The sequence below is a fragment of the Triticum urartu genome, chromosome 3A (assembly GCF_056163025.1).
Source record: "Triticum urartu cultivar PI428250 chromosome 3A, HENAU_Tu73, whole genome shotgun sequence".
Classification (NCBI taxonomy): Eukaryota; Viridiplantae; Streptophyta; class Magnoliopsida; order Poales; family Poaceae; genus Triticum; species Triticum urartu.
In genome coordinates, this window is record NC_141875.1 from 206,669,339 (window position 1) to 206,813,517 (window position 144,179).

General features: G+C 45.3%; 1 protein-coding gene across 1 annotated transcript; it reads left to right on the plus strand.

The window, feature by feature from the left end:
- Positions 1-52,280: 52,280 nt before the first annotated feature.
- LOC125548276 (uncharacterized) lies at positions 52,281-53,522 on the plus strand. The gene is made up of 3 exons (XM_048711925.2): positions 52,281-52,666; positions 52,761-52,822; positions 52,963-53,522. Exons 1-3 carry the CDS (start codon positions 52,561-52,563, stop codon positions 53,113-53,115), a joined length of 321 nt encoding a protein of 106 aa, XP_048567882.1. The 5' UTR covers positions 52,281-52,560; the 3' UTR covers positions 53,116-53,522.
- The last annotated feature ends 90,657 nt before the right edge of the window (positions 53,523-144,179 follow it).

The following is a 144,179-nucleotide window of genomic DNA, read 5'->3' on the forward strand; positions in this document are numbered from 1 at the left end:
TAAAGGGATGGGATTGGAGTGTGCAAATGCAATGAAAACACGGAGATTTTGGTGTGGTTCCGATAGGTAGTGCTATCGTACATCCACGTTGATGGAGACTTCAACCCACAAAGGGTAATGGTTGCTCCACCCACAAAGGTTCCACGAAGAAGCAACCTTGTTTATCCCACCATGGCCATCGCCCACGAAGGACTTGCCTCACTCGGGTAGATCTTCACAAAGTAGGCGATCTCCTTGCCCTTACAAACTCCTTGGTTCAACTCCACAATCTTGTTGGAGGCTCCCAAGTGACACCTAACCAATCTAGGAGACACCACTCTCCAAAAGGTAACAGATGGTGTGTTGATGATGAACTCCTTGCTCTTGTGCTTCAAATGATAGTCTTCCCAACACTCAACTCTCTCTCATAGATTTGGCTATGGTGGAAAGATGATTTGAGTGGAAAGCAACTTGGGGAAGGCTAGAGATCAAGATTCTTATGGTTGGATTGGAATGTCTTGGTCTCAACACATGAGTAGGTGGTTCTCTCTCATAAAATGAGTAGTGGAAGTGTAGGCACATTCTGATGGCTCTCTCTCAAATGGAGAAGGGGGTGGAGGGGTATATATAGCCTCCACACAAAATCCAACCGTTACACACATTTGACCCAACTCGGTCAGACCGAATAGAAGAACTCGGTGAGACTGATTCAGTTCAAAATGTGAATGTTAGGAATCTCAGTGGGACCGACATGATCAACTCGATGGGACCGACGTGCTAGGGCTAGGGCAAAACCTCATCTCGGTGAGACCGATTGCATGAATTCGGTGAGACCGATTTCAGCAAAGATCAAACAGAGAGTTTGATGCGAAGCATCCCAAAGTCATCCCCATGGACCTACCTACATCACCCACGACACCACTTGGACCAATGACAAGACCACGAGCAAGGGCTATCGAAGATAAGGTGAACTCGCTCCTTTCCGAACTACCACTTTCTATGCATGAGACATGGCTGCTACCTCAAGCGGAAACACTATGTGTGATCAGGTACTTGGAGGAGAACCACTTCCCACCAAACACTATGTTGGATTGGAATGTCTTGGTCTCAACACATTTACAACCTCGCCACCGACTTGCGACTCTCCGAGCAACGTAAAAGAGATTATTTCGACAACAAGCTCGACGACCACAAGCAAGAGAATGATGCAAGAATGGACGAGATTCGTGCTTTGTTGCTCAACCGCTCTTCTTCCACTTCGTCCTCATCAAGACGGAGCCGCTCAAGTCGACACTCCGACTACACCATCTCCGACTCAAGTACACTGATATGGAATACTCTTTGACGTGCCGCGCGCCAAGATCGTTAAGCAAACCGCAGTCCGCTACATGAAAATAACTCTCAAGAACAACGACATTGTCAAAACCAAGCTACCTTTGCGCAAGCACGAGAACGGCAACGCCAACGCCAACACAAAGAGGAAGAGCAAGCGTGCCTACACCAATATGCACAAGATGCCGAAGCACAACGTCAAGAGCAACAATTGCGAGAAGCTCAAGCACTTGAGGCACAACAAGCCCTCCGAGATTCAAGTCGAGCCGTAGCCAACCGAGGCCGACAAGCTCGTGAGCATCAAGAAGCGCTCCATGATGAAGTTCAAGAACGGATTTACCAATCACGTGTGCATCATCAAGTTCCTGAATCTTGTCCACAACCTCGCCAAGAACCTCAAGTTCAACAAGAACATGGAGACAATGTAGATCCTCCAAGACAAGAGCAACACGAGTTTGACAATCCTTGTCAAGGACGTCATCATCCTCGACCCCAACACAATTAAGAGCAATGATACAACAAGCTCAAGTTCACCATGCCCAAGTTCAACAAAAGCAATGATCCCGAAGAGTACCTATCATGGGCATTGAAGCTTGAAAAAATCTCCCACTTGCAGAACTATGAGGAAGAGAAGAAGATCGCGATGGCATCCCTTGAGTTCCAAGACTACATCCTCATTTGGTGGGAACAAGTCATTGAGCATCGAGAGGCAAGAGGTGAACCACCCATCACTACTTGGGCACAAATGAAGGATGTCATGAGAGCATGCTTCGTGCCTACCTACTACAACCGCGACCTCTTCAAGAAACTCCAACTCTTCAAGCAAGGAACCAAGAGCGTTGAAGACTACTACAAGGAAATGGAGATTGCCATGATACGAGCTAATGTCACGGAAGATGGTGAGCAAACTATGGCACATTTATTGAATGGACTCAATCATCCTATCAAGAAGATCGCCGACTTCCAACCATACTCAAACCTCATTGAGCTAGTGCATCAAGCTACCAAGGCAAAACGCCAAGTGCAAGATGACTTCAAATACGCCAAGTTCTCATCCAAGTCCTATGGCTTCTCCAACAACCAAGCTTCAATGACTCCAACAACTTCTACCTCAACCAAGCATCTACAAGCAACAACGACAAGTCGAGTTACAAGAAAACTTCGACAACCTCAAGTCATCCTCCTTCTACAAGCAACTTCAAGCCAAGATCTTCATCATCATCTACCCCAACATAGACAAAACAAAGTGTCCCTAGTATGCCTCTACTAGACTAGCTCGTTAACCAAAGATGGTTAAGTTTCCTGACCATAGATATATGTTGTCATTTGATGAACGGGGTCACATCATTAGGAGAATGATGTGATGGATAAGACCCATCTGTTAGCTTAGCATAATGATCGTTAAGTTTTATTGCTATTGTTTTCTTCATGACTTATACATATTCCTCTGACTATGAGATTATGCAACTCTTGAATACCGGAGGAACACCTTGTGTGCTATCAAACGTCACAATGTAACTGGGTGATCATAAAGATGCTCTACAGGTGTCTCCGAAGGTGTTTATTGGGTTGGCATAGATCAAGATTAGGATTTGTCACTCCGAGTATCGGAGATTTATCTGGGCCCTCTCGGTAATGCACATCACTATAAGCCTTGCAAGCAATATAACAAATGAGTTAGTTACAAGATGATGCATTACAAAACGAGTAAAGAGACTTGCCGGTAACGAGATTGAACTAGGTATGAGTATACCGATGATCGAATCTCGGGCAAGTAACATACCGATGACAAAGGGATTGACGTATGTTGTTTTTGCGGTTTCACCAATAAAGATGTTCGTAGAATATGTAGGAACCAATATGAGCATCCAGGTACCGTTGTTGGTTATTGATCGGAGATATGTCTTGGTCATGTCTACATAGTTCTCAAACCCGTAGGGTCCGCACGCTTAACGTTCGATGACGACTTGTACTATGAGTTATGTGTATTGGTGACCGAAGATTTTTCAGAGTCCTGGATGAGATCACAAACATGACGAGGAGTCTCGAAATAGCCGAGAGGTAAATATTGATATATTGGACGATAGTATTTGGACACCGGAATGGTTTCGGGACGTTTTGATATTTGTCGGAGTATCGAGGGGTTACCGGAACCCCCCGGGGAAAGTAATGGGCCTACATGGGCCATAGGGGAGAGGGGAGGCAGCCCACAAGGGGTGGCCGCGCCCCCTCCGATAGGGAGTCCGAATTGGACTAGGGGAGGGGGCGCGCCCCCCTTTCCTTCTCCTCTTCCATTACCCTTCCCTCTTTCCCCCTCCATGAGAAGGAAAAAAGGGGGGGCGAATCCTACTAGGACTGGAGTCCTAGTAGGACTCCCCTCTCCTTGGCGTGCCCCTGGTGACCGGCCTGCTGCTCTCCTCCTTTATCTACGGGGGCAGGGGTCACCCCAAAGCACAACAATTATTCTCTTAGCCGTGTGCAGTGCCCCCCTTAACAGTTTACTCCTCCGTTCATAGCGTTGTAGTGCTTAGGCGAAGCCCTGCGCGGATCACATCACCATCACCGTCACCACGCCGTCGTGCTGACGAAACTCTCCCTCGACCCTCTACTAGATCAAGAGTTCAAGGGATGTCATTGAGCTGAATGTGTGCTGAACTCGGAGGCGCCGTACATTCGGTACTTGATCGATTGGATCGGGAAGACGTTCGACTACATCAACCGCGTTAACCTAACGCTTCCGCTTTCAGTCTACGAGGGTACGTGGACACACTCTCCCCCTCTCATTGTTATCCATCTCCTAGATAGATCTTGCGTGATCGTAGGAAATTTTATGAAATTGCATGCTACTTTCCCCAACACCAAGGGCTAACGGCAACAGGGTTGGACCCTCCAGGGTGCTTTTCATGGCTAGGAGGGGCACAAGCTGCTGCATCTGGGGGCACCCAGCTCGTCACAGGTGCAGGTTGTTGTTGTCGGTCACCAAGGGTGTCCTACTGGCTAGGAGGGCCAGGGGATCCATCCGCTGGGTGTGGCCGGCCTTGCCCCTGCTACGACTGTTGCTACTTCACTCCAGAACCAGTTGATGTTCAAACCAGGAGTGCTGGAGGCTTTGTCGAGGACTGTTGCTGCTAGGCTGGCTGATAAGGCCATGGTAAATGACGCTTCAATGTTTATTTTTACTATTGACAAAAATACCATGCAAGGCCCGTCTAAGAGGAAGGAGAGGAAATGTAGAAAGAAGGGGGGAGTGAGAGATCAGAGAACGCACACAGTGAAATAATAGGTAAAAAGAGGGGAAATCGCTTTGGCGCTCCACCTACAGGTAGTGATTTACACTTCTCATTTGAGAGAGATGGATAGCTACGAACACACGTCGTATAGTGAGGTGAGTGTTTCCTCCAAGCGAATTTGTATGGATAGAGTACAATCTGTGAAGGATGTGGATGGGGTAATCACACATGTAGCGAAGGAAATAGAGGAGGAGGAGGCCTACATGCAACAGAGGAGGGATCAGTTGGTGATGATGGCGCATCGGTCGCCTCCGAGGAGGAGGTACGCCGGGTCTAATGAAGATCCTAGGCTAGAACTGACGTGGTATGCTCTCCCCCACGGTAGTTCGCGAGCTCTAGGAGCTCCAAGGGCCTATCAAGGCGGATTTGATTTTTATTTCAGAGTCACATTTGATGTAAAGCCGATGAGCTGTGTCATTTTTATATTTTGTTTGATGATTGTAGTAGAGAGTGATGGTCGGGCCGGTGGCCTAGTCTTATTTTATCATAAGATGAATAAAGTTGTTTCGAACTATGTGTCGCCTCATTTCATTGATATTCTTTTTATGAATGAAGATAATGTACAATGGCGGTTCACGGGGTTTTATGGTCATCCGGTGTGGAGTGAGTGTAACTTGTCTTGGGATAATATTCGAAACTTACATAATAAGGTTGATCACCCTTGGGTGGTTCTTGGAGAGTTTAATGAAATTTTGTTTTCGTCGGAAAAGGAAGGTGACAATGTGAGACCAAATGCAATGATAAGAGATTTTCGTAACTATTTAGGAGAGTGCGGCCTTGAGGACATGGGATGTATTGGCGAGCCTTTCACTTATGGGAGAGGCAAAACTAGGGAGAGACTCGACTGTGTGGTTTGCAATGTGGAATGGGCGAATATTTTTGCTCGGGTTGTGATCATAAACGAGGAACATGTTCACTCCAATCATCATACCCTCATCCTGGATACTAAATATTTTGATGGCAATATTTTTAATCGCCCAAGGGGACGAGTGAAACAATTTGAAGATCGATGACTCAAAGAAGAGTCAGTCATAGAAGTTGTACATACAACATGAGAAAAAGTAAAGATGTGGGGTATTGGGCCATCTCTCGCTGAGTGTACACGAGCGGTGCAGGCAGATTTGCATAGTTGGGACCACAATAGTCTAAAAGGACCAAAAAATAATTGGTAAGTTAAAGAAAGAATTGGTAAGTTAAAGAAAGAATTAGAAATGTTGCGAAGGGGACCTACGAATGCGGATTCCCTAGCACGACAAAAGGAGATTCTTGTCCTTATTGAAAATCTTTTGGAACAAGAGGAGATTTACTGGATTCAACTGGGTCGTGCAAATTGGCTATTGCATGGGAACCGTAACACCTTGATGATTTATATTTTTACACTCATTCACCTTTGTTTAAACCAAGATATTTTATTTAAAAAGAGATATTCGCTCCAATATTGCTAGTAATGACTAATGAATGCAAAGATTCCATAAATCATCTCTTTGATGTGTTTCCACAAGAAATTGGCTAAAAAGAGAAGAAATAATCAACAGGAAGCGTTTGCGCGCAGACAGAACAAAATACGACATTCCATATGGGCGCACACACCCGTATGAGCGCCTGTTTGGTGTGGATTTTGAGGCATGTTGTCCACCTATACAACTTTTATTAAAGGGACCCCATCAAAATGTCAACAAAACAACGAGCACGGGAGCCAAAACCTCTTCATCGTCATCTTCATCCACAAATCCTAGCCGTCGCCATTTCCATCTCCATAGCCATCACCGCCACCATAGTGCTCTCTCATCTAGTTCATACTTGTAATCGTGCATCGCACAAGGCATTCATTGTAAGACATATTTGCATTCAATCAATCTGAAGATGTGTTCTTCAATGTTTTGTTGTCGCGATCTGATCTTCATGTGTGAGTAGTTCGGTAAGGTCAGGGTTGAGGTATGAGCCTTGCAACCCTAGGTATTTGTTGAGGGTATCAATGGAAGGGCTTTGACATAATGTCCTGTATGTATGAAATAAAATTGTTCTGTGAAGATGTCTCTTGTCTTGTCCTCGATCTTCATCCCTACAGGTACCCAGGATCATGGAGGTCGAGCATCGGTGAGGCTAGGAGCAAGGAGACCATGAAGTGTTATACCGAACGCCGGTGACAGTAAGGTTTAGTATGGTAACATGGATCATATCCTTGGGGATAAATGAGGTTAGTCCACAAGTATCACTTTGTTTTCAATTAAGTTTTGTTGCAGCATCTTCTCAACTATCACATTATTTAGTTACCTTGGACAATTAAATATTTATTTTCTAAGGGCATGCTAAATGGTGTTTGTCAAATTTTCCCAAATTCCCCCTCATAGGTACTGTCTTAGGCATATCTATTGTAACGCCCCAAGACCGGAGCTTCAGATGCCTTCCAGGGTTTCCGGGTGTTCGTCGTGTGAGTTGTTGGTTTATTGCTTTCATCTTTGCATCATGTGCATTGCATCATGTCATAAATCTTTTGCATCTCAACTAAATAATTTGTGTGGATCTTCATCCATTTAAATCGAGGGAAGAGTGACTTATCTTTATAACATTACCCTCCTAATATTTAGGGAGCTATTATAAATATTTCATTAATTTGGAATCATCATAACACACGTGCAAAATAATTCCCATGTCTATTGCTCTTCGAGTTTGACCTTCAAACCTTGCCAATATCTCTCATCTCTTTTATCGAGGCTCCTCCTAAATTCTCAACATTTTTGACCACTCCTAAACCTGTCCTAGTTCAAACCTTTTGAATTAAATTCAAATGAATTTGAATTTAATCTTTCAAACTTGACCTTTTATTTTTTTCTCGGACCGTGCACATTTTCACGAGTTCGTGAAAATTATCCCCATGCCCAGAGTCCTTTCCAACCTTCTCTTTCTTTTATTTTTTTCTGTTTTGTTTTAAATGGAAAAAGATGGGAAAGAGAGAGAGAAAGCAGAGAGCCCAACTGGGCCTCCCTAGGCCAATTTCTGCGCCGGCCCACCTAGACCACCCGCACCCAGGCCGGCCTCCAAGGCCACGTCTCCTAACCCTAGGCCTGACCGAACCCTCGCTGTCTCCCTCACCTTCGCTCTCTCGCGCCGCCAGAGCCTCTGGCTCGATCCTCTCCTCCCTCTCCCTTCGTTCCCCTCTGACTCCTTCCTCCTCTGCCACGATCAAACCTCCCCCAGCACGCCCGCTCTTGATCCCCCTCCTCCCTCTTCGATCTCCCAGCACCGCCAATCCCTCTCATCTCCCTCGATCTGATCCACTCACCCCCTCCTAGCGCCGCCGGCAGGGCGCCGCGCCCGACCCTACGCCACCTCGTCACGCCGGCCAGCCATCGGAGTTGTTGACGTCTGCTCCGCCCCTGCTCCCGGTCATCCTCGCCGTAAGACTGCTCTGCCGCCCTGCGCGCGAGCCCCGTGCCTTGGTCTTCTTCCCCGCCTCCTTGCCATGGCCACGGGCACCTCAAGCCAGCAGGACGCCGCCTAGGGACACGCCCGTCCCCGAGCTTCGATCTGCCCCTCGACGAGCCTCCGTGCAGCAGCCACCTCCCTGGATGCGTCTCGTGTTTCTTCGTCCTCCAGCCGCGCCCGAGGGAGCTCCCCAAAGTCGGCGCCATGTTCCTCCAGCACCACCACCATGGCGCGTCTTGCTGCTTCCACAGCACCCAATCCTTCCCCTCTACTCCCTCAAGCATGGCCCTTCACGCGCCCCTGTGCTACAGCCGACGCCTCTGCTCGTCATGGCCGCCGGCCATGGAGGCCTCCGTGCTGGCCCTGGTGTGTTCTCGGAGCCACTGTACCATGGCCAAGTCCCGCGGCCGTCGCCCCTGCATCGCGCCAAGTCCCTGCGTCGTGCCCCTGTTGTTGTTGACGCCAAGTCCAACGGTCACCGAATAGGGAATATGCCGAGTACCAGGTCAACAAAATCGCCAAGTTCGTCTTTCGATGTCTTTGAAATCGCCAAGTTCCACGACGACCCAAGTACCGCGAGAATGTTTGTACCTCTAGCATAGTCATGGATCCGACAAGTACCCCTACAACTAGTGTACCTATACCGTCGTCTTCGGAATCGCTAAGAACGTCAAGCACCCCTTCGAGATGACGAGACCGACAAGTTCTAATGTCCCCAAGTACCTCTTTGAAAACGAGACATATACCGCTACCGTCGCAAGAATCGAGACCGACAAGTCTGAAGATGCAAGTACCACTCCGAACAATGTACGACGACTGAGGGAGTCCTAGATTAGGGGGTCTCCGGACAGCCAGATTATATTCTTTAGCCGGACTGTTGGACTATGAAGATACAAGATTGAAGACTTCGTCTCGTGTCCGGGTGGGACTCTACTTGGCGTGGAAGGCAAGCTAGGCAATATGGATATGCAATCTCCTCATTTGTAACTGACCTTGTGTAACCCTAGCCCCTTTCGGTGTCTATATAAACCGGAGGGTTTTAGTCCGTAGGACAACATACAATCATACCATAGGCTAGCTTCTATGGTTTAGCCTCTCTGATCTCGTGGTAGATCTACTCTTGTACTACCCATATCATCAATATTAATCAAGCAGGACATAGGGTTTTACCTCTATCAAGAGGGCCCGAACCTAGGTAAAACATTGTGTCCCCTGCCTCCTGTTACCATCCGGCCTAGATGCACAGTTCGGGACCCCCTACCCGAGATCCGTCGGTTTTGACACTGACATTGGTGCTTTCATTGAGAGTTCCGCTGTGCCGTCACCATCAGGAAGGATGCCTCATCCCGTCTTTAAAGACGGCACTATTGCTAAGGGAGCTTTGGCTGTCGGTCAAACTCCCTGGCTAGGTGGTTTTCTTATGACCGCCTGTTCGGCAGCTGCGCCGACGATGACTTCTTGGGTCATCGAAAGCAATCTTCATGTCAACTCGGAACTCGCCGAGCAGTTAGATCCAATGGAGCTCTCTTCCCTAAACGAGCTCTTGGATCGCATCGCCGCCCTGGGAGTCGCTACAGACTACGATCAGATTGGGCCTAAACCCGATCTGAGAGAGATCAACTCTCCCCAGGTCACCCATCACGTTGCAGTGGTGGAGGAACAATGCGGCAACCCTTCATCTATCTTAAGGACTAGCTATGTCTGGATTCCCGATCCCTCCAAGCCGGATACCCGCAGAGGGGAGGACGTCACTCAAGACCTGAACCTAGAGTCAGGCAGCGGGCTAGATTTATTAGAAAACATCCAAGAATCCAAACTTCCGAGTTCGGAAACTCCTTGGCCCCTGAGTCTCAGATTGGGTGAGGATTCGGATTCAATTCCTCCCACCCACCCAAACATAAGCGATCTATACCAAATTAGGCAAGAGCCCGAAGAAACAGTACACCATTACTGGGCCAGATTCCTTCTGGTCATGAACAGGATAAAGGACTGCCGCGAGGAAGACGCAATTTCATTCTTCTGCAATAATTTCATGGACAAGAGAATCCTCAACGCCATAAGTCACTGCAAAATTACACGCTTTGCCGACTTGGTGTCCATAGTACGAAAGTACTGTGCGATGGAAAATGCCTGGAAAACCGAAATAAAATTTTGGGATAATCCGGCCCTGAATACAAACCCAGTCCAAAATAAAAGGGTGCATTATCGCCAGACACCCGGGTTAAACACCAAAAAGCAAAAACCCTCTACAGGGCATGGAACTGTACTGGAGGGATGGCTCAATGGACCCTGTAAAATTCACAGTGCAGAGGGTGCCACACCAACTCATAGCCTTAGAGCATGTTGGATACTCCGGCAAGTGGCCAAAAGTGGCGAAGATCTTCTAACCCCAGAAGCCACAGAGCACCAGCCCAGGGATACCAGTACGGTATTAACAGTCTTCGAGACTTTCGCATCAAATAATATGCGAAAACGAACACTCCGCAGCCTTGTCGAGGTCTACCACATGGCAACAATAAACCCATGGAGTGACACGGCTATTAATTTTAACGCCAGTGACGAACCTAAATTCCGAACAGCCCGAGCACCAGCCGCATTGGTCCTCAGTCCAATAGTGGACGACTTTCGACTCACCAAGGTACTCATGGACGGTGGCAGCGGATTGAACCTCATTTATGAGGAAACCCTTCGAAAAATGGAAATAGACTGGAACCGCATCGAGCGAAGCAGCACAACCTTTAGAGGAATAATCCCCAGTCAGGAAGCACACTATACAGGAAAAATCACACTAGATGTGGTGTTCGGCACGCCGGATAATTACAGGTCCGAAGAGGTCACGTTCCAAGTGGCCCCGTTCAGTAGCGGATACCACGCTCTATTAGGGCGGGAGGCGTTTACAATCTTCCAAGCCATACCCCATTACGGGTACATGAAGCTCAAAATGCCCGGGCCCAACGGAATCATCACTCTTGCTAGTGATCCGGACATAGCACTCCGCGCCGAAAATAAGACAGCCGCACTGGCCCTCGAGGCACTATCCGAAGCCCTAGCGGCCGAGGAACTAACTGCGCTACGCTCCACGGTGAACAGGGATGACGTGATACTCGATAAAAGATCCAAGTCCACCTCCTTTAAACCGGCGGACGAAATAGTCAAATTCCAAGTCCATCCAACGGACCCTACAAAAACAGCTTCCATCGGGGCACATTTAAACCCTGATGTCGCCGCCGCTCTATGAGAGTTCCTACGCGAGAACTGGGACATTTTTGCCTGGCACCCTTCAGACATGCCAGGAATCCCACGCAGGCTGGCCAAGCACAGCCTAAATATCCTAAAAGGATTCAAGCCAGTCAAGCAGGCTCTTTGGCGTTTCTTCGAACCTAAGAGACAAGCCATGGGAGAGGAACTAGCCAAGCTATTGGAGGCCGGATTCATCAGAGACATAAAACATCTGGACTGGCTAGCAAACCTGGTGATGGTACCAAAGAAGGACAAATCCTGGCGCTTGTGTGTCGATTTTAAGGACCTTAACAAGGCCTGCCCAAAGGATCCCTTCCCCCTCCCCGCATCGATCAAATCATCGATGCTACTGCAGGACACGATTCATTGTGTTTCCTCGACGCATACTCCGGCTACCATCAAATTAAAATGGCAGAGCCAGACCAAGCTGCAACGGCATTCATCACACCGTACGACCCATTCTGCTTCAACACAATGCCCTTCGGGCTCAAAAACGTCGGCGCAACATATCAGCGCATGATTCAGACATGTCTGGCAAACCAGATCAGCAAAACAGTGGAGGCATACGTAGATGACGTGGTCATCAAAACCAAGCATGTCGAATCTCTAGTAGACGACTTGAGGCTCACATTCGATAACCTCCGAACATACGACATCAAGCTCAACCCGGAAAAATGCATTTTCGGCGTACCGGCCGGAAAGCTCTTGGGCTTCATTGTATCCGGTAGAGGAATTGAAGCAAATCCAGCCAAGATCTGAGCTCTGTCACAATTGGACATCCTAAAGGACCTCAAACAAATACAAAAATTGACCGGATGCGTGGCGGCTCTAAGCCGCTTTATCTCCCGCTTGGGAGAAAAGGCATTACCCCTTTATCGCCTCCTCCGGCGCACTGAACACTTCGAGTGGACGGACGCCGCCACGGCCGGACTCGACGAAATAAAAGCCATATTGGCAACAAACCCAGTCTTGGCCGCGCCAAACATTGGCGAACCAATGCTATTATACATTGCGACAACTCATCAAGTAGTAAGCGCAGTGCTTGTCATCGAACGAGAAATGGACGGACACAAATTCCCCCTTTAAAAGCCGGTTTACTATGTGTCCACTGTCCTTACTCCATGGAAGTCACGGTACCCGCATTATCAAAAGATAGCGTACGCGGTATTTATGGCATCCCGGAAGCTGCGACACTACTTTCAAGAGTGTTCGATAACGGTAGCCTCAGAAGTACCACTTAACGATATTATAAAAAACCGCGATGCGACGGGCCGGATTGCCAAATGGGCCATTGAGCTCCTCCCGTTCGACATAACTTACAAGCGACGGCGAGCTATTAAGTCGCAAGTTTTGGCCGACTTCGTCGCCGAGTGGACGGAAGCCGAACTCCCTAAAGAGTACGGCACATATTCAAACTGGATCATGCACTTCGACGGCTCCAAAATGTTGGCTGGTCTGGGGGCTGACGTCGTTTTGACGTCCCCAACAGGAGATACAGTTCAATACGTACTACAGATAATGTATACGGACTCCAACAACGCAGCCGAATATGAGGCCCTTCTACATGGTCTCCGTATGGCAGTATCCATGGGCATTCAATGCCTAGAGGTGCGTGGGGATTCGAACCTCGCGATATCCCAAATAAATGGAGACTTTGATGCCAAGGATCCGAAAATGGTAGCTTATCACAATGCCGTCCTAAAAATGTCAGCTCGGTTCGAGGGGCTCGAATTTCACCATATAGCCCGGGAAAACAATCAGGCAGCAGATGTCCTGGCACACATCGGTGCAAAACGTGATGCCGTCCCTCCCAACATCTTCTTGGAGAGGATGTTCAAGCCATCCGTAGTATGGGAAGGGGAACCCGGAAATAACAGCCCGGACCCAACCGTACGGCCCGACACCGAATATTCTGACATAATTGGAGGCTCTGCCAACGAAATAATATCTTCAGCCCACGTAATAATGGCAGTCATCGCCCCGTGGACAGAACCATTCCTAGCCTACCTAACTAAGCAGGAACTTCCCGCGGACCAAAACGAGGCACGCTGCATAGTGCGGCGATCTAAAGCCTATAAAGTGCATGAGGGAGAGCTTTATAAGAAAAGCACCACCGGAGTCCTTCAAAGGTGCATCTCCGAAGAGGAAGGGCGGAATCTTCTGGCTGAAATTCATGCCGGACTCGGCGGTCACCACGCGGCGGCCAGGGCCCTTGTAAGCAAGGCCTTCCGTACAGGCTTCTATTGGCCGACGGCCTGGGCAGACGCTCAGGACTTAGTCCAACGATGCGTTGGTCGCCAGCTTTTTGCTAACCAAAGCCATATGCCACCCACCACCCTCCAAACTATCCCCATCACATGGCCCTTCGCGGTCTGGGGGCTTGACATGGTTGGACCCCTTAAAGGAGGAACCCACAAGCAAAAATACTTACTGGTCATGGTGGATAAGTTCACCAAATGGATAGAAGCCAAGCCTGTTAAGACGGCCGAATCCAGACCGGTGATAGACTTCATATCCGGGGTCGTACACCGTTACAGCGTCCCCCACAGCATCATCACTGATAACGACACGAACTTTACAGCCGACGAGGTAAAACTCTGGTGCAAAAACATGGGCATCAAGCTTGATTATGCTTCAGTCTATCACCCACAAACTAACGGCCAGGTCGAGCGAGCAAATGGTCTTATCATGAGCGGCATCAAACCCAGATTAGTGCGGTCCCTCAAGGAATCTAACACGCATTGGGTAGAGGATCTCAACTCTGTACTCTGGGGGCTGCGGACCACGCTGAATCGCACTATCGGATACACACCATTCTTTATGGTATACAGTGCAGAGGCGGTTCTGCCCTGCGACATTATTCATGACTCACCTCGAGTGCGCATGTACGAAGAAAGAGAAGCCGAGCTCGATCGGCAGGACAGTTTGGACGCCTTGGAGGAGGATCTTGATGTGGCAAAAGCCCGTTCCGCATTCTATCAACAACAGGCTCGAAGATACCAAAGCAGAGAAGTACGAGCCAAAACTTACAATATTGGCGAGTTAGTTCTACGCCTGCCGGATAAGAAAAAGGACAAACTCAAGCCCAAATGGGAAGGTCCCTTCATCATTGACCAAGTCCTGACTGGTGGAGCGTACCGTCTACGGGATGCATCGGATAATCGACTCAAGCCGAACCCATGGAACGTAGTCCGACTTCGAAGATTCTACGCCTAACGCCGGACTCTGTGTTCGTCTCCTTCCTCTGTCCATTTTTTATACACTATCTGTCTTATATTTTTCTCCTTCTCCTTTTCTTTTCTCTCACAGCCTTTAGGGGCCCATTCGTGCCTTGTTTGCACGCAACTGACGTGCTATCCGCGCTCATTATACCTGGGGGCTTCTTTAACAGAAGCTTATTAATACGGGCTTTATGCCCAACACATGTGTTATCCTTCCGCATGTACCCTTTATTCACCATTATATGCATCGATATGACTTAAGTTTTGGCCAAGCTGGGTTGCCTGGCTCTTGTATTTATGCCCTACGTTCCCGTTAATTCGGCTAGGGCATACGGGGAGCACCTCTGCGATTGTTACCGCCGGGTCAGCCGGATGTGTACCTCAGACTGGGTGAAGCCGAAAGCTAGCGTTCTTAAGGGAATATTCGGTCGGTGAACTAAAGATGATTTTTCACTTATTTACTTATGCACCACCAGATGTTTTTTCTGCGTCTCTTCTCGCAGTCCGGACATGCACTTTAGGGCATGCCTCCCAGGGAAAGGAACCCCTAATGGAACTATTCTCCCTGGAAGATTTTTCTTACTAACCATGTAATATAACATAACTAGTTGGGAACTTGTCCGTTAAAGCACTAATGACCCCTACGCCTGGTCTCCATGCATGCCCCGGTTCTTACATAACCGAGAGGGTATTCAGATACACTCTGGACCGTCGGGTCCCGAGGTTGAAGCGAAAAGGTCCGCCATGACAAACGATCTACAATACGGCTAGAAGGCATTATACATGTCACTTTAAATTACATAGTCAATTTGACTGGTTGAATTCCTCTTCGATACCATCCAATAGGCTGTCTAGTCTACAGTACTGTTGGGAATACTTTGCGGCCAATTCTACTTGGCCGTACACTAAGCTCACAGGGATCTCCTTCCCATTGGGCCCCACAGGTCCGACCTCGGCCATGTGGTTCAGGTCAGCCTTCGTGTACCGCGTCTTCACCATTACCCAGGCTTCCCTGGTGCCCTGACGGCAGGCCGATATCTTCCATAATCGGAAGTGCCGCTGCGCTCCCTTCAGCTTCTCTGCAAGCTCTCCAAGGCCTTCGGGCATGGAGACAGATGGCCACAAGGCCTGGGCAACGCCTTGCATCACCTGCCGAACTCGTTCGTGCAGTTGTGAGAGCTCGGGAAGAAGGTCACCCGTAGAACCAGGCATTTCATCGGCAGGACGACCTGTTAGCATACCTACAGACATAACTCTGTTAGCCAACTTCCTCGCCGAACTCTTTTTCAAAGTTCGTTCAAGCACTTACTAAATATGCCGCGTCGAAGCCACCGATTCTCCTTAACAGAGTCCGATAGTTGGGCTCAAACATCTTTTAGTTCCACGCCCAGCTTGGTGTTGGCATCTAGGAGATCATTCTTCTCCTGCCTCACCCTCATAAGCACTCTCTCACCATCCTTCAGCTGGCGTAGGAGTTGTTGCTTATCCGGATTTACTCCAGCATCATCTGCAATTTTATTGTCAGATCTGCATATACGCCGCACTCTATATGATACCTATCATTCGAAGGATATATTACCAGAGGGGGTCTCTTTGGGCTCCCCTGCGGCGGCCAGTGCGGCCTGAAGTTGGGCTTTGCACTCTTCCAGCTCCTAGGACAGTTGGGTATTCTTTTCTGTAATAACCTGCATAACAAATGATCCTTAAATTAGTTATTCTAACTGTTTCAAGTCTCAGGGGCTACTGATATATATAACCACCAAATTTTCTCACCCGTATGTCTTTTACATACTGCTCCGTGGCTCTGGCTAGACCATTTTGAGCGGCACGGAGGTACGCATCTCCCGAGTTGAAGGCATCCAATGCCTCTTGGGAGAAACAAGCGTCACGAAGAACAGTCCGGCGATGCCTGTGGTTCATGGCACTTTCCACCTCGGAATTGGTGGTGGACAGTCTATCCGCATCCTCTGTCGGAGGAGCGCCCGTCGCACGCATCGTATTCGTTCCCGCCTTCGAATCCGGCCTTGGAGCCTGGCTGGTGGAGGTGCGATTAGTAGCCTCTCCGGGTATAGTCCGGCGAGCGTTCTTTTTCCTAAAAAGAAGGCATGGGCGTTAGTATGCCTCTGAGAATAATGTCTTGGAATAAAGACGGCACGCCGTACCGCTGCGCCGGTGTCTCAATCCGGACTGCGGGTCTTTTCAGCCTGCCTGGCCTCGCGGCCCCTTGTTGGCTAGTCGCCGCAGGCTCGGCCTTCCGCCTCGAGGACCTCCCCTGCAAAACACGGTTGTTATACGGTAATAAAAAACACGCAAGGGCGGATCCCTTTTCAAAGTACTGGGACTTCGGTCTCAGTTACCTGTGAGGCTGGAAGTAGCCCAGGGTAATCGGCCATAATGGCCACCAAGGCGTTGTCATTGCTCAATTGGTAAAATACCCCATCAATCAGCTCCATAGATATGTCCGGATCCTCCTGGGAGGCTGGGTCAAGGGACCGTTTCGGGTCCTCGGGTTGTGGAGGGGGGTTGTTTATCTCCCTTACAGCCTGGCACAGCTCCTGTGTTGAAATCGCTAGACTGAATACTTAACTATGGGAATATGAAACGGATGGGTGAGAAAAAGTCTCCGCTTACCCAGCTCGGAGGATTGTACATAGAAAATCCGCCCTGCGGGTTGATGCGGAGGAATTCCTCCTCTTCTCCCTTGTACAAAGCGGATAAGATCTTTATTAGATCACAACTGATCCCGGCCCTTTACGGCCGTAGCGGGTGGCGTCATCCTCCCCGTTGAAATCCCACATGGGGTGGCCTCTATACTGAAGCGGCTGCACCCCCCGCATAATACATGTGGGCATGACCTCAATCATGGTCAATCCGGATCGAGCTAACAAACTTATCCGGCTCATCAGGTAAAGAACGTCCCTGTCATCTTCCTCCAGGGAGCTCCATGGACGCCAGCTCCGGCGCTTCTTCAAAGGAGCATTGTCGAACTCAGGGAGGCCGATTCGAATAGGATCCGGGAGGGGGACGTCTTCTATATAAAACTATTCTGAAGGCCAGTCTTCGGACGTCTTCTTTGGGGTTCTGGACAGATATCCGGTCCCGGAATTACGCCACACTTCGGCTCCGCCCACTTGATATATTGAGCCCTTATGAGAACGGGGACAAGGCAGAACAACTTCTTCCACAGCACAAAATGAGCCTCGCAGCCCAAAAACAGCTCGCAAAGGGCTACGAATCCCGCGATATGCAATATGGAGGCAGGCGGAAGGTTGTGCAACTGGAGGCCGTAGAACTCCAAGAGCCCCCGGAGAAACGGATGAATTGGAAATCCGAGCCCTCTTACCAAATGAGGGACAAGGCATACCCGCTCTCCCTTGGAGGGATTGGAAAGGCTCTCCGCTTGCTCTCCACCATTATAGGTGGCGAGCCCGGCTCGAACCGGGACCATGTACGCTGGGGGAAGAAATCCCTTGGTCTGAAGCATCACTAATTTGCTGTGCGGGACGGAACATCTCTCCCAATATCCAGGCTTGGAGCTAGGGGAGCGAGAGGAGGAGTTGCATCGACTGGCAGTGATGGAATGGATCTCTGTCGGATGCGCTCCGATGAAGGCTCACCAAGGGAGGATGGTGTGATTTGGATCTGAATCCTCGTCTTTTTAATAGGAAGCTCATTCACACAGCTAGGGGGGTAAATGTAAAAACACCCTGGCTCTTCACATTCGCTCGACACGTGGAAAGTGGCCATTATTGGGCGTGGAAGCCAAGGAGCGCAACATTCACAAGAGGCCGGACACTATTTCAACACGTACACGGAATTTGGAGAGGAACCCGCCTTGCAATGCCGAAGACAATCTGCGCACCGGACTCATCGTCATTGAAGCCTGGTTCGGGGGCTACTGAGGGAGTCCTGGAATAGGGGGTCTCCGGACAGCCGGATTATATTCTTTGGCCGGACTGTTGGACTATGAAGATACAAGATTGAAGACTTCGTCTCGTGTCCGGGTGGGACTCTACTTGGCGTGGAAGGCAAACTAGGCAATACGGATATGCATATCTCCTCCTTTGTAACCGACCTTGTGTAACCCTAGCCCCTTCCGGTGTCTATATAAACCGGAGAGTTTTAGTCCGTAGGACAACATACAATCATACCATAGGCTAGCTTCTAGGGTTTAGCCTCTCTGATCTCGTGGTAGATCTACTCTTGTACTACCCATATCATCAATATTAATCAAGCAGGACGTACGGTTTTACCTCCATCAAGAGGGCCCGACCCTGGGTAAAACATTGTGTACCCTGCCTCCTGTTACCATCCGGCCTAGACGCACAGTTCGGGACCCCCTACCCGAGATCCGCCGGTTTTGACACCGACAACGACCGTCGCCGAAGACCCGTGTAACACAAACGTCAAGTTCAACTACCGTCGCGTGAACCGCTACTTCCCACGACGACCCCGTGAACAACTACTTCCCCTTCGATACGTGTACCCCTACCGCCGAACAAGAACCGTCCCCTTTGCACGCTCCGAAGGTATAACCCCGAGACGACGCCCGTGGACCGAATGCATGTGTTGTATGAGATGCATGGTTGGTTGTTGTATTCGCCCGTGAACCATAGTTGTTCCTCCTCATTTGCCATGCTGTCGACACGTGGGAACCCGGTAACCGAGAGCACCCCACCGTTCTTCGCATGACACGCTCCCGTCTCACTTGTTCTTTTCAATCGGCTTCTCAATCGAGTTTCCGGAACCGGAACGTTGCCGTGGCACCGTTTCAGTTATCGTCGCCATGGCACCCCTTTCTTTCCGCCACGGTGACAAATGCTTCATAATGCTCTTATCAATATTTTCATAAAACTTGCATAAAACTTGCACATGTCATTTGCATCATGATAATAACATTTAAATGTTTAAAATTGTTGTTGCACCAAATTTATAAATGCATATGGTGATTTATCGGATTCACTATTTATTATATCCGGCCCCATTTAAATTGTTTAGATGGCATAGTTTTGTTATGTTTCACCTCTTGACATGCTTAACAACATTTAATATTGTTGAGTACCTAAACGAGAGAGAACTAAATAAGTCATGTGATGTTTTCTTCAATATGCAACTCCGTGGCATATTGAGCTCCACTTAATTTGTAGGATTGCTTGTGCACTTTGCCATGTCATGCATATTTAAACCGGACATGCATCATAATTGGTTGTGCATCATGCCATGTTTATGTGGTGGTTGTTTACTTTGTTGTTTGCTTCTTTCCGGTGTTGCTTCTTCGGGTTAGTTCCGATAACGCCGATTTTGTGAGGATTCATTCGACTACGTCCGTTTGTCTTCTTCATGGACTCGTTCTTCTTCCTTGCGGGATTTTAGGCAAGATGACCATACCCTCGAAATCACTTCTATCTTTGCTTGCTAGTTGCTCGCTCTTTTGCTATGCCTATGCTGCGATACCTACCACTTGCTTATCATGCCTCCCATATTGCTAAGCCAAGCCTCTAACCCACCTTGTCCTAGCAAACCGTTGTTTGGCTATGTTACCGCTTTCTCAGCCCCTCTTATAGCGTTGTTAGTTGCAGGTGAAGATTGGAGTTTGTTCCATGTTGGAACATGGATATGTTGGGATATCACAATATCTCTTATTTAATTAATGCATCTATATACTTGGTAAAGGGTGGAAGGCTCGGCCTTATGCCTGGTGTTTTGTTCCACTCTTGCCGCCCTAGTTTCCGTCATACCGATGTTATGTTCCTTGATTTTGCGTTCCTTACACGGTTGGGTTATAATGGGAACCCCTTGACAGTTCGCCTTGAATAAAACTCCTCAAACAAGGCCCAACATTGGTTTTACCATTTGCCACCTAGCCTATTTTTCCCTTGGGTTCTGCAGACTCAAGGGTCATCTTTATTTAAACCCCCGGGCCAGTGCTCCTCTGAGTGTTGGTCCAACCTCTCAGCTGCCGGTGGCCACCAGGGGCAACTCTGGGCTGGCCTACCGGAACCTTGGATAATCTGGTGTGCCCTAAGAATGATATATGTGCATCTCCTATCGGGATTTGTCGGCACATTCGGGTGGCTTTGCTGGTCTTGTTTTACCATTGTCGAGATGTCTTGTAACCGGGATTCCGAGTCTGATCGGGTCTTCCTAGGAGAAGGAATATCCTTCGTTGACCGTGAGAGCTTGTGATGGGATAAGTTGGGACACCCCTGCAGAGTTTTGAACTTTCTAAAGCCGTGCCCGCGGTTATGGGCAGATGGGAATTTGTTAATGTCCGGTTGTAGAAAACTTGACACTTAACTTAATTAAAATGCATCAACCGCATGTGTAGCCGTGATGGTCTCTTTCCGGCGGTGTCTGGGAAGTGAACACGGTGTTGGAGTTATGCTTGAACGTAAGTAGCTTCAGGAACACTTCTTGATCACTTCTAGTTCACGACCATGCTTTGCCTTCTCTTCTCGCTCTCATTTGCGTAAGTTAGCCACCTTATATGCTAGTGCTTGCTGCAACTCCACCTCATACCTTTTACCTACCCATAAGCTTAAATAGTCTTGATCTCGCGGGTGTGAGATTGCTGAGTCCCCGTGACTCACAGATACTTCCAAAACCAGTTTGCAGGTGCTGATGAAACCGTGCAGGTGATGCTACCGAGCTCAAGGAGGAGCTCGATGAAGACCGTGTTCGTTATGTTGTTCCGTTTTTCAGTTGATCAGTAGTGGAGCCCAGTTGGGACGATCGGGGATCTGTGTAGCATTTGGGGTAGTCTTATTTTATTTTGGTTCCGTAGTCGGACCTTGATTGTATCTGGATGATGTAATGCTTTATTCATGTATTGTGTGAAGTGGCGATTGTAAGCCAACTATGTATCTCTTTCCCTTATGTATTACATGGGTTGTGTGAAGATTACCTCACTTGCGACATTTCTTACAATGCGGTTATGCCTCTAAGTCGTGCTTCGGCACGTGGGAGATATAGCCGCATCGTGGGCGTTACAAGTTGGTAATCAGAGCCATCCCCGACTTAGGAGCCCCCTGCTTGATCGAATCGCTGGCGTTGTTGAGTCTAGAAAAATGTTTTGAGTCTTTTAGGATTATATATATCGGAGAGTAGGATTCTTTTTACTCCTCAGTCCCTTCGTCGCTCTGGTGAGGCCTCCTGGCGTAGAGTTTTGACTCTTCTATTCTCAAATTTCACTAAAACTTTTTTAGGATCACGCGGGTATCTTGGAATCGTTCCGATGGTTTTGTGACGAGAACATTGTTCTTGGTGTCTCCTGACATTTAGGGGTTGTGGCAGTGTCCCGGGGAGTTGAGCTCCGAGGTGTTTTCGTCACAATTTTATCGTTGTAGTTCTGGAATACCTGAGTTTCGCCGACATCGAAAATCTCTTTTATGCAGTTGTTGGTGAGATAACCTCGACGCCACCCAGTACTGGGGCGGGAGTTCGGGAGTATTGCCATAACTCATATAACGGATGCTTTTCGAAGGTTGAGGTAAATGATTTCCGAAGGTTTCTTGGTTATGTGTTGAAGGATGGATACAACTGGATGTAGGATTTGTTAGTTTTGGGTGAGATATTATGCTTCCCCTGTATCCCCAACACCTGATTGCATAACCGGAAAGTTTCGGGTGTTTATAAGTGGGAATTCAAGTAGCTCTTAGGATATCTTTCCGTCAGATGTATGATATGAAATTGGGGTTCGACGTCTAGTGGTCCGCCTATCCACGGTTGGTTTTACAGTGGTCTCGTTGTGTCTTAAAGAGTCCTTGGCTATGCTGACTCAGGGACGCTTCGTATGTCATGTGCACTGCCTTGTACATGATGGTGCTGTACGATCGAGCCCGTGTGGGCCCCACCACGAAAACTTTGGACGAAATCTCTATCATATGTTTGTTCCGGCTTTTTCTGCAAGCCAATCCTTTGTTTTTGTTTTCAATTGTGGTATTCGAGTTGCTTCGAAGTCAAATGTTGATTCCATCCCTTGTCTAAGCGGTATTCTCATATTTCTATGTGAATGCTAATCCTTTTCGATCATCGAGATGGTCATGCCAATCCTTTTCAACAGGCGCGCTTCTCGTCAAGTGGATCCGATCATTTCAACATTTGCGAGATCCAATCTCAGTTTTCGTCAACGGTGTTTGTTTCATCCGTCTCCAAGTTGCCTTTGTTTTCCCGCCCTTCCACCCTTGTTTCTTCAAGGACTCAGATCTTATAATCAAGTATCATCTTATTGATGAGAAGTCTCTCCATTCTTTTCCGTTAATGTTCTTATTCGGTGATTCTCATGAAGATTCTAACGGAGCTTCAAGTTCATCATTCTTCATTATTTTTCTTCTCCGGTGGACTCAATTCAAGTTTTGGTGTTGACCATATTCCTTTCTTTGTTCCAAATGCTTTCCCACGCCGTTGAACCTCATAATCATTCACTTCTCGCTATTCATTTGTTCTGGAGTGCTGAAGATATCTCAGAAGGCTCGTCTTGTCATTCAAGATCCATTCAAGCTCTTCTCGAGGATGTTATCTCATTCAAGCCATTTAATTCAACCGGTGTAATCTCTCTTCAAGATCCTTCAATGGTGTATCTTTTGAGTGGGCCCTAACCCACAGGTCTTTTCCCAGGATCTTACCTGACTCTTCTATTTTCCATAGCTATCCTCAAATTCTTTCAAATTTGACATGAGAATGAGTTATCATCAGTCAAATGCCTTTCTCCAAAAATATTTCTAATTCTTTTCGTTGTTGGCCCAACCTTTCTATTCGTCATCCCGGAGTATCTCAACAATTCATGGTGGTGTTTCTCGTCGTCATTCTCAACATTTGAAGACCGAAGAAGAGTTTTCCTCAAAATCTTATCCATTCTCTCAGAGATGCGTAGTTCAAGCTTGATACCATCCTCTCATAATTGTTTTCGATTGTGAGAATTCTTTTCACCTATCCGGTGCAATTCAGAAGTCTTTTCAGTTTGATTCTCCGGATCCCATCATTTCAGAAGATTTATTCATTCTCAGCCTTCAGCTCTCATTATCTAAATCTTACCGGTGCATCGCTAAAGTATTCTCTTATCAGCTCATGATCTCTTCGTTCTCTTGTATCTAAATTCTCTCAAGCATCTTCATTCTTTTGATAATTCTACCCGGTGTTTCCTTATCTTTTCTTCAATCATTTTCAATTCTTATGGTGGTTTGCTCATGATTCTCTTCCATGGTTATCATATTTATTTACTCGTTCTTTAAAATCCTACCGGTGGTTCGTTGAAGACCTTCCCAACTTTGCGCTACATCTCTCTTAATCCTTTTAACGAAAATAAGTAGTATGCCAAATCCGTTGCTTGTCATCAATTTAAATTGGTGAAGGATAAGCATAATGTAATTCTTATTTTTGTTTCATTCAATTGATTTAATTTCTTCTTTCCGGAGTTGTTCATCATGTCACATTCTCGGTTCGAGATGCTTCGTCTTCTCTTTCCCGGAGTTCCAAGCTCTCATCATCGCGAAGCTCCATCTAAATCATCGCAAGGTTTCACCTCGTGTTTTCAACTTCTCTTTCCTTTCATTTGATCATTCTTTATTACCGGAGTTCTTCATGGAGGCTCTACATGATGGTTCATCAAGGATTTAATTCCTTCTCGAAGTGTTCATCAAGATTCTTTTCAAAGGAGCTCAAGCATTCTTCATCTTGCAATCCGGAGTGCAATTCTTTCTACCTTATCTTTTGAGATGGTGTTATGTCTTTCTTGACAATTTCCCTTCATGTTTCGTGAGTCAAAAGTTGTCAGGAATGAGATATTTAAACCCATCAATCCCTTGATTGGAGTTATCTTGTGTCATATTTCACCTAAAGCTTTCCCTAAGGATTGTTGCTAATTATGGTGCTTATAAATGACCCAAGTTCTTCATTCATCATCCCGGTGATATATATTTCTCGTCTTCTTGTTCATATCAATCCAATCTATTGCTTTTCGTTAGTGGCAGAATTTCACCTCATAGTTTTGAGATGTTTTCCATAAGCCCACTACAAACTTATTCGTTTCGTTTTTTTTTCAATAACTCCAAGCTCATTTGTGGCAGAAGTTGGCTTTTTCAACTCCATTCTTTTATTATAATGATATATCTTCTATTCTTCCTTCCGGAGGCATTGTGTTGTTACTCTCTTCGTCCCATCAACTCATTTTTTGCCAAGATCATATTCTTTTCTAGCTTATCCATTTAATCGGAGTGTTGTCGTAATTGATCTTGTTGTTCCTTGTACATTTCGTTTCTATCGGAATGCTTGCTTGTACTTCTTATCCATTGTAACCTTTTTCTTATGTCTTTCAACCTACAAGGTTCTCATAATGTTCCTTGTTCCTCTTTTCTACCGGTTTGTTTTCAACTTTGTTCATCTTCGTTGTATTCTTTCTTTCAATTTGTTCAACCTCACAAGGTTCTTTGGTTTCACTCATTTGTCAAAGAAGCAATTTGTTTTACCTCTTCTCTTCCTCTTCCTTTTCCCTCTGGTGCCATCCTGGATCTCGGGACGAGATCTTCTCATAGTGGTGGAGTGTTGTAACGCCCCAAGACCGGAGCTTCAGATGCCTTCCAGGGTTTCCGGGTGTTCGTCGTGTGAGTTGTTGGTTTATTGCTTTCATCTTTGCATCATGTGCATTGCATCATGTCATAAATCTTTTGCATCTCAACTAAATAATTTGTGTGGATCTTCGATCCATTTAAATCGAGGGAAGAGTGACTTCTCTTTATAATATTACCCTCCTAATATTTAGGGAGCTATTATAAATATTTCATTAATTTGGAATCATCATAACACACGTGCAAAATAATTCCCATGTCTATTCCTCTTCGAGTTTGACCTTCAAACCTTGCCAATAAATCTCATCTCTTTTATCGAGGCTCCTCCTAAATTCTCAACATTTTTGGCCACTCCTAAACCTGTGCTAGTTCAAACCTTTTGAATTAAATTCAAATGAATTTGAATTTAATCTTTCAAACTTGATCTTTTATTTTTTCTCGGACCGTGCACATTTTCACAAGTTCGTGAAAATTATCCCCATGCCCAGAGTCCTTCCCAACCTTCTCTTTCTTTTCTTTTTTTCTATTTTGTTTTAAATGGAAAAAGATGGGAAAGAGAGAGAGAAGGCAGAGAGCCCAACTGGGCCTCCCTAGGACAATTTCTGCATCGGCCCACCTGGACCACCCGCACCCAGGCCGGCCTCCAAGGCCACGTCTCCTAACCCTAGGCCTGACCGAACCCTCGCTCTCTCCCTCACCTTCGCTCTCTCGCGCCGCCAGAGCCTCTGGCTCGATCCTCTCCTCCCTCTCCCTTCGTTCCCCTCTGACTCCTTCCTCCTCTGCCACGACCAAACCTCCCCCCAGCGCGCCCGCTCTCGATCCCCCTCCTCCCTCTTCGATCTCCCAGCGTCGCCAACCCCTCTCATCTCCCTCGATCTTGTCCACTCACCCCCTCCTAGCGCCGCCGGCAGGGCACCACGCCCGACCCTACGCCACCTCGTCCCACCGGCCGGCCATCGGAGTTGTTGCCGTCTGCTCCGCCCCCTGCTCCCGGTCATCCTCGCCGCAAGACTGCTCCGCCGCCCTGCGCGCGAGCCCCATGCCCTGGTCTTCTTCCCCGCTTCCTTGCCATGGCCACGGGCACCTCAAGCCAGCAGGACGCCGCCTAGGGACGCGCCCGTCCCCGAGCTTCGATCTGCCCCTCGACGAGCCTCCGTGCAGCAGCCACCTCCCTGGATGCGCCTCGTGTTTCTTCGTCCTCCAGCCGCGCCCGAGGGAGCTCCCCAAAGCCGGCGCCGTGTTCCTCCAGCCCCACCACCATGGCGCGTCTTGCTGCTTCCCCAGCACCCATTCCTTCCCCTCTGCTCCCTCAAGCATGGCCCTTCACGCGCCCCTGTGCTAAAGCCGACGCCTCTGCTCGTCATGGCCGCCGGCCATGGAGGCCTCCGTGCTGGCCCTGGTGTGTTCTTGGAGCCACTGTACCATGGCCATGTCCCGCGGTCGTCGCCCCTGCATCACGCCAAGTCCCTGCGTCGTGCCCCTGTTGTTATTGACGCCAAGTCCAACGGTAACCGAACAGGGAATATGCCGAGTACCAGGTCAACAAAATTGCCAAGTTCCACGACGACCCAAGTACCACGAGAACGTTTGTACCTCTACCATCGTCGTGGATCCGACAAGTACCCCTACAACTAGTGTACCTCTACCATCATCTTCGGAATCGCTAAGAACGTCAAGCACCCCTTCGAGATGAAGAGACCGACAAGTTCAAATGTCCCCAAGTACCTCTTCGAAAACGAGACGTATACCGCTACCGTCGCAAGAATCGAGACCGACAAGTCCGAAGATGCAAGTACCACTCCGAACCATGTACGACGACCGTCGCCGAAGACCCATGTAACGCAAACGTCAAGTTCAACTACCGTCGCGTGAACCGCTACTTCCTATGACGACCCCGTGAACAACTACTTCCCCTTCGACATGTGTACCCCTATCGCCGAATGAGAACCGTCCCCTTTGCACGCTTCGAAGGTATAACCCCGAGACGACGCCCGTGGATGTATGACATGCATGGTTGGTTGTTGTATTCGCTCGTGAACCTTAGTTGTTCCTCCTCGTTTGCCATGCCGTCAACACGTGGGAACCCGGTAACCGGGAGCACGCCACCGTTCTTCGCATGGCATGCTCCCATCACACTTGTTCTTTTCCACCGGCTTCTCAATCGAGTTTCCGGAACCGGAACATTGTCGTGCCACCGTTTCCGTTATCGTCGTCGTGGCACCCCTTTCTTTCCGCCACGGTGACAAATTCTTCATAATGCTCTTATCAATATTTTCATAAAACTTGCATAAAACTTGCACATGTCATGGTCATCATGATAATAAGATTTAAATGTTTAAAATTGTTGTTGCATCAAATTGATAAATGCATATGGGGATTTACCAGATTCACTATTTGTTATACTCGGCCCCATTTAAATTGTTTAGATGGTATAGTTTTGTTATCTTTCACCTCTTGACATGCTTAACAACATTTAATATTGTTGAGTACCTAAACGAGGGAGAACTAAATAAGTCATGTGGTGTTTTCTTCAATATGCAACTCCGTGGCATATTGAGCTCCACTTAATTTGTAGGATTGCTTGTGCACTTTGCCATGTCATGCATATTTAAACCGGACATGCATCATACTTGGTTGTGCATCATGCCATGTTTATGTGGTGGTTGTTTACTTTGTTGTTTGCTTCTTTCCGATGTTGCTTCTTCGGGTTAGTTCCGATAATGCCGCGTTTGTGAGGATTCGTTCGACTACGTTCGTTTGTCTTCTTCATGGAATCGTTCTTCTTCCTTACGGGATTTCAGGCAAGATGACCATACCCTCGAAATCACTTCTATCTTTGCTTGCTAGTTGCTCGCTCTTTTGCTATGCCTATGCTGCAATACCTACCACTTGCTTATCATGCCTCCCATATTGCTAAGCCAAGCCTCTAACCCACCTTGTCCTAGCAAGCTATTGTTTGGCTATGTTACCGCTTTGCTCAACCCCTCTTATTGCGTTGTTAGTTGCAGGTGAAGATTGGAGTTTGTTCCATGTTGGAACATGGATATGTTGGGATATCACAATATCTCTTATTTAATTAATGCATCTATATACTTGGTAAAGGGTGGAAGGCTCGGCCTTATGCCTGGTGTTTTCTTCCACTCTTGCCGCCCTAGTTTCTGTCATACCGGTGTTATGTTCCTTGATTTTGCATTCCTTACACGGTTGGGTTATAATGGGAACCCCTTGACAGTTTGCCTTGAATAAAACTCCTCCAGCAAGGCCCGACATTGGTTTTACCATTTGCCACCTAGCCTCTTTTTCCCTTGGGTTCTGCAGACTCAAGGGTCATCTTTATTTAAACCCCCGGGCCAGTGCTCCTCTGAGTGTTGGTCCAACCTCTCAGCTGCCGGTGGCCACCAGGGGCAACTCTGGGCTGGCCTACCGGAACCTTGGACAATCCGGTGTGCCCTGAGAACGAGATATGTGCAGCTCCTATCGGGATTTGTCGGCACATTCGGGTGGCTTTGCTGGTCTTGTTTTACCATTGTCGAGATGTCTTGTAACCGGGATTCCAAGTCTGACCGGGTCTTCCTGGGAGAAGGAATATCCTTCGTTGACCGTGAGAGCTTGTGATGGGCTAAGTTGGGACACCCCTGCAGGGTTTTGAACTTTCGAAAGCCGTGCCCGCGGTTATGGGCAGATGGGAATTTGTTAATGTCCGGTTGTAGAAAACTTGACACTTAACTTAATTAAAATGCATCAACCGCGTGTGTAGCCGTGATGGTCTCTTTCCGGCGGTGTCTGGGAAGTGAACACGGTGTTGGAGTTATGCTTGAACGTAAGTAGCTTCAGGATTACTTCTTGATCACTTCTAGTTCACGACCGTGCTTTGCCTTCTCTTCTCGCGCTCATTTGCGTAAGTTATCCACCATATATGCTAGTGCTTGCTGCAGCTCCACCTCATACCTTTTACCTACCCATAAGCTTAAATAGTCTTGATCTCGCGGGTGTGAGATTGCTGAGTCCCCGTGACTCACAGATACTTCCAAAACCAGTTTGCAGGTGCCGATGAAACCGTGCAGGTGATGCTACCGAGCTCAAGGAGGAGCTCGATGAAGACCGTGTTTGTTATGTTGTTCCGTTTTTCAGTTGATCAGTAGTGGAGCCCAGTTGGGACGATCGGGGATCTGTGTAGCATTTGGGGTAGTCTTCTTTTATTTTGGTTCCGTAGTCGGACCTTGATTGTATGTGGATGATGTAATGCTTTATTCATGTATTGTGTGAAGTGGCGATTGTAAGCCAACTATGTATCTCTTTCCCTTATGTATTACATGGGTTGTGTGAAGATTACCTCACTTGCGACATTGCTTACAATGCGGTTATGCCTCTAAGTCGTGCTTCGACATGTGGGAGATATAGCCGCATCATGGGCGTTACATCTATGCAAACTTTTAATCTACTAGTTTTAGGGCTGAGGAGCTTAAGTAGTATATGCAACAGGAAAGTTATTCCTACACTTAGCATGGATTTGATGTTGCAATGGCCAAACTAAAAGATAAATGTGAAGATTCATGAATATTTTTAGCTAGAATCCCAAAAGAAACTTAGGCTTGGCATGTAATGGACTTTAATTGCAAGACTGGTTTAGTTGGTAACAACATTAGTGAAGTCCTCAATAGATGCATACTAGAGTGTAGATCAAAGCCATTTAAAACCATGACTGATGGAATAAGATCAAAGTTGACGGTGAAATCTAAAGATACAAGGAACAAGATAGAGGAGGCTATGTGGAAGATTACCTCTACCTCTGCAAAGAGACTAGAGGAGTCCAAAGTATGTCAGATTTTGCAAAGTAGCACAATCAAGGCCAATTTTGTGGAAAGTGAGTAGTGGGGAAAATATATATGCAATAAACCTTGAATCATGTACTTGTGGCTGCCGGTGGTGGGATATGAATGGTGTACCTTGCACCCACGTTGTGGCAGCCATCAATAAATCTAAGATGTACCCCGAGGATTTTGTCATGGACTATTTCAAAAACCTCTGTATAGAGAAGCCTATAAGCACATCATCTGTCATGTCCCTGGTCCTGACCTATGGCCCAAAACTGCCACACAATACATTGATCCACCTCTTTTCAAAGACAAGAAAGGACTCCAACAAATTGTCATGAGGAAAGGCAAGAATGAGGTTGTAGTACCCGGGGTTAACTCAAGGATGGCAACCATTACATGTACTAATTGCAAAGAGAAAGGCCATAAATACTCAAATGTGGTGTGCCTCTTAAACCATCTCTCAGAGGAGTAAAAACAAACACAAGGTACTTTAAATTTTAATTTATTGTTCCAATGCAGTTATCATGTTCATTTTATTGCTTACCAACATCACCGAAGTGGGCCTCGAGCATGCCCTTCCTGTCAGGGAAGACGTGGGCCTTCTCCTTCGGTGTGAACACCTTCAAGAGATCCCTGGCATGGTTGACCGGCATGGGACGCTCATGAACCTTATGCTGGTCTCGTGGGAGATAGCGAGCTTCGCTATATCGGCGTGCCACAGTCGAAGACGAGCCTCTCCCATCCGAGATTCTTCTTCTCCGTCGCTGATGAGCGGCATAATCAGGGGTTGTTGGTTTTTTTGTGCGACGTCAATGACAGCGAATGCAAGTGGACTATGTGATTGACAATATGCGGCGGGGTTCGATTTTATGAGTCATGGGAATTTGAAAAGTCGACATCGCTATGAGGCGAATGGTCGTCGCCGGCGCTAGAAGGAACGACCCCTTCGCTAACAAGTGAACACACCAGTGCGGCTGGGTTCGTCTGATCGAGCCGGTCCTGATCGGCCATCAACGGCCATGCACTCTGTCAGCACACGAGGGATTTGCCATGTCAAATTGTTTTCAAATATTTTTCCAGTGTTTTCTGCCACTGTAATTTTTTGACACGATGAAATTGCCATATTTTGTATAGTGATGGTATTTTGTTAATGACGCCGCTATTGTGGTGGTTCTCACAAGTGTCCTTCTTAGCTCGTGCTAAATCCAAAAAACTAATTAAAATAATAATAATAAATCTGAAATTTGCTGTTGCCAAAGTTGGCAAATGTTTTCAATGCTTGCAAAGTTTCACCCTGAAATGACACTCGTGAAGCCGTGGAAAAAAACGATGCTCCAAAATATTTATTTTTGGATCGTTGATTTTTTTTGCCACGACTTCCACAAATGTCATTTTGTGATGAAATTTTGCAATCATTTGAAACATTTGTCGAATTTTGCTAAAATAGTCAGAATTTTTTGATATATTTTCACAATATTTTCAATTTTTACTGTTCACTCGCTCGAGCTCAGGTAATCCGCATCGGGAGCGTTTGGTTGCCTTGAGTGAATAGTGTCTACATTTTAGCCACATATCAACCCAGCCTAGTTTAGCAAAAATAGGCTACTTCAGGGCCGGCATCAATGGCCAGTTTAGGGAAGGTTGTTTAATTGTCTGCATTTGTGCTTAAGGGTGAGCAGATACAAACCACAACCGTTTGGCTGTATGCATGTTTGTGTATCGCTCATCCCATTTAAATGTGGTGGCCTTACCACCACATTAGGCATAACAGCAGGCAGAGCACTAACAACACATAAACTAGCAGCTAAACAAGCTAACAACAGATAAACAAGCAACTAAACAACAGATAAACAGTAGATAAACGACAGATAACAGCAAATAAACAGCACTAAACTAGCACACGTTCAGCTCGGTGACGTCCCACGAACTCTAGATCCAGCTGAGGTCGAGGGAGAGTTTCGTCAGCACGACGGCGTGATGACGGTGATGATGAAGTTACCGACGCAGGGCTTCGCCTAAGCACTACAACTATATGACCGAGGTGGAAATCTGTGGAGGGGGGCACCGCACATGGCTAAACAATCAACTTGTGTGTCTATGGGGTGCCCCCCTCCCCTGTATATAAAGGAGGGGAGGAGGGGGCCGGCCGGCCCTTCATGGTGCGCCCCAAAGGGGGATACCTACTCCTACTAGGAGTAGGTTTTCCCCCTTTCCTAGTCCTAATAGGAGGGGAGGAAGGGGAAGAGCAGAGGAAGGAAAGGGGGGCCGGCCCACTTCCCAATTCGAATTGGGATTGGGCGGGCGCACCCCCACCTCTTGGCCGCCTCCTCTCTCTCTCCCACTAAAGCCCATGTAGGCCCATATAGCCCCCGGGGGATTCCGGTAACCCCCCGGTACTCCGGTATATGCCCGAACTCATCCGAAACCTTTCCGGTGTCCAAACATAACCTTCCGATATAATAATCTTCATGCCTCGACCATTTCAAGACACCTCGTCTTGTCCGTGATCATATCCGGGACTCTGAACTACCTTCGGTTCATCAAAAACCATAAACTCATAATATCGATCGTCATCGAATGTTAAGCGTGCGGACCCTACGGGTTCGAGAACTATGTAGACATGACCGAGACTCACTTCCATTCAATAACCAATAGCGGAACCTGGATGCTCATATTGGTTCCTACATATTCTACGAAGATCTTTATCGTTCAAACCGCATAACAACATACGTTGTTCCTTTTGTCATCGGTATGTTACTTGCCCGAGATTCGATCGTCGGTATCTCAATACCTAGTTCAATCTCATTACCGGTAAGTCGCTTTACTCATTCCGTAATGCAACATCCTGCAAGTAACTCATTAGTCACATTGCCTGCAAGGCTTATAGTGATGTGTATTACCGAGAGGGCCCAGAGATACCTCTCCGATACATGGAGTGACAAATCCTAATCTCGATCTATGCCAACCCAACAAACACCATCAGAGCCACATGTAGAGCATCTTTATAGTCACCCAGTTACGTTGTGACATTTGATAGCACACTAAGTGTTCCTCCGGTGTTCGGGAGTTGCATAATCTCATAGTCATAGGAACATGTATAAGTTATGAACAAAGCAATAGCAACAAACTAAACGATCATCGTTCTAAGATAACAGATGGGTCAAGTCAATCACATCATTCTCTAATGATGTGATCCCGTTAATGAAATGACAGCTCATGTCTATGGCTTAGGAAACTTAACCATCTTTGATTAACGAGCTAGTCAAGTAGAGGCATACTAGTGACACTCAGTTTGTCTATGTATTCACACATGTACTAAGTTTCCGGTTAATATAATTCTAGCATGAATAATAAACATTTGTCATGATATAAGGAAATATAAATAACAACTTTATTATTACCTCTAGTGCATATTTTCTTCAGTCTCCCACTTGCACTAGAGTCAATAATCTAGATTACACAGTAATGATTCTAACACCCATGGAGTCTTGGTGCTGATCATGTTTTGCTTGTGAGAGCTTAGTCAACGGGTGTGTGATATGTCCATTTTGCATCATGCTTTTATATCGATATTTATCGCATTATGGACTGTTATTTCACTTTATGTCACAATACTTATGGCTATTCTCTCTTATTTTACAAGGTTTACATAAGGAGGGAGAATGCCGGCAGCTGGAATTCTGGTCTGGAAAAGGAGCAAATATTAGATACCTATTCTGCGCAACTCCAAAAGTCCTGAAACTCCATGGAACGTCTTAAAAGAAATAAAGAAAAATCCACGCCAAAGATGAAGGCCAGGGGGCCCACACCCTGCTCATGAGGGTGGGGGGCGCCCCCCCTAGGGCGCGCCCCCTACCTCATGGGCCCCCTGGTGGCTCTCCGACGCCCATCTTCTCCTATATGAGGTCTTTCGATGAGAAAAAAATAGAGAGGAACTTTTCGGGACGAGACTCCGCCGCCACGAGGCGGAACCTTGGCGGATCCAATCTAGAGCTCCCGCAGAGCTGTTCTGCCGGGGAAACTTCCCTCCGGGAGGGGGAAATCAGCACCATCGTCATCACCAACACTCCTCTCATCAGGAGAGGGCAATCTCCATCAACATCTTCACCAGCACCATCTCATCTCCAAACCCTAGTTCATCTCTTGTATCCAATTCTTGTCTCAAAGTCCGGGATTGGTGCTAGTAGGTTGCTAGTAGTGTTGATTACTCCTTGTAGTTGATGCTAGTTGGTTTAATTGGTGGAAGATCATATGTTCAGATCCTATATGCATATTATTACCCCTCTGATTATGAACATGAATATGCTTTGTGAGTAATTACGTTCGTTCCTGAGGACAAGGGAGAAGTCTTGCTATGAGTAGTCATGTGAAAATTTGGTATTCGTTTGATATTTTGATAAGATGTATGTTGTCTAGCCTCTAGTGGTGTTATGTGAACGTCGACTACATAAAACTTCACCATTATTTGGGCCTAGAGGAAGGCATTGGGAAGTAATAACTAGATGATGGGTTGCTAGAGTGACAGAAGCTTAAACCATAGTTTATGCGTTGTTTCGTAAGGGGCTGATTTGGATCCACATGTTTCATGCTATGGTTAGGTTTACCTTAATACTTTTGTTGTAGTTGCGGATGCTTGCAATAGATGTTAATCATAAGTGAGATGCTTGTTCAAGTAAGAACAACACCTAGGCACCGGTCCACCCATATATCAAATTATCAAAGTATCGAACGCGAATCATATGAACATGATGAAAACTAGCTTGATGATATTCCCATGTGTCCTCGGGAGCGCTTTTCCTATTACAAGAGTTTGTTCCGGCTTGTCCTTTGTTACAGAAGGATTGGGCCACCTTGCTGCACTTTATTTACTTTTGTTACTTGTTGCTCGTTACAACCTATCTCATCACAAAACTATCTGTTACCACTTATTTCAGTACTTGCAGAGAATACCTTGCTGAAAACCGCTTATCATTTCCTTCTGCTCCTCATTGGGTTCGACACTCTTACTTATCGAAAGGACTACGATAGATCCCCTATACTTGTGGGTCATCAAGACTCTTTTCTGGCGCCGTTGTCGGGGAGTGTAGCGCCTTTGGTAGGTGGAATTTGGTAAGGAAAAATTTATATAGTGTGCTGAAATTTACTGTCACTTGTTACTATGGAAAGTAATTCTCTGAGGGGCTTGTTCGGGGTATCTTCACCCCGTCCAGTAGAGTAAAGAGTTGCTCCTCAACCTACTGAACCTATTGAAAATGAAATTCCTTATGAGTATCCTTCGGGTATGATAGAAAAACTGCTAGCTAATCCTTTTACAGGAGATGGAACAAAGCATCCTGATGAACACTTAATATATGTGGATGAAGTTTGTGGATTATTTAAGCTTGCAGGTATACCCAATGATGTTGCTAAGAAGAAGGTCTTCCCTTTATCTTTGAAGGGAGACGCATTGATATGGTATAGGCTATGTGATGATATGAGATCATGGGACTATAAAAGATTGAAGCTAGAATTTCATCAAAAGTATTACCCTATGCATCTTGTTCATCGTGATCGCAATTATATATATAATTTTTGGCCTCGCAAAGGAGAAAGCATCGCTCAAGCTTGGGGGAGGCCTAAATCAATGTTATATTCATGCGCCAATCATGAGCCCTCAAGAGAAATAATTATGCAAAGTTTTTATGCTCGACTTTCTGAAAACAATCGCACCATGCTTGATACTTCTTGTGTTGGCTCTTTTATGATGAAGACTATTGAATTCAGATGGAATTTATTGGATAGAATTAAACGCAACTCTGAAGATTGGGACCTCGACGAAGGTAAGGAGTCAGGTATGACACCTAAGTTTGATTGTGTTAAATCTTTTATGGACACCTATATTTTCCGTAAGTTTAGCACTAAATATGGACTTGACTCTGAGATAGTAGCTTCTTTCTGTGAATCTTTTGCTACTTATGTTGATCTCCCTAAGGAGAAGTGGTTTAAATATCATCCTCCCATAGAAGTAAAAGTAGATGCATCTATTAAAGTTGAAGAAAAGACTATCACTTATAATGATCCTATTGTTCCTACTTCTTATATTGAGAAACCACCTTTCCCTGTTAGAATAAAGGATCATGCTAAAGCTTCAATTGTTGTTCGTAAAAGCAATATTAGAACTTATACACCTCCTGAGAAAGTTAAAGTAGAACCTAAAATTGCTATTGTTAAAGATCTCTTGTCTGATAATATTGATGGGCATGTTATTCAGTTCGAAGGTGAAACTGCTAGAATTGCTAAACCTTGTGATAAGGATAAACATAGACCTGTGGTAGGCGTGTCTGTTATTTCTGTTAAAATAGGAGATCATTGTTATCATGGCTTATGTGATATGGGTGCTAGTGCTAGTGTTATACCTCATGACTTATACAAAGAAATTAAGAATGAAATTGCACCTGTTGAGTTAGAAGATATTGAAGTTACTATTAAACTTGTTAATAGAGATACTATTGCACCAATTGGAATTGTTAGAGATGTTGAAGTCTTGTGTGGGAAAACTAAATATCCTGCTGATTTTCTTGTTCTTACTTATCCGCAAGCTAGCTTTTGTCCAATTATATTTGGTAGACCCTTCTTAAATACTGTTAATGCTACCATAGACTGCACTAAGAATATTGTTACTGTTGGCTTTGATGATATGGTTCATGAGTTTAATTTCTCTAAATTTAGTAAACAACATCGTGAGGAAGAATTACCTAGTAAGGATGAAATTATTGGTCTTGCTTCTATTGTTGTACCTCCTAGTGATCCTTTAGAACACTATTTGCTAGACCATGAAAATGATATGTTCATGAAAGAAAGAAGGGAAATAGATGAAGTATTCTTTAAACAGGAACCTATTCTACAACATAATTTGCCTGTTGAAATTTTAGGGGATCCTCCTCCACCCAAGGGTGATCCCGTGTTTGAACTGAAACCTTTGCCTGATAATATTAAATATGCTTATCTTGATGAAAAGAAGATATATCCTATTATTATTAGTGCTAACCTTTCAGAGCATGAAGAAGAAAGATTATTGAAAACTCTGAAGAAGCACCGTGCTGCTATTGGATATAGTCTTGATGATCTTAAGGGCATTAGTCCCACTCTATGTCAACATAAAATAAATTTGGAAGCAGATGCCAAACCAGTTTGTGATCCTCAACGACGTCTGAATCCTAAAATGAAAGAAGTGGTAAGAAAAGAAATATTAAAGCTTCTGGAGGCAGGTATAATCTATCCCGTTGCTGATAGTGAGTGGGTAAGTCATGTCCATTGTGTCCCTAAGAAGGGAGAGGTATTACTGTTGTTCCTAATGATAAAGATGAATTTATTCCACAAAGAATTATCATAGGTTATAGGATGGTAATTGATTTCCGCAAATTAAATAAAGCTACTAAGAAAGATCATTACCCCTTACCTTTTATTGATCAAATGCTAGAAAGATTATGCAAACATACATACTATTGCTTTCTAGATGGTTATTCTGGTTTCTCTCAAATACTTGTGTCGGCTAGAGATCAAAGACTACTTTTACATGCCCTTTTGGTACTTTTGCTTATAGACGTATGCCTTTTGGTTTATGTAATGCACCTGCTACCTTTCAAAGATGCATGATGGCTATATTCTCTGACTTTTGTGAAAAGATTTGTGAGGTTTTCATGGATGACATTTCCGTCTATGGTTCCTATTTTGATGATTGCTTGAGCAATCTTGATCGAGTTTTGCAGAGATGTGAAGAAACTAATCTTGTCTTGAATTGGGAAAGTGCCACTTTATGGTTAATGAAGGTATTGTCTTTGGGCACAAAGTTTCTGAAAGAGTTATTGAAGTTGATAAAGCCAAGGTTGATGCTATTGAAAAGATGCCATGTCCCAAGGACATCAAAGGTATAAGACGTTTCCTTGGTCACGCCGGATTTTACAGGAGGTTCATTAAGGACTTCTCAAAAATTTCTCGGCCTCTGAATAATTTATTGCAAAAAGATATACCATTTGCTTTGATGATGATTGTGTAGAAGCATTTGAAATACTTAAGAAAGCATTAGTCACTGCACCTGTTGTTCAGCCACCTGATTGGAATTTACCCTTTGAAATTATGTGTGATGCTAGTGATTATGCTGTAGGTGCTGTTCTAGGGCAAAGAGTTGATAAGAATTAAATGTTATTCATTATGCTAGTAAGAATCTAGACAATGCTCAAAGAAATTATGCTACTACTGAAAAAGAGCTCTTAGCAGTTATATTTGCTTGTGATAAGTTCAGATCTTATATTGTTGATTCTAAAGTAACTATTCAAACTAATCATGCTGCTATTAAATATCTGATGGAAAAGAAAGATGCTAAACCTAGACTTATTAGATGGGTTCTCTTGCTACAAGAATTTGATTTGCATATTGTTGATAGAAAGGGAGCCGAGAATCCCGTTGCTGACAACCTGTCCAGGTTAGAAAATATTCTTGATGACCCACTACCTATTAATGATAGCTTTCTTGATGAACAATTAAATGTTATAAGTACTTCTCGTAGTACTCCATGGTATGCTTATTATGCTAATTATATTGTTGCTAAATTTATACCACCTAGCTTCACATACCAACAAAAGAAAAAGTTCTTCTATGATTTGAGACATTACTTTGGGGATGACCCACATCTTTATAAAGAAGGAGTAGATGGTGTTATTAGACGTTGTGTACCTGAGCATGAACAGGAACAGATCCTACGCAAGTGTCATTCTGAGTCTTATGGAGGACACCACGCTGGAGATAGAACTGCACATAAGGTATTGCAATCTGGTTTTTATTGGCCTACTCTCTTCAAGGATGCCCGTAAGTTTGTCTTGTCTTGTGATGAATGTCAAAGAATTGGTAATATTAGTAGACATCAAGAAATGCCTATGAATTATTCTCTTGTTATTGAACCGTTTGATGTTTGGGGCTTTGATTATATGGGACTTTTTCCTGCCTCTAATGGATACACACATATTCTAGTTGCTGTTGATTACATTACTAAGTGGGTAGAAGCTATTCCAACTAGTAGTGCTGATCATAACACTTCTATTAAAATGCTTAAATAAGTTATTTTCTTGAGGTTTGGAGTCCCTAGATATTTAATGACTGATGGTGGTTCACACTTTATTCATGGTGCTTTCCGTAAAATGCTTGCTAAATATGATGTTAATCATAGAATTGCATCTCCTTATCACCCACAGTCTAGTGGTCAAGTAGAGTTGAGCAATAGAGAGCTCAAATTAATTTTGCAAAAGACTGTTAATAGGTCTAGAAAGAATTGGTCCAAGAAACTTGATGATGCATTATGGGCTTATAGAACTGCATATAAAAATTCTATGGGTATGTCTCCGTATAAAATGGTTTATGGAAAAGCATGCCACTTACCTCTCGAACTAGAACATAAGGCATATTGGGCTATTAAGGAGCTCAACTATGATTTTAAACTTTCCGGTGAGAAGAGGTTATTTGATATTAGCTCACTTGATGAATGGAGAACCCAAGCTTATGAAAATGCCAAGTTGTTTAAAGAAAAAGTTAAAAGATGGCATGACAAAAGGATACAAAAGCGTGAGTTTAATGTAGGTGATTATGTATTGCTATACAACTCTCGTTTAAGATTTTTTGCAAGGAAACTTCTCTCTAAATGGGAAGGCCCCTATGTTATCAAAGAGGTCTATCGTTCCGGTGCCATAAAGATCAACAACTTCGAGGGCACAAATCCGAAGGTGGTAAATGGTCAAAGAATCAAACATTATATCTCAGGTAATCCCATAAATGTTGAAACCAATATTATTGAAACTGTAACCCCGGAGGAATACATAAGAGACACTTTCCGGAACATTTCAGACTCCGAAAAGGAATAGGTATGTGGCACGGTAAGTAAAGTGACTCCAAAACAATTTTTAAGGCAACATTTCTCTGTTTTGGAATATTTAGAAAAATAGAAAAATTAGTAGCAGTCCGGGAAGGACACGAGGGCCCCACGAGGGTGGTGGGCGCGCCCCTACCTCGTGAGCACCTCGTGTGCTTTTCGGACTCCGTTTTCTTGCACGTTACGTATTTTGGTTGGTAAAAATTCATTATATATTCTCCCGAAGGTTTTGACTCCCGTATCACGCAAACCTCCTCTGTTCTTGTTTCGGGCTGTTTTTCTGTCAGGGTTTTCCAGGCTAGGCATCATGTCATCTCCCTCCTCCAACAATGGTGACAACGATGCTTGGCTAATGAAGATAGATCTGAAGAGGGAAGAACCCACAAGGGTCAACAAGGATGAAAGGATCAAGAAGGCCACGGAAGATCAAGCTCCAGCAGCAAAAGACATCCTTCAAATTGATCATAACCTTCTTACCCCAACTGAGATCGAAGCTTTCAAGATGATTGAGTTAGCTCGTATACAAAACAAGTATCTCACACAAGAAAATATTTTGTTGAAGGATCATATTGTCGCACTCAAGGGCATTATTCGCAAGCGGGAGGACCTCTTACGCTCGACGTGCGATTATCCGCCACCTCCACCTTCTTCACCGACAAAAGAGACATTATCACATGGGTATGGGCACTCCCCTTGGCAACTGCCAAGCTTGGGGGAGGTGCCCCCGTATCATATCACAATCACAACTCCTATCTTTATCGTTTTTCTTAGTTCAATCCTATTAGTAGTATCTTGATCTAGTAGAATAAAGTTTATGGCATGATCTAGTTTTGAGTTTTGCTTTATGATCTCTCTATGTAATCGAGTCCATGAGCTATATATAATAAAGATTAGTGTTGAGTCAAGGGCTTGATTATTTTGCCATGATCTTGGGTGAATAAAAGAAAGAGAAAAAAGAATAAAAAGAAACAAAAAGTTCATATTGATCTTATTGAGAGTAATGACTTCACATAGAAAGAGATGATGATTAAAAGTTGTTGGGAGTTGGCAGACATAGCTTTGGTCATTGTTGCAATTAATAGGAAGTAATAAGGAAAGAGAGGTTTTCACATATAGATATATTATCATTGACATCTTTTATGATTGGGAGCACTTATTAAAATATGACATGCTAAAGAGTTGATGTTGGACAAGGAAGACAACGTAATGAGTTATGTATTTCTTATATCTGAGATAAAGTATGTTGTCATGGATCCTCTAACTTGTTGAGCTTGCCTTTCCCCCTCATGCTAGCCAAATTCTCAGCACCAAGTAGAAATACTACTTGTGCTTCCAAATACCCTTAAACCAGTTTTGCCATGAGAGTCCACCATATCTACCTATAGATTGAGTAAGATCCTTCAAGTAAGTTGTCATCGGTGCAAAGCAATAAAACTTGCTCTAAATATGTATGATTGATTGGTGTGGGAGAAATAAGCTTTATACGATCTTGTGATGTGGAAGTAATAAAAGCGACGGACTGCATAATAAAGGTTCATATCACAAGGGGCGGTATAAAGTGACGTTCTTTCGCATTGAGATTTTATATATCCAACCCTAAAAGCGCATGGCAACCTCTGCTTCCCTCTGCGAAGGGCCTATCCTTTATTATTATCTTCTACCTTATGCAAAAGTCATGGTGATCTTCACCTTTTCTTTTTCATTTTATCCTTTGGCAAGCTCAGCATGTTGGAAAGAACATGATATATATATCTAATTGGATGTAGGGGAGCATGAACCATTATTGTTGACATTACCCTTGAGGTAAAAGGTTGTGGGGCAAAACTATAAGCCCCTATCTTTCTCTGTGTCCGATTAAAACTCCATAACCACAAGTATTGCGTGAGTGTTAGCAATTATGGAGGACTAAATGATAGTTGAGTATGTGGACTTGCTTTTTAGCTCTGACATAGACTCTTTCCAATGTTATGATAAATTGCAATTGCTTCAATGACTGAGGTTATAGTTTGTCGGAGCCCAATAAGGTTTATGATTTATACTTTTGCATTGTGAATAGATCATCACTTGAACATAAGTAATCATATGACAAAGTCTATATATGTTGCTGTTATGAGAATAATCATGATGCCTTCATGTCCGTATTTTATTTTTATCGACGCCTCTACCTCTAAACATGAGGACATATTTGTTGTTATCGGCTTTTCGCTTGAGGACAAGCGAGGTCTAAGCTTGGGGGAGTTGATACATCCATTTTGCATCATGCTTTTATATCGATATTTATCGCATTATGGATTGTTATTTCACTTTATGTCACAATACTTATGGATATTCTCTCTTATTTTACAAGGTTTACATAAGGAGGGAGAATGCCGGCAGCTGGAATTCTGGTCTGGAAAAGGAGCAAATATTAGAGATCTATTCTGCGCAACTCCAAAAGTCCTGAAACTCCACGGAACGTCTTAAAAGAAATAAAGAAAAACCCACGCCAAAGATGAAGGCCAGGGGGCCCACACCCTGCTCACGAGGGTGGGGGGCGCCCCCCCTAGGGCGCGCCCCCTACCTCGTGGGCCCCCTAGTGGCTCTCCGACGCCCATCTTCTCCTATATGAGGTCTTTCGATGAGAAAAAATAGAGAGTAACTTTTCGGGACGAGACTCCGCCGCCACGAGGCGGAACCTTGGCGGATCCAATCTAGAGCTCCGGTAGAGCTGTTCTGCCGGGGAAACTTCCCTCCAGGAGGGGGAAATCATCATCATCGTCATCACCAATGCTCCTCTCATCGGGAGAGGGCAATCTCCATCAACATCTTCACCAGCACCATCTCATCTCCAAACCCTAGTTCATCTCTTGTATCCAATTCTTGTCTCAAAGTCCGGGATTGGTGCTAGTAGGTTGCTAGTAGTGTTGATTACTCCTTGTAGTTGATGCTAGTTGGTTTATTGGTGGAAGATCATATGTTCAGATCCTATATGCATATTATTACCCCTCTTATTATGAACATGAATATGCTTTGTGAGTAATTACGTTCGTTCCTGAGGACAAGGGAGAAGTCTTGCTATGAGTAGTCATGTGAATTTGGTATTCGTTTGATATTTTGATAAGATGTATGTTGTCTAGCCTCTAGTGGTGTTATGTGAACGTCGACTACATAACACTTCACCATTATTTGGGCCTAGAGGAAGGCATTGGGAAGTAATAACTAGATGATGGGTTGCTAGAGTGACAGAAGCTTAAACCCTAGTTTATGCATTGCTCCGTAAGGGGTTGATTTGGATCTACATGTTTCATGCTATGGTTAGGTTTACCTTAATACTTTTGTTGTCGTTGGGGATGCTTGCAATAGAGGTTAATCATAAGTGGGATGCTTGTTCAAGTAAGAACAGCACCCAAGCACCGGTCCACCCACATATCAAATTATCAAAGTATCGAACGCGAATCATATGAACGTGATGAAAACTAGCTTGCCAATATTCCCATGTGTCCTCGGGAGCGCTTTTCCTATTATAATAGTTTGTTCCGGCTTGTCCTTTGCTACAGAAGGATTGGGCCACCTTGCTGCACTTTATTTACTTTTGTTACTTGTTGCTCGTTACAACCTATCTTATCACAAAACTATTTGTTACCACTTATTTCAGTACTTGCAGAGAATACCTTGCTGAAAACCGCTTATCATTTCCTTCTGCTCCTCGTTGGGTTCGACACTCTTACTTATCGGAAGGACTACAATAGATCCCCTATACTTGTGGGTCATCAGTCTGCAACATTCAGATTTGTATGTATCTTGCAAATCTCTGTCTCTCTCCTTGACTTGATCGCGGATGGAACTGAAGCGTCTCCTGATGTTCTTGGTTCTCTTGCGAAATCTGGATTCCTTTGCCAAGGCAATTGCACCAATATTGTCACAAAAGATTTTCATATGACCCGATGCACTAGGTATGACACCTAGATCGGATATGAACTCCTTCATCCAGACTCCTTAATTTGCTGCTTCCGAAGCAGCTATGTACTCCGCTTCACATGTAGATCCTGCCACGACGCTCTGCTTGGAACTGCACCAACTGACAGCTCCACCATTCAATAAAAATACGTATCTGGTTGGTGACTTAGAGTCATCCGGATCAGTGTCAAAGCTTGCATCGACGTAACCGTGTACGACGAGCTCTTTCTCACCTCCATAAACGAGAAACATATCCTTAGTCCTTTTCAGGTATTTCATGATATTCTTGACCGCTGTCCAGTGATCCACTCCTGGATTACTTTGGTACCTCCCTGCTAAACTAATAGCAAGGCACACATCAGGTCTGGTACATAGTATTGCATACATGATAGAACCTATGGCTGAAGCATAGGGAATGACTTTCATTTTCTCTCTATCTTCTGAAGTGGTCGGGCATTGAGTCTAACTCAACTTCACACCTTGTAACACAGGCAAGAACCCTTTCTTTGCTTGATCCATTTTAACTTCTTCAAAACTTTATCAAGTTATGTGCTTTGTGAAAGTCCAATTAAGCGTCTTGATCTATCTCTATAGATCTTGATGCCCAATATATAAGCAGCTTCACTAAGGTCCTTCATTGAAAAATTCTTATTCAAGTATCCTTTTATGCTATTCAGAAATTCAGTATCATTTCCGATCAACAATATGTCATCTACATGTAATATCAGAAATGCTACAGAGCTCTCGCTCACTTTCTTGTAAATACAGACTTCTCCAAAAGTCTGTATAAAACCATATGCTTTGATCACACTATCAAAGTGTATATTCCAACTCCGAGAGGCTTGCACCAGACCATAAATGGATCGCTGGAGCTTGCACACTTTGTTAGCACCTTTCGGATCGACAAAACCTTCTGGTTGCATCATATACAACTCTTCTTTAAGATATCCATTAAGGACTGCAGTTTTGACATCCATTTGCCAAATTTCGTAATCATAAAATGCGGCAATTGCTAACATGATTCGGATGGATTTAAGCATCGCTACGGGTGAGAAGGTCTCATCGTAGTCAACTCCTTGAACTTGTCGAAAACCTTTCGCAACAAGTCGAGCTTTGTAGACATTAACATTACCATCAGCGTCAGTCTTCTTCTTGAAGATCCATTTATTCTCTATGGCTTGCCAATCATCGGGTAAGTCAACCAAAGTCCACACTTTGTTCTCATACATGGATCCCATCTCAGATTTCATGGCCTCAAGCCATTTAGCGGAATCTGGGCTCATCATCGCTTCCTCATAGTCCGTAGGTTCGTCATGGTCAAGTAACATGACCTCTAGAACATGCTTACCATACTACTCTGGTGTGGATCTTACTCTAGTTGACCTATGAGGTTCGGTAGTAACTTGATCAGAAGTTTCATGATCATCATCATTAGCTTCCTCACTTACTGGTGTAGGAATCACTAGAACTGATTTCTGGGATGAACTACTTTCCAATAAGGGAGTAGGTACAATTGCCTCGTCAAGTTCTACTTTCCCCCTACTCACTTCTTTCGACAAAAACTCCTTCTCTAGAAAGGATCCATTCTTACCAACGAATATCTTGCCTTCGGATCTATGATAGAAGGTGTACCAAATAGACTCCTTTGGGTATCCTATGAAGACACATTTCTCTGATTTAGGTTTGAGCTTATCAGGTTGAAGCTTTTTCACATAAGCATCGCAGCCCCAAACTTTAAGAAACGACAACTTGGATTTCTTGCCAAACCACAGTTCATAAGGTGTCGTCTCAATGGATTTCGATGGTGCCCTATTTAACGTGAATGCAACTGTCTCTAAAGCATAACCCCAAAATGATAGCGGTAAATCAGTAAGAGACATCATAGATCGCACCATATCTAATAAAGTGTGGTTACGACGCTCGGACACACCATTACACTGTGGTGTTCTAGGTGGCGTGAGTTGCGAAACTATTTCGCATTGTTTCAAATAAAGACCAAACTCGTAACTCAAATATTCTCCGCCACGATCATATCATAGAAACTTAATTTTCTTATTACGATGGTTTTCCACTTCACTCTGAAATTCTTTGAACTTTTCAAATGTTTCAGACTTATGTTTCATCAAGTAGATATACCCATATCTGCTCAAATCATCTGTGAAGGTCAGAAAATAACGATACTCGCCACGAGCATCAACACTCATCGGACTGCATACATCAGTATGTATAATTTCCAATAAGTCTGTTGCTCATTCCATTGTTCCGGACAACGGAGTCTTAGTCATCTTGCCCATGAGGCATGGTTCGCAAGCATCAAGTGATTCATAATCAAGTGATTCCAAAAGTCCATTAGCATGGAGTTTCTTCATGCGCTTTACATCAATATGACCTAAACGGCAATGCCACAAATAAGTTGCACTATCATTATTAAACTTATGTCTTTTGGCTTCAATACTATGAATATGTGTATCACTACTATCGAGATTTAGTAAAAATAGACCACTCATCAAGGGTGCATGACCATAAAAGATATTACTCATATAAATAGAACAACCATTATTCTCTGATTTAAATGAATAACCGTCTCGCATCAAACATGATCTAGATATAATGTTCATGCTTAACGCTGGCACCAAATAACAATTATTCGCGTCTAATACTAGTCCCGAAGGTAGATGTAGAGGTAGCGTGCCGACGACGACCACATCGACTTTGGAACCATTTCCCATGCGCATCGTCACCTCGTCCTTAGCCAATCTTCGCTTAATCCGTAGCCCCTGTTCCGAGTTGCAAATATTAGCAACAGAACCAGTATCAAATACCCAGGCGCTACTGCGAGCATGAGTAAGGTACACATCAATAACATGTATATCAAATATACCTTTCACTTTGCCATCCTTCTTATCCGCCAAATACTTGGGGTAGTTCCGCTTCCAATGACCAGTCCCTTTGCAGTAGAAGCACTCAATCTCAGGCTTAGGTCCAGACTTGGGCTTCTTCACTTGAGCAGCAACTTGTTTGTTGTTCTTCTTGAAGTTCCCCTTCTTCCCTTTGCCCTTCTTCTTGAAACTAGTGGTCTTGTTGACCATCAACACTTGATGCTCCTTCTTGATTTCTACCTCCGCAGCATTTAGCATTGCGAAGAGCTCGGGAATTGTCTTATCCATCCCTTGCATATTATAGTTCATCACCAAGCTCTTGTAGCTTGGTGGCAGTGATTGAAGAACTCTGTCAATGACACTATCATCAGGAAGATTAACTCCCAGCTGAGTCAAGTGGTTGTGGTACCCAAACATTATGAGTATATGTTCACTGACAGAACTATTCTCCTCCATTTTGCAGTTGTAGAACTTATTGGAGACTTCATATCTCTCAATATGGGCATTTGCTTGAAATATTAACTTCAACTCCTGGAACATCTCATATGCTTCATGACGTTCAAAACGTTGTTGAAGTCCCGGTTCTAAGCCGTAAAGCATGGCACACTGAACTATCGAGTAGTCATCAGCTTTGCTCTGCCAGACGTTCTTAACGTTTTCTACAGCAGGCTTGTCACCCAGCGGTGCTTCCAGGACATAATTCTTCTGTGCAGCAATGAGGATAATCCTCAAGTTACGGACCCAGTCTGTGTAGTTGCTACCATCGTGTTTCAACTGAGCTTTCTCTAGGAACGCATTAAAATTCAATGGAACAACAACACGGACCATCTATCTACAACAACATAGACATGCAAAATACTATCAGGTACTAAGTTCATGATAAATTAAAGTTCAATTAATCATATTACTTAAGAACTCCCACTTAGATAGACATCCCTCTAATCATCTAAGTGATCACGTGATCCATATCAACTAAACCATGTCTGATCATCACGTGAGATGGAGTAGTTTTCAATGGTAAACATCACTATGTTGATCATATCTACTATATGATTCACGCTCAACCTTTCAGTCTCAGTGTTCCGAGGCCATATCTGCATATACTTGGCTCGTCAAGTTTAACCCGAGTATTCTGCGTGTGCAAAACTGGCTTGCACCCGTTGTATGTGGACGTAGAGCTTATTACACCCGATCATCACGTGGTGTCTCGGCATGATGAACTATAGCAATGGTGCATACTCAGGAAGAACACTTGTACCTTGAAATTTAGTGAGACATCATCTTATAATGCTACCGCCGAACTAAGCAAAATAAGATGCATAAAGGATAAACATCACATGCAATCAAATATAAGTGATATGATATGGCCATCATCATCTTGTGACTTTGATCTCCATCTCCAAAGCACCGTCATGGTCACCATCGTCACCGGCTTGACACCTTTATCTCCATTGAAGCATCGTTGTCGTCTTGCCAACTATTGCTTCTATGACTATCGCTACCGCTTAGTGATAAAGTAAAGCAATTACATGGCGATTGCATTTCATACAATAAAGCGACAACCATATTGGTCCTGCCAGTTGCCGATAACTGTGTTACAAAACATGATCATCTCATACAATAATTTATATAATCACGTCTTGACCATATCACATCACAACATGCCCTGCAAAAACAAGTTAGATGTCCTCTACTTTGTTGTTGCAAGTTTTACGTGGCTGCTACGGGCTTCTAGCAAGAACCGTTCTTACCTACGCATCAAAAAATACAATGTAGTATAGTGATTGCTTTTTGATCTTCAGAAAGAACCATGTTCATTGAAACCGATTCAACTAAAGTTGGAGAAACAGACACCCGCTAGCCACCTGTGTGCGAAGCACGTCGGTAGAACCAGTCTCGCGTAAACGTACGCGTAATGTCGGTCTGGGCCGCTTCATCCAACAATGCTGTTGAATCAAGAACCAACTAGTGACGACAAGCAATATCTATATACCCATGCCCACAACTCCTTTATGTTCTACTCGTGCATATAGCATATACGCATAGACCTGGCTCGGATGCCACTGTTGCGGAACGTAGTAATTTCAAAAATTGCCTACGCACACGCAAGATCCATATAGGTGATGCATAGCAACGAGAGGGGAGAGTGTTGTCTACGTACCGTTGTAGACCGAAAGCGGAAGCATTATGACAACGCGGTTGATGTAGTTGTACATCTTCACGATCCGACCGATCCTAGCACCGAAGGTACGGCACCTCCACGATCTGCACACGTTCAGCTCGGTGACGTCCCACGAACTCTAGATCAAGCTGAGGTCGAGGGAGAGTTTCATCAGCACGATGGCGTGATGATGCTGATGATGAAGTTACCGACACAGGGCTTCTCCTAAGCACTACAACGATATGATCGAGATGGAAATCTGTGGAGGGGGCACCGCACACGGCTAAACAATCAACTTGTGTGTCTATGGGGTGCCCTCCTCCGCCGTATATAAAGGAGGGGAGGAGGGCGCCGACCGGCCCTTCATGGTGCGCCCCAAAGGGGGATTCCTACTCCTACTAGGAGTAGGTTTCCCCCCTTTCCTAGTCCTAATAGGAGGGGGGAGGAAGGGGAAGAGGAGAGGAAGGAAAGGGGGGCCGGCCCCCTTTCCAATTCGGATTGGGCTTGGGGGCGCGCCCCCACCTCTTGGCCACCTCATCTCTCTCCCACTAAAGCCCATCTAGGCCCATATGGCCCCGGGGGGTTCCGGTAACCCCCCCGGTACTCTGGTATATGCCCGAACTCATCCAAAACCTTTCCGGTGTCCAAACATAACCTTCCAACATATCAATCTTCATGTCTCAACCATTTCGAGACTCCTTGTCATGTCCGTGATCATATCCGGGACTCCGAACTACCTTCGGTTCATCAAAAACCATAAACTCATAATACCGATCGTCATCGAACGTTAAGCGTGCGGACCCTACGGGTTCGAGAAATATGTAGACATGACCGAGACTCACTTCCAGTCAATAACCAATAGCGGAACCTGGATTCTCATATTGGTTCCTACATATTCTACGAAGATCTTTATCGGTCAAACCGCATAACAACATACGTTGTTCCTTTTGTCATCGGTATGTTACTTGCCCGAGATTCGATTGTCGGTATCTCAATAACTAGTTCAATCTCGTTACTGGCAAGTCTCTTTACTCGTTCTGTAATGCAACATCCCGCAACTAACTCATTAGTCACATTGCTTGCAAGGCTTATAGTGATGTGCATTACCGAGAGGGCCCAGAGATACCTCTCCGATACACGGAGTGACAAATCATAATCTCGATCTATGACAACCCAACAAACACCATCGGAGGCACCTGTAGAGCATCTTTATAGTCACCCAGTTACCTTGTGACATTTGATAGCACACTAAGTGTTCCTCCGGTATTCGGGAGTTGCATAATTTCATAGTCATAGGAACATGTATAAGTTATGAACAAAGCAATAGCAACAAACTAAACGATCATTGTGCTAAGCTAACAGATGGGTCAAGTCAATCACATCATTCTCTAATGATGTGATCCCGTTCATCAAATGACAACTCATGTCTATGGCTAGGAAACTTAACCATCTTTGATTAACGAGCTAGTCAAGTAGAGGCATACTAGTGACACTCTGTTTTTCTATGTATTCACACATGTACTAAGTTTCTGGTTAATACAATTCTAGCATGAATAATAAACATCTATCATGATATAAGGAAATATAAATAACAACTTTATTATTGCCTCTAGGGCATATTTCCTTCAACGAGGTCGCCAGGGACAATCCCGTGGCGACGGCAGAAGTAGTGCCATCCCCGACCAAGCACCATCTGCCCCTCGAAGGTCTGAACCTGCACCCAGAATTCGCACCACTTGTTTGCAGACTGCATGACGACGCACTTGGTCTTGAGCACGAGCCAATGCCTCGTCACCTCCTGGAACTTGGGAGGGATGATGAGCACGGCCAGATCCTCCTCGTCCATGATTTGCACGTAGAACCGAAGCGGCTCTTGGGACCCCTCCTCGTGGCCGGTCCTAGGAGCTCGTCCCCTTGAACGTGGCTGGATCATGAAGGCGACCCTGCCAGGTAGGTACACCCTCTTGAGCCAGTGGTTCGTGGGGATGAAGTCCACGACGGCCTCGGCGACGACGACGACATGGGCTCCTCCACCGGCCCTGTCCCGCTCCATCTTCATCACCTTGTCAGGTAAGATGACATGGATTAGTAATAGGGCATTGACATCATGCTACATTTGTACTTATTCCTAAAGTAGCAAACACATTGGTCCTACCTACCATGAGAACCATGCACGTAAAGCTAGCATGCACATTTGTACTAGAACCCTAAGCAGGAACATCAAAGACAGCACACCACCAATATAGCTAGCATGCCCATGAACCCTAAGTATGAACATGAAACACATACCAATCTAGATAACATGCACATGAACAATTAGGAAGAACATCAAAGACAGCAACAATATGGCTAGCATCATGAACACATTGTTGCACATGAGCACTAACCGTGAACATCAAACACAATCTACCATGGCCGTGAACAGATTGTACATCATGAGCACTAAGCACACACCAATCTTGCATGCCTATGAACACTATACTAGGCATGCACATGAAACACAGAACAAGCATGAACACTACCCTGCCTATGAACATTACCGCACAATAAGGAATCGATTTGATTCCAATCGAATCGAATCGTATCAAATTGATTCACATCTCACCGGAGCATGCTAATGATGAAAACCCTAATCTACAAATATAAGAGTAGAGGGATTGTTCTTACCGGAGCGGGTGGAGTTGGAGTGTACGCCGGCCGGGGAGAAAACCCCGGCGCGAAGGAGATGGCGAACGAGGAGGGGGAGCCGCCGACACCGACGGTCGTCGACATTGGCCCGGTGCTCCTGCCCACCCGCGCGGTCGAGGAGGAGGAGGTCGCCGTCGTCCATGGGCCTGCGGCGATGCTAAATCCAAAAAAACTAATAAAAAAAATAAAAATATCTAAATTTTTGTTGTTGACAAAGTTTGGCAAATGTTTTCAATGCTTGCACAGTTTCATCTTGAAATGACATTTGTGAAAGTCGTGGCAAAAAAACCAATGTCATTCTATTTTTTACAATATTTCCAGTTTTTACTGTTCATCCGCTGGAGCTCAGGTAATCCGCATCCTGATTCTGCGCATTTTAGTCGATGAGAGGTGGATCGGCATATGACAGCCAAGCCAAACACCGACCAGCTAAGCCCATAGCATGAGACAAACCTCGAATCATGAGACCTGACAAATAATTGGGTTTCTCTGTGTTATCTGCAGTACCCCATTGCTGTGGCGCGATTTATTTTACTACTAGTATAACCACACAAGTGGGGGAGCAGATCCTAAGCTGGAGTTTGCCCAATTTTTCAAACGCTTAAATAATAAGCGGTTGGTGACCCCATCCCAGGTTTTGCTTAGAATAGGAGGGCCGTGGCTGGCGCGCACCCGGAATCTCGGCATATGCCAACAAAAGTCGTGCGCCTGCCCGACAGCGCGCAGAGCGAAAGAGGCGATAAATAATGCGGCGGTTGACCGGACGGACCTCTTCCTTCCGTGTGAACAGTGTATCCACATCAAACATTTGCCTACGTTTGTTGGCACCTACTCTATCTATCCAGACGGCTCTTTGCGTTTTCGTCGGTAACGTAGAGGTCGTTTGCCGCTGCGGGAGGGAAGGGCCGCACCGCCACCCACGGATCCCCCACTCGCTCCTCGTCGCACGCGCGCGCATGAGCCGACGCTCTCTGTATAAAGCGGCCACTGTGCACAAGTCAAATCGCCCAGGAGGAGAAGCCAAGCAAAGAACGAAGCACAACACATCTGTCTGTCTTCCTTCATTCACACGCGCGTGCGCGCAAGAGGGGGAGAGAGGGGATTCCTGGTTCGGTGGCGCTCGGCGATGTGATGGCGCAGCCGCGGCAGCAGCAACGACAAGGTCGCCTCGTCGCGGCGCTCCTGGTGCTCCTCTCCCTCTGCTGCCTTGCTCGCCTCGGCGCCGCGGCTTCTGCAGGTACGCACCAGGCGAATACCACCCGTCTCTCTTCTTGTTCTTGCTTGGTGCGACTGTTTGTCTTACCGATCAATCGCTTCGTCGATCCGTGCAGCGAGTGCTGACCCTCACCGGAAGGATGGAGCGGCGACTGCGCTGGACAAGGCCGCGCCACAGGTTTGCCTTGCCCCTCTCTCCATCCCCACCGATTGATTAGTTTGTTAGGTACTACTTGCCGTTTTAGATAGTCGCTGATGCACATAGCAAAACTAGAGTGGAGATCAACCTTTTCTGTTTCATCCATGGTATATATGCAGGAGGAGGAGGCAGTGCCCGGGTTCACGGTGACCACCGTGGAGGAGCGAGCGCGAGGCCGAGGACCGGTGAGGGTGGTGATGGAGGTCGACATCGAGGACTATCCCCGGTATGGCGCCAATGGCCGGCACAACCCGGAGGGTCCGCACCCGTGACAGCGGCCACCACGGCCGCCGCGCCCGCGAGATCAATGCGCGCCGGCCTAGCTAGCCAGCTGCTCGTCACCAGATCTGCTACTAGTTACAGCTAGATTGGTTCGCGCGCACGCGACCATCGCCACCACCCGTGCCTGCGCGCACGGCGAGCTGTCGACGCGGCCGCGTGCCGCGCCGTTGGCCCGTGGCTTCGCTTTTCGCTTTCCGACGTTGATTATTTGTCTTCCGCTACTGCTTCGCTTTCTTTGCTTCCGCTCTTTCGGCCACCGGCTGCTGGACCTGAACATTGTGAGTTGTGACGGCAAGCCGTATGGTACCTGTGTTCGTCCTTGTTTTTCGCCTGTTTATGGCTAGTTCTTTCCCCGCAGGATTCTGCAGAATCAAGATTCTAAAAAGTTCTTTCACAATCTGCTTTCCACAAAATCTGCCGTCAAGTTCTTTTCTAAGATTCGAGTTTAAGATTGTGTATTCAGTTGAGCGTCGAAATGTGTGTAGTAGTCTTAGAAAGAAATCGTTTGATGAATTGTCAACACTTTATTAATATCTTGTCAAATATGAGCACGGAAGTGATTTACGAATATCATAAAGTGCTAAATATTACAACTACAATGGTTTTAAAGTTTTGTTCGTTACAAAAGTGGGTGAACTAAAAATAGAACGAATAATCTCAAGGTATGAGACTAGCAGCAATCGCCTCGCGTGTTGTGTTCATGGTGTCGTCATCATCTTCTGGTGGTAGAGTGTTGGCACCTGTAAACAGCAATGGAGGTTGCACATATGCAGCATTCTCAAACTTGTCAAAATGCTCATCACGTAACTTGCTATCACGAGTCCAATTATGGAGACACATGCATGCAATGACAACCATCTTTTGGGTCTCCAGTTTATACTGAGGTATGCCTTCAAGAATTCGCCATTTCATTTGGAGAACATCAGACGCTCTTTCGATGACACTTCGTAAAGAAGAATGACGATGGTTGAATGTCTCATATCTCCCAATCAATGGATGTTGTTGGAAATCTAGTACATGATATCGTTGCCCTTTGTATTGTGCTAGTATCCAACCTTGTTTGGATGTCCGGAGTCCCAGCGGTGGCAGATGGCATAGGGGCGGCGAAGGAAGATGGGCTGCGGCGAGAATCTGGACCAGTGGCGGCGACGACCTGGCTGGCAGCGACGAGGTCTGGGACGGCGAGGTGGGCCAGCGGCACTGGAACCGTAGGGCTGGCCCTGGTCGAGTTGGAGCTCAACGAACATATGGGGCATCGAGGCCCATGCGCTCTCGTTATCTTCTACTCCCTCCGTTCCTAAATACTTGTCTTTCTAGGCATTTCAACAAGTGACTACATACGGAGCAAAATGAGTGAATCTACACTCTAAAATAAGTCTACATACATCTGTATATAGTAGTCATTTGAAATGTCTAAAAAGACAAATATTTAGGAACGGAGAGAGTATATCTGTTTTGCATGGCTCGGTGACATTTTTGCCATAATAACCTGCTGCAATAGAGCACTCTGTCAACTCCAAACATTTTCTTTGGGGACTATCCAAAATCCTGAGATTTTGGGAAAATCCAACAATTTTGGAGATTTTGAATTGTGCTAGGATTCTGCGAAATCCTTAAGATTTTGGAGAGGCAATCTTGTTCTTTTGGCTTAAGATTTTTCAGAGGAGATTGTCCATATAATCCGCTCAAAAGAACTGGGCCATGCATTGCGCGCATCCGAGTCTATTGAGCCCTGATTGCTCGCCCTCGTCGCTAAGAGTAGAGTGGTTCACAATCTTTCCTAAGAAACTTCACTCAAGGTTGGTCATTGCAACCCGAGGGGTAATGTTATTATGGGATGACCAATCTGCCTCGGTCACAGGTGTATAATTGCTTCCGGGTTCCGTCTTTCGGCTCTTTTGCGAGAAAAGGAAATGAATACTAGCTTCAAATTCACCGCCCAACGGCTGCACCTCGCAAAGACGATTTCTTCTCCGAGCTCATCTCTCATAAGCCACCAAACGACACCAGATGGATTACATTGCGATAATTCAATCAAATATATTGTGCTCGTCAAAAAAAGTAAGAGGAGAATAAGCCGTTTTCGGGCAGCTTTGAATTCTTATGGTGTAAAGGAGATTACTCTCCAAAACCAGAGGCTCACTTGAAACGATGAAAGAGAAATAACCCCACTCTTCGCAAGCTCGACTCAGCCTTTTGTAATAAAGAATGAGACACTCACATCACCCACGTCCTCTATGCCTTGTTTTCGTTGCTATCCTATCTTTGTCGACTCTTGTTTGCGGATGATTGAGCACCAAGGGAGCCACATTCTTTCAATTTTGAGAATTTTTGGGCCGCTTTACCGGACCTCAAAGAGGTTGTTCTTAATGCGTGGATCAAACACATGAAGCATTCCAAGCTTTACCAAGTTTTATTCCATACAAACTTAAAAAGAGCGGCATATGACACTGTGTATGATATGAAGTCACATGCTTACGACGGCTAATCGGCTATATATGCTCTTCTATTCTAGAAATGGACCATTAGAATATATCTTTGGAATAGTATCGCATATGGGGCCTTGCACCTGGTCGGTCGAGAGATCCGTGAAGGATTGGTGGATTGGCATGTCGGATATACACGTGCCCCACCGCAAGGCCACGACATCACTCAATATGCTTTTATAATTTGACAAATTAGAATGGAAGAAATGCTAGAGTATTTCAACACTGATCCGCCGTTCCTTTCATGATTCTTTGCATGATCTAAAAGAAATGAAGCTTCAGACATTAGTAGGGGGCAAAACTTTTGGGTAAAATCTTGTCGGGAGAAAAAATAATTTTTATAATATGAGGGAATTTTTTAACACTATAACTTCTTTTTACTTAATGAATGAGGCAAATCTTATGTCTTTGTTTAAAAAATATTTCCTCTGTCCTAATTTTTTTTTCTTAGACTTGTATAGATACAAAGATGTATCTAGTCATGTTTTAGTTTGGTTCATGCCAGGACAAAAATAAATGGCTTGACTGGAAAATAAAATTTTAAGTTCGGTTCAGTTGAATAAGCGCAGACGGTCAGATGGAAATGTAAGGACTCAAGCCCCCTCCCTTCTCCTGGCCAACCCTCCAATTTGACCCTTTTTCGATGCCCGGCAAACCTTCACCCTCGCACCCACACCCGTCAAGCTTTTGCTTACCTCCTACTAGCAACACCGTGTCGGTCATGACATCAACGAGGACGCCGCAACCAGCAACAGTGTGACCATCACGTCCTCATAGCTACTACTTGCTCTCATGTGGAATTGAATGATGCAGCAAAAGTTTTCACCCACATGAATAATAGAAAACACACCAACTAAATTGTAAATGGTCGGCATAGATACGTAGGGTCGATGATATGCCTCGCTAAATGACCGATGCCAGTTTTTATGTAAACAAAACATTTTTTTGTGATGCACACAACCACCTATATTAATAATGGAATCTCATACGTTCAACAAGTTTGGAGTTGTATAAATATAAAGACCACAGTTGGTCACAAAAGAACACTACGTGACTCATTCACGTGATCTGCTAAGAGCAATCCTAGCAGACCCCACATCCCGTCGGCCCGCAAAGCGCGTTTGTAGTTCGTGCAAAACTGCTTTTGCGGGCCGGCGCAGGCTGACACAGATGCAGACCCCCCAAACGGATCCGTAAAAAAATATATTCGCGAAACATGTTTTTTTACGGGTCAGCTATGCGGGTTTTGTTCGGACACCACCGTGACGACCCGCAAACAGATAAATTACAAATCTCGCATTTGACATAGGACTTCACAAACAAGTTCAAATTCAAACGACATAAACAGTTTTACGCGCAAATAGAAGCTAAGTTCATTACGGCTAACACAAAAGAGGACCCTGCAAAAGGTTTGCGCCCATATTCGGCATCATCTTGATCGATCTTCACTCCGCGTCATCGAGTCCACCTTGGAGTTCATCGGCGCTACCGAATCCATCTCCGACGCTTGTTCCAACTCCCGCACCGAAATCATCCACATTGTCACCATATAGAGCGGAGAAACCATCACCGGAACTGTAGCATGGACCGGCCGACGCCACCATTCTTCTCTTCAAGATTTCTCTCCTTGCCATATCATGCCATGTTTTGGTGAGGTCGTCCATGTCATTGCGGTTCATTGACATGATCTTGTTCTCTTCGGCGAGCAACATGGACATAGATTTGTTTTCGGCGGCGCGTGCTCTTCTCTTCTCGATGGCAGCTTTGCGCAGCCCCTCTTCCTTGAGCAACTGCCACTTTTTTGCTTCTCCTTCGCCTTCTTCTCGGTCAACTCTTTCTTGATCTCCAACGATTTCAACAACATTGACTCGTTGGATTGCACCATGGCATCAATCTTCTCCCTCAAGCTTGATGCTTCTTGCTCTCTCTTCATATTCTCCTTGGTCTTCTTGTCGCCATCGGGCTTGTCCAAATTTCTTGGGCTATCATCATCCTCATCTTCATCCATGTTTGTAAGTGAGCCTCTCTTTGGTGGGGATTCTTTGTCGATCAACTTCCACTTCTCGCACTTTTGGAGCAACTCTCAACAATGCTCTAGTTTGAAAAAATTGCCTTCCGAAGCTTTCATGTCCTTGTATCTATGTTGAGCAATCTTGTCCTACACAATGTGAACAAAGTGATCCAATTATTTCCCATGATGCAATATGATGATGCACAATTTGAACAAAGGCAAAACAAACTCACATAGTCGGACTTCACGGTGCCACTTGGAGGTGCATTGCGTACTTGCTCCAAGCAAGCTGCCCAACGGCTGCACATAGGCTTGATATTCTCCCAACGCCCTTGAAGCAACCGAAATGTGCGTGGAGTCCTATTGGGATCCTTTGCCATAATGCGGAAGTATTGATCTTCGATCCTTTGCCAATATCTCTTGGAAGTTTGAGAAGTACCCGTGCATGCATCAAGAGTAGGGATGGCACCCGCAGGGTTTGGGTACGGGTTGAGCCACCCCATACCTTTACCCATCCCCTCTAAGCTTACCCATCACCCTTACTCATACCTGTCAATGGGTATACTTTTTTCCCATACCTGTTACCCGACAGGGTAGATGGGTACCCGTGGATAAAATTACCCATGTTTGCAAAGCATCGCTTTGAACAACTCATTGTCATAAAAAACAATATATAATTATAATCTATAAACAACAATAGATTATAACAACAACGCACATTTTTAAACAGCAACACATCATAAACAACAATATATTTAATAAACAACATCACTTTCAAGTAAGCAACAACACATCAAAACATCAGCATATTGTCATATATTTTGAGTTCACAAATTCATGACAAAGTGAAGAGATAATTTCGAGTTCATATGAATTTTATATGGGTACATGGGTACGTGGTATGGGTTATATGATCCCATACCCGTACCCGCTCTACCCGATGGGTTTAACATTTCCCTATTTATATATCCATGGATATTTTTTGTCCCATACCCTTACCCTAATAGGGTTTTTACCCGCAGGGTACGTGGGTAATGGGTACCCATTGCCATCCCTAATCAAGAGACACCACACTCCATACTTGAATCAAAGCTTGATCTTCCAAGATCATGTAGTTCTTCGATCTTATGCTTTTCGCAGATTTTTCTTGCGATTGCTCAAACGCTTCCACTTCGATCTCCTCCAATTCGCCCACACAACCATGATCATCCATGCCGCCCTCCGTTTCATTATAGTCGAATGGTTCGAAAGGGGCTTGATCAATGTCAACTGCGTTCGTGTCCAACAAGTTCACGAACTCGGTTGTTGTATTGTTCGAACCACCGCTATAGAGAACGATAACAAGTCACGCGCTATCGAGAATAATGGCGAAAAATGAAAGGAAATCGCCAAGACCGAAGACGCATACCTTCCGGCCATTTCGTCGAAGACCTCCCTCGCAGGGGGAGCGACACTGTTGAACGGCATCGCCGAAACACCTCCTTGCGGCGGGATGGAGTGAGAGGTTGAAGAAGGTGGCTTCTTTGAAGCCGGAACCTTCCTCCGCTTTACGCCTGCGACCTTGCCGACCTTCTCCGCCGCCGTCCGGGATCGCGCTGCCGTGTTGGCGCCCAGAGCACGGGCCATCGCGGCGGGGGCGGCTGGATTCCCGCCCTGCACGACCAGGTTGCCCTGCCGCTTGTGGGCAGGCACGGCGTGGGCTTGGGCGACGGCGGCGGGGCCAACATGGCCGACAACGAGATCCGCCCGAGGGGAAGGGGCGTGCGCGACGTCGACGGTGATGGGGGACAACATGGGGTCGTCCATGGCGGCGAGGGACGGCCGGGGAGGAGCAACCGGAGCTTGCGAAGTGAGGGCAATGGTGGCGGAGGGTGCGGGGAGCGGGAAGGGCCGTGCGGAAATGTCCCTCCCGCCAAATCTCGTGCGGGATAGGGGTTGATCTCGGGTCGGCCTCCCAGCCCGTGAAGATAGAGGTTGGGGGAGAAGATTTTCCACGCCCCGCAAAAAAAATTGCGGGCCGGGGCGGGACGCGGGGTCCGCTCGTGCAGATTTTCTGGCCTTGACTCGCAATTTGACGGTTATTTTGCGGGCTGGGGCGTTTTGCGGGGTCTGCTAGAGTTGCTCTAATGACATGCCAGCCAAATCGGTTGAACAATGTGCGTACGACCATCTTGACACAGTTACACCCAAAGGGCATGTGCTCATGAGTCTTCAAACACTAAAGTAACAACCACGTACGAATCCATGCAGAAGCTTCAAGATAACCTGTATTTTTTGTTTCTGTTTTGTTCAGCGGATTTGCTAAATATCATATAGATGAGAAATATTTAACTCTCATATAATCCCTAAACCGTACAGTCTTTTTCTCCAAGATTCGTGTGATGAAAAGTGTGACTAGCCCAGGTGGGCTCGCTTCAGGCTGTTTGTTGGGAATCGTTGCATGGAAAAAAAATCTACACACACGCAATGATCTATCCATGGAGATGCATAGCAACGAGGGGGAGAGTGTACCTACGTACCCTCGTAGACCGTAAGTGGAAGCATTTCTCAATGCGGTTGATGTAGTCAAACTTCTCTGTTCTTCTACTGATCAAGTACCGAACGCACAACACCTCCGCGTTATGCACATGTTCAGCTCGGTGACGTCTCTCGCCTTCTTGATCCAGCAAGATGTCGAGGTAGTAGATGAGTTCTGACAGCACGAAGGCGTGGTGACGGTGATGGTGAAGTGATCTCCGCATGGCTTCGCCTAAGCACTACGAAAATATGACCGAGGGAGTAAACGGTGGGCGGGGGCGTCGCACACGGCTAAGACAATGTTCTGTCCTTGTGTGGGCCCCCTTCCCACATATATATAGGTGGGAGGGGGTGCGGAGGCAGCCAGGGCGTGCCCTAGGGCTGGCCGCCAGCCCCTAGGGCCCTGCCTTGCCCTGCGTCCCCCCTTCCTTGTATAAACAAGGTGGAAGGAAAGAGGGGGGAGAGGGAAGGAAGGGGGAGTTCTACTCCACACTGTCCTTTCCCTCCCCTCTTTCCTTCTCCTCCTCATAGGCCGACCTGATATGGGGGTGCACCAGCCCCTTGTGGGTTGGTGTGTTCCCTCTCTTGGCCCATAAAGCCAATATCTTTGCCGGGGGTGCACGAAACTCCTTTCTGGTGACCCGATAAGTACTCGGTACCCCCGAAACACTTCCGGTGTCTGAATACCATCGTCCTATATATCAATCTTTACCTCTCGACCATTTCGAGACTCCTCATCATGTTCGTGATCTCATCCAGGACTCGGAACAACATTTGGTCACCAAATTACATAACTCATATAATACTATATCGTCATCGAACGTTAAGCGTGCGGACCCTACGGGTTCGAGAACTATGTACACATGACCGAGACACCTCTTCAGTCAATAACCAATAGACGGACCTGGATGCCCATGTTGGCACCTACATATTCTATGAAGATCTTTATCGGTCCAACCGTTATGACAACATACGTAATTCCCTTTGTCCATCGGTATGTTACTTGCCCGAGATTCGATCGTCGGTATCTTCATACCTAGTTCAATCTCGTTAACGGCAAGTCTCTTTACTCGTTCCGTAATACATCACCTCATGACTAACTCCTTAGTCGTTTTCTTGGAAGCTTATGATGTGTATTACCGAGAGGGCCTAGAGATACCTCTCCGATACTCGGAGTGACAAATCCTAATCTTGATCTATGCCAACCCAACAAACACCTTCGGAGATACCTGTAGAGCATCTTTTCGATCACCTAGATATGTTGTGACGTTTGATAGCACACAAGGTATTCCTCCGGTATCCTGGAGTTGCATAATCTCATAGTCGAAGGAATATGTATTTGACATGAAGAAAGCAATAGCAATAAAACTAAACGATCATTATGCTAAGCTAATGGATGGGTCTTGTTGGGGAACGCAGTATTTAAAAAATTTCCTACGATCACGCAAGATCTATCTAGGAGATGCATACCAACGAGAGGGGAGAGTGTGTCTACGTACCCTCATAGACCGAAAGTGGAAGTGTTTAGTAATGTGGTTGATGTAGCCGAACGTCTCTGCGATCCAACCGATCAAGTACTGAACGCACGGCACCTCCGCGATATGCACACGTTCAGCTTAGTGACGTCCCTCGTACTCTTGATCCAGCTGAGGCCGAGGGTGAGTTTCGTCAGCACAACAACGTGTTGACGTTGATGATGAAGTTACCGACGCAGGGCTTCGCCTAAGCACTACGACAATATGACCGAGGTGTAAAACTGTGGAGGGGGGCACCGCACACGGCTAAAGATCAACTTGTGTGTCTATGGGGTGCCCCCTTCCCCCGTATATAAAGGAGGGGAGGAGGAGGGCCGGCCTCAAGGGGCGCGCCCAAGGGGGGGGGTTCCTACTAGGACTCCAAGTCCTAGTAGGAATCCACCAAGAGGGAGAGAGGGGAAAGGAAGGAAGAGGGGGAAGGGAAGGAAAGGGGGGCGCTGCCCCCTTCCCCTAATCCAATTCGGACCCAAGGGGGGGGACAACCCCTCCTGGCCCTTCCTCTCTTCCCACTAACGCCCATAGAGGCCCATTAGTTCTCCCGGGGGTTCCGGCAACCCCTTCTGGCACTCCGGTTTTATCCGAAACTTTCCGGAACACTTCCGGTGTCCGAATTGAAGGAAATATGCCCTAGAGGCAATAATAAATTTGTTATTTATATTTCCTTATATCATGATAAATGTTTATTATTCATGCTAGAATTGTATTAACCGGAAACATAGTGCATGTGTGAATACATAGACAAACAGAGTGTCCCTAGTATGCCTCTACTTGACTAGCTCGTTAACCAAAGATGGTTAAGTTTCCTAGCGATGGACATGTGTTGTCATTTGATGAACGGGATCACATCATTAGAGAATGATGTGATGGATAAGACCCATCCGTTAGCTTACCATAATGATCGTTCAGTTTTATTGCTACTGCTTTCTTCATAACTTATACATGTTCCTCTCACTATGAGATTATGCAACTCCCGAATACCGGAGGAACACCTTGTGTGCTATCAAACGTCACAACGTAACTGGGTGATTATAAAGATGCTCTACAGGTGTCTCCTATGGTGTTTGTTGAGTTGGCATAGATCGAGATTAGGGTTTGTCACTCCGTGTATCGGAGAGGTATCTCTGGGCCCACTCGGTAATGCACATCACTCTAAGCCTTGTAAGCATTGTGACTAATGAGTTAGTTGCGGGATTATGCATTACGAAATGAGTAAAGAGACTTGCCGGTAACAAGATTGAACTAGGTATTGAGATACCGATGATTGAATCTCGGGCAAGTAACATACCGATGACAAAGGGAACAACGTATGTTGTTATGCGGTTTGAACGATAAAGATGTTCGTAGAATATGTAGGAACCAATATGAGCATCCAGGTTCCGCTATTGGTTATTGACCGGAGATGAGTCTCGGTCATGTCTACATAGTTCTCGAACCCGTAGGGTTCGCACGCTTAACATTTGGTGATGATCGGTATTATGAGTTTATGTGTTTTGATGTACCGAAGGTAGTTTGGAGTCCCGGATATGATCACGGACATGACGAGGAGTCTCAAAATGGTCGAGACATAAAGATCGATATATTGGACGGCTATATTCGAACACCGGAAGTCTTCCGGGTGATTTCGGAGAAAACCGGAGTGCCGTAGGGGTTACCGGAACCCCCCGGGGAAGTATTGGGCCTTAGGGGAGAGAGAAGGCAGCAGCCCAGGAGGTGGCACCCCCCCAAGGGGAGTCCGAATATGACTAGGGGAGGGGGGCGCGGCCCCTCTTTCCCTCTCCCTCTCCCTCTGTTTCCTCCCCCCTTCCTCCTTCCTAGTAGGACTAGGAAAGGATGAATCCTACTCCTACTAGGAGGAGGATTCCTCCTCTCCTTGGGCGCCACTAGGGCCGGCCGGCCTCCCCCCTTGCTCCTTTATATACGGAGGCAGGGGGCACCCTAGGAGACACAAGTTGATTGTTTCAAGCCGTGTGCGGTGCCCCCCTCCACCATAATCCACCTCGGTCATATCGTAGCAGTGCTTAGGCGAAGCCCTGTTCCGGTAGCAACATCATCACCGTCATCATGCCGCCGTGCTGACGAAGCTCTCCCTCAAAGCTCTACTATATCGTGAGTTCACGGGACGTCACCGAGCTGAACGTGTGTAGATCGCGGAGGTGCCATACATTCGGTGCTGGGATCGGTCGATCATGAAGACGTACGACAACATCAACCGCGTTGTCATAACGCTTCCACTTACGGTCTATGAGGGTACGTAGACAACACTATTCCCTCTCATTGCTATGCATCACCGCGTTCTTGTGTGTGCGTAGGAATTTTTTTGAAATTACTACATTACCCAACAGTGGCATCCGAGCCAGGTTTATGCATAGATGTTATATGCACGAGTAGAACACAAAGGAGTTGTGGGCGTTGGTATATACATATTGCTTGCCGTCACTAGTTGATTCTTGATTCGGCGGTATTGTTGGATGAAGCGGCCCAGACCGACATTACGCATACGCTTACGCGAGACTGGTTCTACCGACGTGCTTCGCACACAGGTGGCTGGTGGGTGTCAGTTTCTCCAACTTTATTTGAGTCAGATTCAATGAACATGGTTCTTTCCGAAGATCAAAAAGCAATCACTATACCGCGTTCTGGTTTTTGATGCGTAGGTAAGAACAGTTCTTGCTCAGCCCATAGCAGCCACGCAAAACTTGCAACAACAAAGTAGAGGACATCTAGCTTGTTTTTGCAGGGCATGTTTTGATGTGATATGGTCAAGACGTGATGAGATATAAATTGTTGTATGAGAAGATCATGTTTTTTAAAGTTATCGGCAACTGACAGGAGCCTTATGGTTGTCTCTTTATTGCATAATATGCAAGCGCCATATAATTGCTTTACTTTATCGCTATGCGATAGCAATAGTTGCAAAAGCAAAAGTTGGTGAGACGACCATGTGACTACACGTTGATAGAGATCAAGATGATGGAGATCATGGTGTCATGCCGGTGACGATAGAGATCATGACAGTGTTTTGGAGATGGAGATCAAAGGCACAAGATGATGATGGCCATATCATGTCACATATTTTGATTGCATGTGATGTTTATCCTTTATGTATCTTATTTTGCTTAGTTTGGCGATAGCATTATAAGATGATCTCTCACTAAATTTCAAGGTATAAGTGTTCTCCCTGAGTATGCACCGTTGCGACAGCTCGTCGTGCCGAGACACCACGTGATGATCAGGTGTGATAAGCTCTATTTTCACATATGATACGTCTCCATCGTATCTACATTTCCAAACACTTTTGCCCTTGTTTTGGACTCTAACTTGCATGATTTGAATGGAACTAACCCGGACTGACGCTGTTTTCAGCAGAATTGCCATGGTATTATTTATGTGCAGAAAAAAAAGTTCACGGAATGACCTAAAACTTTACGGAGATTATTTTTGGAAATAATAAAAAATACTGGCAAAAGATCAAGACCAGGGCCCACACCCTAGCCACGAGGGTGGGGGGCGCGCCCCCTACCTCGTGGGTCCCCTGGAGCTCCTCCGACCTCAACTCCAACTCTATATATTCATGTTCGGAGAGAAAAAAATCAAGGAGAAAGATTCATCGTGTTTTACGATACGGGGCCGCCACCAAGCCCTAAACTCTCTCGGGAGGGCTGATCTAGAGTCCGTTCGGGGCTCCGGAGAGGGGAATCCGTCGCCATCGTCATCATCAACCATCCTCCATCACCAATTTCATGATGCTCACCGCCGTGCGTGAGTTATTCCATCGTTGGCTTGCTGGACGGTGATGGGTTGGATGAGATTTATAATGTAATCGAGTTATTGTTAGGGTTTGATCCCTAGTATCCACTATGTTCTGAGATTGATGTTGCTATGACTTTGCTATGCTTAATGCTTGTCACTAGGGCCTGAGTGCCATGATTTCAGATCTGAACCTATTATGTTTGAATGAATATATGTGAGTTCTTGATCCTATCTTGCAAGTCTATAGTCACCTACTATGTGTTATGATCCGGCAACCCCGAAGTGACAATAATCGGGACCACTTCCGGTGTGACTGTAGTTTGAGGAGTTCATGTATTCACTATGTGTTAATGCTTTGGTCCGGTACTCTATTAAAAGGAGGCCTTAATATCCCTTAGTTTCCGCTAGGACCCCGCTGCCACGGGAGGGTAGGACAAAAGATGTCATGCAAGTTCTTTTCCATAAGCACGTATCACTATATTCAGAATACATGCCTACATTACATTGATGAATTGGAGCTAGTTCTGTGTCACCCTAGGTTATGACTGTTACATGATGAACCACATCCGACATAATTCTCTATCACCGATCCATTGCCTACGAGCTTTTCATATATAGTTCTTCACTTATTTACTTTTCTGTTGCTATTGTTACAATCACTACAAAATACCAAAAACATTACTTTTGCTATCGTTACCTGTTGCTACCATTACCACTACTATCATATTACTTTTCTACTAAATACCTTGCTACAGATACTAAGTTTCCAGGTGTGGTTGAATTGACAACTCAGCTGCTAATACTTGATAATATTCTTTGGCTCCCCTTGTGTCGAATCAATAAATTTGGGTTGAATACTCCACCCTCGAAAATTGTTGCGATCCCCTATACTTGTGGGTTATCAAGACTATTTTCTGGCTCCGTTGCCGGGGAGCATAGCTCTATTCTTTGAGTCACTTGGGATTTATATCTGCTTATCATTATGAAGAACTTGAAAGACGCAAAAACAAAAATTTATCCCTCAACTACGAGGGGAGGTAAGGAACTGCCATCTAGCTCTGCATTTGATTCACCTTGTTTTTTGAGTAAGCTTGCGATACCTAAACCTGCTTCTGCTATTGATTCTGATATGTCGCATATTATTGATGATGCCACTTCTGCTATGCATGATACTTTTGATGAAACTACTTCTACGCTTGATACAACTGTGCCACTTGGTGAATTTCTTGATGAACAACTTGCTAGGGCTAGAGAGAATGAAATTACTGAAACTGATAATACTGATGAAAGTGATTATGAAGGCGCTCCTAATAAATATGAATTACCTGTTGTGCCTGAGGGCTATGTTATGGATGAAGAAACTAAAAGAGACTTTCTTGCTTGCAATGATAGAAGTGATCTTAAGAAATTATTAGCTAAGCTTAAACAAAAAACTGTGAATGCTAGAATGAAATATGATCCTGCTTATGCTACTTCACCTATCTTTGTTACTGATAAGAATTATGAATTCTTCATTGATCCTGATATAATTACTTTGGTTGAATCTGATCCTTTTTATGGCTATGAATCTGAAACTGTTGTGGCACATCTTACTAAATTAAATGATATAGCTACCCTGTTCACTAATCATGAGAGAACTCGCTACTTTTATATCCTTAAAATATTTCCGTTCTCATTAAAGGGTGATGCTAAGATATGGTTAAATTCTCTTGATCCTGGTTGTGTGCGTAGTCCCTGGGAGATGATTTATTACTTCTTTGCTAAATATTTCCCTGCTCATAAGAAACAAGCTGCCTTAAGGGATATATATAATTTTGTGCAAATTGAAGAAGAAAGTCTCCCACAAGCTTGGGGGAGGCTTCTCCAATTACTTAATGCTTTGCCTGATCATCCTCTTAAGAAAAATGAAATACTTGATATCTTTTATAATGCACTAACCGATGCTTCCAGAGATTATCTGGATAGTTGTGCTGGTTCTGTTTTCAGGGAAAGAACACCGAATGAAGCTGAAATTTTATTGAATAATATGTTGACAAATGAAAATAATTGGACACTTCCAGAGTCAGCCCCTGAGCCTATTCCTAAACCAACTCCGAAGAAAAGGGGTGTTCTAATTCTCAGTCCTGAAGATATGCAAGAGGCAAAGAAATCCATGAAAGAAAAGGGTATTAAGGCTGAAGATGTTAAGAATTTACCTCCTATTGAAGAAATACATGGTCTTAATTACCGCCTGTTGAAGAAATATATGGTTTTAATCCATCACCTATTGAAGAAACACATGGTCTTGATAACCCGACACAGGCAGTAAAGGTAAATTCTCTCTATAGATAGAAATCCCATTCACCAAGTTTGCTAGCCCATGCTTAGATGAGTTTGATAAATTTATGGTTAAGCAAGAAGACTTCAATGCTTATTTTGGTAGAGAATTAAAATGCAGTGCTGATATGCTTGAACACTTGGGTGATTATATGGCTAATGTCAAAGGTGAACTTAAACTTATTGGTAAACATGCTTCTATGGTTACCACTCAAGTAGAACAAGTACTTCAGGCTCAAAATGATTTGCTCAATGAATTGAATAGTAAGAATAAGGACTATGCTGTTAGAGTGGCTACTAGAACTGGTAAAATGACTCAGGAACCTTTGTATCCTGAAGGCCACCCTAAGAGAATTGAGCAAGATTCTCAGAGAAATAATATAGATACACCTAGTCCTTCTAAAAGGAAGAAAAAGAAAAATGATAGGACTTTGCATGCTTCTAGTGAACCTATTGCTGGAACACCTGAGAATCCAAATGATATTTCTATTTCTGATGCTGAAATAAAATCTGGTAATGAACATGAAACTAGTGATAATGTAAATGATAATTTTCATGTTGATGCTCAACCTAGTAATGATAATGATATAGAAATTGAACCTGATGTTGATCTTGATAACCCACAATCAAAGAATCAATGTTATGATAAGAAAGACTTTGTTGCTAGGAAACACGGTAAGGAAACAGAGCCTTGGGTTCAGAAACCCATGCCTTTTCCTCCCAAACCATCCAAGAAAAAGGATGATGAGGATTTTGAGCGCTTTGCTGAAATGATTAGACCTATCTTTTTGCGTATGCGATTAACTGATATGCTCAAAATAAATCCTTATGCTAAGTATATGAAAGAAAATTGTTACTAATAAAAGAAAGATACCAGAAGCTGAAATTTCCACCATGCTTGCTAATTATACTTTTAAGGGTGGAATACCAAAAAAACTTGGAGATCCAGAAGTACCCACAATACCATGCTCCATTAAAAGAAACTATGTTAAAACTGCTTTATGTGATCTTGAAGCCGGTGTTAGTGTTATGCCTCTCTCTTTATATCGTAGAGTTGATTTGAATAAGTTGACACCAACTGAAATATCTTTGCAAATGGCTGATAAATCAACTGCTATACCTGTCGGTATTTGGGAGGATGTGCCTGTTGTGGTTGCAAACGTTACTATTTTAACGGACTTTGTTATTCTTTATATTCCCGAGAATGATAGTATGTCTATTATTCTTGGAAGACCCTTTTTGAATACTGCAGGGGCTGTTATTGATTGCACCAAAGGCAATGTCACTTTTCATGTTAATGGTAATGAGCATACGGTACACTTTCCGAGGAAACAACCCCAAGTCCACAGTATCAATTCTATTGGAAAATTTCCATCGATTATTTTTGGAGGTTTTGAATTTCCTCTTCCTACTGTCAAGAAGAAATATGATGTTCTTATTGTTGGGGATGTGCATATCCCCGTTGAGGTAACCTAGTGTTATTCGAAAATTCTCTGGTTCCATGATTTTCGGAATGAGTTTGTTAACAAGACTTGATCAACCTTGTTAATGGATTCCTTTTGATGATCATGAGATGGATGAAGTTAGAAAACACAACTCTCTGTACCCTCTTTCTACTTTATGTTATTTATATTAAATAAAGCAAAAATAGTAATTTCTGTCTATTTTCTGATTATCCGTGCAATATAAAAATGTAGGAGATATGCCCTAGAGGCAATAATAAATGCTATTACTTATCTCCATGTTCATAATTATGTTTATGTTCCATGCTATAACTGCTATGGTTCTCGAGTCTGCAATAACACGAGGCTCGGAGGAAGACTCATATGCACGTGTGGAATAATAAACGGTAAGAAGTATTCCTAGTCTGGCCTCTAAGACTAGCTCAAGTGTTGCATGATGATTCTGGTTTCCTGGTCATGGGCATGTCTATGCCAGCAACTTTCAGGGCACAATGTTAAGAGAACATTTGGGTTGAATTGACCCAGATTGATGTTAGGCTATGAGATTCGTTCGTCACAAGTTAATGGTACATAACACAGAGATGGTTAACGTTTGCATAATTCCTTAGACCATGAGAGTATCGAGTTTCTTCATACTTGCTTCATGAACTTTGGGGTTTGTTAAACGTCATCTGTAAATGGGTGGCTATTACGGCGGCTTACGGGTTCATGGAAAAGTGTGTCAAGTAACTTGATAGCTCAAGATTGGGATTTGCTCCTCCGACGATGGAGAGATATTATCGGGCCCTCTCGGTGTTACGGTATCCATCATCGTCTGCCCAGACACAATGTGATTTGATCACAGGGATGCCGCAACACGGAAACGAGAAAAGAGAACGAAACTGGTAACGAGGTAACTAGCATAGTGGACAAGTCATTGATCCACGGGGATGGAAGTAAATCTCACCTCGGGTATTTGTAACATATCACGAAGCAACATGAATAGCACACGACAACTAGAGGTTCACTCGAATATTCATTCGTGTGGGTATAGGGGTCAATATGGGTGGCCACGGCTCCGATGTTGATCATTGATCGGAAGAGGTTCCAGGTCATGCCTATAATTCACAAAACCTATAGGGTCACACGCTTAAGGGTCATCTATCTGCTGAATACTAGACAGGGAGTCTGAGAGAAAGTCACCGAAAAAGTTTCGGAGACAACGGAAGAGTTCCGGAGAGAGAACACCGAAAGAGTTTCGGTAAAACCGAAAAGTTGTTTCGGAATATATTATTAGGTCAAAATGGTTTCGGCACTCGTCTGGAAATTCTTAGAGGGCCCCAGAATTGGTCTGGGAACTTTTTGGAATTTTCGGAGAGAAAAACCGAAAATGTTCTGGAGCTGCCGTAACCGCTGTTGGTGCTTTTCGCTGATAAAAATCACCACACCGGAAATGTTTCGGATCATGCCCAGAAGAATTTTAGAGGGTGCCGGAAATGTTCTGGGACCTTCTAGAATTTTTCAGAAAAAATGTTTCGCGGTAAACATCTTGTCTCAGCACGAGGGGACAAGATCCCACGAATCAGGGGTTACATGTTTGGTGGCTTTTTGTCTAGGGAGCACCCATGTTTCTAGGAGACATGTTGGTGGCTTGTTGGCCCCCCCATGGGAGGGGGCAAGGTTGTGTCTGGCCAAGGGGGTGCCTCCATGGTGTCCCCTTGGTGCCCCACTTGAGTTACCATTTCACCCTTCATGTGGGACATGTAGCATGGGTGTTTTGGTATTTCCTCCACCACCCCACCCCTTGCCTTGGCCTATAAAAGGAGCAGAAGGGGCTGCCATTCTCCTCATCCCTTCTCACATACAAGTGCCATGCAATGATCTGGCTTCTCTCTCCCTCCCCGCGAAATAGTTTCGTAGAGCTGAAAGGCTGTCTGGGTTCCGGCAGGAACTAGTTCTGGACGACGAAGCCCTGCCGGATAGATGATACCATATGTGTGCAACTCTGTAGAGAGATCGTAGTTTTGGTCTTAGTTCGTGAGTGCCCCCCGGAGGGCTGTCCGTGTGACCGTCCGAGTTTTGAAGGTCCTCCCGAAGGGCTGTCCGAGTGACCGTTCGAGTTTCGAAGGTCCTCCCGAAGGGCTGTCCACGACACCGTTCGGGGGGCTATTCGATCGCCTCCTAGAGGGCTGTCTGAGAAGCAGATGAGGGTATACATCCTCGCGCTTGGGAGGTTGTAAATCCTAGCTGCGGGGATCTGCACCGCCCATCGTCATCGACTCTACTTCCCGCTGCGCTATGAGTCGGTAACGAAAAAGATCAAACCATGTATGGAGTCTCCATAATGGTCCTGGGCTAGTGGTAGGTCATAAATTTTTTGTTTTCTGCTGCGTTACCCTACAGTGGCATCAAGAGCTGTGCTATGCGTAGATGCAGGTTTTGATCTAGAATACATGGAGATGTATGGGTATTGCATAATATAATTGGGTAGTAGATGAGATCTATTGCGGAAAATTATTTATGCGGGTGACAGATGAAATCTGTTACCCGACGTTCTTGTTGCTTCCCTAGAATTTGCGTTTGCTCAATCTCAAGACAGCATGGTGGAATTTGACAAAGTTCTGGCAATCCGTGATCCTGATTGATCATGGAAGTGCTATCAGTTCTTTGGGGTCTGCCGTAGTCAAAAGAAAGATGAAATTCACAGATGAAAGAGCATTGCAGATATGATCTGCACGGGGGTCATGCATATGACGAAGTTTAGTATGGGGTTCAAGATTTAATTATCTCGTGTTTCATACACCCCGAGATGTTAATCTAGCAACTTTAATAATCATACTTGATGATAAAACGTTGGTAGCTGTGGTTTAAGTCAAAACCTTAGGAGCCACGTAAAATAAATTTTTGCATAAACCGATTAGAGGCGTCTAACTTGGTTTTGCAGGATGTGCATGTGATGTGGTATAGCAATGCTCATATTCAATTTGATTATGTATGAGATGACTATATGATGTAATTAACATGACCTGCGTGTCATGATTCAGCATGATGGTTGGAGCCATATGATTGTCACTTTAATGACCTGTGTGTCAACCTTAAGTAATGCACTTATGTTATTAGCTATAGAGATAGCAATATTATCTGGTGCATCGACAAGGTGGTGGCAATCTTCGTGAAGGTGAACACCGACGCGAATGCCGAAGACGAAGAAATGAAAAACTTCTCCGTCATAAAGGGCTATACCATATCATGTTATTATGAATTGCCTGAGATGTTTATCCCTTATGATGTACCCTTCTTGATTGCGCGGTAGTTGCTTTTTATTAGGGTGATCTCTCACTAAAATATCAAGTAGTTAGTGTTCTCCCAAGTGTAGCACCGTCACGACACCTATCTTTTCGGGGTGCGCCATGGATGCATGGGTACGAACAATTAGAGAAGTGTGAGGTGGGCGAGGTTAGACCTCGCAGCAAGATCACTTGGTTGTCTTGATGTTCATGGCAGGATCGTCCTGAGCTTGGAACACACACATCAAAAGATGAGCAAGAGTCACATAGAGATGTGATCGGCAAGTTGGCCTACCGATTAAAATTCCCGTTATGAGATGATGATTCTATGGCTATGAATTGAAGTCTGGATCTTGTATCACTCAAAATTAATTATGAGAGATATTGATTTGAGTGGGAGCGCACTGTTGAATTAACATGTTTAATTCTCAGTGCAATTAATTATGAACATTGTCTAAGTGTTTCTTGCAAAATAGTTGTAGAATAATGGCTCGCGTTTCCACCTTCCCTGTTAAAATTGAATAGCTGTTAAATATCTGGTTAAAACTTTACGATTGGTAACGTAATGTGAGGATTGTCCTCAAAAGTGCCGAGAAGGACTTTGTCCTATTGCATGCTTTCCGTATCCTCCCACTAATGCTATGGATCATGTGACTCTCGTCCTTCGATCCAAAAGCTAGAATTCTGTTACGGTCAAGTGGAATATGTTTGCTTCCATGAAACCCAAACTTTGAAAGTTGGGATAGTTATATGATATTCATGGAACTGAAAATTATTTTTAGATATAAACAAAGCAATGTTTGTTTGCAAGTATTAGTAAAAGTGTTTACTATGCATTTGACTATTGGGAAAGGGATCCAGAAGAACGCCTGTCATATAATAAAAGGTGAATAAAACAACAACTTAAAGAGAAAGGAAGTGTCCAAAGGGTGTTAGTATGACTTACACGCCTAGGAAGTCCGGGGCTAACACCATTCTTAAGTTGGGTGCTTCTTTTGCGAGTAGGAGAAATACTAAAAGTTAAACTGTTAGAAGTATAAAGGCGGAAAGAAAGATGACTGGAATATCCAGCTCATGTATGAATGTCATACAAGTTTTTGATGTATAGTAGGATGGTCAAAGATATAATTCTTGGGAATTATGGTTAAACATGTTAATCACTAATTCTTGGGTATTGTGAGTTAATCGCAAAGATACCCGCTCGATTGCATTCTGTTGCGAATCAATGTAAGAGCTACTATGGCCTAAAAAGACTAGACAGAAATGAGGTTAAGGTATACATAGGGAACATAGTAAATGTTACTATACCTTCCATCGGTGTATTGCCGTCTGTATTTATTTTCATAATTCATTTAGAGTTTTACAAACTCTAGCCCATTACATAAGGTATCTTGCAAGAAGGTTGTTCATAAGAGAACTTTTTATGTTCGATGTTATGAATAACACAAGGTCCATACTTTCATTATGAATGAGATGTATGTTATGAATATTGATAATAATACAATACCTCTGGGTTTACTTTCATAATTCATTTTAGAGTTCCATACACTATAGCCCATTGCACAATGTTTGTTGCAAAAGATTTGTTCATAAAACCAACACTTGTTGTTAAGTATTATGAATAACATGAAGGGTCATGCTTCCATCCAAGATGGGATGTATGCTATGAATATTGATGGTAATATGATACATCCATAATGCTGACGCTAAATGTCGCGAGACTATGAGAATACCACACATGTGTGGCACTGCATTTGGTCACATTGGAGAAACACGCATGGAAAAATTCCATTATGATGGATTTTGAAGTCGTTTGATTTTGAATCATCTGACACTTGCAACTTTCCTCCGAAAAGTGAAGTGACTGAAATACCGTTCACAGGCCATAAGGAACGAGCAACAAACTTATTGGTGATCATACATTTTGATGTGTGTAGTTCAATAAATGTTGTTGCAAGTGGTGGATTTATTTATCTTCAGAAATGACTCAAGTAGATATATGGATATTTACTTGATGAGACGTAAGTATGGATCTTTTGAAATCATTCGAAAGGTTTTCAAAAATGAAGTAGAAGTTATTGTAACAAGAAAATTATGTTTCTGCAATTTGATTGCACAAAGGAATATTTGAGTTACATGTTTAGCAAATGTCTGATGAGTTGTGAAAGGGGTTTCATAACTTGCACCTCCCGGAACACCACTGCAAGTGGAAAGTCCGTGGAGATGTAATCTAACCATTTATGACATGGTAAGGTCAAAGATGACATAAATAAATTTGCCATTATCCCTTTTAAAGTGATGCTTTAGAGACTGCGGCTTTTACACTTAAAAGAGCTACATCGGGTCTGTTGAAATGAAGCCATGGTATGGTACGCCCAACCATGTTATATATTTTCTTAACATTTGGAATATGGGGCTTGTGTAAAAGGTTACAAACCTAATCCAAATCAGACAAGTGCTACTTTGTAGGTTATACCAAAATGTTGGGTATTCCCCCCTCACTATGCCGAGGCAAACAGTTTTGCCGCGAAACGGTGTGCTTTTAAAGAGAATGGTTCTTTCAAAAAGGTGAGTGGGAGAATAGTGCAAGTCGACGAGATAAATAGTATCTTCGTCATCAGATCAAAGGAAAGAGACCTTGGAAGTAATTCTAGAGTTTCCTACTGCAACTGATACGAAAGTCTCTACAATAAAATGTATGAACTTCAGTCGAACTTGCAGCTGAACCACATAGGCAAGGCTCGTGCAAACCTCTCAGGTGCGCAAATGAGATATTGTTGTTATACAACATTATACCTACGATACACAAGGAAGCATTGATGGGACCTGACTCCGGAATTGGCTAAATGCCAATACAACCCGAGTTAGTTTCCATATAAGTGATTCAAGATTAAAACCTTGATACACCTTTCGGAAGACTTAGAGTCTAATGAATATTTATGGAACTTAAAACTGATACGGAAAAAAAATGGTTTATCCATAAAGCTCGACTTATTGAAATAAAAGGTTCAAGAGTTGACTACAATGAGGTTGTTTTCATCGTAGCGATGCTTAAAGTCGGTTCGGGTTGAACTAGCAATTAATACATATTTCAATCATGAGATATGAAATATGGATGACAATAGGATTTCCATCTGATGGAAATGAAACCAAGGACCTGCATGTGTTACAGTCCAAGGCATTTTGTCTATCCAGAGGATGCTAGTAAGGGTGCAAACTTCAGAGTTCCAGCGATGGACATAAGAGAGCAAAATTGTTGGGGATATTACTACTGGATGTAAACCGGCCAGGAGTAGCTGGGTTTAACTCCTTGAAGATTAGAAGTCCATGAAGATGCAAGAATGATGGCGCTTTACGGAGACCCAAGGCCCAAAGGCGGGTTAAAGCCTGTAGATATAAACCGACCTGGTCATGTAACTTGTATTGTAAGATAGGAAGGATAGAGACCGAACCGGACACGTTTGTGATCCGGCTTCGGGACTCTGTAACCCGGCGGGCGTCAACCTATGTATATAAAGGGACAACCCGACAGCGGTTTAGGGATAGACAACAACTCGAGCAAGACAAAGCGGATTCGCTCCCTGGCCTTCGAAACCCTAGCAATACCAATCACAACTAGACATAGGCTTTTACCTGCCTTAAAGGGACCGAACTAGTATAAAACTCCTCGTGTCCCCTTGTCCGGTTTAACCCCTTTAAGCTAACCCGTAGCGATGGCTCCACGACTAAGTCCTTTCGCAAGGACATTTGCCGTGACAAACCCACGACAGTTGGCGCCCACTGTGGGGCTATCGCATGATGGTTTTGAGTTCTTGAAGGGCAGCTTTGATAGACTTAAGGGATACGCTGTGGGCCGGATGATGAAGAGTCGTCGCGGCAAGCTCTACATCGACAATGCAGGATGGGGTCCCGAGGCTGATTCAATCGAGTACAGGTATCGGGTCCCCTTCGGTGGGATTCACGTCTTCATCGGCAAGATCGGCGAACCGGCCCCTGAGCCGGACATCTGCACCGACATCATCGAAACGGCTCAGTGTGCAAGTTCTTCGCTGGTTCAGCCCGCGACAAGGCATGTTTTCGTAGGTGTCATGCATGGAGCGAGATACGAGGACGGGCCGGCATCCGATGGAGAGACTGTGGTCTGTTCCGATGACGAGTCTTCTGGAGAGACCGAATCGCTTTATCAGTTGCAGGACGGCCAGATTAATGGAGGATCCGAGGGCAACAGTATTCCGGATTCCCCTGATCTGCTTCATGGCCGGCACACAATCAGCGCCTCATTCATCGGCCGCCGCAACAATACTCTCCGGTTCAACAACGGCCACACCGGCAGGGGCAGGAAGCTCTGCGCCGCCTCCAGCCCAAGTGCTGTCTGATTTGTTCGAAGCTTTGGCAACGTTGATCGCCGCAGAGGTGGATGCAGCAGCCAGGGATCAGCACAATGCAGAGATTGCAAAGGTGAAAGATCAGATAGCTCAGGCTAAAGCGGACCTGGCGGCGGAGAACGCTAGGATGGCCACAGAACGGGCTGAATTGGAAGCACAGGCCTACCGGATTAGGCTGGATCAGAATGCTTCCGAGGAAGTCATGAGAAGAAGGTACCGATCACGTCTCCCGTCGGTTTATGAACCGCAAAATCTCTTCAACACACCAGGAGCAGGAACTGTTAACCAACCCATACTAAACCGGGCGGAGGCACCGGGAACAGGAGCGCCGGTTCAACCGCGCACGATGGACCCGCCTCGCCAGAACAACATTGTGCCACAGTATGTGCCAACACCTCCCGGGCATTATTCCAACCTGTTGGACAATATTGTGGCTGCCGCTTCACGCCTGGCAGCCCTCCCAACCGACAACGAGTCACCAGTTGCGGTTGAAGCACGTCGGGCCAGGGATCTCCTTCAAACAGCGCTAAATCAACAGCAGGCATATTCACACAGTCGTGAAAGGATTCATTCCACTCCCCGCCCAAGCCGGAGCTATAGCAGACACGTTGAGGATGAACCGGCTGTGTCCAGCAGTGCACGTCGCCGAAATTCACCACGAGGAAACAACCCGGCAGGGGAGGTGCTAATGTGCAGGATGTTGTGGACCATGGCCGTGCACGTCGGGAGGCCAAGTTAGCAGCTCGACACTGAGCACGACAACATACTCTGGTTCACCCTACCGCTTCAGTAGAGCCAGGTGTGGTGTTCAGTTCCTTAGGGGTGCCGTGTCTCACCCCCGCTTTGCGTAATGTGAGACTGCCCAAGGACTTCAAGGGACCTCGTAAGTTACCAAATTACACCACCGATTTACAACCAGAGGCGTGGGTGGAAAGCTATGAGATGGCAATGGAGATGTTAGATGTGGATGAGGCAGTGCGTGCTAAATATTTCACCATGATGTTGGAAGGAACATCTCGTACTTGGTTGAAGAGCTTACCAACTAACTCTGTCGGATCATGGGTTGAATTGAAGTACCCGTTTATCCAGAACTTCAAAGATACTTGTAAGCAGCCGATGTCAATCGTGGATCTGGCCGCTTGTGTCCAAGAGGAAGGGGAGTCCACGACCCATTGGGTCAAACGGGTGTCAGCGATTTTGCACTCATCAGATCATATCAATGCAGACACTGCAGTGTTAACATTAGAGGGCAATTGCCGTTTCCTACCGCTCAAACAGAAATTAGGAAGGCTCAAACGTCACTGCAATGATATGTCAACACTCATGGCCGCTTTGGTTAAGTACGCCGATTCATATAATACCAAGGACCCGGATTCAGAGGAAGACAAACCGGGGAAAGGGAAGAAGAACGGCAACGCCAAGGGTCAGCAGCATAATCCGGCAGGCCATGGGAACAGCGGTAAGCACAAGGCCGACAGCAGCTTGGACTTTGTTGCTAACACCAATGCTCGGGAGAATGGCCAGCGCCGTAAGGGCAAGCAGCCCCAGAGGGGTGGAGGTTTAGGCCCCAATTTGGAGCGCCTGTTAAATCAGCCCTGTCCAAAGCATGGATCAAAGGAGAAGCCAACATCGCATCTTTGGAAGGACTGTTATATCATGCGGGGTTTCAAGAATTCCAATATGTTCCAGTATGATAACGGCCCGCCCGGCAGTTCAGGAGGTGATTTCCACGGGCTGGGTTACGGAGGTGGTGGTTCCGGTTTAGGGTTTCAAGGTAACCAAACCGGACACATCAATCAAGGGCACCAAGGCAACCAGGGAGGCTACAACCATCAGGGGAATCAGCAGCAACAGCAGCAGTCGGGTTACCAGAGCAATCCTAAGCAGCTAAATAGCGGGCAATATCATGTCTTCACTACTAGTTTGTGTAAGCGTGATCAGAAGCTTCACAAGAGGGCGGTAAACTCTGTGGAACCGGCGGTGCCTCAATATTTGCGCTGGTCTGAGCAACCCATTTTGTGGAGTAGAGAGGATCACCCACCCTGGGTTGACAATCCGGGTCACTTGGCCCTGGTGGTAGCCCCTCAAGTTGGGGGATACAGGTTTACTAAAGTGCTCATGGATGGGGGAAGTAGTATCAACATTCTATATTATGATACATTCCGCCGTATGGGGTTGACAGATAATAACCGTCAAATACCGTTTTTCATGGCGTGGTGCCTGGTAAGTCTACATATCCTGTTGGCAAGATAGCTCTAGATGTGGCTTTTGGAGATGATTATGATTCAAGGTCAGAAACATTGACGTTTGAGGTGGTAAAAATCAAAAGTCCGTACCACGCCTTGTTTGGGTGACCGACTTATGCTAAATTCATGGCAAGGCCATGTTATGTTTATCTACAGCTTAAAATGCCATGTCATAAGGGGACTATCACAGTACATGGAAGCAAAAAGATCGCTTTGGAATGTGATGAAGGTGATGCAGCTTATGCTGAGTCGGTTTGTGCCATGGAGGAGTTGAAATTCTATAAGGAGCAAGTTGATCCGACAGACATGACTTCTTTGAAAAAGCCAACTACGGAACACGATCCAGCGTTGAAGTTTAAATCGGCCACAGATACTAAGATGGTTGACTTTGTTCCTGGCGATTCATCCAAATAGTTCAGCATCAACGCTAACCTGGATCCCAAATAGGAAAGCGCGCTCGTCGAGTTCATCCGTGAGAATCGGGACATCTTTGCATGGAAACCTTCTGACATGCCAGGTGTACCGAGGGAACTCACTGAGCACACACTCAACATTGATCTTAAGTTTAAACCGGTCTGGCAGTTTCTCCGCCGCTTCAATGAAGAAAGGCATAAGGCTATCGGTGAAGAGGTAGCCCGTTTGCTGGCCGCAGGGTTTATTGTAGAGGTCTTTCATCCATAGTGGTTGGCTAATCCGGTGCTGGTTCTTAAGAAAAACGGCACTTGGCGTATGTGTGTAGATTACACAGATTTAAACAAAGCTTGCCCTGCAGACCCCTTTGCTCTCCCTCGCATTGATCAGATAATTGATGCAACGACAGGTTGTGACCATTCGTGTTTTCTGGATGCTTATTATGGTGATCATCAGATCAAGATGGCAATTAAGGACCAGGAGAAGACAACTTTCATAACTCCCTTTGGAGCCTTCTGCTATGTTTCCATGCCCTTTGGACTCAAGAGTGCCCAGGCAACTTACCAGCGCTGTGTTCAGAATTGCCTTCATAAGCAAATTGGGCGCAATGTTCATGCATATGTGGATGATATTGTGATAAAATCAAGAAAGGAGGAAACATTGATAGATGATTTGAGAGAAACCTTTGACAATCTCCAGGTTTACAAGATGATGCTCAATCCGGATAAGTGTGTCTTTGGTGTCCCGGCGGGCAAGCTCTTGGGTTTTCTGGTATCAAACAGAGGCATTGAGGCTAATCCGGAAAAGATTTCAGCAACTGCATCTTTGGCTAAACTGGCGTGTATCAATGACGTTTAATGTCTGGCCGGCCGGATTACAGCCTTGAGCCGGTTTATCAGTCGGCTTGGAGAGAAGGCCATCCCTTTATATCAGATGCTCAAGAAAACAGATAACTTTGTCTGGAGCGAGGCAGCTGATAAAGCGTTCGAGGATCTGAAGAGGCAGTTAGCTGAACCGCCCCTGCTTGCAGCGCCGATCGAGAAAGAGCCATTATTGCTGTATGTGGCTGCTAATGCCTGGGCTGTTAGCGTAGCTATTGTGGTCGAGCGCAAGGAGCTTGGCAAGGAATATCCGGTTCAGCGGCCGATTTATTATATCAGTGAGGTGCTCATTGAGTCAAAGCAGAGGTATCCGCATTGGCAGAAGCTGGTGTATGGAGTGTTTATGGCAAGCCGGAAGCTTAAACATTATTTTCAGGGCCATCCCATCACAGTGGTCAGTTCATCTCCTTTGGGAGATATCATTCAAAACAAAGAAGCAACTGGCCGGATTGCCAAGTGGGCTATTGAGCTTGGACCTCATGGGCTCAAATATATACCCCGCACAACGATCAAATCCCAGGCACTCGTGGACTTCATCAATGATTGGACAGAGTTACAGGCACCTGAAGAGAAACCAGATAATACATATTGGACTATTCATTTTGATGGGTCCAGACAGTTAGAGGGCTCGGGGGCTGGAGTCATACTAACTTCCCCATGAGGTGACAAGTTTTGTTATGTCCTCCATTTAATGTTCCCTTGTACTAACAATGCAGCTGAATATGAGGCTTTGCTCCACGGTCTTCAGATGGCTAAGGAGATGAATTTAAGCCGGGTTAAGTGCTTCGGCAATTCAGATCTAGTGGCTCAACAGGTGTCTGGCACTTGGGATTCTAAGGACCCACTCAGGGCTTCATATCGGCGAGAGGTGGATACAGTGGCTGGTCACTTTAAGGGTTATCAGGTGGACCATATAGACCGCCGTAAGAATGAAGCGGTGGACGCTTTAAGTCGTCTTGATTCCTAGCATAAATCGGTCCCGCCAAATGTCTTTCTTGATGTATTGCATAATCCGTCAGTCAAGGTGCCAACCAAAGAAGATTTGGCTATTCCTGATCCGGAGGCTCAATTGGTGGCAGCTTTGCATGCCATAGCGGATTGGACAATCCCATATCTGGCTTACATGAACCGGGGATAGTTACCAGACAATGAAATGTTGGCTCGACAGATAATCCAGCGTTCCAAGTCCATGACCATACTCAACGGGGAGTTACATCGCTATAGCGTTTCAAGAGCAATTCAGCGTTGTGTTTCTCCTCAAGAGGGTTGTGAGATTTTGCGAGAAATCCATGAAGGGGATTGCGGTCACCACGCCGGTTCTAAGTCTTTGGTTGCTAAAGCTTTTCGCCATGGTTTTTACTGGTTGACAGCGCATGCTGATGCGGAGGATTTAGTCAAGAGATGTGACGGTTGTCAAAAATTCGCCCGCCGTGCGCACATTCCGGCTCAAGAGTTGAGGATGATTCCAATAACTTGGCCGTTTGCGACTTGGGGGCTTGATATGGTTGGACCCTTCAAGCGATCAAAGGACAAAAAGACCCACCTATTAGTAGCAGTTGATAAATTCACCAAATGGGTGGAAGCAGAGCCAGTCAGCAAGTGTGATGCGGCCACGGCGGTTCAATTCATCAAAAAGGTGATATTCCGGTTTGGTTTTCCACACATCATTATAACTGATAATGGTACTAACCTGTCAAAAGGGGAGATGGAAGAATTTTGCCAACGTGAGCACATCCGTCTTGATCTAGCATCAGTGGCTCACCCCCAGTCTAATGGTCAAGCAGAGAGGGAAAATCAAGAAATTCTATGAGGTATCAAACCCAGGCTTATGGTTCCTTTAAAGCGGACACCGAGTTGTTGGGTTGAGGAGCTGCCTTCTGTGTTATGGAGTATCAACACCACACCCAATAGGTCTACGGGTTACACACCTTTCTTCATGGTTTTTGGAGCGGAGGCAGTTCTTCCTAGTGACATCCGTCACAACTCGCCCCATGTGACAGCCTATGTTGAAGCTGATAATGAGAAGGCACGTCAAGATTCTCTGGACCTGTTGGATGAAGAGCCTGATCTTGCAGCAGCACGATCGGCGATATATCAACAAGATCTCCGACGTTATCACAACCGTCGGGTTAAAACCAGAACCTTTCAAGAAGGCGATTTGGTGCTCCGGCTCATCCAGGATCAGACTGATATGCACAAGTTATCCCCACCTTGGGAAGGACCCTTTGTGGTCAACAAAAATCTGCACAACGGGTCTTACTACCTCATTGATGTTCGAGAGCACAAAGATTCACGTTAATCGGAGGAGGAGACCAAGCAGCCATGGAACATAGCTCTTCTTTGGCCTTACTATACTTGAAGCCATAGGCTCTTTATATGTACATATTTATGACAATGTATATATCGTATAATAAACCGGAGCCTTCGTTACAAGCGGGGTATCTGTTCTTTTTACATCCTGTGTGTGCTTATAAGAGTTTATTGACAAAGCAGAGTTTCTTAATCCGGTCTTAGCAGCTACACAGTTATAAAGAAAATCACTAGGGGGCTTGGTTGTTATCACACCATAGCTACACCTATTGATCAGTTTGAAACCATGAAGGAATATCACTAGGGGGCTTGGTTGTTGTTGCACCATAGCTACACCTCTTGATAGGCATTTATGCCACAAAAGAAAAATATGTGGAGTCAAAGAGAGTGTTGCACAAAGCACAGACTCAAACATGGGCACACACTGAGCACAACTCACAAAGTTACTTGGGGGATCTTTTTGCAAAGCAACAAAGAGTTTGAAAGGACCCTTGTAATTGGCTATCAAGCCACGTCTTGGAAGCCTGGTGTATTCACCTAAAAACCCGGGTTAACCTGCCTTCATCAAGTAAGCCACTCCTGTCCAGGTAATCCTGGTATGACCCACCGAACGTTCGACATGTCAATCTTTTACAGACCCTGAACTTGTCGAAGTTAAAATGGTGATTGGTTAATTGCAGGCCCATCTTAAAAGGCTTTGTTAAATGGTTTAACTCAGAGGCCTGGCAGCCCATGAAAAGCCTCGATTTGGAGCCTGGCAGCTCGTAAAAAGCCTTGCATATTTTCCTTTTTGAATTTTTATTTGTTGAAGTTCATAAATATCTTCTGATAACCCGGCATCCTTGACCCGGCTTGCTTTTCAACTTCAAGTTGTTGGCACATGATCAGTTATAAACCGGTGTTTGTTGACCCGGTCTGGTTTGACTAAATCACCAGTGTTATAAAGAAAACCCGGTAGTTATCCCGGTCCGGTTTACTATATAAGCCGGCATTATAAGGATGGGGTTATCAACGTTCCGGATTGGTATTAAACACCTTTGCCGTATACACTGTTGGTCAACCAATGAGGTATGTTATATATATATTGCGTTTTATACAAAGACTTCGATTATTCATCTACGTATTGTATACTTCTTGGACATCATGACCCGTCTAGCGGTAAACCGCTAGATACTTTTAAGTTGTTGTACCCAGGAACACAATTCATCATGGGTTAGGCATAAATATATCCCAAAAGGTGGCACAAGTTGTCACGAGGTATTACAAAACATGCTCGATGGCATGGCAGATAACGGAGTTTTAGCTATCCTATTACAAGAAGCTTTCAAAACGGCTCCAATGGCATAATTGTTTTTCACAATATCGGCAAACAGTAGCCAGTAAACCGGCGACCGGTTTAGGACGCTTCGTCTGGACGGTTGGATGGTTGAGGGTCAGTTGGTGTGGGCACTTCTTCATCCCTCCCCAGACGCTGGAAATCAACCGTCGACCAATCGATCCCAGTTAAAGCTTGAAATACTGCTTCTTCATGGATAAGATTGGAGGGTTTAATATCAGGAGCATAAGTGTGCTTACGAATCGGAGGCACAAGTTCTTCAACTTCATGGATGACGGTCGGCTGTCTTTTCCCTTCAGCGTCATAAACCGGTTGAAAATGGGACAAGTCTGTATCATCGTCCAGCTTGCTTGCTACTGGCCGCATCTGTTTGGTCAGCCGCCGGAGGTCATCATTGTCGAAGTTTGAACCGTCTTCCTTCACACATGGGTATCCTTTAATGATATCCTCCGCTTCAAGGTTTGGAATCCAGGCTTTGGCTTGAATAAGTGCGGTTAAAGCTCCTGCTCTGGCAGCTGCCTTCTTCAATTCGACAATACGGGCTGGTAACATGGCCAGCTTCTCAAGTGTTTCTTTAATCAAAGTTGGGGCCGGTTTGTTGTAAGGTGTCGTGCAAATAGCCCGCTGAGACCCAGAGTACAACTGTTCAACCAAAGTATATGCTGCTTTGAGCTTCATCCGCATGTCTGTACCAAGATGAGCAATCTGAGTACCTGCCAAAGATTTGTATCCACATTCTGGTCAGTGATAAGGTTCATTGACTTACGCACACACATAAGCGGATACTTACCAAAGATAGCAAAAGTCATAGCGTTGATTTGCCGTTTCAGGCCAGCTAGTTCATCTACAATTGGTTTCAGGGCTGCCTCGGCGTCTTCAGCTCTTTTGGTTAAACCGGATTTTTCAGTTTCCCAGTTAGCACGATCTTTGTTGAAAGATTCCTTCAGCTTTTCCATTACAGCCAGGGCTTGGGGTCAGCTCTTCTTTGGCTTTTGCAGGCTCTGCTTGTTGTGACTTCACATTCTCTTGCAAGTCAAAATTTCAGGCATCTTTGTTTCTCAGTTCAGCCTGCAACATTGACGGTATATTCAACACCAGGTTATATATGTTCTAAGTACAAAGCGTATAACAAGTTATGCACTTCATACTTGGGGGCTAATGCCTGTTTGCTCTAAAGTGCTGCATTTTATACAAGTCTCCAGAACAATACAAGCATTATCCTGGACACTTGGGGGCTAATGTGCGTTTGTTCTAAAAACGGATGCATGGATTAAAACCCGGATTAACTCGCCAAGTTAAACCGGCATTTGGGGGCTATGCTGCAAAAAGTTATCTAATTGTTAAAAGATGAGTCTTGGTTTTTAATAGAGACCTGACATTTTGAGGATCAATGATGAGAAACTTAAAGTGTTGCAAAGACCCGATTCATGGTTAACATCATAAAACGGCCCTTGGGGGCTACTTGAGCTAGTGTTTCAGCTATGAATCAATAAACAAAGGGAGAGGAACTTACCTCATATCGCTCTTTCATCAAGTTCACCAAACCGGCTTCATAGTCCCGGTTTGAGTGCAGACGGTTCAAGAAGCCAGAGTGAAGCTCTTCAGCGTTGAAATGAGCATAGCTTGATAAATCGCTGCTCCATTTGCCTTTTTCCCTAGCAGCTTGCTCTTCTTTGGCACTATGTTGAGCCAAGATGACGGGATGGCCAGGAGAGCTGTGGCCCATTCTAGTAATGATAACATCGTCTCCTTGACCTTCAGTATGTTTGGCTGGTGATAATGGAGTATCATCATTTCTCACCGGACTAGCCCGGTTTGGCTCTGCCGGTTCAGTATTAGGTGCGGCAGGTTCAGCGTCTGCTGGTTCATCGGTGTTTTGGCCTTGAAGGGGCGGTTCATCAGAGGCGGCTTCAGGATGAAGGCCCTCCGGTTCACAAGTTTGTTCCGGTTCACCTCTGGGTTCTTCTTCAAAAGTGGCCGGGTCTTCGGGCGGATTGGTGACCCGAGCTTTCTTGCTGGGTCTGGCTTTGGCCCTGCAAACAAAAATATAAAAGGATTAATATCTTTTTCAAGTTCTATGTCGCATTGAAGGAAAAGGTTTTACAACTTACCCGACCACAGTTTTCAGAGGAGGGAGCTGAGTTGTTGTCGACTCACCAGATGATGAGGGAGGTGTCACCTGATAATTTGAATCGGACGGATTAAGAGGTTGTCTGAAATAACCTGCCTTGGGGCAAGAATGGTCAGGAGTAGGAGAGACCTCAGACCGACGCTTCCGAACCAGGGTATCAGGTAAACCGGCTGAAGTGACCTGTTGGCCACTGTGTCGGGTTGTCCGGCGAGCTTCATGCTGCTGAGTCTTCAAAATAAATGTTGGATCCAAGTGAGCAAGAGGATGAGAAAAGCTTACTTTCCGGACTGCTTGGCGGGTTTTTTGTGTTGGCATAGAGTCTGAACCGGAGGAAAGGGTAATTACCTCTACATCATTACTGCCTTCTACGTCCTCCTGAGGAAGATCATTGTTAATGAGATGCATGAAAAGAGAGCCAAGTGAGTCAAGTTCTATCTCAACTTCCGGATCATCAGTGTCATCATCAAGCTCCATGTTGATCCGGTCAGCCGTTTTCCGTTTGGACATCCGTTTGACGGCTTTGGTTTTGGGGCGAGAAGGTTTGACCGCTTTATCCCCAGTTGGCTTTACCGCTTTTTCTACGGTTTTCCGTTTCTAGAAGGGGTTATCACCCTATACATACATACACAGAAGAAGGATTACAGGTTGCACAAGGTAAAAATATTAAAGATGAAAAGGAAGTATAATGCTTACAGCAGGCGGTTTGTTCTTGGCATAGAAGGGATTCAAACCAGTTTGACTACAGACCAATTCCGATTCATTCAAAATCTTCTTTACGCCTTCAGTGACTTCTTCATCAGATATTTGAATGTTGTAATGGCGTTGAGGGTCTTCAACTTCACTGGTGTACTCACACATTAAACCGGGACACCGGCTTAACGGCAAGATGCTCCAAGATATCCAACATCGCACAAAATCCACACTTGTTAAACCGTTGGCCATAAAGGCCTGGAGTTGGGCGAGTTGAGGGGCATATTTCGCCCTTTCTGCGGAGCTTAAGCGTTGTGGCATCAGATGGGTGTTAGAAAGCCGGTGATCACGAAAGCCTGGGAGGGGATTTTCATCTTCAGGCGAAGTGTCTCTGCAATAAAACCAAGTCTGGTTCCATTCTTTTGGGTGGCTATGCAGTTTGGCATGAGGAAATTCAACTTCTTTCCGCTTTTGAATTGAGACACCACCAAGCTCAGTGTTGGGGCCATTTACAAATTCTGTGCGCCGGTTTAAGTGAAAGAAGTCCCGAAACAGCTCTGCGGTTGGTTCTTCCTGTAAGTACACTGAACAGAAGACCTGCAAGTTACATAGATTGGATACTGAGTTGGGCCCAATGTCTTGAGGATGGAGTTGGAAATTGGCAAGCACATCCTGGTAAAACTTTGACCCTCGCGGTTTGAAGCCACGGCTTATGTGGTCAACAAAGACCACCACCTCACCCTGCCTTGGGGTCGGAGGATTTTCTGTTCCTGGAATTCGCCATTTAATTTCAGTTTTCTTAGGCAAGGAGCCGATGCTGACCATATCATTCAACTATTCTTCGGTGACCCGGGAACGAGCCCAGTTGCAAGCGGTGAATTGTTTGGCCATTGCAAAACAAACAAGCTGAAAACGAAAGGCTGGTTTATAAATCACTCATGATGATATACAAGATGCAATTGAGTAAAAGATATACCGATATGTGAAATGGCATAAACCGGAGACCAATGCAATAATGGGTAAAAGGTAATGCCAGGACAGGGGTGCTCAGACACTGTTAAACCGGAGTATAATTATGGAGGTAAAAGGTTCCTCTGGTTTATCAGAGGGCTAATGGTATAGATTGCTTATACAAAGTTAAACCGCCTATGTTGGTGTGAGGAGAAACAGATTTCACAGAGGTATATGAAAATTTCGGATCTAAGATAAGATAGAAAAGGAAAAATAATTTGACCTAAAAAGGGTGAGATCCGAAACAATTTATGAAGGACTAGATTAGTTTTTTGGCGCATAAGGGTTTGTGGTGGTAACAAAAAATTAGCCACGGCAAGGGATGCGTCAAGTACGAAGTGTTCATCTATAGGCCAAGGAAGAACAGCACCGAAAGCTCCGATGAACTTCAAGAACCGCGAAAAGCAAGAAAACCCTAATGGATCTAGAAAGGAAGGGGGAAAGGACTTACTGCGGCCGCGGAAGCAGCGGAGGTGTGCTGCGGAACTCTGGTATGAACAGGTCGATGCAGTGGCCGACGGTGAAGCAGAGGCGAGGCTTGACGATGACGGCGGCGCTCAGGTACGGAGAGGTCGCGAGGAAGAAGAAGGGATGAAAGGATAGCGGAAAGAAAAGAAAGGGGTCCTCTGCCCCTATTTATAAGGCGAAGCAATAAAACGGCAAGTGCGGGAATCGAGGAGCCCAAAAATGGATAAATTAATAAAGGTGTCGCCTCGGTGACTAAATACACATTAAATGAAGGTAATCTTCAGCATCAACGGATAGATGACGTCAGGGCAGTTTATCATAATCGTGAAGTATGACGTCACGGCGGTTTACAAGATCAAGGTGAAGATATGAGGGAGGAATTTTTTTTAAGTGTTGAAGATTGACATGAACAAGTTCAAACCAATCTGGGGCCGAATGTTGGGGATATTACTACTGGATGTAAACCGGCCAGGAGTAGCCGGGTTAACTCCTTGAAGATTAGAAGTCCATGAAGATGCAAGGATGATGGCGCTTTACGGAGGCCCAAGGCCCAAGGGCGGGTTAAAGCCTGTAGATATAAACCGACCTGGTCATGTGACTTGTATTGTAAGATAGGAAGGATAGAGACCGAACCGGACACGTTTATGATCCGGCTTCGGGACTCTGTAACCCGGCGGGCGTCAACCTATGCATATAAAGGGATGACCCGGCAGCGGTTTAGGGACAGACAACAACTCGAGAGCCAGACAAAGCGGATTCGCTCCCTGGCCTTCGAAACCCTAGCAATACCAATCACAACTAGCGTAGGCTTTTACCTTCCTTGAAGGGGCCGAACTAGTATAAAACTCCTCGTGTCCCCTTGTCCGGTTTAACCCCTTTAAGCTAACCCGTAGAGATGGCTCCATGACTAAGTCCTTTCGCAAGGACATCTGCCGTGACAAACCCACGACAAAAATGGAGTTTGAATCTTCGTGCTTTGATGAAATGGTCAAAGGGTTCTGACTTCATCAATGGGTAGTGAAGATGCTTGTAATTCAAGAAAGTAAGTGGGAGCGTAATAATATTTCTAAAAACCTTGTGTACTTGACACATTGTTAATTGGAAATAAATTTCTTAACGCGAATTAGGACTTAATTTGAAAATAGTTTTTTTGATGAAGTGCTTAGGCTAAATAGCCTCAATATTAAGCATAATGATCTATGGCGATAGATTTACCTAACAGGGCTAAGCAATGAATACATATTGACAAGGTGCTTAAACCTTTTAGCATTTAAAACCGCCAAGGAGTGATTCTTGCCGGAGTCACATGGAAGAGTTTTTTGCAAGACTCGGTGTTCCAAAACATTGATGAGCAAAATACACGTTGCAGATTCCACACACTTGTGTGTTTGGATTAATCATGTACTCCATGGTGTGTAAAACAACCAGATATGTCCGATACTCCCAAGGTGTTGCGAGTATGGATACTAAAGTGATCAAAGTACTGATCGTGGGACAACAGTGAAAGATGTCATTGAGTACTAGAGTAAGTATGGATGATATGTTTTCTCGCAAGCGGAGATCATGAAGAGTTCGTTGTAAAATGTTACGTCGATACAGTCTTCATCTTTTCTCCATGCGATTTTCGATTTAAGTTAAGGGTTTTGTGTAATACACAATATGGTGGCACGGTAGTTGGAAATTGTTCCCAACAGGATACTGTGGCGAATTCTATAACAAATGACTAAGTATGTTGACACTTTAGAAGCGACAAACAAGATGTTGAATCATATAGTTCATTCATGAACTTAGTATGGTTCCAAGATGGCTTTTGTCAATGGGACACTACTGCAGGTAGTTTCTCCATAACTCAGTCTGAGGAATCCAGGTTCGACCTGTGATTCACATACATAAAAGCCAAGTCCACACAAAATATGAATTTTGTGAAAGCGTGAAAACGCGAGGATATGCAGAGATAGACACGGAACTGAAGTTGTCAGATCCGATGGAAATCAGGCTATACCACATGCGAAGCAATTTTTACACCGGTATACCATAGGTGTAAAGTGCATTAGCATTCACTAGATTATTGGCTCTAGTGCAGGTGGGAGTCTGTAGGAGATATGCCGTAGAGGCAATAATAAATGCTATTACTTATCTCCATGTTCATAATTATGTTTATGTTCCATGCTATAACTGCTATGGTTCTCGAGTCTGCAATAACACGAGTCTCGGAGGAAGACTCATATGCACGTGTGGAATAATAAATGGTAAGAAGTATTCCTAGTCTGGCCTCTAAGACTAGATCAAGTGTTGCATGATGATTCTGTTTTCCTGGTCATGGGCATGTCTATGCCAGCAACTTTGAGGGCACAATGTTAAGAGAACATTTGTGTTGAATCGACCCGGATTGATGTTATGCTATGAGATTCGATCATCACAAGTTAATGGTACATAACATAGAGATGGTTAACGTTTGCATAATTCCTTATACCATGAGAGTATCGAGTTTCTTCATATTTTCTTCATGAACTTTGGGGTTTGTTAAACATCATTCGTAAATGGGTGGCTATTACGGCGGCTTACTGGTTCATGGAAAAGTGTGTCAAGTAACTTGATAGCTCAAGATTGGGATTTGCTCCTCTGACGATGGAGAGATATTCTCGGGCCCTCTCGGTGTTATGGTATCCATCATCGTCTGGCTAGACACAGTGTGATTTGATCACAGGGATGCCGCAACATGGAAACGAGAAAAGAGAACAAAACCGGTAACGAGGTAACTAGCATAGCGGACAAGTTGTTGATCCACGGGGATGCAAGTAAATCTCACCTCGGGTATTTGTAACATATCACGAAGCAACAGGAATAGCACACGACAACTGGAGGTTCACTCGAATATTCATTCGTGTGGGTATAGGGGTCAATATGGGTGTCCACGGCTCCGATGTTGATCATTGATCGGAAGGGGTTCCAGGTCATGTCTGTACTTCACCGAACCTATAGGGTCACATGCTTAAGGATCATCTATCTGCTGAATACTAGACAAGGAGTCTGAGAGAAAGTCACCAGAAAAGTTTCGGAGACAACGGAAGAGTTCCGGAGAGAGAACACCGAAAGAGTTTCGGTAAAACCGAAAAGTTGTTTCGGAATATATTATTAGGTCAAAATGGTTTCGGCACTCGCCAGGAAATTCTTAGAGGGCCCCAGAATTGGTCTAGGAACTTTTGAGAATTTTCGGAGAGAAAAACCAAAAATGTTCCGGAGCTGCCGTAACCACCGTTGTTGCTTTTCGCTGATAAAAATCACCACACCGAAAATGTTTCGGATCATGCCCAGAAGAATTTTAGAGGGTGCCGGAAATGTTCTGGGACCTTCCGGAATTTTTCAGAAAAAATGTTTCACGGAAAACATCTTGTCTCAGCACGAGGGGACAAGACCCCACGAATCGGGGGTTACATGTTTGGTGGCTTTTTGTCTAGGGAGCACCCATGTTTCTAGGAGACATGTTGGTGGCTTTTTGGGCCCCCCCCATGGGAGGGGGCAAGGTTGTGGCTGGCCAAGGGGGTGCCTCCTTGGTGTCCCCTTAGTGCCCCACTTGAGTTACCATTTCACCCTTCATGTGGGACATGTAGCATGAGTGTTTTGGTATTTCCTCCACCACCCCACCCCTTGCCTTGGCCTATAAAAGGAGGAGAAGGGGCTGCCATTCTCCTTATCCCTTCTCACATACAAGTGCCATGCAATGATCTGGCTTCTCTCTCCCTCCCCGCGAAATAGTTTCGTAGAGCCGAAAGACTGTCTGGGTTCCAGCAGGAACTAGTTCTAGACGGCGAAGCCCTGCCGGATAGATGACACCGTATGTGTGCAACTCTGTAGAGAGATCGTAGTTTCGGTCTTAGTTCGTGAGTGCCTCCCGGAGGGCTGTCCGTGTGACCGTCCGAGTTTCGAAGGTCCGCCCGAAGGGCTGTCCGAGTGACCGTTCGAGTTTCGAAGGTCCTCCCGAAGGGCTGTCCGCGACACCGTCCGGGGGGCTATTCGACCACCTCCCGGAGGGCTGTCTGAGGAGCGGATGAGGGTATACATCCTCGCGATTGGGAGGTTGTAAATCCTAGCTGCGGGGATCTGCACCGCCGATCATCATCGACTCTAATTTCCACTGCGCTATGAGTCGGTAATGAAAAAGATCAAACCATGTATGCAGTCTCCATAATGGTCCTGGGTTGGTGCGTAGGTCGGAATTTTTTGTTTTGTGTTGCGTTACCCTACAAAAATACCCTGAAAATATAAGTTCTCCAAATGCCTTGAAATTTAAATATGATTTTTTCTGAAATATTTGAGAATATTTGGCACTGAGAACACAACAGGGGGGGGGGCATCCACCTGACCACGAGGGTGGAGGGCGCGCCCTACCCCCTAGGCGCGCCCCCTGCGTCGTGGGCCCACGGTGGCCCTCCTCCACTTTTTCCTGCACCCACACACTCCTTCTTCCTCCCACAAATACCATTATCCAGCTCAAGCACGAGTTCTAGCTCATTTTGCTGCGATTTTCGATCTCCTTGCTCAAAGCACCTCTCACAAAACTGCTTTGGGGGATTGTTCCTTGGTATGTGACTCCTCCATTGGTCCAATTAGTTTTTGTTCTAGTGCTTTATTCATTGCAAATTTGTGCTGCCTAGGTGACCATGTTCTTGAGCTTGCATGTCAAATTTATATGGTTTCAAGTAGTTCTAATGCATGATATAGGCTCTAGGCGCTTGTAGGAGTAGTTGCTATCAGTTACTAAAAATTTCAGAATTTTTCAGAAAATAATGAAGAGATTTTTGAGGGGCTCATTGAGCCGAAGCTCAAAGGAAAAGCAAAATGAAGAAGCAAAGAGGCCCAAATATAATCTGCCTCGCATCGCGGAAGTTCGTCCGTGTGAATGGCCTTGTGATGATTTCCTGAGAGCAGCCGGGATTTATGATGATTTCTATGAATTGGCTGAGAATGCAGGCCTCACCACCTTCCTCCACGACCAGCGTGAACAGTATCTCTTACTCACCAATATCTTTGTGCAAAACTTTAATTTCCATGCTAGGAGCTCACGACCTACGGTGGAGTTTTATTTATATGATGAGCATAAGGAGATGTCACTTCGTGATTTTTGTCGGGTTTGTTTGATCCCTTTTGAGGGCATCATAGAGGAACCACATCGCGGTGATGTGGATGGGTTCATTCATACCATCACTGTAGGGGAAACGAGGAAGGTTTCTGATGCACGAACTACTAGCATACACTTTCCTGTTCTGTGTTACTTTGCTATATTTGCTAGTAGATGCTTAATTGGGCGCGGAAACTGTGGAAATCTGAGTGCCCCTGATATTGTTATTTTGTGCCACGCCTTATTTCGTGATGATACATTCAGCATGGGTGCTATTATTGCAAAGCGGTTAAATCTTAACCGTACTAAGGGCCCCGTCTTTGGAGGCATCTTCGCCTCGCGCCTAGCTGCACATTTTAACATACCTATTAGGCATTACGAGAAGGAAGAAAAATTGCTGCCTCCTGTTTATTTAGATTATAAGAGTATGGTAGCACCCGATTTTATTGTAAGAATAGGGAAAATGAGCTCAAATACAAATTGTTCTTTGATAACCATCATCCTAAGACTATTACCCTGCCTAGTCCTTCCTTGTTTGATTTATCTGCAGGCAAGTACCTTGTTCCATTGGAGGCTATTCACGCCTACCGGAACCCTACATCAGCCACAGAGCCAGAGTAGGAACCACAAGTTGATCCTCCATGACAGTCTAATTACCAGTGGGATCCGGAGATGATTGCCAACCAGTGGCAATCAGAGTCTTCTTCTTCGCAGCACGACCACAACTATTACTTGGGATATCCGCCAGGCCATCCGTGGCATCAGACCAACTTAGGCCAAAAGCCTAAGCTTGGGGGAGTACGTATTTCCCACCGACATTACATTCATGTTCACACTCATTGCTAGTTGTCGATGCTCATACTTTTTCATTGTATCATCCATACTAGTTTATTTCCTTTTTATGCTTTCTTCTTGTGTGTTTGATAAACCTTAAGAAAACCAACAAAATTAGTTGTAACTTTTAGCTAGTTTTAATTTCCTATGCCTATAGTAGTAATTAAAAACAAAACCCAAAAATATTTCCTGTTCTTCTTTTGCTTGTTGGGAGCTTTCCCCTGTAAATAGTTTTATTTCTTTTCTTTTCTTTGGGGGTCGATAGGAGAAGACCATAATTAAATTGTTGAAGTGACTCTTTATGCATTATAGTTGATCTGACAAAAGAGCCCATATTGCCTTGTCTTCTCCTATTTATTGAGTGCTCGTAGATTCTAGCTTAGTCCAATGCACGTGCACTATTATTATTCTTCACATCATTTGGTCGTGCAAGTGAAAGGCAATTATGACGATATATGATGGACTTATTGAGATGAGAAAAGCTGGTATGAACTCGACCTCTCTTGCTTTTGCAAATATGATTAGTCCATCATTCCTGATTCAGCCTATTATGAATAAACATGTTTGCGATGACAATTAGAGATCATAGTTTCTTATGCCATGCTTAATTAGCTAGGAGCTTATAATGGTTTACCTTGCATGCCAACATGCTATTAAAATGGTTGTGATGTGGTATGATAGGGTGGTATCCTCCTTTGAATGATTTAAGTGACTTGACTTGGCGCATGTTCACGCATGTAGTTGAAACAAAATCAACATAGCCTTCACGATATTTATGTTCATGGTGGATTATATCCTACTCATGCTTGCATTCGGTGTTGATTAATTTTAATGCATGTTCATGACTGTTGTCGCTCTCTAGCTGGTCGCTTCCCAGTCTTTTGCTAGCCTTCACCTGTACTAAGCGGGAATACTGCTTGTGCATCCAATCCCTTAAACCCCAAATTTATTCCACATGAGTCCACAATACCTACCTATATACGGTATCTACCTGCCGTTCCAAGTAAATTTGTATGTGCCAAACTCTAAACCTTCAAATAAATATCCTGTTTTGTATGCTCGAATAGCTCATGTATCAACTAGGGCTATCTGTATCTTCCATGTTAGGCGGGTTATTCTCAAGAGGAGTGGACTCCGCTCATCACTCACGAGATAAATGGTTGGTCACCGGGATGAACAGTCCCATGCTTTATGCAAACTAAATCAAAATTATTGCAAACAAAACCCCCCTGGGACTCTTGTTAGTTGGAGGCACTCGTTGTTTCGAGCAAGCCATGGATTGATGCTTGTTGGTGGAGGGGGAGTATAAACTTTACCATTCTGTTTGGGAACCGCCTATAATGTGTGTAGCATGGAAGATATTGCCATCTCTTGGTTGTTATGTTGACAATGAAAGTATACCGCTCAAAATATTATTCATCTCTATTTCAAAACCGAGCTCTGGCACCTCTACAAATCCCTGCTTCCCTCTGCGAAGGGCCTATCTGTTTACTTTTATGTTGAGTCATGATCCTCATATTAAAAAGCACCAGTTGGAGAGCACCACTGTCATTTGCATTCATTACTCTTAGTTTGCATTGAGTATGACTTGACTAGATCTCTTTTACCATGAATTACAATGTCTAGTTAGTCCTTGATCTTTAAAGGTGCTCTGCATTTATGTTTTGCAGTCTCAGAAAGGGCTAGCGAGATACCATCTTGTTATATCATATCATGATTGTTTTGAGAAAGTGTTGTCATCCGAGATTTATTATTATTGCTCGCTAGTTGATTATGCCATTGACATGAGTAAACATGAGACCTATGCATTACTGTGAATATGGTTAGTTTATAATCTTTTCTGAAAACTTTAATGCTGGCTTTACATATTTACAACAATAAGAGCAAACAATGTTTGTAAAAGTTTTTCTTTATCACTTTTAGTTTATCAACTGAATTGCTTGAGGACAAGAAAATGTTTAAGCTTGGGGGAGTTGATACGTCTCCATCATATATACTTTTCCAAACACTTTTGCCCTTGATTTGGACTCTAACTTGCATGATTTGAATGGAACTAACCCGGACTGACACTGTTTTCAGCAGAATTGCCATGGTGTTATTTATGTGCAGAAACAAAAGTTCTCGGAATGACCTGAAAGTTCACGGAGATTATTTTTGGAAATAATAAAAAATACTGGCAAAAGATAAACACAAGGGGCCCACACCCTAGCCAAGCCCTAAACTCTCTCGGGAGGGCTGATTTGAAGTCTGTTCAGGGCTCCGGAGAGGGGAATCCGCCGCCATCGTCATCATCAACCATCCTCCATCACCAATTTCATGATGCTCACCGCCGCGCGTGAGTAATTCCATCGTATGCTTGTTGGACGGTGATGGGTTGGATGAGATTTATCATGTAATCGAGTTAGTTTTGATAGGGTTTGATCCCTAGTATCCATTATGTTCTGAGATTGATGTTGCTATGACTTTGCTATGCTTAATGCTTGTCACTACGGCCCAAGTGCCATGATTTCAGATCTGAACCTATTATGTTTTCATGAATATATGTGAGTTCTTGATCCAATCTTGCTAGTCTATAGTCACCTATTATGTGTTATGATCCGTTAACCCCGGAGTGACAATAATCGGGATACTTACCGGTGATGACCGTAGTTTGAGGAGTTCATGTATTCACTATGTGTTAATGCTTTGTTCCGGTACTCTATTACTTTTACTACTGTTACCTTTTGCTACCGTAACCACTACTGTCATATTACTTTGCTACTAAATACTATGCTGCAGATACTAAGTTTCCAGGTGTGGTTGAATTAACAACTCAGCTGCTAATACTTGAGAGTATTCTTTGGCTCCCCTTGTGTCGAATCAATAAATTTGGGTTGAATACTTTACACTCGAAAACTGTTGCGATCCCCTATACTTGTGGGTTATCAGACTATATTCGGAATACATGCCTACATTACATTGATGAATTGGAGCTAGTTCTGTGTCACCCTAGGTTATGACTGTTACATGATGAATCACATCCGACATAATTCTCTATCACCGATCCATTGCCTATGAGCTTTTCATATATTGTTCTTCGCTTATTTACTTTTCTGTTGCTATTGTTACAATCACTACAAAATACCAAAAACATTACTTTTGCTATCGTTTCCTTTTGCTACCATTACCACTACTATCATATTACTTTTCTACTAAATACCTTGCTGCAGATGCTAAGTTTCCAGGTGTGGTTGAATTGACAACTCAGCTGCTAATACTTGAGAATATTCTTTAGCTCCCCTTGTGTCGAATCAATAAATTTGGGTTGAATACTCTACCCTCGAAAACTGTTGTGATCCCCTATACTTGTGGGTTATCAAGACTATTTTCTGGCACCGTTGCCGGGGAGCATAGCTCTATTCTTTGAGTCACTTGGGATTTATATCTGCTTATCATTATGAAGAACTTGAAAGACGCGAAAACAAAAATATATCCCTCAACTATGAGGGGAGGTAAGGAACTTCCATCTAGCTCTGTACTTGATTCACCTTCTGTTTTGAGTAAGCTTGCGACACCTAAACCTGCTTCTGCTATTGATTCTGATATGTCAAATATTATCGATGATGCCACTTCTGCTATGGATGATACTTATGATGAAACTACTTCTACGCTTGATACAACTGTGCCACTTGGTGAATTTGTTGATGAACAACTTGCTATGGCTAGAGAGAATGAAATTATTGAAACTGATAATACTGATGAAAGTGATTATGAAGGCGCTCCTAATAAATATGAATTACCTGTTGTGCCCCAGGGCTATGTTATGGATGAAGAAACTAAAAGAGACTTTCTTGCTTGCAATGATAGAAGTGATCTTAAGAAATTATTAGCTAAGCTTAAACAAAAAACTGTGAATGCTAGAATGAAATATGATCCTGCTTATGCTACTTCACCTATCTTTGTTACTAATAAGGATTATGAATTCTCCATTGATCCTGATATAATTACTTTGGTTGAATCTGATACTTTTTATGGCTATGAATCTGAAACTGTTGTGGCACATCTTACTAAATTAAATGATATAGCTACCCTGCTCACTAATGATGAGAGAACTCACTACTTTTATATCCTTCAAATATTTCCGTTCTCATTAAAGGGTGATGGTAAGATATGGTTTAATTGTGTTGATCCTGGTTGTGTGCGTAGTCCCCAGGATATGATTTATTACTTCTCTGCTAAATATTTCCCTGCTCATAAGAAACAAGCTGCCTTAAGGGATATATATAATTTTGTGCAAATTGAAGAAGAGAGCCTCCCACAAGCTTGGGGGAGGCTTCTCCAATTACTTAATTCTTTGCCTGATCATCCTCTTAAGAAAAATGAAACACTTGATATCTTTTATAATGGACTAACCGATGCTTCTAGAGATTATTTAGATAGTTGTGTTGGTTTTGTTTTCAGGGAAAGAACACCGGATGAAGCTGAAATTTTATTGAATAATATGTTGACAAATGAAAATAATTGGACACTTCCTGAGTCAGCCCCTGAGCCTATTCCTAAACCAACTCCGAAGAAAAGGGGTGTTCTATTTCTCAGTCCTGAAGATATGCAAGAGGCAAAGAAACCCATGAAATAAAGGGGTATTAAGGATGAAGATGTTAAGAATTTACCTCCTATTGAAGAAATACATGGTCTTAATTTACCGCGTGTTGAAGAAATATATGGTTTTAATCCATCACCTATTGAAGAAACACATGGTCTTGATAACCCGACACAGGTAGTAAATGTAAATTCTCTCTATAGATATGATAAAGTCGAAATCCCATTCACCAAGTTTGCTAGACCATGCTTAGATGAGTTTGATAAATTTATGGTTAAGCAAGAAGACTTCAATGCTTGTTTTGGTAGAGAATTAAAACGCAGTGCTGATATGCTTGAACACTTGGGTGATTATATGGCTAATGTCAAAGGTGAACTTAAACTTATTAGTAAACATGCTTCTATGGTTACCACTCAAGTAGAACAAATACTTCAGGCTCAAAATGATTTGCTCAATGAATTGAATAGTAAGAATAAGGACTATACTGTTAGAGTGGCTACTAGAACTAGTAAAATGACTCAGGAACCTTTGTATCCTGAAGGCCACCCTAAGAGAATTGAGCAAGATTCTCAGAGAAATAATATAGATACACCTAGTCCTTCTGAAAGGAAGAAAAAGAAAAATGATAGGACTTTGCATGCTTCTAGTGAACCTATTGCTGAAACACCTGAGAATCCAAATGATATTTCTATTTCTGATGCTGAAACACAATCTGGTAATGAACATGAAACTAGTGATAATGTAAATGATAATGTTCATGTTGATGCTCAACCTAGTAATGATAATGATATAGAAATTGAACATGCTGTTGATCTTGATAATCCACAATCAAAGAATCAACGTTATGATAAGAAAGACTTTGTTGCTAGGAAACACGGTAAGGAAAGAGAGCCTTGGGTTCAGAAACCCATGCCTTTTCCTCCCAAACCATCCAAGAAAAAGGATGATGAGGATTTTGAGCACTTTGCTGAAATGATTAGACCTATCTTTTTGCATATGCGATTAACTGATATGCTCAAAATGAATCCTTATGCTAAGTATATGAAAGAAAATTGTTACTAATAAAAGAAAGATACCGGAAGATGAAATTTCCACCATGCTTGCTAATTATACTTTTAAGGGTGGAATACCAAAGAAACTTGGAGATCTAGGAGTACCCACTATACCATGCTGCATTAAAAGAAACTATGTTAAAACTGCTTCATGTGATCTTGGAGCCGGTGTTAGTGTTATGCCTCTCTCTTTATATCGCGGACTTGATTTGAATAAGTTGACACCTACTGAAATATCTTTGCAAATGGCTCATAAATCAACTGCTATACCTGTCGGTATTTGTGAGGATGTTCCTGTTGTGGTTGCAAACGTTACTATTTTAACGGACTTTGTTATTCTTGATATTCCCGATGAACGGACATGGTTTAGTTGATTTGGATCATGTGATCATTTAGATGACTAGAGGGATGTCTATCTAAGTGGGAGTTCTTAAGTAATATGATTAATTGAACTTTAATTTATCATGAACTTAGTCCTGATAGTATTTGCATATCTATGTTGTAGATCAATAGATTGCGATGTAGCTCCCCGTTTATTTTTTGATATGTTCCTAGAGAAAATAAGTTGAAAGATGATAGTAGCAATGATGCGGACTGGGTCCATGATCTAAGGATTATCCTCATTGCTGCACAGAAGAATTATATCCTTGATGCACCGCTAGGTGACAGGCCTATTGCAGGAGTAGATGCACATGTTATGAACGTTTGACAAAGCTCGGTATGATGACTACTTAACATTTTAGTGCACCATGCTTTACGGCTTAGAACCGGGACTTCAAAAACTGTTTTGAACGCCACATAACATATAAGATGTTCTAAGAGTTGAAATTGGTATTTCATACTCATGCCCGTGTCAAGAGGTATGAGACGTCTGACAGTACTTTGCCTACAAGGTGGAGGAGAATAGCTCAACCAGTGAGCATGTGCTCAGATTGTCTGGGTACTACAATTGCTTGAATCAAGTGGGAGTTAATCTTCCAGATAAGATAGTAATTGATAAAGTTCTCTAGTCACTATCACCAAGTTACTAGAACTTAGTGATGACCTATAATATGCAAGGGATGACGAAAGTAATTCCCAAGCTCTTCGCGATTCTAAAATCGGTGAAGGCATCAAGTGTTGATGGTTAACAAGACCACTAGTTTCAAGAAAAGGGCAAAGGGAAAGAAAGAGGAACTTCAAAGAAGAAAGGCAAGCAAGTTGCCACTCCTATGAAGATGCTCAAAGCTAGACCCAAGCCTGGAACTAAGTGCTTCTACTTCAAAGGAAATGGTCACTGGAAGTGGAACTGCCCTAGATACTTGGTGGATAAGAAGGATGGCAAAGTGAACAAAAGTATATATTTGATATACATGTTATTGATGTGTACTTTACTAGTGTTTATAACAACACCTCAGTATTTGATACTGGTTCAGTTACTAAGAGTAGTAACTCGAAACGGGAGTTGCAAAATAAAAGAGACTAGTTAAGGGCGAGGTGATGATGTGAGTTGGAAGTTATTCCAAGGTTGATAAGATCACCATCGCACGCTCCCTTTACCTTCGGGATTAGTGTTGAATCTAAAATAAATGTTATTTGGTGTTTGCGTAAAGCATAATATGATTGGATCATGTTTATTGCAATACGGTTATTCATTTAAGTCAAGGATAATTGTTATTTTGTTTACATGAATAAAACCTTCTGAGGTCATACACCCAAGGTGAATGGTTTATTGAATCTCAATCGTGGTAATACACATATTCATAATATTGAAGCCAAAAGATGCAAAGTTAATAATGATAGTGCAAGTTATATGTGGCATTGCCGTTTAGGTCAAATTGGTGTAAAGCGCATGAAGAAACTCCGTGCTGATGGGCTTTTGGAATCACTTAGTTATGAATCATTTGATGCTTGCAAACCATGCCTCGTGGGCAAGATGACTAAAACTCCGTTCTCCGGAACAATGGAGCAAGCAACTGACTTATTGGAAATAATACATACTGATGTATGCAATCCGATGAGTGCCGAGGCTCGCAGGGTATCATTATTTTCTGATCTTCACAGATGATTTGAGCAGATATGGGTATATGTACTTGATGAAACATAAGTCTGAAACATTTGAAAAGTTCAAAGAATTTCAGAGTGAAGTGAAAATCATCGTAACAAGAAAATAAAGTTTTTGCGATCTTATCGTGGAGGAGAATATTTGAGTTACGAGTTTGGTCTTCATTTGAAACAATGCAGAATAGTTTCGCAACTCACGCCACCTGGAACACCACAGCGTAATGGTGTGTCCGAACGTCATAACTGTACTTTATTAGATATGGTGCAATCTATGATGTCTCTTACCGATTTATCACTATCGTTTTGGGATTATGCATTAGAGACAGCTGCATTCACGTTAAATAGGGCACCATCTAAATCCGTTGAGACGACACCATATGAACTGTTGTTTAGCAAGAAACCTAAGCTGTCGTTTCTTAAAGTCTGGGGCTATGATGCTTATGTGAAAAAGTTTCAACCTGATAAGCTCGAACCCAAATCGGAGACATGCGTCTTCATAGGATACCCAAAGGAAACTGTTGGGTACACCTTCTATCACAGATCCGAAGGCAAGATATTCCTTGCCATGAATGGATCCTTTCTAGAGAAGAAGTTTCTCTCGAAAGAAGTCCTTGGGAGGAATGTAAAACTTGATGAGGTAATTGTACCTTCTACCGAATTGGAAAGTAGTTCATCACAGAAATCAGTTCTAGTGATTACTACACCAATTCGTGAGGAAGTTAATGATGATCATCATGAAACTTCAGATGAAGTTACTACCAGCCCTCATAGGTCAACCAAAATACGTTCCACACTAGAGTGGTACGGTAATCCTATTATGGAGGTCATGTTACTTGACCATGACGAACCTACGAACTATGAGGAAGCGATGATGAGACTAGATTCTGCGAAATGGCTTGAAGCCATGAAATCTTAGATGAGATCCATGTATTAGAACAAAGTATGGACTTTGATTGACTTGCCCGTTGATCGATGAGACATTAAGAATAAATGAATTTTCAAGAGGAAGACGGACACTATCTACAAAGCTCGTATTGTCGCAAAAGGTTTTCGACAAGTTTAAGATGTTGACTATGATGAGATTTTCTCACTCGTAGCGATGCTTAAGTCTGTCCGAATCATGTTAGCAATTGCCACATTTTATGAAATCTAGAAATGGATGTCAAAACTGCATTCCTTAATGGATTTCCTAAAGAAGAGTTGTATATAATGCAACAAGAAGGTTTTGTCAATCCTAAAGGTGCTAACAAAGTGTGCAAGCTCCAGCGATCCATCTATGGACTGGTGCAAGCATCTCGGAGTTGGAATATATACTTTGATAAAGTGATCAAAACATATGGTTTTATACAGACTTGAGGTGAAGCCTGTATTTACAAGAAAGTGAGTGGGAGCACTACAACATTTCTGATAAGTATATGTGAATGACATATTGTTGATCGGAAATAATGTAGAATTTTCTGGAAAGCATAAAGGAGTGTTTGAAAGGAGTTTTTCAAAGAAAGACCTCGGCGAAGCTACTTACAATGAGTACATACCTGATATATTTTCAATGAGTACATACCTTGACAATGAGTACATACCTTGACAAGATTTTGAAGTAGTTCAAAATGGAAAAGTCAAAGAAGGAGTTCTTGCATGTGTTGCAAGGTGTGAAGTTGAGTAAAGACTCAAAACCCGACCACGGCAGAAAATAGAAAGAGAATGAAAAGTCGTTCCCTATGCCTCATTCATAGGTTCTATAAAGTATGCTATGTTGTGTATCAGACCTATTGTGTACCTCACCATAAGTTTGGCAAGAGGGTTCAATAGTGATCCAGGAGTCAATCACTGGACGGCGGTCAAAAATATCCTTAGTGGAATAAGGAAATGTTTCTCGGTTATGGAGATGACAAAGAGTTTGTCGTAAAGAGTTACGTCGACGCAAGCTTTGACACCGATCTGGATGACTCTAAGTCTCGATCTAGATAAATATCGAAAGTGGGAGCAATTAGCTAGAGTAGCTCTGTGCAAAGCATTGTAGACATACAAAATTTGCAAAATACATACGGCTCTGAACGTGGCAGACCCGTTGACTAAATTTCTCTCACAAGCAAAACATGTTCACTCTTTGGGTGTTAATCACATAATGATGTGAACTAGATTATTGACTCTAGTAAACCCTTTGGGTGTTAGTCACATGGAGATGTGAACTAATCACATAAAGATGTGAACTATTGGTGTTAAATCACATGACAATGTAAACTAGATTATTGACTTTAGTGCAAGTGGGAGACTAAAGGAAATATGCCCTAGAGGCAATAATAAAGTTGTTATTTATATTTCCTTATATCATGATAAATGTTTATTATTCATGCTAGAATTGTATTAACCGGAAACTTAGTACATGTGTGAATACATAGACAAACAGAGTGTCCCTAGTATGCCTCTACTTGACTAGCTCGTTAATCAAAGATGGTTAAGTTTCCTATCCATGGACATGTGTTGTCATTTGATGAACGGGATCACATCATTAGAGAATGATGTGATGGACAAGACCCATCCGTTAGCTTAGCATAATGATCGTTCAGTTTTATTGCTACTGCTTTCTTCATAACTTATACATGTTCCTCTGACTATGAGATTATGCAACTCCTGAATACCGGAGGAACACCTTGTATGATATCAAACATCACAACGTAACTGGGTGATTATAAAGATGCTCTACAAGTGTCTCCGATGGTGTTTGTTGAGTTGGCATAGATCAAGATTAGGATTTGTCACTCCGTGTATCGGAGAGGTATCTCTGGGCCCTCTCGGTAATGTACATCACTCTAAGCCTTGTAAGCATTGTGACTAATGAGTTAGTTGCGGGATGATGCATTACGGAACGAGTAAAGAGACTTGCTGGTAACGAGATTGAACTAGGTATTGAGATACCGACAGTCAAATCTCGGGCAAGTAACATACCGATGACAAAGGGAACATCGTATGTTGTTATGTGGTTTGTCCGATAAAATCTTAGTAGAATATGTAGGAACCAATATGAGCATCTAGGTTCCGCTATCGGTTATTGACTGGATATGAGTCTCGGTCATGTCTACATAGTTCTCGAACCCGTAGGGTCCGCACGCTTAACCTTCGATGACGATCGGTATTACGAGTTTATGTGTTTTGATGTACCAAAGGTAGTTTGGAGTCGCGAATATGATCACGGACATGATGAGGAGTCTAGAAATGGTCGAGACATAAAGATCGATATATTGGATGGCTATATTCGGACAATGGAAGTGTTCCGGGTGATTTCGGAGAAAACCGGAGTGCCGGAGGGGTTACCAGAACCCCCCTAGGAAATATTGGGCCTTAGTGGGTGATAACCCACAAGTATAGGGGATCGCAATAGTTTTCGAGGGTAGAGTGTTCAACCCAAATTTATTGATTCGACACAAGGGGAGCCAAAGAATATTCTCAAGTATTAGCAGCTGAGTTGTCAATTCAACCACACCTAGAAACTTAATATCTGCAGCAAAGTATTTAGTAGCAAAGTAATATGATAGTAGCGGTAACGGTAGCAAAAGTAATAGTTTTGGTTTTATAGTGATTGTAACAATAGCAACGGAAAAGTAAATAAGCGAATAACAATATGTGAAAAGCTCGTAGGCAATGGACCAGTGATGGATAATTATGACGGATGCAATTCCTCATGCAACGGTTATAACATAGGGTGACACAGAACTAGCTCCAGTTCATCAATGTAATGTAGGCATGTATTCCGAATATAGTCATATGTGCTTATGCAAAAGAACTTGCATGACATATTTTTTCCTACCCTCATGTGGCAGCGGGGTCCTATTGGAAACTAAGGGATATTAAGGCCTCGTTTTAATAGAGTGCCGGACCAAAGCATTAAAAGTTAGTGAATACATGAACTCCTCAAACTACGGTCATCACCGGTAAGTATCCCGATTATTGTCACTCCGGGGTTAACGGATCATAACACATAATAGGTGACTATAGACTAGCAAGATTGGATCAAGAACTCACATATATTCATGAAAACATAATAGGTTCAGATCTGAAATCATGGCACTTGGGCCGTAGTGACAAGCATTAAGCATAGCAAAGTCATAGCAACATCAATCTCAGAACATAATGGATACTAGGGATCAAACCCTATCAAAACTAACTCGATTACATGATAAATCTCATCCAACCCATCACTGTCCAACAAGCCTACGATGGAATTATTCACGCACGGCGGTGAGCATCATGAAATTGGTGATGGGGGAAGGTTGGTGATGACGATGGCGATGGATTCCCCTCTCCGGAGCCCCGAACAGACTCTAGATCGGCCCTCCCGAGAGAGATTAGGGCTTTGCGGCGGCTCCGTATCATAAAACGCGATGAATCCTTCTCTCCTATTTTTTCTCCCCAAACGTGAATATATGGAGTTGGAGTTGAGGTCGGTGGAGCACCAGGGGGCCCACGAGGCAGGGGGCGCGCCCAGGGGGTAGGCGCACCCCCACCCTCATGGACAGGGTGTGGGCCCCTAGCCTTGATTCTTTCGCCAGTATTTTTCATATATTCCACAAATATTCTGCACTGATTTTTAGGTCATTCCAAGAACTTTTATTTCTACACAAAAATAACACCATGGCAATTCTGCTGAAAACAGCGTCAGTCCGGGTTAGTTCCATTCAAATCATTCAAGTTAGAGTCCAAAACACGGGCAAAAGTGTTTGGAAAAGTAGATACGATGGAGACGTATCAACTCCCTCAAGCTTAAACCTTTTCTTGTCCTCAAACAATTCAGTTGGTAAACTGAAAGTGATAAAGAAAAACTTATATAAACTCTGTTTGCTCTTGTTGTTGTAAATATGTAAAGCCAACATTCAAGTTTCCAGCAAAGATTAGGAACTAACCATATTCACAATAACATTTAGGTCTCATGTTTACTCATATCAATGGCATAATCAACTAGCGAGCAAAAATAATAAATCTCGGATGACAACACTTTCTCAAAACAATCATAATATGATATAACAAGATGGTATCTCGCTAGCCCTTTCTGAGACCGCAAAACATAAATGCAGAGCACCCCTGAAGATCAAAGGCTGACTAGAAATTGTAATTCATGGTAAAAGAGATCCAGTCAAGTCATACTCAATGTAAACTAATAATAATACATGAAAATAACAGCGATGCTCTCTAACTGGTGCTTTTTAATAAGAGGATGATGACTCAACATAAAAGTAAATGGATAAGCCCTTTGCAGAGGGAAGCGGGGATTTGTGGAGGTGCCAGAGTTCAATTTTGAAATAGATATGAATAATATTTTGAGTGGTATACTTTCATCATCAACATAACAATCGAGAGATCTCAATATCTTCAATGCTACACACATTATAGGCGGTTCCCAAGCAGAATGGTAAAGTTTATACTCCCCCACCACCAACAAGCATCATTCCATGGCTTGCCCGAAACAACGGGTGCCTCCAACTAACAACAATCTGGGGGGAGTTTTGTTTGTAATTATTTTGATTTGGTTTGAGCATGGGACTGGGCATCCCGGTGACCAACCATTTTCTTGTGAGTGAGGAGCGGAGTCCACTCCTCTTGAGAATATCCCGCCTAGCATGGAAGATACAGACAACCCTAGTTGATACATGAGCTATTTGAGCATACAAAACCGAATTTTTATTTGAAGGTTTAGAGTTTGGCACATACAAATTTACTTGGAACGGCAGGTAGATACCGCATATAGGAAGGTATGGTGGACTCATATGGAACAACTTTGGGGTTTATGGAATTGGATGCACAAGAAGTATTCCCGCTTAGTACAAGTGAAGGCTAGAAAGAGACTGGGGAGCGACCAGCTAGAGAGCGACAACAGTCATGAACATGCATTAAAATTAATCAACACTGAATGCAAGCATGAGTAGGATATAAATCACCATGAACATAAATATCGTGGAGGCTATGTTGATTTTTTTTCAACTACATGCATGAACATGTGCCAAGTCAGGCCACTCGAATCGTTCAAAGGAGGATACCACCCTATCATACCACATCACAACCATTTTAATAGCATGTTGGCACGCAAGGTAAACCATTATAAACTCCTAGAAAATTAAGCATGGCATGAGCAACTATAATATCTAATTGTCATTGCAAACATGTTTCATTCATAATAGGCTAAATCAGGAACGATGAACTAATCATATTTACAAAAACAAGAGTGGTCGAGTTCATACCAGCTTTTCTCATCTCAATCAGTTCATCATATATCGTCATTATTGCCTTTCACTTGCACGACCGAATGGTGTGGATAGTAATAATAGTGCACGTGCATTGGACTAAGCTGGAATCTGCAAGCATTCAATACAAGGGAGAAGACAAGGTAATATGGGATCTTTGTTAGATCAACAAGAATGCATATGAAAGTCACTCAACATTTTCATTGTGGTCTTCTCTCGACCCCCAAAGAAACAAAACTATTTACACGGGAAAGCTCCCAACACGCAAAAGAAGAACGAAAAATCTTTTGGGTTTTCTTTTTAATTACTACTACAGGCATGGAAAGTAAACTAGCTAAAAGCTACAACTAATTTTTTTGTTTTTTTAAGGTTTTTCAAACACACAAGAAGAAAGCTTAAAAACAAAATAAACTAGCATGGGTTATACAATGAAAAAGTATGAGCACTAACAACTGGCATGAGTGTGTGAACATGAATGCAATGTCAGCGAGAAATATGTACTCCCCAAGCTTAGGCTTTTGGCCTAAGTTGGTCTATGCCCATGGATCAAAACTGCCCTCTCCGGTGTACTGAGAAGGGCCTTCGGGGTGCCACTGGTTGGCGATCTCCTCCAGATCTCACTGATAAACAGACTGATGATGAGGATCAGATAGTGGCTCTGGCTCTGGAGCTGATGTCAGGCTCTGGTATGCCTGAACGGCCTCTGGCAAAACAAGGTACGTGCCTGAAAATATGTTGAACAAAGAGGGAGCAAGCAAGGTAATAGTCTCAAAGTGATTCTTACCAAACATCACTCTATAGTTAAGCATATTCTTCTTATTCTTAACAATAAAATCATGTGCTACCATGCTCTTATAATCTAGAAAAATATGAGGCAGCAACTTTCCCTCTTTCTCATAATGCCTAATAGGTATGTTAAAGTGTGCAGCAAGGCACGAGGCGAAGATGCCTCCTAAGACGGGACCCTTTGTACGATTCAGATTTAATCGTTTAGCAACAATAGCGCCTAAACTGAAAGTGGTATCACGAAACAAAGCATGGCGCAAAATAATAATATCAGGGGCACTAAGATTTCCACAGTTGCCACGACCAATTAAGCATCTACAAGCAAATATTGCAAAGTAACGTAGAACAAGAAAATGTATGCTAGTGATTCTTGCATCGAAAACTTTCCTCGTTTCTCCTACAACAATCATATCAATAAATCCCTCCACATCATTACGATGTGGTTCCTCTATGCTGCCCTCAAAGGGTATCCTACAAACCCGGCAAAAATCATAAAGTGACATCTCCTTATGCTCATCATATAAATAAAATTCCACCGAAGGTGGTGATCTCCTAGCATGGAAATGAATTTTTTTCAATAAAATATTGGTTAGAGATACAGTTCACGCTGGTCGTGGAGGAAGTCGGTGAGGCCTGCATTCTCGGCCAAATAATAAAAATCTTCATAAATCCCGGCTTCTCTCGGGAACTCATCACAAGGCCATTCACACGGCCGAACCTCCGCAGCACGAGGGAGATTATACTTGGGCTTCTTATTCTCTTCACTTTGCTTATCCTTCGAGCTTCGGCTCGATGAGCCCCTCAAAAATATCTTCATCTTTTTTTGAAAATTTCTGAAATTTTTAGTAAATTAAAATAAAAGTGAACCAAACGCAACAAAACTGATAGCAACTACTCCTACAAGTGTCTAGAGGCTATATCATGCATTAAAACTACTTTTGACCACATAAATTTGACATGCAAGCTCAAGAATAGGGTCACCTAAGCAGCAAAAATTTGCAATAAATAAAGCACTAGAACAAAAACTAATTGGACCATTGGAGGAGTCACATACCGAAGAACAACCCCCCAAAGCAGTTTTGTGAATGGAGCTTTGAGCAAGGAGATCGAAAATGACAGCAAGATGAGCTAGAACACGGGTTTGAGCTGGTGGATGATTTTTCCTGGAGGAAGACGAAGTGTGTGGGTGCAAGAATAAGTGGAGGGGACCCACGTGGGGTCCACGAGGCAGGGGGCGCACCCTCCACCCTCGTGGGCACATGGTAGGTCCCCCTGGTGTGTTCTCAGTGCCAATAATTCTCAAATATTCTGGAAAAAATCAGATTTCATTTTCAGGGAAATTGGAGAACTTTTATTTTCGGGGTATTTTTTATTGCAAGGATAATTCAGAAATAGACAAAAATACTATTTTTACTTTATTTAGGATAAATAACAGAAAGTAAAAAGAGGGTATAGAAAGTTGTGCTTTCTAACTTCATCCATCTCATGCTCATCAAAAGAAATCCACTAACAAGGTTGATCAAGTCTTGTTAACAAACTCATTCCGAATCGCATGAAACCAGAGAAATTTTGAATAACACTAGGTTACTCAACGGGGATATGCACATCCCCAACAATAAGAGTATCATGCTTCTTCTTGACAGTAGGAAGAGGAAATTCAAAACCTCCAATGGTGATTGTTGGAATTTTTCCAATAGAATTGATACTGTGGACTTGAGGTTGTTTCCTCGGAAAGTGTACCGTATGATCTTTACCATTAACATGAAAAGTGAGATTGCCTTTGTTGCAATCAATAACAGCCCCTGCAGTATTCAAAAAGGGTCTACCAAGGATAATCGGCATACTATCGTCCTCGGGAATATCAAGAATAACAAAGTCCGTTAAAATAGTAATGTTTGCAACTACAACATGCACATCCACACAAATACCGACAGGTATAGCAGTTGATTTATCAGCCATTTGCAAAGATATTTCAGTAGGTGTCAACTTATTCAAATCAAGTCTACGATATAAAGAGAGGCATAACACTAACACCGGCTGCAAGATCACATAAAGAAGTTTTAACATAGTTTCTTTTAATGGAGCATGGTATAGTTGGTTCTCCTGGATCTCCTAGTTTCTTAAGTGTTCCACCCTTAAAAGTGTAATTAGCAAGCATGGTGGAAATTTCAGCTTCCGGTATCTGTCTTTTATTAGTAATAATATCCTTCATGTATTTAGCATAAGGGTTCATTTTAAGCATATCAGTCAAATGCATACGCAAAAGATAGGTCTAATCATTCCAGCAAAGCGCTCAAAATCCTCATCATCCTTTTTCTTGGATGGTTTAGGAGGAAAAGGCATGGGTTTCTGAACCCATGGTTCTCTTTCTTTACAGTGCTTCCTAACAACAAAGTCTCTCTTATCATAACGTTGATTCTTTGATTGTGGGTTATCAAGATCAACAGCAGGTTGAATCTCTACCTCATTGTCATTGCTAGGTTGAGCATCAACATGAACCTCATCATTAACATTATCACTAGGTTCATGTTCATTACCAGATTGTGTTTCAGCATCAGAAATAGAAATATCATTGGGATTCTCAGGTGTGTCAACAACAGGTTCACTAGAAGCATGCAAAGTCCTATCATTTTTCCTCTTCTTCTTCTTAGAAGAACTAGGTGCATCAACATTAGTTCTCTGAGAATCTTTCTCAATTCTCTTAGGATAGCCCTCAGGATACAATGGTTCCTGAATCATTTTACCCCCTCTAGTCATAACTCTAATAGCATTATCATTTTTCTTATTATTTAGTTCATTGAGCAAATCATTCTGAGCCTTAAGTACTTGTTCTACTTCTGTCGGATTTCGGGTTCCGGCAGACCCTTGAGGTTCGAACACTGGGGTGCGCGTGAAGATTTCACCTCCTACCTACCTGCACCCCTCCGCCTCGCAAGATCTGAGCTATGGAAAGAACAACACAAGAGACACAGGATTTATACTGGTTTAGGCCACCGTTGTGGTGTAATACCCTACTCCAGTGTGTGGTGTGGTGGATTGCCTCTCGGGCTAATGATGATGAACAATACAAGGAAGAACAGCCTCGCGAGGGTCTGTTCTTGGCTGGGGCGATGAACTGCTGGGAGGAGTTCAGTCTCCCCCCTCTCTCTCTCTCGAATTTCGATCTCCATCCTCCAACCTCTCACCCAGCTGCCACCATCCTGCGGGTGGCTAGTCCTATTTATAGAGGCCCTGGTCCTCTTCCCAAATATCGAGCGGGAAGGGAGCCAACAATGGCGGGCTAATTTGAAAGGGGACAGCTAGTACCAGTTATCCTGACAAAAGTAGTATTCGCCTGCACAAAGCTCTGGCAGTGACGCCGTCTTGGGCTCCACGATGACCTCCATCTTGCAGTCCTCCTGGTCTTGGTCTTGTTGCACCGAAATGGCAACCTTTGCCTGATGCCTCGGTACTCCGCGGCTGCGCTTGCCCCCTTTGCACCAAAGAGGTAAGGAGGACACTGCGCGGGCTGGCACCCGCCTGGCGCCCTTGGTCGTCATGGCTTGCGTCACGGGCACCTCGTGAGGTACCCCGCCCTGATCTCTCCGCCTCCTCGCGAGCCCGCCTAATGAGGCCGTGCCTGAGGAAGCTCCGCGTCGTCCGCCCCGCGAGGCTTGGCCCCTCGCGAGGGTCTTGGGTTTGTGTTGGTGAAGATGGGCCGTGCTGGGCCCCCATTTGTGCCATGCCGCAGGCCACAGGCAGGCAAGTCTGGGGACCCCCGTTCCCAGAATGCTGACAATAGCCCCCGGGCCCAAGGTGCGCCCGGCCTTGGCCGTGCAAGGAGGCAAAAGGGCAAGAGCGAAGCGCCGCGGGCCCTAACAGCCTGCGGCCTTGGGCACCGCATGGCGGTTGATTGGACATGGGCATCTCCACTTCCCCATGGCGCCTCGGCAACTACACGGATTGGACAAGTCCCTGCATGCAAAGCGGGTCATAATTACCTGCGATCGTGGGGGCCGTCGGTTGGCCCTCGCCAGCTATAAGTACGGGTCGGCGCATGCCCTTCTAGTTCATCTCCCCTTGCTTCTCCTTCTTCTTCATGGCCCCGTCGAGGAGGTTCTCGGCTGCAGAGAAGGGGAAGGCTCGCCAGGTTGAGCATGCCTCTCCCCCGCCCAAGCGCGGCCGAGGGCGCCCTCGCAAACATCCTGTGGCCACCACGGCAGCTCCCCGTGGCCGTGGAGACGATTTTAAGCACGGTGACGGGCGGATTGCTACGGCCGGGGGCATGCTCCGGTCGCGCGTCCCCCTAGGCCGTGCTTTCGCGCTGCAGAGGTGCTGTCGGAGTTCGTCGTGTGGTCGGCGGAGCCGACTAGCACCCGGCTTCCATTTCCTCGCTTTCTCCTCGGCGAGCTCCCGGCCGGCGCCCCGGGCGGCCTCTGGCTTCAGGCCGACGGCTGCTGCAGCCGAGCCTCTTGGGTTTCACTGGAGGTCTCCGCAGCCGGGAGCCTGGCCCTGGCCCGCGGTTGGCAGACGTTTGCCCGCGCGCGTGGCCTGGGCCGTCGGTGCACCCTGCACTTCAAGTTTGACGGCGATGCCACCCTCTACGTGAGGGTGTTTGGGGAAGATGGTCGCCGCGCAGGGTGCTGCCCCAAGGACGACGACCGCGGCCGGGAACCCAGCTCCGGCGATGATGGAGAGGACAGCACTCGCGTGACTGGCGGCGCTCAGGGTTCCCCAAGCTTCTCCGGTTCTTCTTCAGGTGGCGACTCCTCTAGCGGTGGCCGCAGTCAGCCTCCACGCCGTCATATCTGCTTGGGTGGTGGTAGCGTGTCTGCCCACCGTCGCGCCCCGGTGAAGCGCGAGAGGGAGTCTGCCTGAGCCCCGGAGGCAGCTCGAGTCTTCCCTGCAGGCCGGTGTGAGGCGAGCTGCGCCTGATTTGTTCTTTCTTTTCCTTTTTCCTGTGCAAAAAGACAGTAGTGTGGAGCCCCACGGGGGCGTGTTTGGGTTATTGCTGTTAATCACCGTTTTGCTTCCGTTATCGTGCCTTCCGGCTACGTGCCCGCATGTGGATAGTTCCCGACCCCATGCGTGGGGGGTGACCGACCCAGGCCCTGTGTTCGTGTCGCGGTGCCCGTGGGGCACGTACTGGAGGGGTGCTCCTGTAATGGACCCAGGTCGCGAACCCTTTGAACGACTAGGACAGGAACACTCGCGAGGGTGCTCGGCTGCCCCCTCCCTCGCGAGGCCTTGCATAAGAGAAATCAAGGCAGGAGAGCGAAAATTCGAAGAACCACAAGCCAAAGACAGCAACATCTTCAATAAAACTTTGAACGAGAAGGAACAAGCCAACTGCGGAAAGCAAATGAAAAGCCGCATCCGGCACCTAATCTAGTCTTCGACGTCTTCTCACCAGTGCGGAGCTAAGTGCTGCCACTGGGCGTGGGAGGGAGCCCCAGGGCCTGAGGCTGGCGCTCCTGAGACTCCGGGGCGTGTACAGCCCCAACTCATTATTACGTGAGAGTGTCACGGGCGGCGAGCTTCACAGGCGTTGGCCTTCTTCACATGCTCCGGGCCTTTTCCAAAACGCGACAGCTTCACAGGCATTCGCCTTCTTCACAGGCTCCGGGCCTTTTCCAAAACGCGACAGCTTCACAGGCATTCTCCTTCTTCACAGGCTCCGGGCCTTTTCCAAAACGCGACAGCTTCACAGGCATTCACCTTGTTCACAGGCTCCGGGCCTTTTCCAAAACGTGACAGCTTCAGAGGCATTCGCCTTCTTCACAGGCTCCGGGCCTTTTCCAAAATGCGACAGCTTCACAGGCATTCACCTTCTTCACAGGCTCCGGGCCTTTTCCAAAACGCGACAGCTTCACAAGCATCCGCCTTCTTCACAGGCTCCGGGCCTTTTCCAAAACGCCACAGCTTCACAGGCATTCGCCTTCTTCGCAGGCTCCGGGGCTTTTTAGGAGTAGAACCTCCGGAGGTGCTGGATGTTCCATGCGTTCTGGACCGGCACCCCCTCCTGAGTCTCCAAGCACGCGGAGCCGGGCCTGGAAACATGAAAAACTTTGAACGGGCCCTCCCACATTGGAGAGAGCTTGTGCATCCCCTCCCTGGAGAGAACCCGCCTGAGCACGAGGTCTCCTACCTCGAGAGTTCTGGGGCGGATGTTGCGGCAGTGATATCGCCGCAGCGCTTGCTGGTACCTCGCTGCTCGCAGCGCGGCTTCTCGGCGACATTCCTCCCCTAGCACGAGGTCCATCCCCCGCATGGCGTCCTGCTGCGCCTCGTCGAACGCCAGGACCCGCGCGGAGTGACGTCTAACCTCGTGAGGGAGGACCGCTTCGGCTCCGTAGACCAGGAAGAACGGGGTCTCTCCAGTCGGCTTGGTCGCGGTTGTGCGGATGGACCACAACACGGACTGAATCTCGTCGTACCAGCCTCTGCCGCAGGCCTCCAGCTTCTTCTTGAACGTCCTGGTCTTGAGGCCCCTCAAGACCTCTGCGTTGGCTCGCTCGGCCTGGCCGTTGCTTTGGGTGTGCGCCACCGAAGCGTAGCATATCTGCGTTCCAAGGTTAGCACAATATGTTTTGAAGAGGTTACTGGTGAACTGCGAACCGTTGTCCGTGATGATGCGGTTCGGCACCCCGAACCGGCCCGCGATGCCCTTGATGAAATTGACCGCGGAACCCGCGGGAATGGAGCGGACAGCCTCTACTTCAGCCCACTTGGTGAACTTGTCCACGGCGACGTAGAGGTAGCGGTAGCCCCCTGGCGCCCGAGGAAACGGGCCCAAGATGTCCAGCCCCCAGACTGCGAATGGCCATGAAAGGGGTATAGTCTGCAGGCCTCCTGCTGGTTGATGGATCTGCTTGGCGTGGAACTGGCAGGCTTTACAAGCTTTCACTAGTTCTACGGCGTCATTGAGTGCGGTGGGCCAATAAAACCCACTGCGGAACACCTTGCCGACGAGGGTCCATGATGATGAATGATGTCCACAGTCTCCTCGTGTATATCCTCCAGCAGTTCCTTCCCTTGCTCCCTGGAGATGCAGCGAGGGATACATCGTTTGGTCGCTTCCGGTAGAGCTCCCCATGCTTGATGCGTATGCCGTGGCCTGGCGTGCCACCTGCTCCGCTTCCTCCTCCTTCTCCGGCAGGGTCCCTTGCATTAAGTAACTCCGGAGCTCCGTGATCCAGCATCCCTCCTGAGGTTCCATTGTCAGGAGCAGGCGTGCTCCTGAGGCCGGGCCACAGGCCGGAGCTCCTGAGGCAGGTGGCTGGGGGAGCTCCTCCCGAGGCTGAGCCGTGTTTGACATTGACGGCAGGGCTAAGGGCTTGAAGAGCCGCTCCTCGAAAACGCCAGGCTCCTGAGGTAACCGCCTGGACGCCCGTTTGGCGATGTCGTTGGCCTCCTGATTGGTGCCACAGGGCACATGCTACAACTCTAGCCCCCAGAACTGCTTCTCCAACCTGCGGAGCTCCGCAAGGTAGGCTTCCATGTGCTCATATTTCGGCTCGTACACCTTGTTGGAGAAATTGACAAGGAGCTGCGAATCGCCCTTGATGGTGAGGCGTTTCACTCCCAGGGCAGCTGCGGCCTTCAAGCCCGCTATTAAACCTTCATGCTCTGCTATGTTGTTGGAGACCTTTTCACCTTGCTGGAAACAGAGCTGCACAGCGTAGTAGAGCTTGTCCTCAGTGGGCGATATAAGCACCGCCCCAGCCCCAGCGCCATGCCTGGAGAACGCCCCATCGAAGTACATGACCCAGCCTTCTGGCGCCACGCTTCCCGGGGAGAGGGACCGATCCTCGTCGGCCTTGAGGCCTGGTGCCTCCGTCCATTCTGCCACAAAATCTGCCTACACTGCTCCCTTGATGACCCTGGTCATGCTGAATTCGGGCTGAAACGCTTGCAGTTCTATGTTCCACTCAGCGACCCTTCCAGGTGAGTTAGGGCTCCTGAGCACTCTCTCCAAGGGGTATGACGAGACGATCTTGATGGGGTGACCCTGGAAATAGTGCCGCAACTTGCGCGAGGCCACCAGTAGAGCGAGGAGGAGTTTCTGAGGCATGGGGTACCGTGCCCTCGCATCTCGCAACACCATGCTGACGAAGTACACTGGGTGCTCAACGAGGTTGGGTGCGTCAGTGCTGGCGGCTCCCTTCGGAGACCCTGGTGCCTCTTGAAGCGATGAAGCCTCCTGAGGCTGGCCATCTGAGAGAGGGGCCTCTTCCGCCTCCGGTGCACTCCTCTGCGGCGGCTGATCCTCCTCAGCCGCGGTGGCGGTTTCTGCGGGCCTTCCTTGTTCCTGTTCTGCCTTGTCCTGGGCTGCTGCCGCGGTTCTGATTCGACTCTCCTCTCTAACCGCCACCAGAGTTGCGCTGGCGGAGTAGGGAGTGGCGGCGAGGTAAAGCACCAGGGGCTCTTGTGGGCGCGGAGCCACCATGACCGGTGGGCTGGTCAGGTATCTCTTGAGATCCTGGAACGCCTTGTCGGCCTCTTCAGTCCACTCAAAGGGCCCCTTTTTCTTCATTAGCTGGAAGAAGGGCAGCGCTCGTTCCCCCAACTTGGAGATGAAGCGCCCCAGCGCGGTCACGCGCCCGATGAGCTTCTGCATTTGTCTGAGGGTCTTTGGCGGGCTCATGTCTTCCACCGCCTTGACCTTTTCCGGGTTAGCCTCGATGCCTCAGTGGGACACGAGGAAACCCAAGAGCTTGCCTGAGGGGACTCCGAACACACACTTCTCTGGGTTGAGCCGTAGGTTCACTGCGTTGAGGCTCGCGAAGGTTTCCTCCAGGTCTTGTATCAGGGTCCTGGCTTCCCAAGATTTTGCCACAATGTCATCGACGTAAGCTTCAACATTCTTCCTGAGCTGCGGGCCCAAGGTGATGTGCATCAGCCGCTGAAAGGTCGCCCCTGTGTTACGCAGCCCGAACGGCATGCATGTATAGCAGTACACCCCACACGGGGTTAGGAAAGCTGTGTTTTCGACGTCCTCTACCGCCATCTTGATCTGGTGATACCCAGAGAAGGCATCCAAGAAGCATAGCAGGTCGCATTCCGTGGTGGAATCGACGATCTGGTCGATGCGGGGGAGCGGGAACGGATCTTGCGGGCATGCTTTGTTGAGGTTGGTGAAGTCGACACACATGCGCTCCTTCCCTCCCTTCTTTGGCACAACGACAGGGTTGGCCAACCAATCCGGGTATCGGACCTCGCGAATGACCCCAGCGGCTTCTAATTTGCGGGTCTCTTGGACGAAGAAGGCCTATTTTTCTGTGGACTGCCGCCTGGCCTTCTGCTTCACAGGGCGCACGTTGGGGCACACGTTGAGGTGATGCTCGATTACACTCCTAGGGATCCCTGCCAACTGGTCAGGCTCCCAAGCGAATACCTTCTTGTTTGCGCGCAGGAACCCGACCAGGGCCTCCTCCTGCTCGGGTTCGAGGTTGGCGCCTATGGTGAAAGTGGCGTTGGTGGACCCGTCCTCATCGACGGGTATCTGCTTGGTTTCTGCCTTGTCTTGGGTGAACAACTGTTTCTTCTTGGCGGGTGCAGCCCCCTTGGGCCCGGGGGTCTCCAAGTCGGCGGGCTGTGCCGACGCCACCGTCTTGAAGGCGAGCTTGAGCACCCGCAACGCATCTCCGATGTCCCCACGCACGGTGAGGACACCACTGCTCCCAGGCATCTTCATGAGGTTGTACACCGGGTGCGTCGCGGCCATGAACTGGGCCAGCGCTGGGTAGCCGAGGATGGCATTGTAGGGGAGGCCGATGGGGGCGATGTCGAAGTCGACCAGCTCCGTGCGGAAGTTGTTGTAGGTGCCGAAGGTTACTCGGAGCCAGATCTGTCCCAAGGAGCTGGATGACCCGCCCCCAACGCCTGAGAAGGGCCGGCTGGGTTGCAGCCGTTCCAGGGGTATGCAGAGGAGGTTGAAGGCCTCGACTGAGAGCACGCTGAGGTCTGCACCGCCATCGATGAGAGTTCTGGTAACGGCCACCTGGCAGATGGTGGGGGTGCACAGCATGGGGAGCGCACCCGAGCAGGGCGAGTTGGAGGGGTGGTCCTCCGAGCCGAAGGTCAGGCCGGCCTTGGGCGCCGCCCGGTCCGGGGGAGCCCCCTGCCGCGTGGAAACGGCGCTGACCCGGCGGATGAACGGCTTGACGTGGTGACTTGTAGGCGGCGCCAGCGAGCCGCCCAAGAGGGCCGCGACGACCGGGGGTGTTGGTGTAGCGCGATGGGCGGGGAAGAGGCTGCGGGGCTCTTCCCAAGAGGCCACGGAGGCTGCCGGCAGGTGGGGCAGCCATGTGCGCGGAGCACTGGTGAGGGCCATGGGGAGCCAGTTGGCCATGACCCTATCGTCACCTCCGGCTTCGAGGAGGACCTCCTCGCTCGCCAGCAAGAAGGCCAGCGGATCTGTCATGCCACCGTAGCGCGGCGGCGTCGTTGGCTTGAACTTGTCCGGCCACCGTACCCGTTGCAGGGCTGGGGCCAGGGCTCGGAGCCCCCTGGCCCCTGTGCTGGTGCCGGCGGCCGGAGCGAGCGACGCGCTACTCATCGCGAGGTAGGCCGTGGCAGTGGCGGAAAAGAAAACTCCGGTGCACCCCTACCTGGCGCGCCAAATGTCGGATTTCGGGTTCCGGCAGACCATTGAGGTTTGAACACTGGGGTGCGCGCGGAGATTTCGCCTCCTACCTACCTGCACCCCTCCGCCTTGCAAGATCTGAGCTATGGAAAGAACAACACAAGAGACACAGGATTTATACTGGTTCGGGCCACCGTTGTGGTGTAATACCCTACTCCAGTGTGTGGTGTGGTGGATTGCCTCTAGGGCTGATGATGATGAACAATACAAGGAAGAACAGCCTTGCGAGGGTCTGTTCTTGGCTGGGGCGATGAACTGCTGGGAGGAGTTCAGTCTCCCCTCTCTCTCTCTCTCGGATTTCGATCTCCAACCTCTAACCTCTCACCCAGATGCCACCATCCTACGGGTGGCTAGTCCTATTTATAGAGGCCCTGGTCCTCTTCCCAAATATCAAGCAGGAAGGGAGCCAATAATGGCGGGCTAATTTGAAAGGGGACAGCTAGTACCAGTTATCCTAACAAAAGTAGTCTTCGCCTGCACAAAGCTCTGGCGGTGACGCCGTCCTGGGCTCCACGATGACCTCCATCTTGCAGTCCTCCTGGTCTTGGTCTTGTTGCACCGAAATGGCAACCTTTGCCTGATGCCTCGGTACTCTGCGGCTGCGCTTGCCCCCTTTGCACCAAAGAGGTAAGGAGGACACTGTGCAGGCTGGCACCCACCTGACGCCCTTGGTCGTCATGGCTTGCGTCACGGGCACCTCGTGAGGTACCCTGCCTTGATCTCTCCGCCTCCTCGCGAGCCCGCCTGATGAGGCCGTGCCTGAGGAAGCTCCGCGTCGTCCGCCCCGCGAGGCTTGGCCCCTCACGAGGGTCTTGGTTTGTGTTGGTGAAGATGGGTCGTGCTGGGCCCCCCTTTGTGCCACGCCACAGGCCGCAGGCAGGCAAGTCTGGGGACCCCCATTCCCAGAACGCCGACAACTTGAGTGGTAACCATAGAAGCATGTTTCCTAATAAGTTTAAGTTCACCTTTAACTCTAGTCATATAATCACTCAAGTGTTCAAGCATATCAGCATTGCATTTCAATTGTCTACCAACATAAGCATTGAAGTTTTCTTGTTTAACAATAAAATTATCAAACTCATCTAAGCATTGGCTAGCAGACTTATAACGAGGAATATCACCTTCATCAAATCTATAGAGAGAATTTATCGTTACTACCTGTATCGGGTTATCAAGACCATGTATTTCTTCAATAGGTGGTAAATTCTTAACATCTTCAGCTTTAATACCTTTTTCTTTCATAGATTTCTTTGCCTTTTGCATATCTTCAGGACTGAGAAATAGAATACCCCTTTTCTTTGGAGTTGGCTTAGGAGTTGGTTCAGGAGGTGTCCAATCATTTTCATTACTCAACATATAATTCAATAGCAATTCAGCTTGATCAACAGTTCTTTCCCTGAAAACACAACCAGCACAACTATCCAGGTAGTCTCCGGAAGCATCGGTTAGTCCATTATAAAAGATATCAAGTATTTCATTTTTCTTGAGAGAATGATCGGGGAAACCATTAAGTAAACAGATAAGCCTCCCCAAGCTTGCGGGAGACTCTCTTCTTCAATTTGCACAAAATTATATATTTCCCTTAAGGCCACTTGTTTCTTATGAGCGGGGAAATATTTAGCAGAGAAGTAATAAATCATATCCTGGGGACTACGCACACAACCAGGATCAAGAGAATTAAACCATGTTTTAGTATCACCCTTTAATGAGAACGGAAACAACTTAAGGATAAAGTAATAGCAAGTTTTCTCATCATGAGTAAATAGGGTGGCTATATCATTTAATTTAGTAAGATGTGCCACAATAGTTTCAGATTCATAGCCATAAAAAGGATCATATTCAACCAAAGTAATTAACTCAGGATCGACCGAGAAATCATAATCCTTATCAGTAATAAAGATAGGTGAAGTAGCAAAAGCAGGGTCATATTTCATTCTAGCATTCAAAGATTTTTCTTTAAGCTTAGCTAATAATTTCTTAAGATCAGATGTATCATTGCAAGCTAAGAAGTCTCTAGAAGTTTGTTCATCCATAACATAGCCCTCAGGGACAACATGCAATTCATATCTAGGGGGAGAATCTTCATCATCACTTTCATCAATATTATCAGTTTCAAAAATTTTATTCTCTCTAACCGTAGCAAGTTGTTCATCAAGAAATTCACCTAGTGGCACAGTATTATCAAGCATAGAAGTAGTTTCATCATAAGTATCATGCAAAGCAGAAGTGACATCATCAATAACATGTGACATATCAGAATGAATAGCAGGAGTAGGTGTCCCAAGTTTAGCCAAAACAGAAGGTGAATCAAGTGCAGAGCTAGATGGCAGTTCCTTACCTCCCCTCGTAGTTGAGGGGAAAATATTGGTTCTTTTATCTTTCAAGTTCTTCATAGTGATCAGCAGATATAAATCCCAAGTGACTCAAAGAATAGAGCTATGCTCCCCGTCAACGGCGCTAGAAAATATTCTTGATAACCCACAGGTATAGGGGATCGCAACAGTTTTCGAGGGTAGAGTATTCAACAAAAATTTATTGATTCGACACAAGAGGAGCCAAAGAATATTCTCAAGTATTAGCAGCTGAGTTGTCAATTCAACCACACCTAGAAACTTAATATCTGCAGCAAAGTATTTAGTAGCAAAGTAATATGATAGTAGCGGTAACTGTAGCAAAATTAATAGTTTTGGTTTTATAGTGATTGTAACAATAGCAATGGAAAAGTAAATAAGCGAAAAACAATTTGTGAAAAGCTCATAGGTAATGGACCAGTGATGGGTAATTATGTCGGATGCGATTCCTCATGCAACGGTTATAACATAGGGTGACACAGAACTAGCTCCAGTACATCAATGTAATGTAGGCATGTATTCCGAATATAGTCATACGTGCTTATGGAAAAGAACTTGCATGACATCTTTTGTCCTACCCTCCCGTGGCAGCAGGGTCCTATTGGAAACTAAGGGATATTAAGGCCTCCTTTTAATAGAGTGCCGGACCAAAGCATTAACACTTAGTGAATACATGAACTCCTCAAACTACGATCATCACCGGTAAGTATCCCGATTATTCTCACTTCGGGGTTAATGGATCATAACACATAATAGGTGACTATAGACTTGCAAGATAGGATAAAGAACTCACATATATTCATGAAAACATAATAGGTTCAGATCTGAAATCATGGCACTCGGGCCCTAGTGACAAGCATTAAGCATAGCAAAGTCATAGCAACATCAATCTCGGAACATAATGGATACTAGGGATCAAACCCTAACAAAACTAACTCGATTACATGATAAATCTCATCCAACCTATCACCGTCCAGCAAGCCTACGATGGAATTACTCACGCACGGCGGTGAGAATCATGAAATTGGTGATGGAGGAAGGTTGATGATGACGATGGCGACGGATTCCCCTCTCCGGAGCCCCGAACAGACTCGAGATCAGCCCTCCCGAGAGAGATTAGGGCTTGGCGGCGGCTCCATATCGTAAAACACGATGAATCCTTCTCTCCTTTTTTTTCTCCCGAACGTGAATATATGGAGTTGGAGTTGAGGTTGGTGGAGCACCAGGGGGCCACGAGGCAGGGGGGCATGCCCAGGGGGTAGGCGCGCCCCCCACCCTTGTGGGCCCCCTGGCCTTGATTATTTCGTCAGTATTTTTTATATATTCCAAATATATTCTCCTTTGATTTTCAGGTCATTCCAAGAACTTTTATTTCTGCACAAAAATAACACCATGGCAATTCCGCTGAAAACAGCGTCAGTCCAGGTTAGTTCCATTCAAATCATGCAAGTTAGAGTCCAAAACAAGGGCAAAAGTGTTTGGAAAAGTAGATACGGTGGAGACGTATCAGTGGGCCTTAGGGGAGAGAGAGGGTAGCAGCCTAGGAGGTGGCCCCCAAGGGGAGTCCGAATAGGACTAGGGGAGGGCAGCGCGGCCCCTCTCCCTCTCCCTCTCTTTCCTTCCCCCTTCCTCCTTCCTAGTAGGACTAGGAAAGGATGAATCCTACTCCTACTAGGAGGAGAATTCCTCCTCTCCTTGGGTGCCACTAGGGCCGGCCGGCCTCCCACTTGCTCATTTATATACGGGGGCAGGGGGCACCCTAGGACACACAAGTTGATTGTTCCAACCGTGTGTGGTGTCCCCCTCCACCATAAACCACCTCGGTCATATCGTAGCGGTGCTTAGGCGAAGCCCTGGTCCTGTAGCAACATCATCACATTCATCATGCCATCGTGCTGACGAAGCTCTCCCTCGAAGCTCTACTGGATTGTGAGTTCGCGGGACGTCACCGAGCCGAACGTGTGTAGATCGCGGAGGTGTCGTACCTACGGTGCTGGGATCGGTCGATCGTGAAGACATACGACTATATCAACCGCGTTGTCATAACGCTTCCACTTACGGTCTACGAGGGTACGTAGACAGCACTCTTCCCTCTCGTTGCTATGCTTCACCGTAATCTTGTGTGTGCGTAGTTATATTTTTGAAATTACTATGTTACCCAACACGAACAACATGGTCCAATATATTAATATTTATGTCTCAACCATTTCAAGACTCCTTGTCATGTCCATGATCTCATCCGGGACTCCGAACAACCTTCAGTACATCAAATCACATAGCTCATAATACATACCATCATCGAACGTTAAGCGTGCGGACTGTCGGTGTCAAAACCGGCGGATCTCGGGTAGGGGGCCCCGAACTGTGCGTCTAGGCCAGATGGTAACAGGAGGCAAGGGACACGATGTTTTACCCAGGTTCGGGCCCTCTCGATGGAGGTAAAACCCTACGTACTGCTTGATTAATATTGATGATATGGGTAGTACAAGAGTAGATCTACCACGAGATCAGAGAGGCTAAACCCTAGAAGCTAGCCTATGGTATGATTGTGTTGTCCTACGGGCTAAAACCCTCCGGTTTATATAGACACCGAATAGGGTTAGGGTTACATAGAGTCGGTTACAATGGTAGGAGATCTACATATCCGTATCGCCAAGCTTGCCTTCCACGCCAAGTAAAGTCCCTTCCGGACACGGGACGAAGTCTTCAATCTTGTATCTTCATAGTCCAGGAGTCCGGCTGAAGGTATAGTCCGGCCATCCGGACACCCCCTAATCCAGGACTCCCTCAGTAGCCCCTGAACTAGGCTTCAATGACGACGAGTCCAGCGTGCAGATTGTCTTCGACATTGCAAGGCGGGTTCCTCCTCCAAGTACTTCATAGAAGATTTTGAACACAAAGATAGTGTCCGGCTTTGTAAAATAAGTTTCCACATATTGCCATAGAGAGAATAATATTTACACAAATCTAATCTGCCGACGTATTCCGTAGTGTGACACACCACGGACAAGCCTTTATCCGAGTCGTTTCATTATCCCACCTCAGCGCGTCATGTGAGGCGGTTTCCTTGGCACGTCTTGTTAAAGCAGAGATCGTGTCCCCTTATTCCGGGATTCTCATCAATACGGGCGTGGGTAACCCAACCGCGCCATTGATTACGGCGCTTGGAGATAAGCGAGTTTTACCAGGCTAGTGGGGACACGTAGTTGCGTCCGCCCATATAAGGGGATAAGGATCCACCTTTTCACCTACGCCTTCTTCCTCCCTTGCTTATCCATTCTCGCGCACTCGAGCTCCAGCACCCAAGTCCGCACTCCCCACCTCAACCTTCTCCAGCCATGTCCGGAGTGGGAGGCAAGTGGATGGTCTCCTCCGTCACAGAGGGACACATCAAAAAACTGAGGAAGGCCGGATACTTGTCTAACGACATTGCGTACCGGCTTCCCGAAAAGGGGCAGCTCATCCACACCCCTAGGCCCCATGAGAGGGTGGTGTTCCTCCCCCATTTCCTCCGCGGACTGGGCTTCCCTCTTCACCCATTTGTCCGGGGGCTCATGTTCTACTATGGCCTAGACTTCCACGATCTGGCCCCGAACTTTGTCCTCATCATCTCGGCGTTTATCGCCGTGTGCGAGGCTTTCCTCCGCATCTGCCCCCATTTCGGCCTATGGCTCAAGACTTTCAATGTCAAGCCGAAGGTGGTGCGCGGCAACCAGGCGGAGTGCGGAGGCACCATGGTGGGCAAGATGGCCAACGTCTTATGGCTCGAGGGCTCCTTTGTGGAGACCCTGAAGGGGTGGCAATCGAGGTGGTTTTACATCACCGAGCCGCGCGACCCCGAATGGGTCACAGCCCCCGAGTTTCGATCCAGACCCCCTACGTGGCTCACCTCCTGGAAGGAGACGGGCCTGTCGTGGGGTAAAAAAGGAGAGCTGACCGGACTCCAAACATGCGTCCAAACCCCGGTGGACAAGAAGCTCAAACTTGTCAACATAGTCCAGGTTATGCTCATCCGCCTGATCCTCCCGTGTCAACAACGGGCTTCCAACCTATGGGAGTTCAACCCGGCGCGGCACCGAACTCTGATCAGGCTCTTCGACACGACGTACGAAGATGCCTGGAAGGTGCTTTTCAAGGGCGCCGAGGCCCCCGCATCCGCTACCGAGGATCGCGGATTCAGTACACAGTGTCATGCTCATGCGGTAAGCTGTTTTTTTCTTTTACAGGGTATCAGTTTTTCATAGTTTGACTCCATGCGGGATCTAAGCTCCCTTACCTTTGACATGATTGGCAGGAGACGTCCGGACAGATCAACTGTCCGGCTCCTTTGCCCGAAGGCCCAGCGGACGCTCGCTTGGCGAAGCTGCTGGTTCCGGCACCCTATGTGGTGCCGGAGAAGAAGGCCACGAAAAAGGCCACGGGGACTCGAAACAGTGCCCGGCGCCAGGAGGTGTCGGACCCATCATCTGACGGTTCCGAGGCGCATTCCTCCCGTGAAGATGGGGAGGAGAGAAGAAAAGGAAGGCCGCCCTCTCTGGGGAGGCCGGAGGATCCAAGAAGGGGAAAACCCTTCCTCCGGACTATTCCACCGATGCCGACGACGGCGGAGAGGAGTGGCCGCCCAGGGCCAAGCCCCTGGCAAAATCGTAAGTATCCGGATACCAGAGTAATTCATAGTATTCATTTATTGCATAGCTTTCCCTTATGTCGAATATGTTTATGCAGCCCACCCAAAGACCGGCTCGACGCATCGTCGAGCGGCTCACTGGACTCATCGGATGTGAACTCGCTTCCGACGGCTTCCTCCCCCTGCCCTATGGACGACACCGAAGTGTTGTCCCAACAGGTTCCAAGCCGGGAGAAGGTGGTCCTGGAGGTGCCGCAAGGCGACCTCCCGGACTCCAGGAGTAAAGGGGATGAAACCCCCCAGGGCTCCAAGTCCGGCTCTAGGCCGGACACCGCTCCGGAACCTTCAAAGGTTCCAGAGTCCGGCGGGGGACATCCTTCCAAGAGGAGCAAGCCCACTGTGCCGGTGACCCCCCGTCCAACCGGAGGCGCCGGACAATCTGTTGGAGGCGCTCCAAGGCGCCTCCATCGACGAGGAGCACCGCACCATTATGAGTGCGGTGGTCTAGAAGGTTCAGTCCGCCAAGAGCGGACTGACTGAAGCTTGTACTAGCCTTTTAACAGGCTTTGAGGTAAGTAAAGAATGTGTAAATAATATTACCGCATAGACAGTAGCCCCTGATGCTCTGTTTGGCGTTCGGGAAGAAAAGCCGAATAGAGGATCAAATAAAATTCGCAGGAGTCTAACAAAAAGGAGTCAATATGCGTATGCAGGCTTCTCTGCTTGCATCCGCCGCACTGACTGCGGAAGTGGACACGCTAAAGCAGAACCTCAAGCGGTCCGAGCAAGAGCTCGGGCGTGCCAAGAAGCAACTCGAGGACAATGAAGGTAAGAAATACCTTGTTTAAATATATATAAAAAGGTGCAATTGCAAAAAATGACAGGATTATCGTGGCTATTGTAGGGGGCACGTCTGAGGTGGCGACCCTTAAGCAAGCGCTGGTCGAGGCCGAGAAGAGGGCGACCACGTAGCGCACCGAGCGGGAGAAGTATGAGGCCGAGGTTGGCAAGGTACTGCAAGAGCTCCAGGCTCTCATGGAAAAACATGAGAGTTTGGAGCTTGACTCAAAGACGCGAGCGTCCGAGCTCGCGGTGGCTATTGAAAATGCCAAGTCTGCCAAGGCCAAATCCCAGAAGACCCTCCAGGAGTTGGATGAGGTGAAGAAGATAGCAACGGGTAAGGCATTCTTTATGCAAAGCAAACACATAAACGTGAGTTACTTGTTACTTACCCAAATCCGGAGCTCTCCAGGAGCGTTCGCAGATCTTCCCCGGAGTGTGTCCGATGCCGCCGCATTCTATCGAGCCGAGGAGGGCAGCTCGACAGAGAAGGTGTTCTGGTCTCAGTATGCTGAGGCCGGACACCCCGTGCCCCTGAGCGACCAGCTGAAGCAACTGGTCGAGCTCCACAAGGCGGCCGAACAGGCCATGAAGGGCCTCATAGTTCGGCTGTGGCCTGGAGGGGCTCTGTCTGGGAGCTATTTTGGGCTGGTGCGGCGGCTGGTGGAGGCCTGTCCAAGGCTCGAAGTCATCAAGCGCTCCGTCTGCATTGAAGGTTCCCGTAGGGCCCTTGCCCGTGCTAAGGTGCACAGGGGCAAGCTGGATGCTGAGAAGCTTGTGAAGGACGGGCCACCGCCGGCGAAAGAGCATCGCAAGCCCGAGAATTATTATAAGGATGTTCTGAAGGGTGCCTGCCTTGTGGCGGATGAATGTTCTAGGGATGTAATTTTTGAGTGAAAGTTGCTCGTTTTGTCCTGTGCGCTGAAAACTTGTTCATATGCGCTAAGCAATGCTGTTGGAATTTAAAATATTACCTTTGTGCGGTTGTTTATCAATTCTGAGAGATGGCAAGTCGTCGGGGATAAACCGTATCGCCAAGCTTGCCTTCCATGCCAAGGAAAGTCCCTTCCGGACACGAGACGAAGTCTTCAATCTTGTATCTTCATAGTCCAGGAGTCCGGCTGAAGGTATAGTTCGGCCATCCGGACACCCCCTAATCCAGGACTCCCTCACGGACCCTACGGGTTCAAGAACTATGTAGACATGACCGAGACACATCTCTGTTCAATAACCAATAGCGAAACATGGATGCTCATATTGGTTCCTACATTTCCTACGAAGATATTTATCGGTCAAACTGCATAACAACATATGTTGTTCCCTTTGGCGTTGGTATGTTACTTGCCCGAGATTCGATCGACGTTATCATCATACCCAGTTCAATCTCGTTACCGGAAAGTATCTTTACTCTTTCCATAATGCATCATCCCATGACTAACTCATTAGTCACATTGCTGGGAAGGCTTATTGTGATGTGCATTACCGAGAGGGCCCAGAGATACCTCTTCGATACACGGAGTGACAAATCCTAATCTCGATCTATGCCAACTCAACAAACACCATCGGAGACACCTGTAGAGCATCTTTATAATCACCCAGTTACGTTGTGACATTTGATAGCACACTAAGTGTTCCTCCAGTATTCGAGAGTTGCATAATCTCATAGTCATAGGAACGTGTATAAGTCATGAAGAAAGCAATAGCAATAAACTAAACGATCATAGTGCTAAGCTAACGGATGGGTCTAGTCCATCACATCATTCTCTAATGATGTGATCCCGTTTATCAAATGACAACACATGTCCATGGCTAGGAAACTTAGCCATCTTTGATTAACGAACTAGTCAAGTAGAGGCATACTAGGGACACTCTGTTTGTCTATGTATTCACACTTGTACTAAGTTTCCGGTTAATAAAATTCTAGCATGAGTAATAAAAATTTATCATGATATAAGGAAATATAAATAACAACTTTATTATTTCCTCTAGGGCATATTTCCTTCAGTCTCCCACTTGCACTAGAGTCAATAATCTAGATTACATTCTAATGATCCTAACACCCATGGAGTCTTGGTGCTGATCATGTTTTGCTCGTGAGAGAGGCTTAGTCAACGGGTCTGCAACATTCAGATCCGTATGTATCTTGCAAATCTCTATGTCTCCCTCCTTGAATTGATCGCAGATGGAATTGAAGCGTCTCTTGATGTGCTTGGTTCTTTTGTGAAATCTTGATTCCTTTGCCAAGGCAATTGCACCAGTATTGTCACAAAAGATTTTCATTGGACCCGATGCACTAGGTATTACACCTAGATCGGATATGAACTCCTTCATCCAGAATCCTTCGTTTGCTGCTTCCAAAGCAGCTATGTATTCCGCTTCATACGTAGATCCCGCCACGACACTCTATTTAGAACTGCACCAACTGATAGCTCCACCATTTAATAAAAATACGTATCCGGTTTGTGACTTACAGTCATCCGGATCAGTGTCAAAGCTTGCATCGACGTAACCATTTACGATGAGCTCTTTGTCACCTACATAAACGAGAAACATATCCTTAGTCATTTTTAGGTATTTCAGGATGTTCTTGACCGTTGTACAGTGATCCACTCCTGGATTACTTTGGTACTGCCCTGCTAAACTAATAGCAAGGCACACATCAGGTCTGGTACACGGCATTGCATACATGATAGAACCTATGGTTGAGGCATAGGGAATGGCTTTCATTTTCTCTCTATCTTCTACAGTGGTCGGGCATTGAGTCTGACTCAACTTCACACCTTGTAACACAGGCAAGAACCCTTTCTTTGCTTGATCCATTTTGAACTTCTTCAAAACTTTATCAAGGTATGTGCTTTGTGAAAGTCCAATTAAGTGTCTTGCTCCATCTCTATAGATCTTGATGCCCAATATATAAGCAGCTTCACTGAGGTCTTTCATTGAAAAATCTTATTCAAGTATCCTTTTATGCTATTCAGAAATTTAGTATCATTTCCAATCAACAATATGTCATCCACATATAATATCAGAAATGATACAGAGCTCCCTGTTGGGGAACGCAGTATTTAAAAAAAATTCTTACGATCACGCAAGATCTATCTAGGAGATGCATAGCAACGAGAGGGGAGAGTGTGTCCACGTACCCTCATAGACCGAAAGCAGAAGCGTTTAGTAACGCGGTTGATGTAGTCGAACGTCTTCGTGATCCAACCGATCAAGTACCGAACGCATGGCACCTCCGCGATCTGCACACGTTCAGCTCGGTGATGTCCCTCGTACTCTTGATCCAGTTGAGGCCGAGGGAGAGTTTCGTCAGCACGATGGCGTGATGATGGTGATTATGAAGTTACCAACGCAGGACTTCGCTTAAGCACTACAACGATATGACCGAGGTGGAAATCTGTGGAGGGGGGCACCGCACACGGCTAAGAAAACAGTCAACTTGTGTGTTCTAGGGTGCCCCCTACCCCCGTATATAAAGGAGCAAGGGGGCCAAAGGAGAAAGTGAGATCTGATAAAGATAATAAGACAAATATTTTGGTATTTTGTTGTATAGATTGAAAAGTAAAGATTGCAAAATAAATAGTAAACTAGAATTATAGATTGGAAACTTATAAGATGTAAAGTAGACCCGGGGGCCATAGGTTTCACTAGTGGCTTATCTCATGATAGCAAGTATTATGGTGGGTGAACAAATTACTGCCGAGCAATTGATAGAAAAGCGCATAGTTATGATAATATCTAAGGCAATGATCATGAATATAGGCATCACGTCCGTGTCAAGTAGACCGAAACGATTCTGCATCTACTACTATTACTCCACACATCAACCGATATCCAACATGCATCTAGAGTATTAAGTTCATAAGAATAGAGTAACACATTAGGCAAGATGACACGATGTAGAGGGATAAACTCAAGCAATATGATATAAACCCCATCTTTTTATCCTCGATGGAAACAATACAATACGTGCTTTGCTGCCCTTGCTGTCACTGGGAAAGGACGCCGCAATATTGAACCCAAAGCTAAGCACTTCTCCATTGAAAGAAAGATCAATCTAGTAGGCCATACTAAACCGATAATTCGAAGAGACTTGCAAAGATATCAAATCATGCATATAAGAATTCAGAGAAGAACCAAATAACTTTGTATTGAGAACCAAAGAGAGAGAGAGAAGAAGCCACCTAGCTAATAACTATGGACCCGAAGGTCTGTGGTAAAGTACTCACACATCATCGGAGAGGCTATGGTGTTGATGTAGAAGCCCTCCGTGATTGAATCCCCTTCCGACAGATCGCCGGAAAAGGCCCCAGATGGGATCCCACGGGTATAGAAGGTTGCAGCGGTGGAAAAGTGGTTTCATGGCTCTCCTGGATGTTTTTAGGGTACATGGGTATATATAGGCGAAAGAAGTACGTCGGTGGAGCTCCATGGGGCCCACGAGGGTGGGGGTGCGCCTACACCCCTGGGCGCTGAAGGGAATATGCCCTAGAGGCAATAATAAAGTTATTATTTATTTCCTTATATCATGATAAATGTTTATTATTCATACTAGAATTGTATTAACCGGAAACATAATACATGTGTGAATACATAGACAAACAGAGTGTCACTAGTATGCCTCTACTTAACTAGCTCATTAATCAAAGATGGTTATGTTTCCTAACCATGAACAAAGGAGTTGTTATTTGATTAACGAGATCACATAATTAAGTGAATGATCTGATTGACATGACCCATTCCATTAGCTTAGCACCCGATCGTTTAGTATGTTGCTATTGCTTTCTTCATGACTTATACATGTTCCTATAACTATGAGATTATGCAACTCCCGTTTGCCGGAGGAACACTTTGTGTGCTACCAAACGTCACAACGTAACTGGGTGATTATAAAGGAGCTCTACAGGTGTCTCCAAAGGTACATGTTGGGTTGGCGTATTTCGAGATTAGGATTTTTCACTCCGATGTCGGAGAGGTATCTGTGGGCCCTCTCGGTAATGCACATCACTTACGCCTTGCAAGCATTGCAACTAATGAGTTAGTTGCAGGATGATGTATTACAGAACGAGTAAAGAGACTTGCCGGTAACGAGATTGAACTAGGTATTGGAATACCGACGATCGAATCTCGGGCAAGTAACATACCGATGACAAAGGGAACAACGTATGTTGTTATGCGGTCTGACCGATAAAGATCTTCGTAGAATATGTAGGAGCCAATATGGGCATCCAGGTCCCGCTATTGGTTATTGACCGGAGACATGTCTCGGTCATGTCTACATTGTTCTCGAACCCGTAGGGTCCGCACGCTTAAGGTTACGATGACAGTTATATTATGAGTTTATGCATTTTGATGTACCGAAGTTTGTTCAGAGTCCCGGATGTGATCACGGACATGGCGAGGAGTCTCGAAATGGTCGAGACATAAAAATTGATATATTGTAAGCCTATGTTTGGATATCGGAAGTGTTCCGGGTGAAATCGGGATTTTACCGGAGTACCGGGAGGTTACCGGAACCCCCCGGGAGCTATATGGGCCATAGTGGGCCTTAGTGGAAAAGAGAAGAGGCAGCCGAACATGGGCCACGCGCCCCTCCTCTCCCTTGGTCCGAATATAGGACAAGGAGAGGGGGCTGGCCCCTCTCTCTCTTTTCCCCCCTCCGTGAATCCTATTCCAACTAGGATTGGGGGGAATCCTACTCCCAGAGGGAGTAGGACTCTCCTGGCGCGCCTCTCCTAGGCCGGCCGCACCCCCCCTTTAGTCCTTTATATACGGAGGCAGGGGCACCCCAGAAACACACAAGTTGATCCACGTGATCTTATTCTTAGCCGTGTGCGGTGCCCCCAGCCACCATAGTCCTCGATAATATTGTAGTGGTGATTAGGCGAAGCCCTGCGACAGTAGTACATCAAGATCATCACCACGTCGTCGTGCTGACGGAACTCTTCCCCGACACTTTGCTGGATCGGAGTCCGGGGATCGTCATCGAGCTGAACGTGTGCTAAAACTCGGAGGTGTCATAGTTTCGGTGCTTGATCGGTCGGGCCGGGAAGACGTACGACTACATCAACCAAACGCTTCCATTGTCGATCTACCAAGGGTACGTAGATCACACTCTCCCCTCGTTGCTATGCATCACCAAGATCTTGCGTGTGCGTAGGAATTTTTTTGAAATTACTACGTTCCCCAACAGGCGCGCCTACCCCCCTGGGCGCGCCCCTGCCTTGTGGAAGCTTTGCGGACTTCTAGACTTGTACTACAAGTCTCCTGGGTTGCGTTTGTTCCAAGAAAGATCCTCGCGAAGGTTTTGTTCCGTTTGGATTCCGTTTGATATTCCTTTTCTGCGAAACACTAAAATAGGCAAAAAAAAACAACAATTTGCACTGGGCCTTCGGTTAATAGGTTAGTCCCAAAAATAATATAAAAGTGCATATTAAAGCCAATTAAACATCCAAAACAGATAATATAATAGCATGGAACAATAAAAAATTATAGATACGTTGGAGAAGTATCATAGACATGACTGAGACTAATCTCCGGTCAATAACCAATAGCGGAACCTGGATGCTCATATTGGTTCCTACATATTCTATAAAGAACTTTATCGGTCAAACTGCATAACAACAGACGTTGTTCCCTTTGTCATCGGTATGTTACTTGCCCGAGATTCGATCGTCAGTATCTCAATACCTAGTTCAATCTCGTTACCGGCAAGTCTCTTTACTCGTTCCGTAATGCAACATCCCTCAACTAACTCATTAGTCACATTGCTTGCAAGGCTTATAGTGATGTGGATTACCGAGAGGGCCCAGAGATACCTCTCCGATACATGGAGTGACAAATCCTAATCTCGATCTATGCCAACTCAACAAACACCATTGGAGACACCTGTAGAGCATCTTTATAGTCACCCAATTACGTTGTGACGTTTGATAGCACACTAAGTGTTCCTCCGGTATTCAGGAGTGGCATAATCTCATAGTCATAGGAACATGTATAAGTCATGAAGAAAGCAATAGCAATAAACTAAACAATCATAGTGCTAAGCTAACGGATGGGTCAAGTCAATCACATCATTCTCTAATGATGTGATCCCGTTCATCAAATGACAACTCATGTCTATGGTTAGGAAACTTAACCATCTTTGATTAACGAGCTAGTCAAGTAGAGGCATACTAGTGACACTCTGTTTGTCTATGTATTCACACATGTACTAAGTTTCCGGTTAATAAAATTCTAGCATGAATAATAAACATTTATCATGATATAAGGAAATATAAATAACAACTTTATTATTGCCTCTAGGGCATATTTCCTTCACTCCCACTCACTTTCTTGTAAATACAAGCTTCTCCAAAAGTCTGTATAAAACCGTATGCTTTGATCACACTATCAAAACGTATATTCCAACTCCGAGATGCTTGCACCAGTCCATAGATGGATCGCCAGAGCTTGCACACTTTGTTAGCACCTTTTGGATCGACAACACCTTCCGGTTGCATCATATGCAACTCTTCTTTAAGATATCCAGTAAGGCATGCAGTTTTGGCATCCATTTGCCAAATTTCATAATCATAAAATACGACAATTGCTAACATGATTCGGACGGACTTAAGCATCGCTACGGGTGAGGTCTCATCATAGTCAACTCCTTGAACTTGTCAGAAACCTTTCACAACAAGTCGAGCTTTATAGACAGTAATATTACCGTCAGTGTCAGTGTTCTTCTTGAAGGTCCATTTATTCTTTATGGCTTGCCGATCATCGGGCAAGTCAACCAAAGTCAACACTTTGTTCTCATACATGGATCCCATCTCAGATTTCATGGCCTCAAGCCATTTCGCAGAATCTTGGCTCATCATCACTTCCTCGTAGTTCATAGGTTCGTCATGGTCAAGTAACATGACTTCCAGAATAGGATTACCGTACCACTCTGGTGCGGATCTTACTCTGGTTGACCTACTAGGTTCGGTAGTAATTTGATTAGAAGTTTCATGATCATCATCATTAGCTTCCTCACTAATTGGTGTAGGTATCTCTGGAACTGATTTCTATGATGAACTACTTTCCAATAAGTGAGAAGGTGCAGTTACCTCATCAAGTTCTACTTTCCTCCCACTCACTTCTTTCGAGAGAAAACTCCTTCTCTAGAAAAGATCCATTCTTAGCAACAAATATATTGCCTTCGGATCTGTGATAGAAGGTGTACCCAACAGTCTCCTTTGGGTATCCTATGAAGACACATTACTCAGATTTAGGTTCGAGCTTATCAGGTTGAAGCTTTTTCACATAAGCATCGCAGCCATAAACTTTAAGAAATGACAACTTGGGTTTCTTCCCAAACCACAGTTCATATGGTGTCGTCTCAACGGATTTCGATGGTGCCCTATTTAACGTGAATGCAGCCGTCTCTAAAGCATAACCCGAAAACAATAGCGGTAAATCAGTAAGAGACATCATAGATCGCACCATATCTAATAAAGTGTGGTTACGACGTTCAGACACACCATTACACTGTGGTGTTCCGGGTAGCGTGAGTTGCGAAACTATTCTGCATTGTTTCGAATGAAGACCAAACTCATAACTCAAATATTCACCTCCATGATCAGATCATAGAAACTTAATTTTCTTGTTATGATGATTTTCCACTTCACTTTGAAATTCTTTGAACTTTTCAAATGTTTCAGACTTATGTTTCATCAAGTAGATATACCCGTATCAGCTCAAATCATCTGTGAAGGTCAGAAAATAACGATACCCGCCACGAGCGTCAACACTCATCGGACCGCATACATCAATATGTATTATCTCCAATAAGTCTGTTGCTCATTCCATTGTTCCGGAGAATGGAGTCTTAGTTATCTTGCCCATGAGGCATGGTTCGCAAGCATCAAGTGATTCATAATCAAGTGATTCCAAAAGCCCATCAGCGTGGAGTTTCTTCATGCGCTTTACACCAATATGACCTAACCGGCAATCCCACAAATAAGTTACACTATCATTATTAAACTTATATATTTTGGCTTCACTACTATGAACATGTGTATCACTACTATGGAGATTCAATAAAAATAGACCACTCATTAAGGGTGCATGACCATAAAAGATATTACTCATATAAATAGAACAACCATTATTCTTTGATTTAAATGAATAACCGTCTCACATCAAACAAGATCTAGATATAATGTTCATGCTTAACGCGGGCACCAAATAACAATTATTCAGGTCTAATACTAATCACGTACGTAGATGTAGAGGTAGCATGCCAACGACGATCACATCGACTTTGGAACCATTTCCCACGTGCATCGTCACCTCGTCCTTAGCCAATCTTCACTTAATCTGTAGCCCCTGTTTCGAGTTGCAAATATGAGCAACCGAACCAGTATCAAATACCCAGGCGCTACTACGAGCATTAGTAAGGTACACATCAATAACATGTATATCAAATATACCTTTCACTTTGCCATCCTTCTTATCAGCCAAATACTTGGGGTAGTTCCGCTTCTAGTGACCAGTCCCTTTGTTGTAGAAGCTCTCAGTCTCAGGCTTAGGTCCGGACTTGGGTTTCTTCACTTGAGCAGCAACTTGCTTGCCGTTCTTCTTGAAGTCCCCCTTCTTCCCTTTGCCCCTTTTCTTGAAACTAGTAGTCTTGTTGACCATCAACACTTGATGATCCTTCTTGATTTCTACCTCCGCAGCTTTAACATCGCGAAGAGCTCGGGAATTGTCTTATCCTTCCCTTGCATGTTATAGTTCATCATGAAGCTTTTGTAGCTTGGTGGCAGTGATTGAAGAACTCTGTTAATGACACTATCATCAGGAAGATTAACTCCCAGTTGAGTCAAGTGGTTGTGGTACCCAGTCATTCTGAGTATATGTTCACTAACAGAACTATTCTCCTCCATTTTGCAACTATAGAACTTATTGGAGACATCATATCTCTCAATTCAGGCATTTGCTTGAAATATTAACTTCAACTCCTGGAACATCTCATATGCTCCATGATGTTCAAAACGCCATTGAAGTCCCGATTCTAAGTCGTAAAGCATGGCACACTGAACTATCAAGTAGTCATCAGCTTTGCTCTGCAAGACGTTCATAACATCTGGTGCTGCTCCTTCAGCGGGCTTTGCACCTAGCGGTGCTTCTAGGACGTAATTCTTATATGCAGCAATGAGGATAATCCTCAAGTTACAGATCCAGTCCGTGTAGTTGCTACCATCATGTTTCAACTTAACTTTCTCTAGGAACGCATTAAAATTCAATGGAACAGTAGCACGGGCCATTTATCTACAACAACATAGACATGCAAAATACTATCAGGTACTAAGTTCATGATAAATTAAAGTTAAATTAATCATATTACTTAAGAACTCCCACTTAGATAGACATCCCTCTAGTCATCTAAATGATCATGTGATCCATATCAACTAAACATGTCCGATCATCACGTGAGATGGAGAAGTTTTCAATGGTGAACATCACTATGTTGATCATATCTACTATATGATTCATGATTGACCTTTCGGTCTCAGTGTTTCGAGGCCATATCTGCATATGCTAAGGCTCGTCAAGTTTAACCTGAGTATTTCTGCTTGTGCAAAACTGGCTTGCACCCGTTGTATGTGAGCGTAGAGCTTATCACACCCGATCATCACGTCGTGTCTCGGCACGACGAACTATAGCAACGGTGCATACTCAGGGAGAACACTTATACCTTGAAATTTATTTAGAGATCGTCTTACAATGCTACCGCCGTACTAAGCAAAATAAGATGCATAAAAGATAAACATCACATGCAATCAATATAAGTGATATGATATGGCCATCATCATCTTGTGCCTTTGATCTCCATATCCAAAGCACTGTCATGATCACCATCGTCACCGGCTTGACACCTTGATCTCCATCGTAGCATCGTTGTTGTCTCGCCAACTATTGCTTCTACCACTATCGATACCGCTTAGTGATAAAGTAAAGCAATTACATGGCGATTGCATTTCATACAATAAAAGCGACAACCATATTGCTCCTGCCAGTTGCCGATAACTTCGTTACAAAACATGATCATCTCATACAACAATTTATATAATCAAGTCTTGACCATATCACATCACAACATGCCCTGCAAAAACAAGTTAGACGTCCTCTACTTTGTTGTTGCAAGTTTTACGTGGCTGCTACGGGCTTAGCAAGAACCGTTCTTACCTACGCATCAAAACCACAATGATTTTTCCTCAAGTGTGTTGTTTTAACCTTCAACAAGGACCAGGCGTAGTCACACTCGATTCAACTAAAGATGGAGAAACAGACACCCACTAGCCACCTGTGTGCGAAGCACGACGGTAAAACCAGTCTCATGAACGCGTTCATGTAATGTCGGCCTGGGCCGCTTCATCCAACATTACCGTTGAATCAAAGTATGACTTGCTGGTAAGCAGTATGACTATTATCGCCCACAACTCTTTGTTTTCTACTCGTGCATATAACATCTACGCATAGACCTGGCTCGGATGCCACTGTTGGGGAACGCATTATTTCAAAAAAAATCCTACGATCACGCAAGATCTATCTAGGAGATGCATAGCAACCAGAGGGGAGAGTGTGTCTACTTACCCTCGTAGACCAAAAGCGGAAGTGTTTAGTAACGCGGTTGATGTAGTCAAACGTCTTTGCGATCCAACCGATCAAATACCGAACGCACGGCACCTCCGCAATCTGCACACGTTCAACTCGGTGATGTCCCTCGTGCTCTTGATCCATCTAAGGCCGAGGGTGAGTTTCGTCAGCACGATGGCGTGTTGACGGTGATGATGAAGTTATTGACACAGGGCTTCGCCTAAGCACTACGACAATATGACCGAGGTGTAAAACTGTGGAGGGGGGCACCGCACATGGCTAAAGATCAACTTGTGTGTCTATGGGGTGCCCCCTTCCCCCATATATAAAGGAGGGGAGGAGGAGGAGGAGGGCCGGCCTCAAGGGGCACGCCCAAATGGGGGATTCCTTCTAGGACTCCAAGTCCTAGTAGGAATCCACCAAGAGCGAGAGAGGGGAAAGGAAGGAAGAGGGGGAAGGGAAGGAAGAGGGGGAAGGGAACGAAAGGGGGCGCCGCCCCCTTCCCCTAGTCCAATTCGGACCCAAGGGGGGTGCGCGGCCAGCCCCTCCTGGCCCTTCCTCTCTTCCCACTAAGGCCCATAGAGGCCCATTAGTTCTCCCGGGGGTTCCGGTAACCCCTTTCGGCACACCGGTTTTATCCGAAACTCTCTGGAACACTTCCGGTGTCCGAACAACATGGTTCAATATATCAATCTTTATGTCTCGACCATTTTGAGACTCCTCGTCATGTCCGTGATCTCATCTGGGACTCCGAACAACCTTCGGTACATCAAATCACATAACTCATAATACATATCACTACTAGGGAAAACCTTATACACAGAATCTTAGCAGCATCGCGGCACAAAAAGAGGCACTACTGCAAATTAGCAGTAGCGAGCTTAGGAAAACCGCGCTACTGATGTAAATTTAACAGTAGCGCGTGATGTCTAAACTACGCTGCTACAAAAATCGATCGACAGTACACACCAACCTAAGTTTACCAGCAGCGCAGCGTCCCGAAGCGCTACTGCTAATGCAGTATTAGTAGCGCGCTTTTAAGTCACGTCATTGCTGCTAATTTTGAAATTGTCCACATGGTTGGCCCGTTTAGCAGTAGCGCGTGTGAGGAAAGCGCGTTGCTGCTATGCTCTTAGCAGTAGCGCGTTTTTCCTCCCGCGCTACTGCTAAGACGCAGCCCCACCACCTTTTTCCACCAGTCCTCCCCTCCCCATCTCCCTCTCTCTACACGAAACCGCTATAGCTACCTAGAGTAGCTATAGCGTGTTTTGCCTAAACGCGCTACTACAATGCCCACTTAACCCCGAAAATCCCCACTCCTCAATTCATCCTGCCTCTTTTCCCCAAATCCCCACACTCTCTCTTCCCCCGTCGCGCCGCTGGAGCCCTCGTCGCGCCTCTGCGCTCGCCTCCGACCCCGACGCCAACCGACCCCAGCGCCGGCTCTGGCCGTCGACCCCGGCGCTCGCCCACGGCCCTAGCCCCGACCCCGGCGCTTTCCCACGGCCCCGACCCCGACCTCGACCCTGGCTCCGGCCCCAGCGCTCAACCCCGACCCCGACCCCACCCAACCTCGGCCGTCGTCGGGCCTGCACCCTCTGTAAGCCCCCCACCTCTCCTCCTCTCTCTGGTAGCTAGGTTTTTCGGTTAATTTAGTTAGGTTTTAGTTAGGGAGATGGTTAATTAGGTTATATATTTAGTTATGAATTTAGATAGGTTTTTTCTGCAAATTCTATATTTTCTTCCTTTTATATGCAAATTTGAAGTGGACATGTGATATGTGGACATGTGATGTTTTGGACATGTCATATTTGGAAATTTGGACATGTCATTTGGACATGATGATTATGTGCTGGGTAAATGATCCGAGTGGCCTATGTTACACCGAAATGTTGATTCATTTCTGTTCCGGTGAATTTCAGGCGCTCGATATGTCCATTTTTTAGCAAAGGTCATGCCGAAATTTTCCGTGAATTTTGGCATGATTTGTGCTAGATAGTAGGCATATCGAGTGCTGGGAATCAACATTCTGGCAAACATAGATTTGTTTTTGGTATCATTTCTCATTTTTTTTCTTGGTTTTAGAATTAAACGAGGAGACTTAATCATAGGAAACATGTCGAACAATGAAGAAACCGGGCCTTCTGACCAAGATCCAGACGAGATGGATTATGAGGGTGAAGAAGAGTACCTCGACTTTTCGACTGCTAAGAAAATGCAAAGTCAGGGTTTGCAGGTCGGCCTCGATGATGGTACTGACGCTGACATCGACACCGACATCTACATCCTCCATCTCATGATTGAGTTTAACACGGATCACCAAAAGCTTCGCATGACAAGCAGAAATGATGAACATATCCACAAGTAGCTAGAATCTCATGGAGAAGCGGATTATAAACTTAGAGATGACTTCTTTCGCATCCAAAGGGACATTGCGACGATCATCATGAAAGAAGTTGTCGATGAGAAGGGGATGTTCCACCACGGCCCTATATCGCGAGCTGACGTCCGAACTCGCATAGGCATGCAACGTCAAGACCTCACGCCGTTCAAGAAGCTAGAGTCCATCCTCGATGATATGGAAGGATGGAACTTCTAGTGATTTATGATGCCGATGATGATGATATATGTCGGTTGAACTTGTATACTTTCTATAGCGATGAAACTTTGTGATGTCCACGCTCCCTGCCGAACTTGCGTAACGCTACTTTGTTTGTTTGGGTACGATGACCTGCGTACCTCTAGTTAATTAGTTTGCATATTGTATGTTGCATCTAGTTGCTAATTAACTGTAACATCCCAAATTTTCAATTTGGAATGTTATACATAGGTCATTCTTGCATATCATATTTATTGCATTTTCGTTCCGCAATCCTCGAAATCCTAAGCAACTCAAGGACCCACACAGAGAGTTGGGGATTTCCGGGTTTTCATATTTGATTTTTATCAAATAATGAAATGTGGATTTTTGATTTTAATTATTTTCTCTGCAAAAAGTTTTTCATATTAAAATATATGAGAGGAGATAATATGACTTCTCCAAAATAACTGAAATATTGGAGGAAAATGTTAAAATCATTTATTTGATTTTATTCGATTTTATTTGGATTTTATTTGCATTAGAAAAATTGCACGTTTTCAAAATTGCATTTTAGGGCCAAGAAAATGTTCATTTCGTCCTAAATATTTTATGTAGACGGTGAATTTTTTTGGCATTTTTAGATTTTTATTTTATTTTCTAGGATTTATTTTCTGTTCGGCGGAATTATTTTAAAAAAACTTCCAGCCGACTGGGCCGAAACCCAGACGGGCGGCCCATCTCCCGCCGCCGCCGTCTCCCGCGCGGAGACCGCGCCGCCGCCGTCGACTCGGAGGAGTCCGAGCTGGACTCCACGGCCGCCGCCGCCTTGGCCCCTCCTCCAAGCCGAGCCCCCCCCCCCTTTATATACCCCCACCCCCGAGCCCGCCACCACCACCCCATGCCGCCGCAGCCACCCACCGCCGTCGCAGCCCCATGAAGCCGCCGCCCCGCAAGCCCCGCCTCGCCGGAGTTGCCTCACCAGAGAGGTAACGCGCCGATCCGCCGCGCCGTTTTTTAATAAAATCGATTCGGTTTTTTTAGAAAACCCTAGTTCGTTTTTTAGATCGGATCACCGGTTTTTCCCGGTTCCTCTATTTAGCGAACGTTCGTCCGTACGTTCGTTTCAACAAACGGTTTTCGCTCGTTAGTTATAGATAACGAACGCTCATTCGTTAGTCTATTCGTCAGTTTTATTTTTATCAGATTTTTCCGCGATTATTCTCGATCGTGATTTCTGATATGATTTTCGTTTTTGTTTATCTTTTCGCTCGTTAGTCGGAATCAGGCGATTCAAGCGCCTAGATCTTCGTCTCGAGACCCTTTTTCCGCTTAACCAACTTGAACAAGATTTTGGTACTGTAAAATTTGACCTTAGTTCAGATTAGTAAACGGATCTTGTTTCTTTCACCGTTTGAGTTCGTTGCTCCGTTTGGTTTGATTTCTTTTTGCAAACCGGAGTTCTTAAGTTGAACTTTCTGGTCAATCTCTCTTATTTGAGTTTTTCCGTGTTTCTTTGTTTGTTGCTCATGTATGCTATTGTTTGTTTGTGATAGAATTCCCGGAGTGCGAAGCGTGTTATTTGGAGTCTCTTGGTTACGCGGATCGTCAGCAAGGCAAGTAACACATTGATCATACTCTTTCCATACCTAGTTTTTATGCATTAGTTCCAATCCTCAAACATTGCATGATTAGGATGTCATTAACTTGTGGGTTGGGAAGTAGTTGATGAGGTAGAACCTATTGCCCTGTTACATTCAAACCCTTGGGAGTTACTTCTATGCGTTACTGATATTGCTATGCTATGCTCGTAGACGTGGTTTGGGAGACTGAAATCCATGACAGATGTGAGATTGTTAAATAATGGTTTAATTTAGGTGGCAACTTAAATACACATCTGGGTGGATTGAGGCACCTGGAGTACCCAGTGTTGCCTGTATTTTTTGGAAATCCCGGAATACCCGTGTGATCTTCCTATGGACCGCCACCCAGGCTCAAAGGGAACTGAGATTATTCATGCTAGAAACTTTCGTGTGTAGCCACAAGCTATTATGGGCTCTAGCATAGTTGAGTAAGTTACGTGAAGCTCTTGAAGAGGCAGATCAACAGGTAGAGGGATGTAGGTTTGGTATGGTCTGTCCGGAGTAGAGAGTTAATGTTTCTGAAAGACTGTGTCTCGGTCATCTGTTTCTCAAACACCATGTAGTGCGAGAAATCCAACGGAGGCGATCGAGTCTTGTGGGGAAAAGTGCGCAAACCTCTACAGAGTGTACAAACTAATCTTGGTTAGCTGTGTCCCTGGTTATGGACAATCTTGAGTATCTAGTACTTGGAGTATCTTAAGTATCTCATCACTCTTAATTAATATTGTTGGGTTGTTAATCACTTTAATTGGGATTGAGTTGGAGGAACCTTCTCAATGATGTTTCAACTACCATGATAGTTAAATTAAAATCTATTCCTTTGTTGTAGGAAAGAATTGGCTTTTCGCAAAAACTATAACCATAGAGCTTTCCACCAGCCATATATGCATGTAGTGATAGC

Coding starts and splice junctions, on each gene's coding strand:
- LOC125548276 (XM_048711925.2), top strand. CDS start 52,561: ATGGCGCAGCCGCGGCAGCAGCAACGACAAGGTCGCCTCGTCGCGGCG. Junction 52,667..52,760: donor CGGCGCCGCGGCTTCTGCAG/GTACGCACCAGG, acceptor CGATCCGTGCAG/CGAGTGCTGACCCTCACCGG. Junction 52,823..52,962: donor TGGACAAGGCCGCGCCACAG/GTTTGCCTTGCC, acceptor GTATATATGCAG/GAGGAGGAGGCAGTGCCCGG.